At 40.1% G+C, this 121,896-nt stretch overlaps 2 protein-coding genes and 5 pseudogenes across 5 annotated transcripts; 2 read left to right on the top strand and 5 right to left on the bottom strand.

Annotated features, from left to right (window-relative positions):
• The first annotated feature begins 207 nt into the window (after window positions 1–207).
• Window positions 208–8,623, top strand: LOC143854893 (protein LOL2-like). 3 transcript variants are annotated; one of them, XM_077365023.1, is made up of 7 exons: window positions 208–485; window positions 2,541–2,651; window positions 5,841–5,960; window positions 7,723–7,823; window positions 7,945–8,022; window positions 8,136–8,207; window positions 8,301–8,623. In XM_077365023.1, the coding sequence occupies exons 2-7, from the start codon at window positions 2,543–2,545 to the stop codon at window positions 8,340–8,342; spliced, it is 522 nt and encodes a 173-aa protein (XP_077221138.1). In that variant the 5' UTR covers window positions 208–485; window positions 2,541–2,542; the 3' UTR covers window positions 8,343–8,623. The 3 variants fall into 3 exon arrangements, with proteins under 3 accessions (XP_077221138.1, XP_077221137.1, XP_077221139.1); XM_077365022.1 differs by having other exon boundaries at window positions 211–485; window positions 2,529–2,651; XM_077365024.1 differs by having other exon boundaries at window positions 216–485; window positions 2,529–2,651; window positions 7,726–7,823.
• Window positions 8,624–9,903: 1,280 nt separating this feature from the next.
• Window positions 9,904–15,213, top strand: LOC143854233 (CASP-like protein 1B2). The gene is made up of 3 exons (XM_077364087.1): window positions 9,904–10,206; window positions 13,900–14,020; window positions 14,864–15,213. The coding sequence occupies exons 1-3, from the start codon at window positions 9,968–9,970 to the stop codon at window positions 15,092–15,094; spliced, it is 591 nt and encodes a 196-aa protein (XP_077220202.1). The 5' UTR covers window positions 9,904–9,967; the 3' UTR covers window positions 15,095–15,213.
• Window positions 11,796–12,766, bottom strand: LOC143854236 (SKP1-like protein 1B pseudogene; annotated as a pseudogene).
• Window positions 15,214–16,283: 1,070 nt separating the features above from the next.
• LOC143854235 (SKP1-like protein 1B pseudogene) lies at window positions 16,284–19,467 on the bottom strand (annotated as a pseudogene).
• Window positions 19,468–21,516: 2,049 nt separating this feature from the next.
• LOC143854234 (SKP1-like protein 1A pseudogene) lies at window positions 21,517–22,255 on the bottom strand (annotated as a pseudogene).
• A 2,029-nt stretch (window positions 22,256–24,284) lies between these two features.
• LOC143853737 (cytokinin riboside 5'-monophosphate phosphoribohydrolase LOG8-like) lies at window positions 24,285–26,707 on the bottom strand (annotated as a pseudogene).
• A 3,853-nt stretch (window positions 26,708–30,560) lies between these two features.
• Window positions 30,561–37,053, bottom strand: LOC143854557 (NAC domain-containing protein 21/22-like; annotated as a pseudogene). The gene is made up of 3 exons (XR_013237545.1): window positions 36,658–37,053; window positions 33,705–33,982; window positions 30,561–31,587 (listed from the first exon to the last, which is right to left on the bottom strand). The product of XR_013237545.1 is annotated as an NAC domain-containing protein 21/22-like (transcript).
• Window positions 37,054–121,896: the final 84,843 nt, after the last annotated feature.

Below are 121,896 nucleotides of genomic sequence, written 5' to 3'. Positions count from 1 at the left end.
GATTTTGCTTTCCAGGGAACGCAAGTGAACAGAGCAACGAATTTTCACGTCAAATCATGTTAAAAGGGGGCGCATTATCCTAGGGGGGTTGAAAAATTCATCGCCCTATTTTTTACTCGTAAAAGCTATTTTTTCCTTACGATTGGTCTGGTCGTAATTCGTAATAGACTAATAGCTGATTAGAAAAGCATAAAATATAGATAAGAGTCAAGAGTGCCGTTACTAATACGGATACCATTTCTATCATTCCTCGTGACTCGTGAGTTTTCTTATAACCAAGGCCAGTTTTCAATTCCTGAAGCATTCTCATCTCGTTGAAGATTTCAGATCAAACCACTTGCAAACTTTCAAACTCGTTTTCTAGGGTCTGGAAATAAGGGAGAGGGTTTTATTAAATCCAAATAAAAATTCCGGATTTCGACAAGGAGAAGCCTCAGATCCGAAGGTTTTGTATTGAAATTGGCGGATTCTTTCGACATTTACAAGTATTCTCCTCGTCTCTACAATTTCTATTTTTTTTTTCTCGATTTTTTGAGGTAATTTTCTATTTTAGTTGTGGAATCGGTTTTAAATGTCTATGAAATCATACTTATTTAATTCGTTCATCTGTAGGATTTTTTTTTGTTCTGAACTCTATAGATCTCTGTTCATTTTACTTTCAATTTAAGGGATTTTTTCAGTTTTAACTGAATTTTGTTTGTCTATGTAATTACTTGTCTTTTCACTCAGTTGAAATTCTAAATTGATGAATTGAATAACCATTGATCTGCTTCCAGATTGGATTTGTGTTCCTGGTAATGTATGAGGATTTTCTTCAAGCTTATGTTTCTTGAATTTCTATAAGTACTTGAATATAGAGAGTCTTGCATTCAAGGTTAATATGCTATGTTCAAGTATTCACTTGATGTATTCTATGTCTTAGATTAAAACCTTGAAGAAGGGTTTAGTGGGCTGGGAAATCTTAAAAAAATATACTATGTTCAGGTATTCACTTAATTTAGTCTATAATTCTCAGGGCTAAGTTTAGGAACTTGATGAACAAACTATGATTGATTTTGAATTATCTATTGCTTTCTCTCATTCCAAATATTCTGGCATATGATAGCAAATCCAATGAATTTTCTGTTGCTTGATTTAATGAAGGAAGCGGTATTTCGATATATTAAAAAACCAATTGATGCAGGATAGGTCAGGTTTGACTAATCCTACAGGTTTGACTAATCCTACAGGTTTGGGCAGCAAGCAACAACTAAGAAAACTCTTAGCTAAAACTAAAGTGCAGTCCTTTGTGAAGATTCTAGGAACTTAAGATTGGCAATAGAAGTGTTTCCTGTCTTTTACCTATGGGATTTTATGATAGCAATACATATCACACAATTAAGCATGCTTAAATGGTAAAGAAAAGTAAACTAACACAAGCGAATGATCCCACAAAACAGATGCAAATTTTGGCATACTTTAGCAAGCAAAGAGCACCAAAGAAGGTTCAAAATTAAATGGAAACTTGAGCCTTCTCTGCTGTTCCAACAGTGCAATTCCAATAAAGGAAAAAAGAAACATTGTAAATAATCCTAAATCCTTAATCCAAGATTCCAGCAACTGCTTCAAAGAAAGAAACTAGGATTCCCTTCAATGTGGTTGTAGAAAATAGGTATTTAACCAATTAAACTTTCAAGAGGAATGTAGGGGGTCACCAATTAATACAGAATATCAAATTACAGCATGATTCAAACGATTTAAAGGCCATAAATCGATCTGGTCATATCAAACATGCAATTTCCAGATGGTATTTAGGTAATTTCTAGGGCCAACAGTTAGCAGGGGTTGGCGGGTCAACCAGCCACCAGTACAACCTCACGTGGGAAGTTTGGAGGGCATCACACAAGAGCACAGGTCCAAAAGAGGGTCCGTACCAGCTGCACGCCACCCTAGGTGACGTGTCCAGTGCCTAGGAAAGTGTGCCTAGGCTTGGTAAACCCAAAAGCAAAAATCGTTGTGGCTGGTTGGGGTTTAGGCCAAGATTCACCCGCAAACTGCTGCATGCTAATCGAACCGAGAGGGAGTCACACTCTTTCCATTTTGTTTTTATTATACCTTCAATTGATCGTAAATTGCTGTATGCTACTTGAATTGGAAAGGATCAGTGCACACAAACCACAGAAGATATCAAAGGGATTTAAAAGAAAAGCACTACTTAAAAACTAACGCTTCTATCCTACAAGTGATGAATTAATGAAATCATTCAAAAAAGTGATGAATTAATGAATGCTCAGAGCTTTGCATATTTAGCCAAGTATATTGTCAGATAGGATGGTATATATTTTGAGTAGGGTGCATTCTAGGATTCAGTGAGGACTGAGGAGTCTGTTCGGCCTCTTATTTTGTTGTCATGGATGCTGTTCTGTAGCTGAAAGCTAATTCTTGCCAGTAATAGTGTGTTATCTAGTTAGTTTCCACAGAGAGTTTGTTTTACCTTTTTCACCTTCAATTATTTTTATTGATTAATTAATGGTCAATTGATTGGCCAGTTGAAATTGCAGGTATGCAGAGCCAGCTCGTGTGTGGTGGGTGTAGAAATATTCTTCTCTACCCCAGAGGAGCCACAAATGTTCGCTGTGCAATATGCAGTACAATAACCCCAGTCCCATCTGGTCTTTTTCTCCCCTTTCTATCTCCCTCCCTCTCTTTCTCTCTCTCATTTTCTGGTTCAAAAATGTCCATTCATGTCTATCTTGATACACGGCATATGCATGCAAGTATGCACATTTGACAAAAGATCTGACATCTATTTTGCCACTTGGATTCCATGTGTTTTGGTTATAACTCTATGCATGCATATGGCTTACTGCAACATGCTCGAAGACTACTTTTATATGGACACACGCGCATACATGTCACACACAGACACACACACACACACACACACACACACACACACACACACACGTGCATGCAAGTATGCACATTTCGCTAAAAAGATCTGTCATATATTGTACCACTTGGATTTCATGTTTTTTTTTTCATTGTATCCATGCATATGGTATAATGCAGCATGCTCAAAAAATAGTTTTATCATGATAGAATATATATATATATATATATATATATATATATATATATATATATATATATATAATGCAGCATACTCAAAAAGTATGTATATATCTACGTGTGTATGTAAATATTGTGCTACGAACGCAGTGGATAGTGGCTATGTACAACTGAGATACAATAAAAATCCTAGATTGAACAGGTCAACCATATATTTTTATAAATATTGGACTGTGGATCCTATTTAATAGTCTAGCTTCCATTTCTTTGCTCGCTATAGAGGAAGGAATTGGACTTGAACTACAACACATGCATTGTTAGGTGCTCCATTTTCCCATTGAGGCCAAACCTAAGCTTGTGCTTGAGAGATAGCTGTCCATACTCCATACTCTCCATGCACTGATGAGGAATGTATGGATTCTTGAGAAGAGAGGAGCAATAGTGGTCCCCAGATGCTCGCCAAATCTAAAAAAACCAGAGGTTATTTATATTTCTTGGATTCCACGCCCGCATCACCATCCAATATTTCTTGACTCACTATTGGCCATCCAAACCACCTGGGCATTGGGTCCTGCTCTCTTCCCAAGATAGTGATATAAGTTCAAAATGTTTGTAATAAAGCTAAGAAATAAAAAAAGAATGGGATCTTTTGAATTTCTAGTCCAACAAATCACATGGGCACCCTACGAACTTTAATGTGTTGACTTGCTGATGTCATTAGTATGCCACATCTAAAAGAAGTTAAATGTGCACCTAAAGAAAATGGACTCAAAATTTCTCCATAAGGTATTTTGTTTCACTAATATCAAGTGATGTGGGGTAAAACTCTCTAGTACTATCAGTTGTTGATTGCATTTTCTTGAAAAATAAAAAAAAGCCTCTGAATATCAATCACCAATTCCTATCTAAATTCTCCATCAAGAAAAGTTCCAATGTCATGAGTGTAACTCCATCCTTAAGCGCATGGAGCTTGCTTATATCAACGAGAGATCCTAGGACCATGGTTTTAAATTTTCACCGAAACCTACACGAAATGACCGAAATGTTTTCGTTTTCATCATCACCGAAACACGTATAGAAATTGAAATGCCTACCTAAACTAAAACCGAAATTATATTACTGGTATATTACATAATTATATTTATATGAATTGCACGTGAAATGTACTATGTGTATTCTATAAATATTTGACGAATGAGAGACAGAAGGGTGCCCTTGCAAAAATCAGTTACAAGGGCACCCCCATTGGTCCATCTCAAAAAAGTGCATTTGAAATGGCACAGAAAAGTATGAAAATGGTGTTGAAAAATATAAATTTAAAGGGCCAATAAATGCACTTTTATGAGCCGGATCAATGAGGGCACCCTTGTAACTGGTTTTTTGCAAGGGCACCCTTCAGTCTCTCATTCGTCAAATATTTATAGAATACACATAGTACATTTCACGTGCAATTCATATAAATATAATTATGTAATATACCAGTAATATAATTTCGGTTTTATATGAATTACTTGTGACATGTGATATATACTGAATTATCATTCATGCGCGATAATGCATGTGAAATGTCGTATTGCAGTGCATTTATTGTTTTTTCCTGCTTATGATGGTTTAACAACTTGCAACACATGCAATTCATAAATATAATGATGTAATATGTGCTATTATAGGGTATTCTTAAATGTCCATCATTTGCATTTGAGAAGTGATAGAGCGTGAAAGAATCATAATACTTCATGCATTAGATGTGTAGATCAAGTGCCAAATCTCCTTACCAAGTTAATAAACAGTGATAGATTCATTTTCGTTGGAAGTTGGGAATGATAGATCCTCTTTCTCCAAATTGAGGTGAAGTCTGATAGTGAGAATAAATGTGTAATGTTTGTGATGGTGTCTTCCTTCTTATAAATATAAACATTTAGATTTGTCCTTTTAGAGTTAGAAGTATCGGTCATTAGAAGTTAATGGAGGTATTTAGTTTTAAGCAGCTTTGTATTAAAAGAAATCCAAAATTAACTCAATGGAATTTTACATATTTTGTCTCATTCATGATTTTTTAGGTTAAGGTATCTTGCGCTTTTATATCTAGTTTTGTACACTCATATATAGGCCCTTAACTAATTCAGTCATGGTAATAGAAGACATAAATTTCTGGCCTGCCCCAAGGGCGGTCTTAGAGGAAATCACTGTCCTTTGATGTGTTGGAGATGAGAAATAATGGACCCCCACAGGCTGCCTCAGTACTTCAAAACTAATTGCTTAGTGGTTATACATGTTTGCAAGCTGGAGACCTTAGCAACTTCATTGAGATCTTTATAATTTCATATTCCTGATTAAATTTCTGCGTTTATTGCTAAACTGAAGTTCAGGCTGTTTCCCTGGATTATTTATTATAAAAATAACCTTCCGAGTCAACACAAATTATGAAGTCAATGAAGGCTTACTTATGCACACCTGAAAATGGAAAAGCATCATTTGAGCTGTTAATTACTCAATGAGGTAGAATTTGACTCTTAATTATTCCAGATAGTTATATAATCAACTTCAATAGAGCTAATTCGGCTTATTCTCTGACATTCTGCCTTAATAATTAAGGCAACTAATTTTGTTGTTCTTTACTGACACACAATATACATGTATTGTTTACTGTTTTGCTCTTCATATTATTTTCTTGAAAATAATAGGATGCATGATCCATCTTGGCCTTCTTATCGGCCAATATTTCATAAATTTGAATGAAAAACCTGATTTAGTCTCTGAAATTGTGTCAATTCATGTATGGGATCCAGAGGTTTCATCTGGGACAGCTGAGCTTATATGTGGAGGTTGCCGGACATTGCTGATGTATACGCGTGGTGCAACTACTGTCAGGTGTTCCTGCTGCAACACAATTAATCTTGCATGTGCAGGTATATTTTCTGCTTCTTTTGTAAAGTATCTGTATGAATTTCTATGCGAGTCCTTATTTTAAGGATTTGTTATGGTTGTGTCAAGCTACTCGTGTTTTGCTTCTGGATCTCTTGCAATTATCTGAATTATACAAATGTGTTATAATTTGTTTGTTTGAAATCTCTGACAAGCTTCTTCAGGTGTTGACTGCTTTCTATTTTGTTGGTGGCCGAAGGATTTGTTCTTAATGTTGGTTTATGGTGGAGGAAGTTTTTTGAATGGCAGAAGATTTTATTAATTAAAGAAAAAAGGGGAAAATCCTGCGACCAAGGTGGTCAATACAAGAGTAGACAAAGATAGAAATAATATAAGAACAATGTAGATCCAAAATCGTCATGTAGGAAGAAAATTAAAGATCTCCAATCTATCTCTATCAACATAGGAGCCAGTTTTTGTTCACTGAATGTAGGTTATTGGACATTTTTGGTTTTAACCATCATTTGTATACCACCAATTTGATGGCTAGGAGGATCATCTGACCAGTGAGAATTTCCGATCGTGGCAATTCACAAATTGCCAACAGTTGAGCAATCTTCATCATTGGATCATTGGGCCCATGAATCTTGTACGCAGCGAAGAGATCTGGACCCATCTCAGTTCGGCTGGCCAGATCAGGAATGAGAGTTCTTGTCCTGTCCTGTTGCCTCTTGAAAGCTCATCCTGTTCTTGATTTTCAACTTCTTGCACATTCAACTATGGTAAAACACTGAGTATCCATTTAAGCAACTAGAATAGTTATACTTCTATTGGATCCTTCAAAACTATGTATGGTACTATCAAGTAAGAGCAGTGTTTAAAAACGTGGATGCGGCGCGGAACTTTGCCGAAGAAAATCCTACTCGACTAGGCAGGACACGGTTGAGTTCTAGGTTAACGTGCTCATAATTCGGGAGAGTCAAAGGAGTTTTTATTGACTTTGTAGGGCAAAACACGAAACACGGCCATGGTAGAGGGAGTTGACTTGGGGGAGTCCACAATGACACATGGGAGTTTTAAAACTTTGAGTAAGATGATCTTGTACCTGATTCTTGCTATCTAGGATACCTGAATCTGTATCTGGGTTGAAGTCCACCTGTGCATGGTTCCACAGACACGTATCTACAACTAGATAAATTAATAAACTTAAATACAAACTGAACATTACTCATCACATGCACGAGTTGTCCAAGCTCATTACTAATTATGTGAAGCTTTAGTATTTTCCATACGAAATAAGCTGTCATAAGGAACTCATAGCCATGGTGTTTCCGGATGAACACTCATTTTTCATTTTCAAGTTTCTATCTGTTGCTTGGATTGAAATACCTATCTGGCATTTTTTATTCACTTTTCTTTCTATTTTTAATTTCTGTTTACCCCTGTTGGTACTTCTCTGTTGAATTTGGATGCGTAGGATGATACAATATCTAAGCATTGTCGATTGTGCACTCTAGCCTAGTGTCAGGTTTCATCAATTGCATGTTCTTTCAAAATGTGTATACTTACTCTGAGCCATCACTTGTCACACTAGCTGAATTTATCTACTCACAAAGCTAAAGCATGTGCAACCATTGGTTCTTTCCTATTTCCTTTGGAGGTTGTATATCCACGAGTATATCTTGAAACCCTGTTGTAGCTATATTGTTGTTCTGTACTCTATGCTTTTTAAGTAAATGAACTGAGCCTATATGTGGCTGACTTGTTCAATGATCTGAGGATGGGATTTTGTTTGTGCACCAAAAGCAGCTCATGTGAACTGCAGTCAGTGCCAGACAACTCTCATGTATCCATATGGAGCACAATCAGTCAAATGTGCAGTATGTCATTACGTTACAAATGTTGGGGTGAGTAGAGTTCACCACATGGATTCAATTTTGGATTTTGTTTTTTAGCTTTTTATTCCCTCATGTTTAGTCATTCTGGATCATTGAATTGTTTGATTGATGCATCACTCCTTTTCCACAGATGAGTAACATGAGAGTGCCAATTTCTGTACATAGACCCAATGGCGCCTCTCCGACACCCATGCCCTCTACTTCAGCGGTATGTTATAAACTTACTCATATTCAGAAAACAAGCCGTTTGTTGCTTATTTGGAGATTTATAACTTTTATCTCTTTGAGCTTTTTGAAAAGTTTATGCCGTGTTCTTTGCAGTCACTTCCACATGCATCTAGCCAAACTGTTGTTGTAGAGAATCCAATGACAGTCGACGAAAGTGGAAAGCTGGTAATTCTTCACACCTTTTTCTTGCAATTTTAATTTATATCTCTCCATTGAATGAAAACTTCTAATCACTAAACAAATGCCACTTGGGTATAGGTGAGCAATGTCGTAGTTGGAGTTACCACGGAGAAGAAATGACATACCGACTTCTTACCCGGATGCGCCATGAAATACTATTTCTGTATAACTATTGTAAATTTTCAAGAAGTTGATTTTACTGTTGTATATTTATTGTTGTAAGTTATAAAAGGAGTTAGGCATGGCTTTTGCCATCTCTTTGAGAGAACTGTTGTCAATGTGATAGAACTGTTAAAACATGAAAGGCAAGGAGTGGTAATTGTGTGGAGATCTAAACATTGATTGGAGATGGGACTTTCATAGTTCTTATTGATATTAAAGAATTTGGTGAGGTTGCTGTATTTGTCTTATGTTTGAATTGTTCAGAAAGATTTCTAGTCAGTTTGAGGTATTTTTACTGCTTTTTTGTTGTTGTCAAAAAATCAATTTTATTACAAAAGCAAAACTTTCAATCAGTTGCTAGAGAAGTAACCTGAATAAAAAGACTGGTAAGTCCGTTCAAACTCTTAAAAGTTAACCAACGTATTTTCTTCACCATAGATATGGGAACTGGTAAATTTAAATTTCAAGCACTCAGATAACCGATTCTTTAGATCACTAAGGCCCTGTTCTTTTCATATTGTTGCAGCCGATTGTGGACCCCAAGCCAATTATTGGACTCCAAACTAAACCTAATTTGGAGTCAAATAATCAGTTTGGGGCCCACAATCGGTTGTAACAATCTGAAACGCAACAATCTAAAACAAACAGGGGCCATGTTCGTTTAAGATTATGAAAAGTCCAATAATAGGTTTGGCACTCACAATCGGGTCCAATAATCAGTTTTGGACTCACAATCGGTTGGTTGACGTGGAGCCAATGAAGTGCTCTTGTGGCTGGATTTTTGCAAGGGCGCTCTTCAATTTGTAACTCTGAATGATTTTTCCTTAATTAACTCTGAATGATTTGTTCTCTATCAGTCTCTACTGAAGGATAATAAATTGATACTCACCCCATTATATTAGCCTTCATTTCTTTCTTCATGCACTGCACATTGGCTGTTAATACATTACAACGTCCAACATGCAATCAATAGCCATGGAGAAGAATTTTAAGATACAGTGGTGCCAATATCAAAAGAAAGGAATGTAAACATCACCCCTAAAGCAAAATATAATCACATAAAATCTCTAGTGTTTTCCTAACTCTAATTAATAACTTGCATTAGTCTAAGTTGGTTTGAATTTTTCTCAATTATCATTACAAATTACAAGAAAACTGATTGCTTGTTGTCTTCATTGATTTTTGAATTCTAATCTATCACGATTGCAGTTTATCTACCATTGATTTCATTTAACTTGCAAAAGAAGGGACACCAACCAGAAGCTCTTTTATGGAGGATTTCCCGCCTTGTTAGAAATAGCAAACGAATACGTAGTTGAACAAATGACATACAAAAAACCCCATTTGCGTTAAAAAAAACAAGAAACACTAAGAAATGAATTAACAAACTAAATGCCAAGTTTAGCTTGTAAGAACTAACAATTGAATTGGTGAGCCATATCACCACCTTCATTTAAACCAAAAGTATCAATCTCTCTAAACCATCTCCTTTAAAGCCACCTTTCTTTCCTCCCTCCTAGACCCATCTCTCTCTCTTTCTCTCTCTCTCTCTCTCTCACACACACACATCTATCTAAGTATCTATGGCTGTTGAAGATTGTGAGAAAGCAGAAGTTGGGTCTTGTCCAATGCCAAAAGCTAAGATAGAAGCACCCAGCTGGGTGTTAGTTTTATTAAGGTTACTAGCACTATTTGCCACGGTTTCAGCTACGCTTGTAATGGCACTAAACAAGCAAACAAGAACTACGGTTGTGGCACTGATTGGAAGTACCCCTATTACTGGAAGTGTCACAGCTAAGTTCCAACATACCCCAGCTTTTGTGTAAGCTCTCTCTCTCTCTCTCTCTCTCTCTCTCTCTCTCTCTCTCTCTCACACACACACACACACACACACACACACGTGTTATCAGAGGTGGGGCATGATAACCCTAACGGAAGATCTCATAGTTCCATGTTGCTTCCACATAGTTCTTATAAGAACTTGATACACTCCCCTTTACGGCTTGCTCTTTAGGGGCGATTCAAAAAAAAAAAAAAAAAAAAAGAAAAAGAAAAAAGAAAAAAAGAGAGCGGTTTCTGACTTTTGTAGTTATGAATCTCACAATTGAATTTGACTATTGATTTGATTCTATTGATAAATCAAATCAATGACCTTAACCTATCACTAATTAGTAATAAGCGAGGGTTTCTTTATTGTATTATCTTTGTTCCTTCAGGACCACCTCGGTTCTGTTTTTACATATATATATATATATATATATATATATATATATATATATATATATATTCTGTTGCCCTTTTCAAAAAAAAAATATTGGCACTGGTTTGGACCCCACCCGATTTTTTTAAGAACGAATCAAAAGTTTTTTATAGAACCCTGCATTTAAGGGTGAGTTCTATCCAGTTCCCAACAAATTTTCCTTCCCTGAATTTAGTTAGATGGGGATTCCGAGTATAAGTGATCCCCAAAGATGGGTTTTGTGTAATCTCTCCCCCTTCTCTCTCTCTACACAAAGATGGGTTTTGTAGTTTAAACTTTAAAGGCATAAGGTGGATTTCCTTCGTTTTTGAAAACTCATTGCTACTGCCTCCTCATGACCGATGCATAAAGAGGAGTCCACAATTTACACCTCGTATTTCTAGTGGGGCCCACTATTTACACCTCATGTTCTGATGGGTGGGGCCCACTATTTGACACCCATGCTGTTAGTGATTTTATAAATTCCTAGTGCCCCCAAAGGGAACACGTTTTACATTGAAAATTCCAATAATTCTCAAGATTTTATATGTTTGTGCATGTAGTCTTGTATTTTAAAAAAACTAAAATGGGCCCACTTCATAAGATGATCCAAACCGTTCATTTGTTGGGCACCCTAAATAGGCTGCCCCTGCTTAAATCATCTCCAAATGATGATCCTAACCCTTATAGATCGGAGGGTTAGGATCATCCTGTGGAGACGGTTTACAGGGTGCACATATTGGCCCAACAAATGAACAGTTACGATCATCCTATGAAGTGGCTGCTATGGATACTGAGTGGAACCAAGAGTGGGATCAACAAATCCCCACACGCCGCATGGCTAGGAGGACGTAGTTTTGCTATTTCCATGTAGAAAACAACCAAAAATCAAGGGAAAGATTTCTAATGTGTTGGTTGGGGGGGGGGGGGGGGGGGGGGGGGGGCGCATTTGTTCTGTTCCACTCTCCTTCCACAGCTCGGTTACCATGCGTGAGAGAGATTGGAAACGATCAAACGATCATTAGAGATAGAGTAAACTTGAGGATACCGAATTTTAAGAGAGAGAGAGAGGGGGAGATTGATTTAGGAAGAAATCCTGCTTATGAGAGAGAGAGAGGCCCTTGGCTCCCCCACTGGCTACACGAAAGAAGATAAACTCAGATACACAGAAACACTAATGTTTATGTAAACTTGCTTGTGTGACAATCAATGGTTTAACATAAGGTCATGTAAACAACCTATGCTTTCGTATTTTTTACAATCATCAGCAGCATGGCTAACAAGTCTGCAAATAACCATAGTAAACGAAGAACATATTATACTAAAAGCCTAATAAAACTAATTTTTTTTTAAAAATCTTGTCTACAGATTATACTAAAAAACTACCCAAGTACCTAAATCAGTTATAATATCTTCTATTGGGGTGTTGAGTTGATCAGGCGAATGGACCGGTGAACGCCCACTTGTTCCTCTTGCGATATTCTGCCTCTATCTCCGGATCAAAATCGTTCTTGATATTGAATATCTCTCGGATTTCTTCAGGTTGTTTTCCCTTGATCATATCAGCAACTGTTTGGGCAATCAGACCTAGAAGGTTCTTGATGTTGAGATAATTTGCAGCCAAGAAAAGTTGCAAAAGGGTGGCATGATCCACCTTCACGAACTCGACATCAAAAGCCTTGAGTAACTCGTTGGGGAATTCATCTTCGATGGATTTCTTTTCTAATTTAGCATGAGTCTCACAGTTGTCAATGATCTTAGACAATATTTTGCCTGTAACTTTTGGGAGAGGGATCCCATTATCAGCAGAACCATCTTCGATTATGTGTTAGAGAGTCTGAGATTCAAGCACAGAAGCCTCATCCACCTCAAATTCCTCTCCATCAGAGCTCCTCAGAGTCACCCTCTTCGACATTCTTCAATTACAAAATTAGTAAAGAAGAGCAGAAAAGGAGAGAGAGAGAGAGAGAGAGGGATTTAATTTTGATGGCCTTAGTTTACTACTTGTCCAAGAGTCCTTGGACGAGACAAAGTGAAAGACCATATGGCCCCTTTTTAACTCCCCTGGTTCTTCGACTTCGTCTTGGTCTTCCCAGTTTCTATTTTTATGATTTGATACCTTCTCTCTTTCCAAAAGCTTAATTTCAGCCCACTAACTAAATCGAGGATTTCTTTCTATTTCGAAAGTAGTTGTAGTAGTACTGTAGTAGTAGTGAAAATCGTCTACAGAGGAGGAGTAGGTTTTATTTTGGGAAATGATATTCCCACCTTTAACGTTATCCCCCTAGTTTTACAGGCATAGAAAAACGTTAAAGTGGGTGAATTTATCCTCGACAAGTGAACCATTCTCACAGAAACCGTTAAAGGAGGGGATTGACAGAGGGGACTCTTGGTCTGATTTTTCAGACTATTTATGATGGGCCCACCAAATCTACACTAGGATTGGAGGGTTAGGATCATCCTATTTAGAAAATTTATGGGCAAAACCTAGCTACATCTGATTGCCCAAAAAATGAATGGTTTAGATCACCCACTAATGTGAGCCGCCAAACGTTTACATAGTAATTAATGGAAACTTTTAAGGTGTGCACTAACTTTACTTTAGCAATAGAGGATAATAAAACTACACGCCCTCTACATTTGACAAAATGGTCCAAGAATTATATATTGAAATGCATCACTAACATTATTAAAAGGGCAGTGATAAATCGACCCCCATCTCTCTCTCTCTCTCTCTCCTATTGGATGTTCCAAACCATTTCATTTGATAGGCCCCGATCTGCCCCAAAAATTTTCTCCGTAAGATGATCCTAACCCCCTAATTTGTAAATGTTTAATGTAAACAGCACATTATAGGAAACTCTATAGATTGGAATCGATCATATGTTTGGTTCGATCACTATGGTATAATTTTTTAATAAAAAGTCGAAGAACCGTATACTTTTCTTAAGAAAGGATCTGATTAATTGAAGTCCTAAGTAGGATCTCTATAAATCTACATGATCTTAAATACAAGTCTCTAATATCTTACATGATTACTACAATGTTACATTACTCAGTCATACAAAGGATCTTTTAGCCTCTGTAGTTTTTAAATTTACAAACTTTCAATATTTCTACAATATTTTACATCATAGCTTTTAAAATTCTAGCAACCCCGGAAGCGCCTACAACGGACGTCTTCCTTTTGAAGATTTACTAAGGAGGAAAACCTCATTAATTCTCTTTGCTGCTAATCTCCACCATGATTTTCTTAACAATGATCTTATGGTGCAGGTTCTTTGTGATAGCTAATGCCATAGCCAGTTTCCACAACTCTGTCTTTCTGTTGCTTGGTTTATTTGGTAAGAAATTTGATTTCAAAAGGCTGGATCTTTTGACGACCCTCACAGACATGGTAATCAGCATTTTATTTCGATAGTTTAGATACTTAGTTAGGAGATATTTCATAATAAAAAAAAAAAAAATACAAAGCCATAGCAAAATACAAAGCCATAACTCTTAGCATAACTCTGTCCTCTGTCCCAGCTGTGTTAATGGGTGCCAATGCTGTGCATGCCTGTATTGTGTAAACGCGCCCTCCAAAATCCAGACCATCCGCATTCATAGGATGATTCTAACCATCTGAATTATGTACTTAGAGCCATGCAATGTTGACCATTACTGCACTTTCTTTGGGTATCCATTCGCTGGCTCATTATTGGACGGTTAGGATCATCTAATCAGAGATACTGGGTCATGGCAATGTTAATTGGAGTGCTTGGTGTGGTCCAGCGATCGAGTGGGGCCCATATGTGCAATAGAGGTCCTGAGCAAAAGACCCTAAATACCTCTTATGTTAATATAGTTTATTCTTCAAACTTTTCTTTTGAGAGGGCATGAGTGAGTAGAGGATCAGAAGTGGCAGGAAAACAGAGAAACGAAAGACCACACAAAATAGAGTTCTTGTTTTTTCCCGTTTTTAACCACTTTGCAGTTTGCACCATTTCCACTTGTGCCCTCTCAATTCTCTCCCTCTCCCACACCCTAGTCATCTCTCACCAGTTAATCTAATATTCCATAATAAAAAAATTCATGGTTGCCAAACATGGCCTTATTTTGCATGAAATGCCATGTCCCATAACACCAAACATGAATCTTGAATAGTTTTTTCTATTTATCTTTCTATCACTTCCAAGAAAACCTCTATGTGATTTCTCTGTGGGACCCATTAATGACTCTGGACGTGGGTTTGGAGTAGGTGATGGTGGCTCTAGTCTCAGCGGGGGGTGCGGCCGCCGCTGCCATGGCGGAGCTAGGGAAGAATGGGAATTCACATGCAAGGTGGAACAACATATGCGACAAATTCGGTAGCTATTGCGACCACAGCGCCGGTGCCCTCATTGCGTCCTTCATCGGGGTCGGGTTCTTAATGGCCCTCAGTGCCCTCTCTGTCACCACCCTTTACAAGAACCAAGCAACCCATTATTAGACCTTCATGGAAGTTCAGTTCTGTTCTTTTCTTGCAATCATCTATCATTTGTTTTGTTTGCTGTGTTTGTTATGTTGTTGGTTTGAGTCTCAGTTGGGTGAAGGAAAAGATGTAAACCAGATTTGTGCTTGTGGAGTGTGACATTTCTTGTGAGAAAAAAAAATGTGCCACGAAATGCTTTTACACAGATTTTCGAACTCACGCTTCAAAAATTAACCATGTAAATGTGAATTTAAGTTGATTTGGGAGAGTCAATAATTGACAATGTGAGTCAAAGGAGTTTTTAATTGACTTGATAGGGCAAAGTTCACACTCAGATAAGAACTCAACCAAGATAAAATGGAGTTAAACGAGTTGATGATTGACTTAAATATCGTGCATTTTGACACCCCATTGAGAGTCAAGCTTGTTGGCCCTGTGAGCCATTAATCAACAGTAAAAACCTGATCTTAGAAATATCAAAAACACAAATAAGGAACCTAGAGGGGTATAAATAGGGCCTTGATGTGAGACATTCATCATGTCACTTCCTCCCAAAACCTATCCCTTCTCTGTCACGGTTCTCACATGATTTCTCTTTCAGATTAGAGTCGTTGTTTGGCATGAACACTGACATAATCGGTGCAATCACAGCAAGTCAATGGATCTGGTCCTCAAGCTCATCCAGCATCTAAGGCCTTTGCAGAGCTACCTTAATGGAAAAACAAAACTAACACTATCTAACTTGGCCTGCATTGCTCTTGAGCCTTGACATAAAATGATTATCATTTAATAATGTGGCTAATAATGTCTAATTACTTTAACAAAACATTCGATTTAGTAAAATTTATTAATCACAAATCACGTAATCATTGGACTATTTATTCAATCCAATAATCTTTAGTCTTTACATGGTCACAAAGTCAGCAACATTCATTAAGATGAACATGAAAGGTAATGGTTCACATAATGTCAATCACAGGCTCTCTGCTTCCTAAAAAATTCATTGATACACACAATAAGAGTCATGTTTTGCGATTATCCTCTCATTAAAATGTCCCTTTCTATGGTGTCGAGCACTTTTGAGACTAGTTTGAATCTCAATCTTCCTGTTCTTGATAGAGCCAAAGGAATTTGTCTTCTATTCTTTAATTTTAATTTCGAGGAATTGAAGTTTCTTGACTATTTTGTGCTCTCTCTCTCTCTCTCTCTCTCACACACACACACACACACACACACACACACAATTGTTTCATAAAAGTAAAACTCCTTGTTCCATGGGATCGTCTAGGACTAACTTGACTTGTTTGGCCCTCGAAAAATATGATCTTTCGATCTCGATCGTCGATACGTGGCGTAGATGCCCCTTCATCAGCACCCTCCCCTTAACTCTCTATTTGAATGGGTTTTGTTCAATCTCTCTGTCATGATGGGTTTTGGAGTTTGTAGGCGTAAAGAGTGTGTTTCCTTTGTTTTTGAAAACTAATTGTTATAAGAAAGAATATAAACTCAGATACTTTATTTAAACTTGCCCGTGACTATCAATTGTTTAACAGAAGGTCATGTAAACAAACAACCTATTCATGGCAACACCATGACTAAGAAGTCTGCAAATAACAGTAGTAAACGAAACGAAGCACAGATTATACTAAAAACCCAAACTCCTATATAAACTACTTAAATAAACAACCCATACTAAAAAGTAAAAACCAACCTATACTAAAACTAAACACCTGATACTAGAAGTCTTTTTTTTAGATCATGTCTTGAGACTAATATCTTCTGTTGGGGGATCACTGGAAAGCCCACTGGTTCTCCCTTCGAATTTCTTCCTCTTCCTCCTTAGTGAAATCATTCTTGATATTGAACATCTTACGCATTTCTTCCGGTGTTTTTCCCTTGATCATATCGGCCACTCTTTGGCAAGTCAGATTTAGCAGGCTATTGATATTCAAGTAGTTTGCAGCCATGATAAGATCATAAAGGGTGTTCTTATCGACATCGATGAAGTTCGCGTCCCAATCCTTGAGATCCTTATCAGAGGATTAATCCTTGCCGTTTTTATTTTTAAATTCAATATGTTTCTTGCAGTAGTCAATGATCTTAGACAATATTTTTCCCATCACGGTTGGGATAGGGATCCCATTATCAGCACAATCATCTTCGATTAGGTGTTTGATAGTCTGGGATTCGAGCGCAACAGCCACGTCCACCTCAAATACCTGGCCATCAGAGCTCTTCAGAGTCACCTTCTTAGACACCTCCTTAGACATTGTTCAATAACAAAATCAATAAAGAAGAAGACTAAAGTAGATGAGAAACGAGAGACAGAGAGACAGAGAGAGTGATTGTTAGGTTTTGAGGACCTTCCTTTCCTAGTTCTCTCTATTTATAAAAGTAGAAACCAAATCATAATGGAAATGGGAATTCTTGCCTAACTAGGACACTGCCTTTCTCCCAAATCTCACGTTGCCTCTCTCTCTCTTCTAATATAGGAATTCATTCATAATTAGGACACTTTGCCTTAAACTATCTTCCTGCTAATTCTTTTTTTTTTGAAATAGCAATTTGCATTAATAAGAAAAAATGACAAGGGAGCACCCGAGAAGGGGCAACCCAGAGAACAAAAACAAGAAAGAAGAAACAGAGAAGAAGAAGAAAAGATACAATAAAAATAACAAAATTATATTACGGGGGAAGATGATCGAACCAGAGAATACTCTCCCTCCCAACTCCCTGCTTGGCTAACCCATCTTCCTGCTAATTCTGTTTGTGGTTTATGATAATTTTAGAATCAAATTGCATTGCAAGCAAGAACCCACCCGGAAATTGCAAAAAAACGATACTAAGTAGTAATAGAATGGTTATGAAAGTTTGATTGGTGTGATTTTTAGACTATTTACGATGGGCCCCTCAAATCTCCACTCGGATTGGACGGTTAGGAAAATTTATGGGTTCCGGTATTATTTCTTTCCAAAATTTTTTGGTTGACCAATTTTTTTTAATTACTGAATTTCGGCCGAATTTTCGGTATTTCTGTTTCGGCAGCGGCCAAACCGACGCGAAACTGAAAATCACTACCATCACTTTCTAAACACTGACCTTATGGTGCCAGCTTCTTTGTGATAGCTAATGCCATAGCCAGTTTCCACAACTTTGTCTCTGTTGCTTGGTTTGTTTGGTAGGAAGTTTGATTTCAAAGGGCTGGATCTTTTGACGACTCTCATAGATATGGCAATAGCATTTTATTTCAATAATTTAGCTAAATAGGAGACATTTTGATAATTAATTAAGAATAAAAGTTACAATGTCATAACTTTTAGCAATTACATATTATGGATGATCGCAATGTGGTATGTGGGCACCAAACCATGCTTTGCATGCCTGTAATCCTGTATTGAGTAAGCGGGCCCCACCCTCGAATAATCTAGACCATCCACATATTGGGTCCCACTTGGTTTGTCCATCCATCCAAGATCATAGGATGATTCTAACCATCTGAAATTCTGAATCATGTACTTTGGGAATCCATTTGCTGGCTTTTTATTGGACGGTTAGGATCATCTAATCAGACTGGGAAGATGGTGATGATACTTGGAGCGATCGTTTTTGTCCATCTAATGAAGGTGAGCCCCATCTCTATAATCAATGGGCCAATCTATGCAATATAGACACTCTGCATCATAACATGGTGCAGACTGATCCCATTGGATCATATTCCTGTTTAAATGCTTGACTTTTTACTTATAAATCCCTAATCAGTAAAATATTTTCCAATTATAGCTCTGTTTGGATTGCAAGAATTTTCAAAAGTTTGAAAACTATTTTTTTTTCCTAGAATTTCCTGTTTTCCATTGTGTGAATAATGTGAAAAAATAACTTGAACAACAGTTTTATTTACAATGACCTTTGATTATAATGATATCTTACCTAATAAGTCATTTCCCTTCAAATTGTGGAATTACATAAATAGAGTCTTGATGTGAGACACATCATTCATCATGTCTCTTCATCCCAAAACCTATCCCTCTTATATCACCGCTCCCACATGATTTCACATTCAGATTAGAGTTGTTGATTGGCATGAGCACTGACATAATCAGCGCAAACGCAACCGGTCAATGGATCTGGCCCACAAGCTCATCCAACATCTAAGGCCTTCGTAGAGCCACCTTAAGAAAAAAAAAAAAAAACTCTCTCACTTGGCCTGCATTACTCTTCAGCCTTGACATAAACTGATTGGCATTTAATAATGAGGCTAATAATTTCCATTTAACCTTTCTATGGTCATAAAGTCCGAAATATTCATTAAACGTAACGGTTCACATAATGTCAATCACCTGCATTAAGGACTTAATAATTGATGAATTGCAAGACCTTTATGGATAATTGTGTGTTTGTCATCACCTGAGGTGAGAGATCAGAGAGAGTTTGATTATTTGAAAAATTGAAACACAAGTTATCAACCTGTTGATTTAACAATCATAATACTATCCATGATGCCTTTGCTCCACCAATACAATCTGAATGTGAGGTGCTAATTTTGACATTATTTTTTTGCTTCTCATAGAAGATTTTGGATAACGCCTTATAGACTCCATAACATTCGAAAAAAAAAAAAATCTTATAGACTCCATTGACCGAACTAATTGGCTAAAACTCCTTTATATCTCTAGCATTCTTAAATTTTGGGATAAGGGAAGTGAAAGAAGCAGTAAAATCTCTGCATGATTTACAATAATAATAAAAATTAATAAAATTCTTCCAATGCCTGCATCATATCAGATTCAATCACTTCCCAAATTCTTGAAAGAAACATAATGAGAATCTGTCTTGGACAGGGGCTTTGTTCTTATCCGTTATGAAAACTACCTTATGAATCTCCTCACATATGAATCTCATTTCCAATAAATTAGCCTTCTTAGCTAAGAGAGATGACATATTGCCATAAATCCATGTCTGAGAACAAGGAAGCAGGATTCTTCCCTAGGAGTGGGGAACCACGATTCCCCGATTTGCGAATCCGAAACGGAAACCTTCTCGAATCCCCAAAAACTGGGAATCCCGGTTCGAATTCGCCGGAAACCTGATTCCTACTTTTGGGAATCGCAATTTATGATTCCCCAGAAACGCGATTCCCACTTTTGGGAAACGCGGTTTAATGTTATGTGAAACGCAACTCCCCGGCGTTTCCCCGGATATTCCTTGGTGATTCCCAACTCCATAACGATTCCCGGCGAATCTCCGACGACTTCACGATTCCCGCTTCCGACCATTCTGGGAGCCTTTGATTCCCGCTTTCGATTCCTGCTATGGCAACCTTGGCTGAGAATCCCACTCAGATTCATAGATAATAAAAAATGATGAATAATAGAATCATCTAAACCAAATCTTGTCCTGAATTGATCGTTAATTTTTTGCTTATACCATGTTGATTAGATAGTGATAGCCTTCCTGTGGAAAGATTCAGAGTTCTTATCACCCTCCTTCAACCACAAAGCCTTGGATCTTTGACACCGAATTGTCTTCTCTTGTTTGATAATCTTTATACATTTATTCTTTAGATTATTACTCAAGGAACTTTCGCTGGAATTTTCTCATAAATAAGTTACTAAAGTGGATTTTGTTCTACTTTCTAAGGGCTATCTTTAGAGCTTTGATCTTGCAAAATACCTTAGTCCCATGAATTTCCATCAAATTGGTTGGAGTTCCACCAAAGTAACAATACAAGAAATACACTAATTGGCGAAGGAAAAAATCAGTTACCAATATGTAAAACATAGTCGATAAAAAGAAAATATATCAATTATCCATTTTATTTCATCCCAAGCAATTAAACTCTCCACAAAGGTATATTGAACCTATCTATTAACAAACTTCAAGCACAACTCAATCACACATAACAAACTGTCTCTTCCTCCATACAAACATCTCATAACAATAATAAAATCTAACAATCATTAACAAGAATCAAATGGGGTTGAGCCTCTAGCTCAATTGGATAAGGCTTTGTTCTTCAACCTAGAGGTTGGAGGTTCAATCCTAGCTTACCTACCCAAAAAAAAAGAAGCAAGAATCAACTATTACAATACTTATGAAACTATCACTTCTCATATTATTTACCTACACTATCTCATTGGCCTAATCTTTCGTTTACATTATCTCATATCTCCCTACTTTTTCTTTCCACCCACCACCACATACAAATCTACAAAATCATATGAGCTATCCCTATGTCCAAGCATTACATACATAACATTATTTATCATATTATTCCTCTGTCGACAATTCATATTATCTAAGTTAGGTGCACAATCCATATCACATTGCTCTAATATGCTTTAAAAGCATACTATCTAGATTCTTCGAACATCAAACAACCACATAACATTATAATAAAACCAACAACACCAAAACAATAAAGAAAACAACCCACAATGCCATGTTTTAATTCTTTTTTTCCTAAAAATAAAAGTCATAAAGTAAGAAAAAGAAACAAAAAATCCATACTAAAAAACCAACCCAAATATACACGACTAAAATAAAACTGTAAAACAAGATAATCTTTTTCCCAAGTAGCTAAAAATCAATTATAAAGTTCCTCTAATCAGGCGAATGGACCAGTAAACGCCCACTTATTCTTCTTGCGATATTCAGCCTCAATCTCGGGATCAAAATCGTTCTTGATATTGAATATATTTCGGATTTCTTCAGGTTGTTTTCCCTTAATCATATCAGCAACTGTTTGGGCAATCAGACCCAGAAGGCTTTTGATGTTGAGATAATTTGCAGCCAAGAAAAGTTGTAAAAGGGTGGCCTGATCAACCTTCACGAACTCAACATCAAAAGCCTTTAGTAACTCGTTGTTGAATTCATCTTTGATGGATTTCTTTTCTAATTTAGCATGAGTGTCACAGTAGTCAATGATCATAGATAATATCTTGCTTGTAACTTTAGGGAGAGGGATCACATTACCACCAGAAGCATCTTCGATTATGTGTTTGATCGTCTGAGATTCGAGCATTGCAACCTCCTCCGCCTCAAATTCCTCTCCATCAGAGCTCCTCAGAATCACCTTCTTCGACATTGTGAAGAAGCAAAGAGTAGAAGATGAGAAGCGAGAGATAGAGAGGAGAGAGATTTTTAGGGTTTTAGGGGTTCCTTTGCTTTATATTGGCAAAACCAAACCCTAAAGCTAAAACCCGATTTGGATTCCAAGAAAAATATTTCTGAACGAAAATTTTTTCTTGGAAAGTTTTTTCTCTCCAAGATGTATTTCTGGTAATTTAGTGGGATATATTATCATAAACCGAAGGTCCCTCTATGTAAAAAAGTTATAGGGTTGGTTGTAATTATCTTCTTCTTTTTTTTTTTTTGGGGGGGGGGGGGGGGGAAATACACTTGGACCCCTGTGGTTTCTGACACATTCAACTTAACCACTAATGTTTATAAAGTTACAAGTAGACCCTTGTGGTTTCAATTTGTGTAAAGTAGACCCCTCAGTTGATGGTTCGTCCACAGATTGAAGGGTTAGGATGATCCTATGAAGCTGATTTTTCAAGGCACACCCTATCTATGTCAGGGCCCATTAAATGAACGCTTTGGATCATCCAAACAATGTGAGCCCACTGTGTTTTCAGAAACCACAGGGTCTACGTGTATTTTTCCCCCTTTTTTGTTTGTTTGTGGAAAAAGTAGTAAATTTTAGAAATATTTTTCTTTTCCAACTTTTCCACAAAATTCCGGTTATCCAAACAGGGCCGACTAAAGACTTCTTCCTTTTGGGACTTACCGTTAATTTTCTCTTGGCTGCTAATCTCAGCCATGAGTTTTTCTTAACACTGATCTTACGGTGCAGGTTCTTTGTGATAGGGTAATCAACATTTTATTACAATAATTTAGCTAATTAATTAGCACATATTTTGATAACTAAGAATAAAAGATACAATGCCCCCGCACCATCAAAACATGAGGTGTAAAATGGTGGGTCCCACCCTTATACTATGCATAGGTTTGGGGAAAGATGGCGGGCCCCACCCACCAAAGATTAAAATAATAAATATACAAAGCCATAATATTAGCATTTAAATATTACTGATGACCAAATGTGGTATGTGGGCACCATATCATGCCGTGCACGTCAGTACTGCGCAAGCGGCCCCACCCTCGAAAAAATCTAGACCATCCACATACTGGGTCCTATTTAGATTGTCCATCCATCGCAGATCAAAGGATGATTCTACTTTCTAGCCAGCTGAACCCATTAGCTGGCGCTTCATCGGACCGGACGACGGTTAGATCATCTAATCAGAAACACTGGGATGATGGTAATGCCACATGAAGCGAAGGTGGGCCCCATCTGTTTAATTGGAGGGCAAATTTATATGCACTCTTCATCAATGGATCGTAATCCTGTTTAATCCTTTGGGTTTTTTACTTACAAGTCCCTAATCAATCAAATATTTCCCAATTATAAGCTCTGTTTGGATTGCAAGAATTTTCTGAAAAAGTTTGAAAAAGAAACTTTTTTTTCCTAGAATTTCTTGTTTCCCATTATTTGAATACATATGAAAAAATGTAACTTGAACCACAACAATTTTATTTATAATTATATCGTTCTAAATAAGGGTCGGGTTCTTACTGGCCCCAGCGCACTCTCCGTCACCACGCTTTGTTACTAACCGGAATTGGTTCGCAACGGATTTGATCTTCTTAGAGGGAAGATCAGCTCTTGATCCACTTCGAGGGAAGGATTGGTCCTCCTTTGTGCACAAAACACAGTTTCTAGGATACATTTTCTTCATTGATTTCCAAGAGACTAACTACATGTTATTTAAAGAAAAACCCTAACCTAGATAACCCTTATCTCTAAGAGGCCTATGCAAACCAAACAACTAAGAAAGCAATCTCTAAAAGCTACAAAATTAGAACTAATTTATTCCAATCCAAGTAGGACCCATCTATGCACCTAACAGAGAATGTCAAGTTCTTCCTAGTTGATGCAGGGGAGTTGCGCAGGCATTACTGTCGTAAATGGTTGCCCAAGCTTTAAGCCAAAAAGGATGTCAATTAGATATTCAGTTCAGGAAGAACCTCTGAATTTTGGAGTTACACTCACTAAAGACTAGGCTTGAAAGCTTTCAGTTATTGAATGGAACCGAGCACAACTCATAAACCAGGCTAACAGCTCTCGATTCTAAGTGAGATTTAGCTAATACTTTGCAAACCAAGCAACACTAGAACTCTCCACAAATGACAGATTCTTATCCCATGCAATATCATATGAAGCTTTCAGCCAACATAACTATAAAAATTTAATCAAATGTCACCAAGGAATTTCACATTCTTAGGCATATATGCATGTCATAATATCACCGAGAGCAATTTGTTCCAATCATCACTAGCAGATAACTTAGTCAATGGGCATTAAGACAAACATGTCATAAGCACCACAACATGCAGGATCATATTAGTGTATGGGTCTTGGTTTCAAGGAGCAAGCCCTCAATTCAAAGTGCTAATAAGACTAGCTTCAGAATTTGATCATACAATGGAACCAACTAACTGATAATTCCTCTCAATCAAACATCAGAGACATGCAAAAATGGAGAGCATTTGATTTTAAAAGCAATTAGACATCAAAATACATAGCTCAAAGAAAGTGCTGTAACTGCATATTGTTTATTTGAACATAGAACCATAAACACAATAATTAATGTTCATCATAAAATGAATCTCCCATGCTCTGTTCTTCTATATATGAGAAACAAATGTGCCATGTTGTGTTAGTTCGTTAGTGCATTTGGATTCTCAAAATAGGTGAGATAAGACGATTACATGTATACTTAGAGCTAAAGGTGGTGAACATGCTTTTAGAAATTACCAGCTAAAACCACAAAAGCTACCTCCCTTAAATTTTTTTGCTGAAACCATAATTCATGAATGTAAACAAAATCATATCAAAGCATATTTGTTAATATGAAACGGATAAGAAGCCTTTCCATTCGCCAAGTCCTTGAATTGACAAATGAAAACAGCATTAATCAAGAGCAAAATATATTATAATTTTTTAAATCTCTGAGTTCCATAATTTGCAAGTGTAAACAATCCTTCTAAAAGCCATTGCATGGAATTAATGTCAGAGCAATTTGCATTTGAAAGAGTTTGATCCCAACTGGACAGTGTTCTGTGTCAATTGGACAGTGCTCTGTGTCACAAGACTCACAACAACCTTGAGGCCATGAATTTGATCCCATTTTACACCAGGAGTGGGATACACTGTCCTTGAAACCATTAGGGTTCCTTACTAATGGACAAATTTGGCTTTAAAAAACCAGATAGCGCACTGACAAACTCAACAAAAATCAAATATGCACGTAAATTCTGATTGCAGATAGAATACGATTAACCACGGCACTCACATGCATCAACTCATACTTAAAATTTGATATACTATTCAATAACAAAAAAGTAATTTTAGCTAGTTAATAACTGAATAGAAATGTAATTTGCAAATCAAATCCTAACCATTGTTAATGCTTGACAATGAATGCACCCACCAAATATAAAAAAAGAAAAAGAAAAAAAGAGCAAAATAGATAGCAATGTTAACTTCATATCTGATCATGAAATTATCTTCTATCATTTTAGATTTATCATCTAAGGTTTAGGTAGACATAAACTGGATTCAACTTCCCAGCTTGGATCAACATCTTGGTGCATATGCCCATTTATAGCAAACCCTAAAATTGGTCCACTTCCCAGCTTTGTTTGGGCGCGACCCTAGCTGAGACCATGCTATCATCTCTAATAGTTCTTCCATGTTTCCATAATCACCTAGAGGTTTGAAATTTGGAAACATGAGGAAGAGTTCTAATGGAAATGAAACTAGATAGAGGAAATTTTAAAGGTGGGTAGTATTTGAGTTCACCAGGAAGGGCAATGAAAGCCTCTGTGATTCTGTGTGTTTGGCCGTCACTGATTTCCTTTCATGCATGTTCACAACTATTTTCACTTCTCCAAAAGTAGTAATATAAATAAATGGGAAGACAAGAAAACTTGTTTATAAAAACTAAAAATTCACTCCAAAAGTAGTAATATAAATAAATGATACTTTAATTAGGGGAAGAAAAAGAAAAACCAATAAAAATGCAATGAAAAGTATACACATACCCAAGAACATGACAGGCACCATTAAAAACAGTCCGAGAAATCAAACCCATCAGACCTACACTTCCACCACCATAGACCAAATTGATTTTTCTCTCGACCTGAAAAGTAGAAGAAAGAAAGAAACTAGATAAAGTGCTGCAGGATAGGGAGAGAAGAATAAGAGAAGGGAAGAAGAATAGAAGAAGACCGGTCCTGCATCATAAAGTCTATTAAACGGCACAGAAAAAACCCAATAAAGAAAAAGAGAATTCAAAAAGTATTGCTGCTCTTCATTTTAGTGTTTCCATCACTCTTAAGTGGACAGATACATTACCTTATTACCAGTTGTTTTCCAAGCTCAAGAGCTGCATCACTACTGAAATTAGGCTTGTTTCCTGATCTACTCCCACAGAAAACACAAATTCTTTTGAACCTACCTTTCTTCTCACTTACTACAGATTCCTCAGATTTCTCTTCATCTCCTTACAACCACTATATCCCTACAAGTAGGGATATGCGGCATATGGTATTTCCCTACGGATTTAAAATACATAGGGAAAAATTAAACTTTTCCCTACGGACATAACTAAAGTCTGTAGGGAAAGCCCGGTTTTGTTGTAGTGATTGCTGGGCCAACCTATGGCCAATCCAAGGGCTAAAAAGAAACTGTCTTTGAAAAGAGACAAGTTCACCTGCTAAGGGTCCATTAGGACACTAATAAGTGCATCTTTCATTTGCACATTTAGGGTAATTAGCATTTCATTTGGTTTAGCAATTTCATTAGCATTTCATTTGTAAAAGGGAGCCTATAAAAGGATTCCCTCATTAGCATTTCATTTGTGATCGATTGCAGAAATTGTGGTGTTGAAAGTCAAAATTTTTCTTATAGTGTGTTGATTCCTAGATGTGCAATTTTTAGACTAGACCAGCATGTGCATGGTGCTAGGCATTTTCCATTTTCTGCACTTGTCTTCATGATCCAGTTTCAGAATCGAAATTTGAAGGATATGTTTGGTCACCTAAGCATAGAAACGAGAGTTTCTATACTGATTTGATCCTTGAATAATCCAACTAGAGGAATGCATGTGATGGTGTTACATCATTTGGGCGTTGAATGTGGTCTATGCAATCTGAGTTTTTCCCTGAAGAATTAAACCTGAAAGTGCAGGCTGCTCTCTTCATATGCCTATACTATCATAGATGACATACCCTAATTTTCCTACAGCTCTTAAAAGGATCGAATGAAGATAGGACTGTGTTTCAGTACTGGTCTAGTGCTTGACTCGGTTACTAAATGCAGGCTTTCTGTTGAGAATGCCACCAGAGACTGAGTGTAACCATGGTTTTAAATTTCGACCGAAATTTGAAATTTCGGATTTCGGTGGAGAACGACACCGAAATCAACAAAAACTGAAATGGTCATTTATTTCGGCCGAAATTTTGGAATTTCGGTCGAAATTTCGATTTTGCCCGAAATTTAAACCAAAAAAACCTTTTTTTTTTTTTATTTTAATATTTTACCGAAATTTCGGTAATTTCGGCCGAAATTTAATATTGAATAAAATACCATTTTGTTTGTGGTACCGGATTTCAGTCGAAATTTCAAAATTTCAGGGTCCGAAATCGGTACCGAAACTGAAATTTTAAACCATGAGTGTAACTACTACCCTCCTCACTATTAAGGAGCTGGTTCTGTTCAATAACTTATAAAGATTGCTTAGGATTTTTTTCAATCTGAGCCTAACCTGCTGTCATTAGTATCTGCACATTGTTTTGGGCCACTTGAGAAAACCACCTCCAAGTTATTAACTTGAATTGGAATTCAGTTCTACCGAGGCCTTCACATAGTCAGATGTGAGAATTGGTTCCTTGGACAGTTCAGCTACTTTTGAGGATAGAACATACATTACATCATTGGTCCACAGCATATGAGACCTTTTGGCATTTTACTTACTCAGTGGCCTTCTTACTTGCCCCTCACAACTGAATACCTAGTTTCCCCTGCGCTTCACCTACATCAATATATCACCCCCAAAGCAAATATAATCAGGAAAATTGCTAGTGTTTTCCTAATTCTAATCAATACTCCCATTAGTCTCACTTGGTTTGATTTTTTTTCCTTAGTTTATATTCATCTGGCAACAAATCACATGAAAATTGATTGCTTGTTGTCTTGATTGAATTTTTTGAATGTTAATCTGTCGTGATTGCAGTTTATCTAACATTGATATCTTTTAACTCGCAAAAGAAGGGACGCCAACCAGACCAGAAGCTCTTTTATGAAGGATTTCCTACCTGGTTAGAAATAGCAAACGAGTAGTTGAACAAATGAAACACAAAACCCCATTTGAGTGAAAAAATAAGAAACACTAAGAAATGTGTCAAACAAACTAAATGCTAAGCTTAGCTTGTAAGAACCAACAAATTGAATCGGTGATCCGCACCACCACCTTCATCCAAACTGTATTAAGTATCCATCTCTCTAGCATCTCCTTTACAACCACCATTTTTTCCTTCCTCCTAGACCTATCTTCTCTTTCTCACACTCACTCCTTCACTCACTCTCTTATCTATCTATCTGTGGCTCTTGAAGATTGTGAGAAAGCAGAAGTTGGGTCTTGTCCAACGCCAAAATCTAAGATATGAGAACCTAGCTGGGTGTTAGTATTATTAAGATTACTAGCACTATTTGCTACGGTTTCAGCTACACTTGTGATGGGACTAAACAAGCAAACCAGAACCATGGTTGTGGCACTGGTTGGAAGTACCCCTATTACTGGAAGTATCAGAACTAAGTTCCAACATACCCCATCTTTTGTGTAAGTCTCTGTCTCTCTCTCAACTTTCATTTAATTAATTTTTCCCCCCCTAAGTTTAGGTCACTTGGGGATATACAGTATAACTGATCTCCAAAGATGGGTTATGTGTAATCTCTCTCTTTCTCTACAAAGATGGGTTTTGTAGTTTGAAGGCGTAAGGAGTGATTTTACTTTGTTTTTTAAACTCATTGTTACAAGAAGGAAGAGAGTTAAATACAGACACTGTTGTAAAAGTCCATGTGTGTTGATAGTATTTGAAATACAATGCAAAAAGTTTAGTCCTACATTAGAAAGTGGAAGAAACGTTTGCCTCCTTCTAAGATGTATTGCACGGGTCGAGCCGTGGCCTGGGCCTAATTCCAACGGTTTTTTTATTTTGTCTTAAATAAAGTGCAATATCTTACCATTTTAATGTCGAGCGGACACCATTTAAGCGTCTTTTCTTCTAGTTACGGTTTAAGCGTCTTTTCTTTTGGTTACTGTTTATATGACCATTTTCTAAACTTTACGTTTCTGTTGGTCTTATCCGAAGAGACACAGAAAGTGACTGTTGCAGAGAAATTAAGAAGGCGCCTCTTCACCAAGGGTTTTTTTCTTTCCCTATAAAAAGAGGTCTTCAATGCTAAAGAGAGATATACACCGACGATTTATTTAACCTTTTCCATCTCTAAGCATTCTGTTGAAAAAATCCATTGGGCAAATCCTTCGATCGTGCACAAATAAAAGGAAAATCACAAATAAAAACAAGCCACAAGATGAATACTGATATTTTACCAGGTTCGGCCAATTGCCTTCGTCCACGGGCTAGAAAACGATCTTCACTATGAGAAAAAACAATATACAAAGCTTACAATGGATTAAATTCAAACCCATAACCTGAGAAACACCCCAAGAGGAAACAAGAGAAAAAACCCGAGAAGAAAACCCACTGGAAGAACTGAAGAAGAAACTCTCTCTCTCTTTTTCTCTCTTCTCCTTTTCTCTATATTTATCTCAATCTATCTTTCTTACTTGGTTTTTCAAAAACCTAAAACTTCTTTCCTATTTTGTTTGATTCCAAATGTAAAGTAAATGACTTATACAATTCCAAAACTAAAACTAAGTCCCAAGAACATTATCTCCCAAAAGAGTAGATTTCCAATGTAGTATAGACCCAATGTTGTAGGTTCTCATGTAGCCAAGTAAATGTAGCAAGCTCCAAATGTAGTAGTCAAAGTAACAAAGTTCGAAAGTTGGAACATTCAATGGTTGCAAGCTCCATACATGTAGCAAGTTCCAAGATAGTCAAGTGGTCAATGGGTCAACTTCTCAAGCTTAGATTTCCAGCAAGAGTCAGAATCGGGCAAAGTTGACGATGACACGGGGGTGTTAAAACAATGTTTTGAACTTTTTTCTTTGCAAATTGTCCAAGAATAAAGATTAGGAGGAATTGCTAGGCACCAAAAAGTGGGGCACCTTTGGATCGATCTCATTATCTTGAAACAAACCAAGTGCTGAAAGCTATTATTTTACTTATATCACATGCTACAATGTACTTTTACAAGGACAAAAAGATAACAACTCAACTCAACTCAACTAAGCTAGTGTGCCTCTGTCGCAAACTAGTTGGGGTTTGCTAATGAATCCTTTAGGAAGAAGGTGAAAGGATCTACCCAGCTCAAATTGACTAAGCCTAATCCTGACACTAGTTGGATTCGTCTACATGGATCATTTTCTTCTATTCTCTCATATCCAAAGTCATGTTCTCTATTATGTTCTTAGCCCTCAAGTCTTTCCTTACCGCTTCTACCCAAGTTGTTTTCGGTCTGCCGCTACCTCTTTTTACTCCATCAACTTGGCACGAGTCACTTCTTCTCACTGGAGCATCTAAAGGCCTATGTTAGATATGTCCAAACCATCTTAAGCGTACTCTCTCATCTTCTCCTCAATTGTAACAAGCGGAAAAAAAAAACACTCATTCCATTGAAGACTTCACAACACATAAAAGAAATGATACTAAAGGTAGCATTACTAAGTACTGTCATGGCAATTTCAGTTCAAACTACTAATATGGTTTTACATGTCTGAAAATCTCATCAGAATCTGTAATTATTCCAAAGAGAGGGTAAACCCATTTCAGATAAATAGCTCTCTGAGCTACATTCGGCTGAATTTGGTGCCACCTCCATTACCATTTGGTTGGTTTCCAGCTTAGAGATGATCTAAAACGTCCTTAACCTTTTTTTCATAGGAGAAAGGGTTTAAGGAGTCCAGATCAGAAAAGCCACCCAATTGATCTAAGCTATTGGTGGGCACGTTCGTTTCCACTTGATATAGGTTAGAGAAGGTTGGGTTTTTGTCTTGGGATGTCTGGTTTGTGTTTACATGGGAGAAGGAGGGCACCTGCTCAAACTCATCTAGATTTAGTGGAGTTTGGTCAGAGGTATGGAATGTATCCCATAAAGGTGGGAGACAAGAGCATGTGTCTTCATAAGAGTTTTCTTGGCAATGCTTGACAGAAGTTCCTTTCTTTTTGTAGAACACTCTACATAAAACCCAATCTTCCTGCACAAAAATAAGAAGGCTGAAGGGATAAAAACCATAGCAAAATAATGTACAATGGGCCACTATCCACACTTTTATTTTGATATTGTTAGCCTTTCTTTGTTTTGCACTTCTGTAATTAGCTGTTCTAAAACTTTTCTCCAGAACGGTTTGGAGGAAATACATTCCTCCAGAACGGTCTGGATACCCCTTACTAATAGTGTAATAGCAGGGGGTGTGGCAATATTAATTTCTTTAGAAAATAAAAAGTAGCCATGGATTTTATATTTCCACACCCCCTGCTATTATTAGAGGGGCTGGAGGAAGTTCCTCCATACTGGTCTGGAGCCAAGTTTTGTTCAGCCATTAAGAGCCATCTTGAAAAGTTCAAATGTTCAAATACAAAGAGAAGGCTGTCAACACCAAAGCGCATGAGTGCTGCAAAGTAGCTTCTTGTATTTGTCTACATCTTCAATTAATTGGCATAACTCTTCTGATATTGGCACGAACATGTTTTGATAACAGGCAAACTCACCTTGTTTTACATTATTTAACCGGCTGTCTTAAGCCATTATAATTCACAAAAACCTCTCATCAGCCGATCAGAAAATGTAAAATAAAATCGGTTTGCCCTATTATCAAAACATAGTCGAGCAGATTTCAGTAGCCAACTTTTATTCTAAAATATTTTTGGAAATATTTAAAGTACCATAGTGTTCAAGCAACATGATTATATACTATGGGTGAAATTCGCGTCGGGTCGGATTGAACTTTTACTAAAAAAAATTGAATTAAAATCAACCCAATCCTGATGGAGGTGATTCAGGTGAAGCTACTTAAAACGTGCATAATTCTTTATTTTCAACTTCTATTTTCATCATCTTATTTGTAGCCTATTTTTTAGGTATCAAATGTTGTTAGGTTTTGCCAACTATAAAAGCTAAACCAAAATTCCCAAAAATTGACCCCTAATGTTTATCTTATATAGCTTTGAAAGCCATACCGCATAAAATAATCGTAGATGCGAATGATTTCCCAAGAAATTATAATAATTATTCAAGCATTTTTAATGTCATAATTTAAGTGGGATTTGCTAGAGACCATCGCAGAAGGCATTTCGCGGGCCGGCTGTTGCATGAGAGACCAGCCACATAGGCTCATATTTTGTCTTATTAATTCAATTCATCTGAGGTGGCTGCTCTCACATGTAACAGCCGGCCCGCGAAATGCCATCTGCGATGGTCCCTCGCAAATCAATTTAAGTATTTGTCCCCGGAATTTCCTGTGAAGGGCATATCTGAGGACATTTTAATTTTGGGTTTTCATTATTTTTGGGTTTATATTGTGAAAAAATTGAAAACATAAAATTTATAAAATAATAAATTTAAAAACAATTGACCATCTCGGTCCTCTTCTATTGAAATAAAATTTGCTACCATTCAAAATAAAAAATTAAAAATTAAAAACAAAATAAGGACAACAAATAATATCATGAATTCATCGGGATGTTTTCATGATAATTTCACAATAAATAATAAAATATGAAGATATCTCGGTAATTTTTCAGAAACTCAACTAAATTTTGGAGATTTTTTTTATTTTATCAAAAATTATAAAATATTATGATATTTTTTTGGGAAATGTTATCAGCACTACTGTATTTTGATGAGGGCACTCCTCACTTTATTAAAAGTACGGTATGGCCCCCACCATAGAATGATGCAAACCGTCCATTAGATGGGCCACAGCCTAAATAGGTTGTGCCCCAAAAATTATTTCCATAGGTTGATCCTATAGAGGGTTAGGATCAACCCTCTAAAAAAAAATTAAAAACAAAATAAAGACAACAAATAATATCATGAATTCAACGGGATATTTTCGTGATTATTTCACAATAAATAATAAAATTCAAAGATATCTCGGTAATTTCTCGGAATCTCAACTAAATTTCGGAGAATTTCTTATTTATCAAAAATTGTAAAATATTAAGATATTTTTTAAAATATCTGATATATTTGTCTATGTTCCTAATCAGTTGTGACAGCAAATGAGAAAAGTTTTAAATAAAGAGATGGGTTGTTTGTATCCATAAAAAAGAGGGTGTGCGCTATAAAAGTCTTAACATAATGTGTTGATACCTTGATGGGAACTTTTGACGGATGGGAGGGTCCTTCAAGACGGAATTCATGCATGACCCAATCAGTTTTCTTTCCCTTTGGAGCTCTCCCTTGGTAGAACACCAAGGTCTTTCTCATTCCCACAAGGGCTCCTTTCCGAATGTCTATAACTTGCCTATCCTTTCCAGTGGCCTTCCAGTACCCCGACATTGTCGCCCTGTTTGTTCGTAATCCGGTTGCATACTTCCGGTCATGGAGACTGAAAAAATACCATTCCTTGTCTCCCACACAGGCAATTTCTGACACAGAAGAATCTCATTTGGATGCACATTGAGTAGAAGTAGAAGAAAAGTAAAATGGTTATCATTTTCTAAGTAAAAATTATGTTTACTTTCCGGGGAGGAAATTCAAAAAGTTATTATTTGAAAAATTCCTCGCAAACACGTAAATTGGACAAATAGTGCATGACAACCAAACGTCTCTGAGAAAAAGAAAATGATGATTCTTTTTCTCTCCTTTGTCAGGGAAATACAATTGGAGCGACCAAACAGACCTAAGTGACCAGTGCTTAGGGTTCGAAGCTTGTAATATTAATAATAGGGGTGCAAGTTTGGCCCTGCCAGCCATGACCCGCCCTGAGCCCGAATAGGGTCAGGGTTGGATTTTCCAACCCTGAGGGCGGGTCAGGGTTCATTTTTTTAGACCCTGACTCAGGTCGGGTCGGGTTCTGGGTTAATGCCTCGGGTACCCTGACCCGGCCCGACCCTAAGTTTTCTATTATAGAATTGAACCATCTGTGCATGCTTCTTTTGCTAATGTTTTCTATTATCTTGGATTGATGTTTCTTTAGATTATTATTATTAATTGTCTCTGTTGCCCGTCATGTTGTTGAATTCATATTGTCTTATTTTGTTCCATTTCTTTGTTTATTGATCATTTTGTTCTATATGATAAGTGGTTTCTTTATTTTTGGCACTCTTAACAGGTATTTGCACTAGGGTCAATTAGGGCCGGCCCGGCCCGGCCTAGTCCTGCCCAATCAGGGCGGGCCAGGGCTAGCACTAAGCCCTGTAGGTAGACCTGGCAAAAGTGACCCGTGCCCGCGGGTTGACCCGGCCCACCCGCAAATTTGCGGGCACGGGTCTAAGTTTTCGTGACCCGTGAAAAATCAACCCGCGGGTGACCCAACCCGCAAAAACACGGGTCGGGTCGGGTCAACTCGCGGGCACCCGCGGGCACCCGCATGTTTACAGTATGTTTAAATTTTTGTGAGAATGTTATCGTCACTCACGCTGTTTGTTTTTTTATGTGGGAACTCCTCACTTTATAAAAAGTACGTTATGTCCGGCACCCTAGGATTATCCAAACCGTCCATTAGATGGGCCGTACCCTAAATAGCTTATGCTCCAAAATTATTTCCATCGGTTGATTCTAACCCTCCGATCTATAGAGGGTTAGGATCAACCCTCTAACATCAAGATTGGAGGGATAGGATCATCCTATGGAAATGATTTTTGGAGCATAACCTATTTAGGCTATGGCCCATCTAATGGACGGTTTGGATCATCCTATGGTGTGGGCCATACCATACTTTTAATAAAGTGAGAGTGCCCAGTAGTGTTGTTAACATTTCAATGTGATTTTTATTTTATTATAATTTGCTATCAAGCTTCTCTTTTGGTAATTTCTCGGCAAGTGGGCATTGTGAGTGCACATATACGCTCATCGAAAATGTTGGTAGCAAATGTAAAAAGGTAAAAAAAAGTAATCATAACACCAGAAAAAAGTAAAATAGCGAAACTATATAAAGTGTTAAATGAAAAATTACGTAGAAATGGTGATAGATTGTAAAATTACCAAAAAAATACAAATAACCTGTAGAATGTTATGACAATTACAGGAAAATTATATGCTGTTAAATCAAAAGAGTGATTACAATCCCATATTTGCGGGTGCCCGCGGGTCACCCGCGGGGCCGCGCGGGTCACAAGAATTTTGACCCGCAAAAATGCGGGTCATTTGATAACCCGACCCGTATGACCCACACCCGCATCACCCGCGGGTTGACCCGGCCCGGCCCACCCGTTTGCCAGGTCTACCTGTAGGGCGGGCAATGGGTTGAGGTTTTTTCGGCCCTACCTCAGGGTCAGGGCGGGTCAGGGCCGAGATAATGGGTTCCAGGGTTGGGCTAAGGTTTTGAAAAACCCGACCCTGTTGCAGCCCTAGTTAATATGGGAAATTAAAATAAGGGTAATGTAGGGTTTGTAGGTTCAAGGTTAATCCATTGTAATCATGTTTTATTGTTTTCTCACAGTGGAAGTGTTGTTGCTCATGGACATAGGCATCTTGGCCGAACCATGTAAAATCTCGATGTGTGCATCTTGTGCTTTGTTCATTTATGTTACATCTCACCCGTCGGATTTCTTATGAGGTAACATGGTAACTTACCTTCTTGAACCTTTTTTCATTCGATATGCTGTTTGTGGTAAATATCAGTATGACCACCTTAATATGTGACTAAATCGAATTTTTCATCTCATTGGTAAAAATGTTGGAAATTGTAAATTAAAATCAATGTTTATTATTCTGTGAAAAGACTCTGTGAAAAGGCTAGTGAGCCATGCTGCAACAGTCTAGAAGGATAACCAGAATCTGACCAAAGAAGGATGAGATGTAGAAAACCGAGAGATCTCTAATCTCTCAAAATAGGATCAAATATGATCTACAGCCAACAACAAGATGAGATGCGAGAAACACAAACATGCAAAGTAAGAACACAGGATTTACATGGTTTGGTTGTGTGCCTATGACAAGCCCCTTGATCCCAATTGCTTATAGAGCATGTCGTGTTCATCCGAACCTTATGATCTTCGTAATTTTTTACTCATTTATCACACTCAAGCAAACCACAGAGAGAGAGAGAGAGAGAGAGAGAGAGAGAGAGAGAGAGAGAGAGAGATGATGGTATTGTTACCTGGAAGGTCCCACGGCTCGATCTTGTTCAAGTCGATTTCAATAAGCATCGGAGACTCATATGAATTTTGACAATTGTTGCCTGCAATTTTTTTCGCCAAGTAGTCGGAGACGAGTTCTTCATCTCTTGGATGGAACCTAAAGCCTGGGGGTAGTTTGGATTCCACCAAGCTCAGTAAGCTCATCTTGTCCTTGTCACTATAGAGAGAGAGAGAGAGAGAGAGAGAGAGAGAGAGAGAGAGAGAGAGATTCAAATGGGTTATAAATAAAATACAGACCAAGAGAGGAGATGGGTCACGTTTTCTCAACCATGGTTAGCCTAATGTTTTGACCTCACCCTTTGATAGACCCACAACAAGCTAATGCCAACAGACTCTCCTTTTTGTTCTTCACCTCCTTTATAGCTTTCTCAGGCTGTTTGCATAATTGCATGGATACGGTTCTATCAGACAGCGGGGATTTCATTTCTTTTAATAGGCCTACTGCTCCTCTGCCCCGCCACTGTCCTTTCAAATTCTGTTCTTTCTAAGCACTTGACATTATTACTTGGTACGATGTTTGTACATCCATTTTACCTGCCCCACACCTGTTTCTAGTCGTTAGTGTAAATTATAAGTGTTATTCTAAAATGACTAAAATACCCTTCTCGTTTTGGCATTCATGCCAAGGAAGGAGGGGGAGAAAGGGAAAATACGAGGTCGATAATGACCAGAGAGGAGCAGAAAAGAAAGAGATAAAACAACAGATGAACTAAACCATTCCTCCCTCCAAGTTGTACTATTTTTCTAGTAATCATCATGTTTTGCTCCTGTTGATTTAAGGATCATCAACAGTGGATATATGAGAACACTTTCTTGGGCAGGATCAATTTTGACTGATGGGGTGCAAAAACGTAGCAGCCTGTTAGCTTCCAGCACGTGGCTAGAGGAGGGCCCACTGCAGAACCCACGTCAGCAGGGGTAATTTGGTAATTCCCTCGGAGTAGGTGAACCTGAGCCTATAGTTGGTCGACACCTGCTTTGGGGCATTAACTCCCCACCTACCCTAAACTTTCCCTATAAAAAGGCTTCCAAAGCTCATAAATCAGGGTATTGAATTCTCACCCACCACTCTAAACACTCCCTCTTCACTCCGGCTCTTACTGACTTGAGTGTCGAAGGGCCTGTCCGGAGTATACTCCGGGTCGGTCGTTCTGACCTCGTTTGCTTCTGTGCAGAACACAGTTCATCCGGACTCTATTTCCTTCTCTTCAGCTCATCGGGCCCTCCAGCTCGGCTCTTACGCCACTGTCATATCTGTTAACCGATTTCGGGCCTAACAGATTGGCGCCATCCGTGGGACCCCGAACTAAAGGCTGTTCCAATCACTTTACAAAAATGGCAGGGCGCAAGAGTGCGCGGGTGCCAACCGCACGGACTACCCGAGCCGTGCTACCCGGCAGGACTCGGAGTAAGCGACTCGCTTCGCTGGTGGTGGTAGCTTCTGCTACGGCCGAACAGAGCTAGCCTCGTTCGGAGCACCTCAACCCCATGCCCACTCCAGAGCAAGTTCAAGCCCTCTTTCGGCAAATGACAGCTCTCGTTGGACAGTACTAGCAGTTACTCCAGGCGCCCCCCCAACCTCCTCCGGAAGCTCCACGACCTGTCCCCGAGAGGCCAGATATCCGCAGGGGAGAGTCGTCGCCCCATGGTGAGGACCGAACTCACCACTCCACCAGACAAGTCCGTCACTCCACGGCCAGGCATGCACAGACAGAGCCGCACCACCGTCGAAGGTCGCGGTCTCGCTCTCCGCAAAGGCACCGAGCTCATGAAGAGCGCGTGCCACAGGCAAAATCCCGGTCCTGTCGTAGAAGTCCGGAAAGCCACTCCGGCTCCGCGGCGAGCCCATTTGCGGAGAGGAACAGGTCCCCAGACCGTAGAGTTGACCCGGTGCTGCGGAAAATAGAAGAGATGGACCACAGAATTGAAGAGCTGGCTAAAGATCGAAGCCGGCCTGTTTCTAGGGCGTTCACGAGCAGAACGCCATTCACCGACGACGTCATGGCCGCCCCAGCACCCAGGGGATTTCAAATGCCAACTATCCCGCAGTATGATGGGACCACTTGGAGACGTTCCGAACAATGATGCTCCTCCACGGTGCGTCAGATGGCTTCCTTTGCAGAGCATTCCCGAATACCCTAACAGGTGCAGCAAGGGACTGGTACTCAAGGATCAGACCGAACTCCATCAGCAGCTTCGATGACTTCGGGGAAGACTTGGTCCGCCACTTCATGAGCAGCCGCAGGCCAAGGAAAACAACAGCATCCTTAATGGCCTTACGACAGGAGGATAATGAACCTCTCAAAGCCTTCGTCGGCCGATTCAACAGGGAGGCGCTTCAAGTGCCAAATCTAGACCCATCGGCCGCTACAAACGCACTTCTCGCAGGTGCTAGATCTAATGATTTCCGCCGAGCAGTGGCCCGTAGGAATTCACTCTCCCTAGCGGACCTAATGGCTGGGGCGGAGGAATATATTTCAGTAGAAGAGACTCTGGCTGCTCTGGACTTGAATCGGAGGAGGGCCTCTGATGATATGAACCGAGACAAGCACCCTGCTAAGCCGCGTAGGGATGACAAGGTTGTTAGAAGAGACAAGTCCCCCCAAAGAAGGGAGGAAAACTTCACCCCTCTCAACACATCCCGAAAGCACATACTAGCTGGGACTCTAGTAATAAAAGAATCAGTACCAGAGGAACTCTAGTAACCTAGATCGATTCCCAATCTGAACATTGGAAGGCCTCCTTTGGCCGAATAGATCCAAAAATCAGAACCCAATGTCAAAAGAATACTGTTTTGCAAACCCTTCGAGCCTAAATAAAATTTTCTTGAAAACCCATCAAACTAGGGGCATTCACCCCGAACTACGCGAGACCTGATCCCTACACTGGGGTACGTAGGCAGCTCGGTTAAACCGAGTTCGGTCAATTAAAAAACAAGAAAAGAAATTCAATCATTTCAAAAAAAAAGAGGGACAAGTTCCAAAAGAAGAGAAATCAATTATTCCAGAAAGAAAAGAAAAAATAAAAACCAATTAACCTTCAAACAATTTATCTTCAACCTAGAGGCATTCGCCCTGAACTACACACGACCTGATTCCTACCTTGGGATATTTAGGCAACCTGTTCACAGGTTTGGTCGAAATCTTTGTTGAGCCTTAAGCCATTCTTTGAAAAGCCCTATCCTACCTATAAAGTCCTTCCGATGTTCAGAACTAATGATACAGGTCTCGAAACACAAAAAGTGAAAAAAAGAAAAGAAAAAAAAAGAATGGAGTTTGAAGATCTGCTAGACTGAAAACCTGAAAAGGCGGTCTAGGCAAAATTTAAGATCATTCCCCTGCTAAGTTGAAAACCCGAAAGGGCGGCTTAGGCAAAAGCTAAGGGGATAGCCTCCTGAATCGAAAACCTAGAAAGGCGGTTCAGGCAAAAGTTAAGGCTAGCACGGTCCGCCAAGTTAAAAACCCCGAAGAGGTGACTTGGTCACGGTAAGAGAACCATTATAAGAAGGCTACAGTCGGTATCAAGACTGAAGATCAATTGAAGTTCAAGCAAATTCAAGTGACATCCTCAAAACTGGGGGCATTGAAGCTAAGCAATCTTAGGGGTCGTAATTAAATCCTTGAGGCATTACTGTTTTAAGGAAAAAGTCCAGTGTTTACCAATTGAAAAAAAAAATTCCTCGAAATGATAGACTTACCAAATAAAACGTTAACTAAGTCAGAAGCATTACTGTGTCTGTCAGTGTAGTTAGTCAATCTTTGTCATTCTATGTTTACTCCTTCAGAGCTACTCAATCCTTTGAGTAGTGCCTTTTATCTAAGTTTTCTCTTTAGAAAGAGTTAATCGTCGTTCTTATGCCCAAATGATGCAACTGTCTTGGTGAAGGAGGCCCGGCCTCGGCAACTCCCTGCGATCGTATGAAAGAGCTCGGTAATCTAGTCAAGCAGCTTCATTTCAAAGAAGATCAACTCAGAAAAATTCAGAAGTAGAAACATCAGAAAGCCCAGCTTCCGTAAAAAGATCATACCCCAGGAAGGCACCTTAAGCTTGGAAGAGCCTCAGATGCAATGGTGGTTGAGCCAATTTCTCAAAGAGATGAACCATTAAAATTCAGAATCTCCTTCCAGTTAGTTAAATACTATCCTGGTCAAAAAATGCTTATCTAAACACCTGTCAAGAGGCAAATCCCACTTGTCCATGATTATATCCAAGAGAGCCGTTGTTCTAGATTACCAATTTCATGTATCTTGTTCAAGGTTTCAGTTATCAAAATCCCCAGAAGACAAGACCAGCAGTCTCTTTGAGAAAGATCTTGTTGAAGTTTCATAAAAGTGTCCCTAATCCATTCTTGTTAGTAATGGTTCTTCGTTCCTAAGGTTTGCCATTTCATCATTCGTCAAAATCGTGGTTTCCAACATCTTTGTCGTGCACGATTCATAATATCCCCGATTTCATTGAGTTAAAAAAAAATCAAAAATTCATCAAATCCAATCTTACGTCAAATTCAAATTCATGAAAAATCTCTAAATTCTTCGTTGTTGAATTCATCAATTGAAGCTATCTCGTTTCTTTGAACCCGTTTGTGAACGGTGTCTCATCTTCCGGGTTTATTTGGGAATGGCCTGTTATCTTCTTCTAACCCGTTTAGGAGCGGTGCATCATTTTTTTAAATCCATTTGGGAATAATTTCTTATATTCTTCGACCCGTTTGTTAACGGTGTCTCATTTTCTGAGTCCATTTGTGAATGGTCTCGTGGTCTCTTTGAACCCGTTTGTGAACGGTGTCTCATTTTCTGAGTCCATTCGTGAATGGTCTCATGTCCTCCTTGAGCCCGTTTGTGAACGGTGCCTCATTTCTCAAAAATCAAAAATTCATCAAATCCAATCTCCGATTCAAAAAAAAATCCAATCCTACGTCAAATTCAAGTTCATAAAAAATCACTAAATTCTTCGTTGTTGAATTCATCAATCAAAGCTATTTTGTTTCTCCTTGAGCCTGTTTGTGAACGGTGCCTCATTTCTCGAGTCCATTTGTGAATGGTCTCATCTACTCCTTGAGCCCGTTCGTGAATGGTGCCTCATTTCTCGAGTCCATTTGTGAATGGTCTTGTCTTCTCCTTGAGCCCGTTTGTGAACGGTGCCTCATTTCTCGAATCCATTTGTGAATGGTCTTGTCTTCTCCTTGAGCCCGTTTGTGAACGGTGCCTCATTTCTCGAATCCATTTGTGAATGGTCTCGTTTTCTCCTTGAGCCCGTTTGTGAACGGTGCCTCATTTCTCGAGTCCATTTGTGAATGGTCTTGTCTTCTCCTTGAGCCCGTTTGTGAACGGCGCCTCATTTCTCGAATCCATTTGTGAATGGTCTCGTCTTCTCCTTGAGCCCGTTTGTGAACGATGCCTCATTTCTCGAGTCCATTTGTGAATGGTCTCGTCTTCTCCTTGAGCCCGTTTGTGAACGGTGCCTCTTTTCTCGAATCCATTTGTGAATGGTATCGTCCTCCTTGAGCCCGTTTGTGAACGGTGCCTCATTTCTCGAGTCCATTTGTGAATGGTCTTCTCCTTGAGCCCGTTTGTGAACGGTGCCTCATTTCTCGAGTCCATTTGTGAATGGTCTTGTCTTCTCCTTGAGCCCGTTTGTGAACGGTGCCTCATTTCTCGAATCCATTTATGAATGGTCTCGTCTTCTCCTTGAGCCCGTTTGTGAACGGTGCCTCATTTCTCGAGTCCATTAGTGAATGGTCTCGTCTTCTCCTTGAGCCCGTTTGTGAACGGTGCCTCATTTCTCGAGTTCATTTGTGAATGGTCTCGTCTTCTCCTTGAGCCTGTTTGTGAACGGTGCCTCATTTCTCGAGTCCATTTGTGAATGGTCTCGTCTTCTCCTTGAGCCCGTTTGTGAACGGTGCCTCATTTCTCGAGTCTATTTATGAATGGTCTTGTCTTCTCCTTGAACCCTTTTGTGAACGGTGCCTCATTTCTCGAATCCATTTGTGAATGGTCTCGTCTTCTCCTTGAGCCCGTTTGTGAACGGTGCCTCATTTCTCGAGTCCATTTGTGAATGGTCTCGTCTTCTCCTTGAGCCCGTTTGTGAACGGTGCCTCATTTCTCGAGTCCATTTGTGATTGATCTTGTCTTCTCCTTGAGCCCGTTTGTGAACGGTGCCTCATTTCTCGAATCCATTTGTGAATGGTCTCGTTTTCTCCTTGAGCCCGTTTGTGAACGGTGCCTCATTTCTCGAGTCCATTTGTGAATGGTCTTGTCTTCTCCTTGAGCCCATTTGTGAACGGTGCCTCATTTCTCGAATCCATCTGTGAATGGTCTCGTCTTCTCCTTGAGCCCGTTTGTGAACGGTGCCTCATTTCTCGAGTCCATTTGTGAATGGTCTCGTCTTCTCCTTGAGCCCGTTTGTGAACGGTGCCTCATTTCTCGAGTCCATTTGTGAATGGTCTTGTCTTCTCCTTGAGCCCGTTTGTGAACGGTGCCTCTTTTCTCGAATCCATTTGTGAATGGTATCGTCCTCCTTGAGCCCGTTTGTGAACGGTGCCTCTTTTCTCGAGTCCATTTGTGAATGGTTTTCTATCCTCCTTGAGGCCGTTTGTGAACGGTGCCTCATTGTCCAAGTCCATTTGGGAATGCTTCTTATCCTCGTTGAACCCGCTTGTGAGCGGCGTCTCATCTCCTTCTAAAAACCTTTTGGGAACGATCTTTGTCCTTTCCCTTCAAAATCCATTCGAAAATGATATCTCATTCTCTAATTGCCCGTTTGTGAACGGCGCCGCATCGAGTTTATTATTATTATTATTCCAATTCTAGGATTTCATCTAGGGTCTTGCATTATAGTAGGTTGCATTGTGTCTAGGGAGTCCTTTGTCGATTAAAGGTACGCAAAATGGCTCTGTCACTTTTACTTTGGTATTCGATGACTACGTCATCTCTACCAAAGAGGGGCATCTGTAGACACTCTCATTTTGCTACACTTTAAGCAACAATAACCTAATATATTGATCCGTGGAATTTCATTGGTAAAGTATGCATCCTCAAATTTTCTAAAAACCGAAATGATAAAGAGATGTACCTGGTGAGATGATTAGATCCGAAAAATTGAAAAATACCCTGATTGGTGAATTTAGTGTGTTAAATCCATGTGAGAGCCCCTCTATCATGAATTTATATGTTTTAGGTCATTAATATCTCGATCTGACTTTACGGATCATCAATCGGGACAAAATAAGCTAGGGTCACTTCACAGCCCGGGACCTGATTCCATTCCGAGACCCGATTTTTGTAAATCGTTAGATCAAGGGCAGATCTTAACCTGGGTGTCTTTCCTTACTAAGAATTTGTGATCATTTAGTCAAAATAGGATCGATCAAGGTTAATCTCAAATTCAGATTAAACATTGTGTCACTTAATTGAGCAAAAACCCAGTGAAAAATCACGGATCAATGTGGGTGAACGAGAGCCGTCGAAATAATTTAACCAAATTATCAACAACAGTGCTTTCAGTACTTTAATTGTTGTCAAAATTCATATTTCAAAGGTTAGGATCATTCATCAAAAATCGATTAAGTTGGTTGGATCAATCGAATCGTCAATTTGATCAACGGTTGGAAAAACGATTCGCTGTTAAAAATCGACGGCTCGCATTGGTCAAAAATTCTAAAAATAATATTTTTATGGCAACATTGGGCTTAAATGAAAGAGGAAAAATCAACGATTTTAATGGCGAAAGAATTATCGAAATCGGACTTCAAAATCTCTTGAAAATCGCGTTTTTCGATTTTTACATTCAAAATATTTGAAAAATCTTTTACAAGATTCTAGGAGATTTGGAGGCATCATCTCGTCCATTCTTTCGATCGAAATTGATCTCAACCACCCAATCTTATTCCATATCATTGCAAAGATTTCAGGATATTTGGAGACCCGATCTCGCTCGTTCTTTCGATCAGATGGAGATTGCAGTTAATCGCAACCATCCAAATCATTGCCATTCTCTACAAAGGCAACCAAATTGGACATTTCCCTTACCTTGAAATTTGCTTCCAAAATCTACAAAGATTCAAAGGACAAATGGCATCATCTTGGACCTTGAATTGTTCCTAAATCTTTAGTACTTGATCCTGGCCGCATAAGTGCCTGCCATTTTTAACATAGCCATGGCTTAAATGGAAGATGCCAAAGAAGAGGGAGAATATTCTAGAAAAATTCGATATTGGCCATTCTTTCCCCTTCCTTTTTTCATCACTCAATCTCCACCCTACACCTCTAGGCCCTAAAGATGGCAACTTGGCTTATCCCTCACCTATAAATACCCATGCTCTCTTCTTTCAAAAAAGAGAAAAAAAGAGGAAGAAGACTCAAAGAAAACTACTAGAGAAATCCTCCATATTCTTCAAATCTTGTCCTATTCAAAGGATACCCAAAATCTCCATCACAGGTAGGTGCACTATTCTCAGATTTTTCCAGGATTATTTGATATTTTTTTTATGTATTTTTGCCCGATTTTTAGCATTTAATTGAATTTAATTCAATATTATATGTGTGTGCTCAAAATCACGATCTACATGAGTGTTTCAATTCCGTTTCGTCCCGAAATTTAATACAATGATCTACTTAAATAGACTAAAATAACTATTGGATCGGATTGGACATTGGATCAAAGGTTTTTTAGAATTTGAGTGAAGAGTGGAATTTTATTTAAAATAATGGCTGAGAAATTACGAAATTCGAAAAAATAGCCATCTCAGGATGATCTATTTTTTGGAATTTTAATTTTTTTTTGTGTTCATCATATCAGAGCAAGATTAAAGGACGTTTTCCGGAGTCGTAATTTTCTCGAACATCGTGTTTTAAAAATGGAAAACTCTTCAAAAATATCTTTTCGACGAAGAAAAATAAAATATATACTAAACAGATTCCAAAAATAATGAGATTTCGTGTGAAAATAATATGATGCTGATACATTCCACCTTGAATTATTGAGAATTTTTGGATTTTGTTTGGTATATTATTTTATGCTTTCTTTGAAAATTATCAGATTTTGTGAGAAGTTTTACCGATATCAGATCACCATTAAAATTTACAAAATTTTTACCGTAGCATTATATTTCATTTTTCTTACTGCTGTAAAATTTTCAATTCATTTGGATCTTGTTTCCTATGGGATGTAGTGTTAATTCATAATCTGGTCTGAAAATTGAAAAATCCGAAATTGATAGTAAATAGTTTCTAAAATTCATGAAAATCTGACAGCATGCTATTTTTACTTATATCTCACTACTGTAGAAATTTCAATGAATTTAGTTTCTATTTCTAGTAGTTTCTGTGTTATTTTTGCAATCTGGTCTTGTTATTGTTAAATCAAAATTAAATATGAGCTTAATGTAAAAATCTGCAAAAATCTTCCAGTGAGCTACATCCTATCATGTCTTGCTGCTGTAGAATTTTCAATTCATTTCGAATTAATTTGCAATAATTTCACTTGTAAAATCACTCATACGGTTTAAAATTGATAAAATCCACTGAAAAACGGAAATTAATTAAAAATCATCTTAAAGCTTCTAAAGAACCTTAAAACTCTGTCACACATTCACTCCTTAATCTATTGAAATAGAAATATTAGGATCTTTAGATCTCCCTGGAAAAATGGCCAGTGCATCCATAATGGTATCCCAAATGCACTCGATCTTTGACAATTTGAATATTTAAGCTATAGCTTGTTGTTGGCTCCGAGGTTCACTGTCCACGAAAATCCTGAGATATGCCAGGCAATAAGATGCTATAACCTAACTATTAAATTGCACAAGGAAAGAGCGCATGATTCCCTTACTTGGATGTCATTCTGGGCCGAAATTGGTGAACCCTAGAACCATTGGTATTCCTTAATTGTCTATAAACTGAAAATCCTTAAAATCTGAAATTCATTAACTTCAAGAACTGAAATCGATTCATCTCGTGTCTTTAGGAACCGTTGGATCACGGTTTCCGTCATAAGAACCATTAGAGCCCAATTTTGGAACACTGGTGTCAGGTCGTGTCCTAGGTTTTAGGGAGTCTTAGGTTTTAGGGAGTCCTAGAGTTAGGAGTCCAGTCTCATCACGTACGTTTGCTATGTATAGCAACCGTGCCATAGGTCTAGTTACACTAGTCACCAAATCTTTCCCTAGGACAAGCCTAGTAAACTAGGATGTAGGCTAACCTGCATTAGTCTAAGGAACAATTTGCATTTAGATAGGATCATATAGCATCCTAGATGAAATCCTAAGATAATAAAATCCTCAACTTGAATTAAATAACTTCTCTTAAAACTGTTGAAACAGTCAATCCCGTCTAGGTCGGTGTCTTAGTTGAGTTAGGCATAAGTAGCTTAGCTTAGATGCACCGAACTACGTCGACTCTGATCCCAGTGAGGCTTGGGTACGTAGGCAGCTTGGATGTCTGATGGCATACCAACCGCGAGTCGGCTCCACAACAAATGTGGGGTTTTGTATATTTATTTTATTATGAATTCTTAATTAAACTATGTAGGATTTCCTTGAAATTAGAATTTTAGGAGAACTTTCATTTAGAATGAATCCAGACAAATTAAGAAATCAAGATACACATTTAGGATTCACATTGAAATTAGATTTTAAGATGCATGTCACATAGATAGCACATTAACAAAGAGTTGAATGAGCCATTTAAAGTAAATTTAAAAGAGTTAACTTTTGGAATTGAAGACCGATTATCGGGCAGAAATGGTGCATGTGGTGGATAAATCCCCATACCTTCCATTCTTGTAACCAGGTAGCGAGTCTAGATTTCTGGTTAATTATGGGTCCTAGATCCCACATCTAGGTGCGCGACTCTGTCAGTCTCTTTTGTGTGGAATTTGGATTGCCTTAGTGATCCCAAGTTCACATAAAAGACGAATTAAAATCAATACTAAGAAGCACACGCCAATCGCGTGGGTACGAGAGACCAAGAGAGAGCGTGGCGGCTCGCGCCCCACCCCCTCTCGCGGGATCGGGTCCCACAATCAGCCGGGGCTATTTGAAAAGTATGTCCGAGGTGACACCCGCAGGAACGAACCCAAGGAAAGAGGTCCCCAGGGCCGGAGTCCTCGGCGGTCTCAACCGCCCCCAGCCCGAAGACAATCTCCTCCACCGCCTAGTCCACAACCAGAAGTACCCCGCTCCCAACCAAGGGGAGTCATCGGCACAATCATGGGCGGCTCGGCAGCTGGTGGCACCTCATCCGCTGCACGAAAAGCTTACGCACGCCGAGTCAATGCCGTGCACGCATGCGACAAGAAGATGAAGACGGAGAATGAGATCTCCTTCTCAGATGCAGACCTCGACGGCCTGATATTACCACATGACGAACCCCTGGTCCTAACCATGCTCGTCGCGAACTGGGAGTTGAAGAAAATCCTGGTAGACAATGGGAGTTCAGCCGACATCCTGTACTATCACGCCTTTGAAAGGATGATGATAGGTGACGACCGCCTAAGCCCGGCAAACTCAGACCTCTTCGGCTTCTCGGGAGAGGTAGTCAAGGTTGAGGGACAGATCGAACTTCCTGTCCTCGTCGGAGAGTCACCCTGCCAAGCCTTCGCCATGGTCAACTTCCTAGTAGTGAGGGCCACTTCGGTCTATAACGCTATTTTAGGAGTGGCGATATAAAAGGTGAGATACCTCTCGATTCGGGGACTAGCCCAGATTCGAGGCGTACCTTAAACAAAGAAGAGTCGCCATCCAAGGAAGTGGGCCAAGGATCCCATACTATGCTCTGTTACAACGGATAACCAGAGATTATAAAAAGAGGGTTCGTGCCTGGTTACGAATTTGGAAGGTCTAAAGAGCACCTCATTCGCCCAAGTGTAAACACCTGGTCTCTTATGCCATTTATTTAATGATTTTGAAGAGTTTTGGGCAAAAGTCATATGAAATGAGAATCAATATCTCCGAGAAGACGTCTATCTAATCATGCATGTCTCGAAGATGAATAATAAGCACACATAAAAGAAATGAAAGAAGTGTCGCCTAATAATAGCTAGGTTATGAGTGTCATACCTAATTGGTGTCTGAGTTCTGGTGTGCAAACACATGCATACTACAGCTAAAAGTATAGGATCTGTACATGAAAGTAAGAAAACACAGCAAAAACATACAACACAAATTAACTCTATACCTGACTGGACAAAATGAGTCCTAACTCTAATGTGACCTGACTCGGACCAAGATGGCCGTCCATCCCAGTTGCTCTACGTATCCCGGCCTCGGGAAGAATCGGAGTCAACGTAGTTCGATGCCCTATTCTAAACTATTATGCCTATCCATCTAGAACTGCTATCCTAGACTCGATTCCACTAGACTCGACTGATTTTTAAAGCTTTTTTGCACGATTGCTTAAATTCAGATGAATTGTAATTTTTAGGACTCTATATGCCCTAACTAATGCAAGTTGTTTAGCCTTAAGCTAATGCAGGTGGGCCCTACATCCTATGTGTATCTAGGCTGTGCAACCTAATGAAAACCATGGGCCGACTATATGCTTCCTAGTTTAGCCATCGGTTCGACTAAATGTCTAACCGATCGACTTGAGGCCTCCTAACTCTAGGGACACTCACACGACAGGACACACCCCATCAATACAAATCAAGACCGACTCCTAACTCTAAAACACCCTAAATATCTAGGACAAACTCCTAACTCTAAAGGAAGATCTTTTTGAAAAGGTTTTGAAGTTTTTTGTATTTTTGGGAATGTTTGAAATGTTTATTTTTAAAGGTTTGGCTGGACCTGGATGTGGATCCTAAGCTGCACTACGTACCCTGTTGAAAGGGATCAAGCCAACGTAGTTCGGAATAGATTTTCCTAGCTACTCTCCTATGACTCAAGATTTTTGAAATTTTCGGTTTTTCAGATGTTTTTGATGTTTTTGACACGAGAGGACTGAATCCTATCATCATAAGGGGAGGACAGACTCCTGATATCCCGCAAAGGTTGGACAGCATCCTATGCTTTGCGGGGGAATGAACAGAAACACGACTCTGCAAGGGTTGGACAGCATCCTATAACTTGCAAGAGCGGATAGAAGAACATGATCTGATGAAGGTTGGATAAAATCCTAACCCCTATGATGATAGAATTTGATTCCTGAACAAAAGGACTGACTCTCTAGACTAAGGACGGATTCCTATGCTAGTGGACTATCAAACTAAGATAAAGCTCACAAGTAATAAGGAAAAAGAGACCTTGTGCATATTTGGTAAAGGTAAAACACCCAGCCGGGCCGGACAGCTACCTAGCCCTAGGGTGCAACAAATGTGCAACCCAATACCCATAAGGGTAGGGGTATGTTGCCAAGCCGAGTAAGGTGTTCTCCCAAAACTAAACGAAGCACAAATGGGAGGTTTAGCAAGAGAATGAGACTGGGTAAGTCTCCTAGGATACAGAGGTAGGATAGAGAAAATTGCTAGCAAGACTGGGCAAGTCTCCTAGGATGGGCTTGGGCTATCACCTTCATCGCCCTTGCAATGAGAGGGGATTCTAGTATCTAAAGAAATTTAACAGAAATCTATAAGACTGTGTTAGTCTATCAAAGAGAGAAGAAAAGGCTACCAGATAATCGCAAATTCCATTCTATTCTTATAAAAATAAATCAAGTGCTAAGCAAAGAAGAATTTTCAATAAAAAAATACACAATCTATAGCAATCATAAAATGATAAACAACATTAATTAGTCCAGACCAGCCGCTGGATAGCCTAATAAAGTAAAAGAAAACAATATCAAACACTTCTATGCCCAACCACAAACACCACCCCAATATGGGGATGAAATCAGATGATGCTAAAGTAATCATCTGATATCAAATACACATGATAATATTTCTATATCCCGCCTTGAAATCAGACAGTACTCATGTCGATAATATCGAATAGAGTAGTCATCTGATCTCCTTCTTCCTATTAAACAATTTATTTAAATAAAAAGGAATGAGTATAATAAGCTTTGAGATAATCTCACCTGAACAATCTATTTATCTTCAGAATCTAACTCAAAACTTAAGATAAAAGAAAAGTAATAACTTCTCAATATTTTATACAAATTTTTCCAATGATATTTCTAATCTATACAAAGTATAAATTAAAAGAGGCATTTATTTAATATATGTAAGCAGCGAAGTATAATTAAATCTAAAAAAAATGATATTTGCTATTGCCAGGGTGAAATAAGGCTGTTAATATCAAAATGGAAATGGCTATCACTATTAAGGTGTGAGAGGGAAAATTCTAAGACTTAGTAAAGGCTGGATAAGCCTAAAAATGAAAAGAGGAGCGCTATTCAGACTATGTAAGTCCTCTAATAATGGGCTTGGGCTATCGCCTTCATCGCCCAGTTGGACAGAAATAATCTTGAACTTGTCTTTTCCTATACACATATATCAATGACCTATGAATCAAAAGGAAAAGAGGAAAAACTGATATTCCATTTAGGGTCTAGACATTTGGGCTCATTCTTTTAATTTCTTTTCTTTTAGGAATGAACGAGATCAACACTGCTCATTTGAAACCTGTAACTTTTGAATCAAGAAATTCAAGCTACAAAAATGGATAATGTCAACATTAAGGGCTTAATGAAGACATCCGCTGAAACATCATTGCAATAACCAGAAACTCTAAGATGACTTGATCAAAGGCAGAAATGTTTGTCATTTTCAATGCAATACTGGATAAATCCATGATGACCTTTATCAACACCAAATGAAACAGGATAGGAACAATAAAACAAGATAGGAACAATAGTGCAGGCTATGCTCTGCTTTGATACTTATATCCACTCCAGTTTTCCTAATAGTTAACATAATAAACCATTACCAATTCCGAGTACCACTATGAAGAAAACAATTAAAACATGGAGGGAATAAGCTAAATATTCATGCAATTTTTAGATCTTTAGAGTAAAAAATATCACAAGATAAAGGTAGAGCATTACCTGTATTAGACGAAATTGCAATCGTAAATGCTCACCAGAGATCTTAGCAATAAGGTCGGAACTCCGGCAAAATTACCGAAAAAGAAATCAGAAACCCTCTTTTATCCTCCTTTCAATATCTCTCTCGGATCTCTCCTTTTAGATTTTCTGAAACCCTCTCTACAATTCTCCCTTGAAATCTCACAATCTACCCTTAGATCTGTTGAGAAAACTACCGGAGTTGAAGATCATGGCCAAAGAGGTTGATCTCGACCCCCTCTCTCTCGATCTCAATCTCTACTTCTCCTAATCAGCAATATCTCTTCTCTTTCAGGAGTTTCCGTACGAGAGTCAGATTTCCAGCATGAACGGCAAGGAAGAGAGCGGATACATCGGTCTTGAACTCCTTGTACTCGATCCGAACCTCGCAATGAGATTCTCCGTGGAGCAAAACCTCTGTTTTCCTGGATTTCAAACACACAGCTCCGATGAAGTTCACGTCTATGAACGGATCGGAGATACATTCAAAGGCGGATTTTAGATCTCCGATGTGCGAGGCTTCGATCAGGCGCTGAGAGTCTTCGGAAATGGAGCGATTCTCGAGGCGATGTTTCGGAAACTTCAGATGCCGGAAAAAAAAAATGTTCAGAGGCCGAAAATACAAAAAATCCGGCATGGATTTTGAACTTCTGATTTTTCAATCTCCACTTTGCTCTGTTTTTTCCACTTGATTTTGAGATTTTCCTTGCAATTGGAGCGATTCTCACCGGAGCTTTTTGCAAATGGAACTTTTGATTTTAAAAAAAATGAAAACTCACCGGAGCTTGCTGGGGAAGAAGAATAAGGAGATGAGGAAGGTGTGCGGCTGCTAGCCGGTGGAGGCGAAAGAGCAGATTCCAGTGAATTCCGCCGGAGAGACGATTGGAGGTGATGGATCTTGGTTTGAGAGGATGGATCTAGGGTTAGGGTTTTAGAAATCCCCTTTTCTCTCTATCGCTTTTCTTCCTCTCCTCAGATCTGAAAAACGAGCTCCTCCCTTGCAGACCTCGGATCTTAGATCTAAGAAATGGCCGAAAAAAATCGCCCCTCGCCGGAGAAGATGATCGGATTTGCTCGGGGTTAGTGGATTTGGAAAAAAAACTCTCTCGCTCTCTGTTTCTCTCCTCTGCGAATTTTCCTTTTTTTTTATAATAAGGATTAACAGGTATTTATAAGAATTTTGTGTAGTTGATATCGGCACCCCATTTAATATCTGCACAAATGTGCGATTTCAACAGACTAATTCACCCCCATAATACTTGATAACTGCACCAACTTACTCTGTCTTTTAGTGCAATTTCCTGGCGGAATTTTCTGAAATTTTACAGGGAGATTCCTGAGATTCTAAGGTTTTCAAAAATGTGGTCATGGGCACCTAGAGTTTTAGATTAACCTGAATTTCCCTTCAAATACATGGAATATTGGGGTGAAGCTTAGATAAAACTGCTCTCCTTATTTCGCTCTTCTTATTTAGTAATTTTGCTCGGATTGGGTTGAAATTTAGCAGGGACCTTGGTGGCAACTTAACCTAGCTTAGGGTAAAATTTGAAGACCCTAATTCATTCATTTGATGGGGCTTTATACAAAATTGGATGGTTTAGGGCACGGTCAAAATGGGGTGTCTACAAGAGGCAGCAGGCGATCAAAGAGGAAGTGGAGAGACTCCTGAAAGCCGACTTCATTCGAGAGATCTAATACCCGGACTGGTTGGCAAACATAGTCCTGGTAAAAAAGGCAAATGGGAAATGGAGAACCTGAGTCGACTTCACTGATCTGAATAAAGCCTGTCCCAAGGACAGCTACCCGCTCCCAAAGATCGATCAGCTCATCGACGCCACTGCAGGTCACGAGTTACTGAGCTTCATGGACGCCTTCTCCGGATATAACCAGATCAGAATGTATGAATCAGATATCCCGAAGACCTCCTTTGTAACCGACCAGGGGACCTACTGCTACCGTGTTATGCCCTTTGGCCTGAAAAACGCCGGGGCCACATATCAGAGGCTCGTAAACAAACTCTTTCGGACTCAGATCGGCCGCAACATGGAAGTCTACGTTGACGACATGCTGGTCAAAAGCCGGAGTACGCAAGATCATGTCTCCGACCTGGAAGAAACGTTCCAAGTCCTGAGAGAGCACAGGATGAAGCTCAATACCACCAAGTGCACCTTCGGCGTCAGCTCGGGAAAATTCCTAGGGTTTATGGTTAGCCAAAGAGGCATAGAAGCCAATCCAGAAAAAATCAAGGCCGTGGTGGAGCTCACTCCGCCCAAAACCATCAGAGAAGTGCAGCGACTGACAGGGATGATAGCCGCGTTGTGGCACTTCGTTTCAAAATCTGCGGGGAGGTGTCTCCCTTTCTTCAACGCAGTCAAAGGATTTAAGACCGCGCCCTGGACAGAGGAATGCCAGGCCGCCTTCGAGGAGTTAAAAAGATATTTGTCCTCTCCACCGCTATTAACAAAGCCTGAGCCTGGTGAGGAGCTACTCTTGTATCTATCTATAAGCCCCCTTGCTCTGGCAGCAGTCCTAGTTCGTGAGGATCACGGTCAACAAAAGCCGGTCTACTACGTTAGCAAGGTCTTACATGATGCTGAAATAAGGTACCAGCGGGTCGAGAAATTTGCTTACGCGCTGGTGATGGCGGCCAGGAAGTTGAGACCATATTTTCAAGCTCACACGATAAAGGTCCTTACTGACCAGCCACTCAGGCAAGTTCTCCATAAGCCGGACACCTCGGGACGACTCGTTAAATGGGCCGTGGAACTGAGTGAATTTGACATCCGTTACATGCCCAGGCTCGCAATCAAGGCTCAGGTATTGGCAGATTTCGTAGCTGAATGCTCCATCCCCCGACAGGCCACCGAATTTGAAATTGTTCAAACCCCAGTTATGGAAAGTCAGTAACTCATAAGGAGCGAGCGGCGGATGAGGCTGAAGCAGAAATCGTCCCCGCGCCAGCAGAATAGGATCCTTCAGCCGCCGAGCCCCTCTGGGAAGTGTACGTAGACGGGTCTTCGAACAGGGGTGGCTGTGGCGCCGGTCTGATCCTCACCGGACCAAACAGCTTCACCGCGGATTATGCCCTAAGGTTCGGATTCCGCGCATCTAATAATGAGGCAGAATACGAAGCCCTCCTCGCCGGGATGAATCTCGCCGTTCAAGTCAAGGCCCAAAGGCTGAAAGCCTACTGTGATTCCCAGTTGGTTACAAATCAGATTCAGGGAACGTACGAAGCCCGTGATGAGCGTATGATCAAGTACCTCTCCCTGGTCCAATAGTTATCCACCAAGTTCAAAAGTTTCGAGGTCATCAGAATCCCTAGAGCAGAGAACACAAAAGCAGACGTACTATCTAAGCTAGCCGCGTCCGGATATACGACTCTCGGGAATATATGTATGAAGTTCCTACAGAGATCCAGTATCGAGAGAAAGGCTGCTGAAATCATGGAGGTAGAACACGAGTCCTGCTGGATGGACGAGATCGTCGGCTACCTGCGCAGTGGGAAACTACCCGAGGCGAAGAAAGAAGCCCGCAAGGTGATCCAAAGGGCAGCCCGATTTTCACTCGATGGCGAAAGCCTGTTCAAAAGATCCTACACCCTCCCATACTTAAAGTGTCTCCGGCTGTAGACACCCCATTTTGACCGGACCCAAGTTCGCTATGCTTGGGAGAAACCCCATCCGATCATTTCCGCCATGTTTCGCATTTTTCCGTTTAGTGTTGAGAGGTTGAGAGAGATTATTCATAAGAATCCAAGCGAGGGAGAATTTGGACCCGTTTGGTGGGCCCGCATTGAACATTTGTTTAAAATTCGAATCAACCGAGGGCCCACATTGTGGGGCCCACGTTGTGGGGCCCGCGTTGTGGGGCCCACATTGTGGGGCCTCAGTAGGGCCTCTTGTGAGGCCTCTTATGAAGAACAATAATGATGGATTCTCCACTAAAGAAACATGATGGGCCCTCCACTAAGAAGAATGATGATGGATTCTCCACTAAGAAACATGATGGGCCCTCCACTAAGAAGAATGATGATGGATTCTCCACTAAGAAACATGATGGGCCCTCCACTAAGAAGAATGATGATGGATTCTCCACTAAGAAACATGATGGGCCCTCCACTAAGAAGAATGATGATGGATTCTCCACTAAGAAACATGATGGGCCCTCCACTAAGAAGAATGATGATGGATTCTCCACTAAGAAACATGATGGGCCCTCCACTAAGAAGAATGATGATGGATTCTCCACTAAGAGGGACAACATGATGAGCTCTCCACCAACACATCTCTCTCTCTCTCTTTCTCTCCCTATATATATCTTCCTTCCCATCCATAAGAAAAGAGGAGAAAAAGGAGAGATTTATCTTCCATTATCTTTTTCTCTTCCATTATCTCTTCCAATCACTCCCTCCAATCCCTTTCCCTATATTCTTCTTCCATTATCTCTCCCAATCACCTCCCAATCCTTCCCTCTAAGAGAAAGCGAAAGACGGCGGATCGGATCGGCGGCGGCAAGATCTTCACCACAGGTAGGTGCATTTTTCTCAAAATATTTCTGTATTTTTCCGAGTTTTTCTGATTTTTTCCGCAAATTGTGTTTTAAAAATAGAAAACTCTTCAAAAAAAATATCTTTTGACGAAGAAAAATTAAATTATATACCAAACAGATTCCAAATTTAATGCAATTTCGTGGGAAATTAATATGGTACTGATTCATTTTACCATGACTTTTTAAGGATTTTTGGAGTTTATTTGGTATATTATTTAATGCTTTCTTTGAAAATTATCAGATTTTGTGAGACTTGTTACTGACATCAAATCACCCTTACAATTCTTAAAATTTTTACAGTAGTCTTATCTTCCATATTTCTTGTTACTGTAAAATTTTCGAGTGATTTGGATCTGTTTTCATATGGGATGTAGTGTTAATTCTTAATCTGGTCTGAAAATTGTAAAATCCGAAATCGGTAGTAAATAGTCTTTATAATTTATGAAATTCTCACCGCATGCTCATTTTATTGATATCTTATTTCTGTAGAAATTTCATAGAATTTATATGTCTATTTCTTGTAGTTTCTGTGTTAATTTGGCAATCTGGTCATTTAATTGTTAAATCAAGATTAAATATGAATTTAATGTAAAAATCTGCAAAACTCATCTATTAAGCTACATACATTCCCATCTTGCTGCTGTAGAAATTTCAACTCATTTCGAATTCGTTTGCAATAATTTCACTTGTAAAATCATTCATATGCTTAAAATTGATACAATCCATTGAAAATTCGAAATTAATTACTACAAAGTGATTTTCAACATTCGAAATTCGAAATTAAAATTGATAAAATCACATTTACTCAAACTTAATCTAACAAAACCTGAAGGCATCATAGATTGCGCGAACTTATTGCACACACTTACATCACTTTCATCTAAACCCCTGCATCTCACATGCACACACGTCCCATTTTAGGAACCCGGAGTGTTATCTAGCATGGTTGACTGGGATTTCATCACCTGGTGCCTCTGTGCTAGAGAAGCATTCCACCCTTAGCCTAGTACCTTTATGGTACGTAAACGGATCTCTTGTTCACGTACTGATACGCCGGACACTGGTACAGTATATCGAACATGGATTCGCGCTAAGGGAACTCTTGGCCTTACCCCTAGATTAACCCACACATGCATGTAGTATACGAACACATGTGCATCACGTGTGTGAGCCTAGTTTAGGATATCCTACCCATTTGTGTCTAGATTAGGTCGTAGTCCATCTTCCAATGGCTACGATCGGTCCTAGGTACACAAACAAAGTCATGAGTCGAGATCCTCTCTCCACTCCGCTAGATTAGGGTTAGAGTTGATGCCTTCAGGTAACACTGATAAAATGCGCGAAGATTAAAAAACTTTTCCTTTGGGGTTAGGGTGTAAATCCCATTCATTTCCAAAGATCTCATAGGATTAGTCATTCATGATCCATCCGTTGAAAGCAATCTTATGCTATCTCATCTCATCTTGATCACAGATTTTCAATCTTCTATTATATGATTCGATCGCGTTTCCATCTCTTTTAGAGAGTCTTTTGACTCATCTGTCTTTAGTTGGTGTTATTAGAGTCTTTGACTCGTATTCCTTTTCTTTTAGGGAGTCTTTGACTCATATATCCTTTAGTTGGTGTTAGTGGAGTCTTTGACTCGTGTTTTCATCTCTTTTAGAGAGTCTTTGACTCATTTATCCTTTAGTTGGTGTTAGTGGAGTCTTTGACTCGTGTTTCTTTTCCTTTAGAGAGTCTTTGACTCATATATCCTTTAGTTGGTGTTAGTGGAGTCTTTGACTCGTGTTTTCATCTCTTTTAGAGAGTCTTTGACTCATTTATCCTTTAGTTGTTGTCAGTAGAGTCTTTGACTCGTGTTTCTTTTCCTTTAGAGAGTCTTTGACTCATATATCCTTTAGTTGGTGTTAGTGGAGTCTTTGACTCGTGTTTTCATCTCTTTTAGAGAATCTTTGACTCATTAATCCTTTAGTTGGTGTGAGTGGAGTCTTTGACTCGTGTTTCTTTTCCTTTAGAGAGTCTTTGACTCATTTATCTTTTAGTTGGTGTCATTGGAGTCTTTGACTCGTGTTTCCGTTTTTAGAGAGTCTTTGACTCATCTGTTTCATTTGCAGTATTATTAGAGAGTCTTTGACTTCGTTATCTTATTTCAGTGTTATCAGTTGCTCTTATTAGAGAGTCTTTGACTCGTTTATCCTTTAGTCGCTTTTATTAGAGAGTCTTTGACTCATTTATTCTTCAGTTACTGTCATTAGAGAGTCTTTGACTCATTTGCTCTTATAATAGTATTATTAGAGCATAGTTTCTCCTGTACACCCTAGGGTTTGTCCCTAGGATGTTGTTTTGTATATTCCCTCCGGTCTTTGGCCAAGAGGGTGAAAACATAAAAAATAATTGATTTGCTGTAAGTGTTTGATAGTTAGAGAGTTCGTTTCGAACTACGTTGGCTTGATCCTCTTCCACGAGGTACGTAGTGCAGCTTGGGATCCACATCCCAAGTCCAGCCAAACCTTTAAAAATAAAAATTTTAAATCTTTCAAAGTTACAAAAATATTCAAACCATTTTCAAAAAGATCTTCCTCTAGAGTTAGGAGTATGTCCTAGCTGTTTAGGTTGTGTTCTAGAGTTAGGAGTTTGTCTTGATTTGTATTGATATGGTATGTCCTGTCGTGTGAGTGTCCCTAGAGTTAGGAGGCCTCGAGTTGATCGGTTAGACATTTAGTCGAACCGATGGCTAGACTAGGCATATAGTCAGCCCGTGGTTTTCATTAGGTTGCACAGCCTAGTTACACATAGGATTGTAGGAACCACCTGCATTAGCCTAAGGCTAATCAACTTGCATTAGTTAGGGCATATAGGGTGTCCTAAAATCCACAATTCACTGGAATTTTAATAATCATACAAGAAGCTTTAATAACTGGTTCGGTCTTTTAGATCGAGTCTAGGATAGAGGGCTAGATGTCTTAGGCATCATAATTTAGAATAGGGCATCGAACTACGTGGGCTCCGATTCTTCCCGAGGCCGGGATACGTAGCGCAGCTAGGATGGATGGCCATTCTGGTCCGAGTCCAGTCCTGCATTAGAGTTAGGACTTGTCTTGTCCCGTCATACATAGCATAGATTTGTGTCTCATGTTTTGATATGTTTTCTTACTTTCTTGTACTGATACTATACCTTTGGTTGTAGCTTGCATGTGCGTGTCCACCAGAAACTTAGACACCCATTAGGCATGTCACTCATAACCTAGCTTTGCTTAGGTGACACATTTTTCATTTCATTTTACGTGTTTATTTCTCCATTCTCAGGAAATGCATGCTTAGGTAGACGATTCCTGAGGATTGTTCCCATTTCACATGATTTTTACTCAAACTTCTTTGGAATTAATGAAAATGGCATAAGAGACCAAGTGCTTGCACTCGGGCGAATTGGGGGTGCTCTCAGACCTTCCCCATTCGTAACCAGGCACGAACCCATATATATTTCTGGTTATCCATTGCACAGAGGATTTGATTTTAGGGTTCCATGGCCTATCCATGGATGGCGACTCTGAGTTCTTTTTAGGTACATCTCGGTTTCGAGCCCTGGCTCCTGATCAGGATGTATCTCATTCGTTTTGTATCGCCACTCGTGCTATGCTGTGAGGGTGGCATCCGTTTCGAGAGTTCCTTGGCAGAGCTCTCCTTCACATTGTGGAGATCTTAGAGGATTGCTGTGGGGACCTCGCGTCCCTCGCCGCACTCGTCCTCTCCGGATCGGGGTCCACAGGCTGGCGACTCTGCTGGGGAGTTCTTGAAACATTGCCTAACTCTTTAAAAATGCCATTTTTATTAACTTTGGAGAAATTTGAGCTAAAATCATTTTAAATGGGAACTCTATCGTTAGAATCCAGGGGCACCAGGTAGGTGCGTAATTAAAACAAAGGATTCACACACTGCACATCATGCATTGTCATATTTTTTTATTTCTTTTATTGTTTTTCATTGTTTTTCATTATTGGCTCCATGGGATAGATTCAATGCGTGCCTGACTGGGATGTTATTACATCCTGATGGTACTGTTGAATCTATTTCCAAGCTATGCGCCAGCGCTACATATTAAGTATGTTTCATATGCATAGCACCCATTAGATTGAGTCCGGAGCCCTACTTTGTTTTATATATATATACTTACTGACCTAGTGAAGCCCAACTAGGGAGTACCCGTGTGTATATTGCATTCATATAGGGTCGAACATGTGTTGCTTACACATGTGAAGCCTAGAGTTAGGAGCTTTGCCCCATTTGTAGACTAGGGTAGTTCATTTTACATGACTACAGTACGGTCCTAGTACACTCATTAGTCTGTCTTGAGTCGAGATTTTCTCGACTCCGCTAAATTAGAATTAGGGCTGGTGCCCCTGGTTAGGATTTGTGTGTATGTGTATTTACTTATATATACTGATTATGTATATTATGGTTCTCCTCTTAGTCAGAGATTCCTTATTCCTTTCAGTCGGTTATATCCATTCCGAATTTAGATCTAGATCTAGTCAGTGGATTTTGACCGTCATTACCTTGGCCGGGTTTAGCCCTTGATCTGTTGATTATAGGGTTTGACCCATTGTTGTATATTCTCACCTTTGGTTAGTCCATCTGTTGATCACCCTTCTCTAGTAACCGTTATTCATACCTTTCGATTGAGCTAGGGTGATCCCTTGTATAGTCGTTATGCTGCCGGATTTTATCCAGAACATTTTGAGCATGACGGCTACTCTTTAGAGTCAGTTTACTTAGTCTGGACCTTGACCTCCTCGTATAGCCGTTATGCTGCTGGATTTTATCCAAAAGCATGTTAAGCATGATTGCTATCCTTTGGAGTCAGTCTGCCTTATCTTGATTCTCATATATACATCACTCAGTGGGATTAGATCCTTGTCTTTGTCTACCTGTTTTATCTTGAGACCTGGCCGATGGCTCTTTTGCTGTCCTTATGACCATGGTCTATCATTTCTGATCATATTGATCGTACAGTTGTTGATATCCATCATTCAGATTTTAGATCTGGTCTTTGACCCTACTTTTGTCATTCTTATGGCCATGGTCTATTATCTGAACCATTGATTTTCCATTTGATCCATGTTCATCTATCATGTATCCTTTTACCCTTGGATCATATCGAAAGCATTAATGGGAAAGTTTGATCTTACCTGTATTCTTTGAGTGCATGATCATTGCTGAGATCGAAATTTATTTTGATTAGGGATGTTTATCGTTCCTGACTCTTTCATTCCCAAAAAGAAGAGCAGTTATACTCAAATGAGACTTCAAGGTGTGGATTGAGAATTCATTGAAACCCTGTTGATGTAGGTCATATTATCACTGTCTATTTTTCCTTGACCTTCATAGACAATATTTCTTTGATTTTCAGAATAAAATACCCTTTGGTGTATTTCAAGATTACTCTTTTCTCTATTTGTTCAGAATCTTTATCCCATGACTATTGATCTAGTGTGTGTGCTTCCAAGTCAAGAGTCTGTGTTTAGCGAAAGGCCATTCTTTCTAAAGACTGACAATTTCCAATCATACTTGATCTAGGCAGTCTATTATTTTACCCACATTGTCAACATAAGCCTTTTGTTGCCCCATTTAACCAAGACCTTGTGGAGTTGCTTTTTCTGGGATTTCTACTCCGGGATTGAACTTTATAGTTATCATTATCATGAGGAAAGGTGTATCACCTATAAGCTTTCAGTGTCAGTTCACTACCTTTGAAGAAGTGTCCTGTATCTTTAGATTTGTCTTTGAGCGTACATCAACTTTCTTCTCTCTAAGTTGAAAAAGTTCAGTCATGTGGATGTTAAAAGAAAAAAAAAGAAGTCATGTCTGTCAATCTTTCTTATATGGAGTCAGTATTCTGTTTTCTATCAGAACTGATGAAGAGCCCAATGAGGTGTGTCAAAAATCATCAATGTACTTACAGTCTTCAATTCAATAAAATTGTTGATTTCATATCTTTGATACTCTATGATTCACTCTTAGATCTAATGTTTAAACAACTAAAGACCCCCTTCTCAGATGAGAATGCAAACGAAATTCACCTCGAGATCTGAAAGATGGTCGAACGAGAGGAAGCGCGTCGAGCATAGCCACTTAAAGAAGAAATCAAAGCCATTGATAGTGGTATCGAAATCCGAAACTCGGGATGGATGGATTGGAAAAACTTTATCTCCTAAGGAGCGCAAAGAATTGATAAACCTGTTTAGAGGGATTTGAGGTAGTTTTGCTTGATCCTATAAGGATAAACCAGGGGACTGCCCTGTCGTTGAGCAAAGCAAGACTTCATCTGCTTTAGACATCCAGTTGAAGAGTAAAATTTTAAAGAGATACGCGTCAGGCATCCTGTGGAGCTGATGAGATATTGAGAGAAGATTTTCAGACAGAGTTGTGGAATCTTGAGCATAAATTCAAGATCTTTGAGACGGGAGTGGAGCACAGTGGTTGAAGTTTTGCCAGAAAACCACCAGACTCCTCAAAAAAAAAAAAAAATTCAAAGGCTTTGAACCTTAAACAAAAGGGCTTGTACATCAAATACATCAGGAGGCCATCCTTGATCGTTTGAGCTTTTATAGCCAAAATCCTAATATTTTAAAATCCATTTGTAAACCCTTTGGGCCAAAAGCAAAATTAAAACAACTTCTTTTCAAACACATTATAAACCCGGGGCATTTATGCACCCGAACTACGTCGGACCTGATCCCCACCTCTTCAGGGGTACGTAGGCAACTTGATTAATTCAAGTTCGGTCAAACATTGGGATAAAATCCCCTTTGAAAATTTTGAAGCTAAATGCTAAACCATTCTTTGAAAAATCCCAAAGCGAACTACGCGGATCTGATCCTCCATCTTTGGGGTACGTAGGTAGTCTGGCTAGACCAGATTCGGTTCAAATCTTTAGAACCTTAGGTATTCAACCCTTTCGAACCCAAGCCCACCTAGAAAGTCCTTCTGGTGAAACAAGCAAAGGTTCGAGGCGAATGAAAAGAAAAACAGAAAGAAAAGAATGAGAGTCTGAAGACCCACTAGGTTGAAAACCCGAAAGGGCGGCCTAGAGATATACATTTGCTAAGTTAACAGCCAAAAGAGTTAGCTTATGCAAAAAGTCAGGGTAGTGGTCTGCTGGATTGAAAACTTGAAGAGGTAATCCAGTCAAGGGCAAAGACTTCCCATGAACAGTTGAGTTGAATAGAAGCAGAAGGAGTTCCTCAGTTACGTAGAATTCCCAAGTTTGAGTACAAGCAAAAGTTGAGATAAGTGGTCTTTCAGACTGAAAGCTTAGAAAGCAAAAGTTACGACTTCTTTTGAAGAGAGAAATCAGGGAGACGGAGAAGCCACCTCTGCACAGGGCAGAATCCTGGAATCCGAGTAGTGTCAGCGAGACTTATTTTGACACCTTTTTAAACTAGGGGCATTAAGACCGAGCAATCCGAAAGGGGTAATAACCATGACGGAGATCCCGATGGAGGAAATTAGGCCATCTTGACATAGTTTTTTAGACTACTCTGAGAGTGGCTGACCTTACCATTAAAAAATGATACATTTGATTTAAGAGTGAATCAAAATTTAGTCAAATCATTTGAATATTGTAAGTCTTCTTTGAAAGAGTCTTCAGGAGTCTGTTCCTTGTTTATCATTGTTTTCTTTTAGAATCAAAAGTGTTTGGCACTGGAGAGAATGGGTGTATACCTTCCAAAGTGAAAAGAAAATTCAAAGTAGATCCTGGTTTAAGAATCAAAGAAGGGCAAGAGATTTTTTATTCTGACCTGCCTGAAACATCAAAGCCTCAAACACTGAGCAAAATGAAGAATTCTTACGTTCAGCCTTTGTAGAGTTGGTTTTACCACTATACCAAAGAAAGAACCCATGCAAACTCAAATTTTTTCTACTTACCTTGGTTCTGCCTTCTTAAGACTTTGTCATGGAAGCACATCATACTAGGGGCATCTTTTATGACTTACGTCATAAAAGATATTACACAATGATAACTGGGATATCTATTCTTAGCAAATAGAAAGCAGAGAAGCTTGAACATGCTCTTTGAGTTGAATTCCTTGATCCAATTGTTTCTTTTGGAGTCAGTTTCAGAAACTTTAATTCCCAGCGGAGTATAAAATCTACTCCTGCATCCTTCAAACCTCATCAAAATGCTTCTCACCTGTTAAAGAGAGTCAGCACCTGAAAATCTCATCAATCTATTTGAGTTTTGCTTTCAGCAAAGATCATGCGCTCCTAGTTATTCTTGGTAAGAGATGACTGGCCCATTAGTGAAATCGATCAAAGATGGTAAATTCTTCATTCCTTTTGAAAGATTTTAACAGAGTTTGAAATTACCGAACTTGCGTTACGCGGTTTGGTCTTTTTGAAAGATTTTAACAGAGTTTGAAATTACCGAACCTGTGTTACACAGTTTGGTCGTTTTGAAAGTTTTTAACAGAGATAGAAATTACCGAACCTGTGTTACACGGTTTGGTCCTTTTGAAAGATTTTAATAGAGATGGAAATTATCGAACCTGTGTTACACGGTTTGGTCTTTTTGAAATGTTTTAATAAGGAAAATATTTCCGATCCTGTGTTACACGGATTGGTCTTTTCTTCCTTCTCCCGGGTATTTAGTACCCCGATGATTAGTAGTGTAATGTCAAGTAGTGACTTACCTAATCATCGTTCCGCAATGTGCAGCTTCTTAACGAGTTAGGAGTCATGTGTATCTGCGAAGAGGTTTGTAGGGGACTGTTTAGCAGGACCTACGAATTTGGGTTTATGTGGAACTGTTTAGCAGAACCGCGTGATCCGGAGTGATTCGCTACCTTGAAAGAGAGGAGTCAGAGTTACTCGGATAGTTAAACAGATTTATTTTCAGTAATGATCTGTATAACTATCGCTAGGCTTGAGACTTAGTCTCGCCTCTGGTACTTAGTACCCAGATGATTAGTAGTGTAATGTCAAGTGGTGACTTACCTAATTGTGGTACCCGGATCCCGCGAGAGGGGTGTGGGGCGCGAGCCGCCGCTCTCTCTCTCTCTTGGTCTCTCGTATCCACGCGATTGGCGTGTGCATTTTATTATTGATTTGAATTAATCTTTCCTGTGAACTTGGGATCACTAAGGCAATCCGAATTCCACACGAAAGAGACTGACAGAGTCGCCACCTAGATGTGGGATCTAGGACCCGTAATTAACCAGAAATCTAGACTCGCTACCTGGTTACGAGAATGGAAGGTATGGGGAGTTATCCACCACATGCACCATTCTTGCCCGATAATCGGTCTTCGATTCCAAAAGCTAACTCTTTTAAATTTATTTTAAATGGCTCATTCAACTCTATGTTAATGTGCGAACTAAGTGACATGCATCCTATGATCTAATTTCAATGTGAATCCTAAATGTGTATCTTGATTTATTAATTTGTCTGGATTCAATCTAAGTGAAAGTTCTCCTAGAATTCTAATTTCATGGAAAGTCCTAAGTGATTTGATTAAGCATTTACAAGAAAATTAATATACAAAACACCACAATTTGTTTGTGGTGCCGACTCGCGGGTGGTATGCCATCAGACATCCAAGCTGCCTACGTACCCAAGCCTCACTGGGATCAGAGTCGACGTAGTTCGGTGCACCTAAGCTAAGCTACATATGCCTAACTCAACTAGGACACCGATCTAGACGGGATTGACTGTTTCAACAGTTTTAAGAGAAGTTATTTAATTCAAGTTGAGGATTTTATTATCTTAGGATTTCATCAAAGATGCTATATGATCCTATCTAAATGCAAGTTGTCCCTTAGACTAATGCAGGTTAGCCTACATCCTAGTTTACTAGGCTTGTCCTAGGAAAAAACTGGATGACTAGTGTAACTTGACCTATGGCACGGTTGCTATACATAGCAAGCGTCCGTGATGAGGCTGGACTCCTAACTCTAGGACTCCCTAAAACTTAGGACACAACACGACACGACACCATTGTTCCTAAATTGGGCTCTAAGGGTTCTTACGACGGAAACCATAATCCAATGGTTCCGAGAGACACGAGATGAATCGAGATGATGAATAGTGTGAGGGAATGGGAAAGATAGAGAAAGGTGCGACTGAACTTGGGAGTGCCAAATTGCCTACGTACCCCGTGATGGGGATCAAGCCACACGTAGTTCCACTGGGGAGGTTGCTTGGATTTTGGAAAACAGGTTTGGTATTTGGATCAGGAATCGGGTTTGTATTTGAGCATTGGACTTGAGATTCAAAAACATTGATATAGCAATGGGATTTTGGAATTGGGAATTTGCATCAAAGAATTGAGCATATTGGAATCATCAAGGGTTTGAATTTTCGGAATTCAAAGTGGGCGGGCTTATGAGATTCGGCCAAATGGATTCAGACATGCGACTCGGATTGTGTTGGGATATGACTTGGTTGGATTGGGTTAATGGTTAGGGTCAAGTGAGTCGGGTCTAAGTTAGGAGCAAACCCGAGACTAGCCATGGTCTAACTAGGAGGAAGCAGGGTACAAACCAGGGTGCGGACCAGGGTGCACCAGGGTGCGAACCAGCAGGGAACCAGGGTGCGAACCAGCAGGGAACCAGGGTGCGAACCAGCAGGGGAACCAGGGTGCAACCAGCAGGGAACCTGGGTGCAACCAGCAGCGAACCTGGGTGCAACCAGGGTCTAACCAGAGTGCGAACCAGCAGGGAACCAGGGTGCGAACCAATATCGAACCAGGGTGCGAACCAGTAGGGAACCAGGGTGCAACCAGCAGGGAAGCAGGGTGCGAACCAGTAGGGAACCAGGGTGCGAACCAGTAGGGAACCAGGGTGCAACCAGCAGGGAACCAGGGTGCGAATCAGTAGGGAACCAGGGTGCAACCAGCATCGAACCTGGGTGCAACCAGCAGCGAACCTGGGTGCAACCAGGGTCTAACCAGAGGCTAACCAGGGGGAAAACAGACCCTACATGCTTCCTAACATGGTTTTTCTTTTAAAGTAAAAGATATGCATGAAAACAGACCCTACATAGAATTGAAATAAATGCCTACCTCTTTGGAAACCCACTTTGTGTTTGATTTTTCTTTGATGGTAATTCCTTGAAGATGATTCCTTGCTTGATAATGACTGCTTTTGATATATATCACCCAACGTATAAAATCACCCGATCCGGCAAGGATGGCCGAACCCTTGAAGAGATGAGGGAGAGGGATGAATTTTCTAAGAGAGGGGTTCTTTTTCTTCTTTTTGTTGGATGGTGGGATGAGAGGGTATTTATAGGAGAATGGGATAAGAGGTTAGGTGAGGTTAGGTGAGGTTAGGTAAGGTTAGGTGAGGTTAGGTGGTTAGGTGAGGTTAGGTGAGGTTAGGTGAGGTTTGGATGGTTAGGATGAGAGGAGAGGTTAGGTGAGGTTAGGTGAGGTTTGGATGGTTAGGATGAGAGGAGAGGTTAGGTGGTTTTGGATGGTTAGACCCAGGTCAAGATCTGCCATTGATCTAACGATTTACGGAAATCGGGTCTCGGAATGGAATCAGGGTTCGGGCTATGAAGTGACCCTATCTTATTTTGTCCCGATTGATGATCCGTAAAGTCAGATCAAGATATTAATGACCTAAAACATATATTAGGTTATTGTTGGTTAAAGTAAAGCAAAATGTGGGTGTCTACAGATGCCCCTCTTTGGTAGAGACGACGTAGTCATCGAATACCAAAGTTAAAATGACAGAACCATTTTGCGTAACTTTAATCGACAAAGGAACCCCCTAAACACAATGCAACCTAATATAATGCAAGACCTTAGATGAAATCCTAGAATTGGAATGCAATAAAACAAACCCGCTGCGGTGCCGCTGGCAACGAGAGAAATGGGATACCATTTTCAAATGGATTTTCGGAGGGAAAGGAATATCGCTTTTGAACAGCTTCAGAGGAAATGAGACGTCATTTTCAAATGGTCTCAGAGAGAATAATGGATGACTTTTGAAAGATTCTTAATGAAAATGCAGCATCATTTTTGAATGGGCTTGGGCAAGATAAAATACCGTATTTATACGGATTCCAAGGAAATGAGACATCATAGTTGTATGATGTTCAAAGGGTATAAGAGATCATTGTTGTATGGACTTGAAGAGAATGAAATACCGTATTTGTACGGATTCCAAGGAAATGAGACATCATAGTTGTATGATGTTCAAAGGGGATAAGAGACCATAGTTGTATGGACTCGAAGAGAATGAAATACCGTATTTGTACGGATTCCAAGGAAATGAGACATCATAGTTGTATGATGTTCAAAGGGTATAAGAGACCATAGTTGTATGGACTCGAAGAGAATGAAATACCGTATTTGTACGGATTCCAAGGAAATGAGACATCATAGTTGTATGATGTTCAAAGGGTATAAGAGACCATAGTTGTATGGACTCGAAGAGAATGAAATACCGTATTTGTAAGGATTCCAAGGAAATGAGACATCATAGTTGTATGATGTTCAAAGGGGATAAGAGATCAAAGTTGTATGGACTCGAAGAGAATGAAATACCGTATTTGTACGGATTCCAAGGAAATGAGACATCATAGTTGTATGATGTTCAAAGAGGATAAGAGACCATAGTTGTATGGACTTGAAGAGAATGAAATACCGTATTTGTACGGATTCCAAGGAAATGAGACATCATAGTTGTATGATGTTCAAAGGGGAAAAGAGACCATAGTTGTATGGACTCGAAGAGAATGAAATACCGTATTTGTACGGATTCCAAGGAAATGAGACATCATAGTTGTATGATGTTCAAAGGGGATAAGAGACCATAGTTGTATGGACTCGAAGAGAATGAAATACCGTATTTGTACGGATTCCAAGGAAATGAGACATCATAGTTGTATGATGTTCAAAGGGTATAAGAGACCATAGTTGTATGGACTCGAAGAGAATGAAATACCGTATTTGTAAGGATTCCAAGGAAATGAGACATCATAGTTGTATGATGTTCAAAGGGGATAAGAGACTATAGTTGTATGGACTCGAAGAGAATGAAATACCGTTTTTGTACGGATTCCAAGGAAATGAGACATCATAGTTGTATGATGTTCAAAGGGGATAAGAGACCATAGTTGTATGGACTTGAAGAGAATGAAATACCGTATTTGTACGGATTCCAAGGAAATGAGACATCATAGATGTATGATGTTCAAAGACGATAAGAGACCATAGTTGTATGGTCTCGAAGAAAAGAGGCACCGTTCTCAAACGGGCTCGAAGAATTTAGAGATTTTTCATAGGATTAGATTTATTATTATTTTTTTGAATCGGGGATTGGATTTGATGAATTTTTTTTTTTTAATTTATTTTATTTTTTTTTAATTTTATTTTTGGGAAATGAAACATCATAGTTGTATGATGTTCAAAGGGGATAAGAGACCATAGTTGTATGGACTCGAAGAGAATGAAATACCATATTTGTACGGATTCCAAGGAAATGAGACATCATAGTTGTATGATGTTCAAAGGGGATAAGAGACCATAGTTGTATGAACTCGGAGAGAATGAAATACCGTATTTGTACGGATTCCAAGGGAATGGGACATCATAGTTGTATGATGTTCAAAAGGGGATAAGAGACCATAGTTGTATGGACTCGAAGAGAATGAAATACCGTATTTGTACTGATTCCAAGGGAATGAGACATCATAGTTGTATGATGTTCAGAGAGTATAAGAGACCATAGTTGTATGGACTCGAAGAGAATGAAATACCGTATTTGTACGGATTCCAAGAAAATGAGACATCATAGATGTATGATGTTCAAAGAGGATAAGAGACCATAGTTGTATGGACTCGAAGAAAAGAGGCACCGTTCACAAACGGGCTCAAGGAGAAGACGAGACCATTCACAAATGGATTCGAGAAATGAGGCACCGTTCACAAACGGGCTCAAGGAGAAGACAAGACCATTCACAAATGGACTCGAGAAATGAGGCACCGTTCACAAACGGGCTCAAAGAGGACACGAGACCATTCACAAATGGACTCAGAAAATGAGGCACCGTTCACAAACGGGCTCAAGGAGAAGATGAGACCATTCACAAATGGACTCAGAGAATGAGACACCGTTCACAAACGGGTTCAAGGAGAAGACGAGACCATTCACAAATGGACTCGAGAAATGAGGCCCCGTTCACAAACGGGCTCGAAGAATTTAGATATTTTTTATGAACTTGAATTTGACGTAGGATTGGATTTTTTTTTTTTTTTAATTAAGGATTTGGATTTGATAAATTTTTTTATTTTTGGAAAATGAGGTACCGTCCGCAAACGGGCTCAAGGAGAAGATGAGACCATTCACAAATGGACTCGAGAAATGAGGCACCCTTCACAAACGGGCTCAAAGAGGACACGAGACCATTCACAAATGGACTCAGAAAATGAGGCACCGTTCACAAACGGGCTCAAGGAGAAGATGAGACCATTCACAAATGGACTCAGAGAATGAGACACCGTTCACAAACGGGCTCAAGGAGAAGACGAGACCATTCACAAATGGATTCGAGAAATGAGGCACCGTTCACAAACGGGCTCAAGGAGAAGACAAGACCATTCACAAATGGACCCGAGAAATGAGGCACCGTTCACAAACGGGCTCAAAGAGGACACGAGACCATTCACAAATGGACTCAGAAAATGAGGCACCGTTCACAAACGGGCTCAAGGAGAAGATGAGACCATTCACAAATGGACTCAGAGAATGAGACACCTGTTCACAAACGGGTTCGAAGAGAAGACGAGACCATTCACAAATGGACTCGAGAAATGAGGCACCGTTCACAAACGGGCTCGAAGAATTTAGGGATTTTTTTATGAACTTGAATTTGACGTAGGAATGGATTTTTATTTTTATTTTTTAATTAAGGATTTGGATTTGATAAATTTTTTTATTTTTGGAAAATGAGGTACCGTCCGCAAACGGGCTCAAGGAGAAGATGAGACCATTCACAAATGGCCTCGAGAAAAGAGGCACCGTTCACAAACGGGCTCAAAGAGGACATGAGACCATTCACAAATGGACTCAGAGAATGAGAAACCTGTTCACAAACGGGTTCAAGGAGAAGACGTGACCATTCACAAATGGACTTGAGAAATGAGGCCCCGTTCACAAACGGGCTCGAAGAATTTAGAGATTTTTTATGAACTTGAATTTGACGTAGGATTGGATTTTTTTTATTTTTTTTATTTTTAATTAAGGATTTGGATTTGATAAATTTTTTTATTTTTGGAAAATGAGGTACCGTCCGCAAACGGGCTCAAGGAGAAGATGAGACCATTCACAAATGGCCTCGAGAACAGAGGCACCGTTCACAAACGGGCTCAAAGAGGACATTAGAGCATTCACAAATGGACTCAGAGAATGAGAAACCTGTTCACAAACGGGTTCAAGGAGAAGACGAGACCATTCACAAATGGACTCGAGAAATGAGGCACCTTTCACAAAAGGGCTCAAAGAGGACATGAGATTTTTCATGAACTTGAATTTGACGTAAGATTGGATTTGTTTGAATCGGGGATTGGATTTGATGAATTTTGGATTTTTTTTTATTTTTTTTTTTTTTGAACTCAATGAAATCGGGGACATTATAGATCGTGCCCAGTAAAGATATTGGAAACCAAGACTTTGACGAATGATGAGACGACCAACCTTATGAACGAAGAACCATTAGTAACAAGAATGGATTAGGAACACTTTTATGAAACTTCAACAAGATTTTTCTCAATGAGACTGTTGGTCTTGTCTTCTGGGGATTTTGATAACTGAAACCTTGAACAAGATACTTGAAATTGGTAATTTAGAACAACGGCTCTCTAACATGGAAAAGCGGGATCTGTTTTTGACAGGTGCTTAGATGAACATTTCTTGACCAGGATAGTATTTAACTAACCGGAAGGAAATTCTGAATTTTAATGGTTCATCTTTCTGAGAAATTGGCTCAACCACCATTGCATCTGGGGCTCTTCCAAGCTTAAGGTGCCTTCCTGGGGTATGATCTTTTTACGGAAGCTGGGCTTTCTGATGTTTCTACTTCTGAACTCTTCTGAGTTGATCTTCTTTGAAATGTAGCTGTTTGACTAGATTCTCGAACCCTTTCAGGTATAATTGCAGGGAGCTGCCTAGGCCGGGCCTCCTTCACCAAGGCAGTTACATCATTTGGACATAGGAACGACGATTGACTCTTTCTAAAGAGAAAACTTAGATGAAAGGCACTACTCAAAGGATTGAGCAGCCCTGAAGGAGTGAACTTAGAATAACAAAGATTGACTGACTATACTGACAAACACAGTGATGCTTCTGACTTAGTTAATATTTTGTTTGGTAAGTCTATCCTTTCGAGGAATAGTTTTTCAATTGGTAAACACTGGACTTTTTCCTTAAAACAGTAATGCCTCAAGGATTTAATTACGCCCCCTAAGATTGCTTAGCTTCAATGCCCCCAGTTTTGAGGATATCACTTGAATTTGCTTGAACTTCAGTTGATCTTCAGTCTTGATACCAGCTGTAGCCTTCTTATAATGATTCTCTTACCGTGACCAAGTCACCTCTTCGGGGTTTTTAACTTGGCGGACCGCGCTAGCCTTAACTTTTGCCTGAACCACCATTCTAGGTTTTCGATCCAGCAGGCTATCCCCTTAGCTTTTGCCTAAGCCGCCCTTTCGGGTTTTCAACTTAGCAGGGGAATGATCTTAAATTTTGCCTAGACCGCCCTTTCAGGTTTTCAGTCTAGCAGATCTTCAAACTCCGTTATTTTTCTTATTCATCATCATTTCATTTTTTTATTGTATCTCAGGACCTAGCTCATTAGTTCTGAACACCAGAAGGACTTTTATAGGTAGGATAGGGCTTTTCAAAGAATGGCTTAAGGCTCAACAAAGATTTCGACCGAACCTGTGAACAGGTCGCCTACATATCCCAAGGTAGGAATCAGGTCGTGTGTAGTTCAGGGCGAATGCCCCTAGTTTGAAGATAAATTGTTTGATTTTTTTTTCCTTTTTTCTTTTCTTTCTGGAACAATTAACTTCTCTTCTTTTGGAACTTGTCCCTCTCTTTTTTTTTTTTTTTGAAAGGATTGAATTTCTTTTCCTTTTTGAATCGACCGAACTCGGTTCAACCGAGTTGCCTACGTACCCCAGTATAGGGATCAGGTCTCGCGTAGTTCGGGGAAATGCCCCTGGTTTGATGGGTTTTCAAGAAAATTTTATTCAGGCTCGAAGGGTTTGCAAACCGGTATTCTTTTGACATTGGTTCTGATTTTGGGATTTATTAGGCCAAAGGGGGCCTTCCGATGTTCAGATTGGCTAGAGTCCGTCTGGTACTGATTATTTTTTTCTTTTTTGTTTTGTTTTGTTTTTTTTTTTTTTACGGAGTTTGACGGCATTTCCAGGTAAGAGATAATGGATCTTCTTCTTCCAAGATTCTAAAGTGTGCTTTCGACTTTCATAGAGCGAAACTTGTTCTTTGACATCCTCCATCTATGGATTCGTACTCTCGATATCTGATGATCACTTTTCATTGTTTGCTCTTGAACTTTTCATCTTGAATTTGTTGGCTTTTTGCTATGAATTTGAGAACCAAGGTCATTGATTGGAAATATGAAAGTTGTTTCCACTCTATGCCCCTTGTATAGCATATATCTTCTCACTTTCTTCATTTTCTTTGAGCTTTCCATCTATGTCTTGCCCCTGGTATCGGTTGTAGCTTTTCTAGACAATCTTCTTATTCTTGAAATAATTTTATCAATTCTTCACACTCTTTAGAGGGTAATGTATTTTCAATCGGCATTCACTGAATCAAAGTTTCAGTGCCAGTGTTTATCATTTCAATTTCATCTTTGAAAGGTTGGGATTGGCGCTCCTCCTCTCGTTCAAGTAATTGCTGTGACTCAAGTGGAGTTTCGTCAATTTTGTCCTCATTTGAAGAGGGAGTCTTATTTTAAGATCAGAAGCACACTTAAGAACAGACACAAGTGAACTTTTTGGAACTGACTGAAATTTTATTTAAAGAAAAGCTATTACATCAGACGACCTATCCTGAACATGCTCAGGATTCACAACTCTAAATAAGAAAGGGAAACAGAAGATAACTTGCCTGGACTAGGCATTGACCTTTAACTGTAAGACCGGACTCAACAATTATACTGACCATGATGACTGACTCAACATAAAATAGTAAGTGACTAAAACTTTAACTGCTGCAACTGTTTGGCGTTGAAGGCTCGGCGAAGGCTGGTTCGTTCTGAACATCATCATGGCTGATACTTTCAATTTTGGACAATGATGACTGATTCGCATAGGGAAATGCCCCTAGCTCAAGGATTCTGAGAGTGAACTCTGAAGGACTTAGCAAAATAATCTTGAAAAAGGTAGCCCCTAGAGGAGGAACAGACCAGGGGTACAAGCAAGATTGGATTATCTGGACCAGGCATGATCAGATCATGAGAACGCATAATCGAAAGATTGTGAGATTCTGCATCTGCCAGTTAGGGGATGGCATGAAGATACGATCGAATCGTATGACAGAAGAACGAAAGACGCACGATCAAAAGATTAGATGAGATAGCATAAGATTGCTTTCAACGGATAGATCATGAATGACTAATCCTATGAGATCTTTGGAAATGATGGGATTTATATCCTAACTCAAAGGGAATTTTTTTTTTTCACATTTTATCAGTGTTACCTGAAGGCATCAACCTTAATCCTAATCTATCGGAGTGGAGAGAGAATCTCGACTCATGACTTTGTTCGTGTATATAAGGACCGATCGTGACCATTGGAAGATGGACCACGGCCTAATCTAGACACCAATGGGTAGGATATCCTAAACTAGGCTCACACACGTGATGCACATGTGTTCGTATACTACATGCATGTGTGGGTTAATCTAGGGGTAAGGCCAAGAGTTCCCTTAGCGCGAATCCCTGCTCGATATACTGTACCAGTGTCCGGCGTATCAGTACGTGAACAAGAGATCCGTTTACGTACCATAAAGGTACCAGGCTAAGGGTGGAATGCTTCTCTAGCACAGAGGCACCAGGTGATGAAATCCCAGTCAACCATGCTAGATAACACTCCGGGTTCCTAAAATAGGACGTGTGTGCACGTGAGATGCAAGGGTTTAGATGCAAGTGATGTAAGTGTGTGCAATAAGTTCGCGCGATCTATGATGCCTTCAGGTTTTGTTAGATTAAGTTTGAGTAAAATGTGATGAGAAAATAAAACAAGACAAACTAATCTGACAAGTATACAAGAGATAGAGTTCTTATGAGCCAGTTAAATTAAATTCAAATGAATTATCTTTTGGAATTTTAATGAAGTTAGGTGATCCCCAGCAGAGTCGCCAAACTGTGGTACCCGGATCCCGCGAGAGGGGTGTGGGGCGCGAGCCGCCGCTCTCTCTCTCTCTTGGTCTCTCGTATCCACGCGATTGGCGTGTGCATTTTATTATTGATTTGAATTAATCTTTCCTGTGAACTTGGGATCACTAAGGCAATCCGAATTCCACACGAAAGAGACTGACAGAGTCGCCACCTAGATGTGGGATCTAGGACCCGTAATTAACCAGAAATCTAGACTCGCTACCTGGTTACGAGAATGGAAGGTATGGGGAGTTATCCACCACATGCACCATTCTTGCCCGATAATCGGTCTTCGATTCCAAAAGCTAACTCTTTTAAATTTATTTTAAATGGCTCATTCAACTCTATGTTAATGTGCGAACTAAGTGACATGCATCCTATGATCTAATTTCAATGTGAATCCTAAATGTGTATCTTGATTTATTAATTTGTCTGGATTCAATCTAAGTGAAAGTTCTCCTAGAATTCTAATTTCATGGAAAGTCCTAAGTGATTTGATTAAGCATTTACAAGAAAATTAATATACAAAACACCACAATTTGTTTGTGGTGCCGACTCGCGGGTGGTATGCCATCAGACATCCAAGCTGCCTACGTACCCAAGCCTCACTGGGATCAGAGTCGACGTAGTTCGGTGCACCTAAGCTAAGCTACATATGCCTAACTCAACTAGGACACCGATCTAGACGGGATTGACTGTTTCAACAGTTTTAAGAGAAGTTATTTAATTCAAGTTGAGGATTTTATTATCTTAGGATTTCATCAAAGATGCTATATGATCCTATCTAAATGCAAGTTGTCCCTTAGACTAATGCAGGTTAGCCTACATCCTAGTTTACTAGGCTTGTCCTAGGAAAAAACTGGATGACTAGTGTAACTTGACCTATGGCACGGTTGCTATACATAGCAAGCGTCCGTGATGAGGCTGGACTCCTAACTCTAGGACTCCCTAAAACTTAGGACACAACACGACACGACACCATTGTTCCTAAATTGGGCTCTAAGGGTTCTTACGACGGAAACCATAATCCAATGGTTCCGAGAGACACGAGATGAATCGAGATGATGAATAGTGTGAGGGAATGGGAAAGATAGAGAAAGGTGCGACTGAACTTGGGAGTGCCAAATTGCCTACGTACCCCGTGATGGGGATCAAGCCACACGTAGTTCCACTGGGGAGGTTGCTTGGATTTTGGAAAACAGGTTTGGTATTTGGATCAGGAATCGGGTTTGTATTTGAGCATTGGACTTGAGATTCAAAAACATTGATATAGCAATGGGATTTTGGAATTGGGAATTTGCATCAAAGAATTGAGCATATTGGAATCATCAAGGGTTTGAATTTTCGGAATTCAAAGTGGGCGGGCTTATGAGATTCGGCCAAATGGATTCAGACATGCGACTCGGATTGTGTTGGGATATGACTTGGTTGGATTGGGTTAATGGTTAGGGTCAAGTGAGTCGGGTCTAAGTTAGGAGCAAACCCGAGACTAGCCATGGTCTAACTAGGAGGAAGCAGGGTACAAACCAGGGTGCGGACCAGGGTGCACCAGGGTGCGAACCAGCAGGGAACCAGGGTGCGAACCAGCAGGGAACCAGGGTGCGAACCAGCAGGGGAACCAGGGTGCAACCAGCAGGGAACCTGGGTGCAACCAGCAGCGAACCTGGGTGCAACCAGGGTCTAACCAGAGTGCGAACCAGCAGGGAACCAGGGTGCGAACCAATATCGAACCAGGGTGCGAACCAGTAGGGAACCAGGGTGCAACCAGCAGGGAAGCAGGGTGCGAACCAGTAGGGAACCAGGGTGCGAACCAGTAGGGAACCAGGGTGCAACCAGCAGGGAACCAGGGTGCGAATCAGTAGGGAACCAGGGTGCAACCAGCATCGAACCTGGGTGCAACCAGCAGCGAACCTGGGTGCAACCAGGGTCTAACCAGAGGCTAACCAGGGGGAAAACAGACCCTACATGCTTCCTAACATGGTTTTTCTTTTAAAGTAAAAGATATGCATGAAAACAGACCCTACATAGAATTGAAATAAATGCCTACCTCTTTGGAAACCCACTTTGTGTTTGATTTTTCTTTGATGGTAATTCCTTGAAGATGATTCCTTGCTTGATAATGACTGCTTTTGATATATATCACCCAACGTATAAAATCACCCGATCCGGCAAGGATGGCCGAACCCTTGAAGAGATGAGGGAGAGGGATGAATTTTCTAAGAGAGGGGTTCTTTTTCTTCTTTTTGTTGGATGGTGGGATGAGAGGGTATTTATAGGAGAATGGGATAAGAGGTTAGGTGAGGTTAGGTGAGGTTAGGTAAGGTTAGGTGAGGTTAGGTGGTTAGGTGAGGTTAGGTGAGGTTAGGTGAGGTTTGGATGGTTAGGATGAGAGGAGAGGTTAGGTGAGGTTAGGTGAGGTTTGGATGGTTAGGATGAGAGGAGAGGTTAGGTGGTTTTGGATGGTTAGACCCAGGTCAAGATCTGCCATTGATCTAACGATTTACGGAAATCGGGTCTCGGAATGGAATCAGGGTTCGGGCTATGAAGTGACCCTATCTTATTTTGTCCCGATTGATGATCCGTAAAGTCAGATCAAGATATTAATGACCTAAAACATATATTAGGTTATTGTTGGTTAAAGTAAAGCAAAATGTGGGTGTCTACACTAATCATCGTCCCGCAATGTGCAGCTTCCTAACGTGTTAGGAGTCATGTGTATCTGCGAAGAGGTTTGTAGGGGACTGTTTAGCAGGACCTACGAATTTAGATTTACGTGGAACTGTTTAGCAGAACCGCATGATCCGGAGTGATTCGCTACCTTGAAAGAGAGGAGTCAGAGTTACTCGGATAGTTACACAGATTTATTTTCAGCAATGATCTGTATAACTATCGCTGGGCTTGAGACTTAGTCTCGCCTCGGGTATTAGAAGTTTGAGTTTAGCTTGAATATTCGATTACCCTAATAATTGGTCGAGTCTTTGACTGATCGGCATGATTTAAAAAAAAAAAAAAACTCTTTGAGTGTTTGGTTTTGAACTTGTTTTGGACGAGTTTCAATACATTGGTCTTTGGCCTATTTTTGCAGGTTTCTAAAAAGAAAAAAAACTCTTTGAGTGTTTGGTTTTGAACTTGTTTTGGACGAGTTTCAATACATTGGTCTTTGGCCTATTTTTGCAGGTTTCTAAAAAGGAAAAACTCTTTGAGTGTTTGGTTTTGAACTTGTTTTGGACGAGTTTCAATACATTGGTCTTTGGCCTATTTTTGCAGGTTTCTAAAAAGGAAAAACTCTTTGAGTGTTTGGTTTTGAACTTGTTTTGGACGAGTTTCAATACATTGGTCTTTGGCCTATTTTTGCAGGTTTCTAAAAAGGAAAAACTCTTTAAGTGTTTGAGTTTGTGCTTGTCTTAGACAAATTGCAACGTGGTTTCTAAGAAAAAAAAATGAAAGCTCTTAGAGTAATTGAAGTGATTGGTTTGTTTGTTTGGTTTGTGCTCTTTGAGCAATTGTTATGTGTACTTTGGCTTAGCCTGATATATAAAAAAAAGAAAAAGAAAAAATGTTTGTGTTTTTGTAATCGTTCGTTCGTTTTTTATTAATTAGTCGAGTCATGAGTATTAGGGAGAGACTATCTCTTTGAGATGTCTTAGTTGCCGAGTTAAGAGTCGGTGAGAGACTATCTCCCTATTGTTAGTAGAGTTTTATCTTTGTGAATATCGTTTTAAAACTGAAAACCCAAAAATTTGCTTTGTTTTGGTTTCGGGTCAGTCAAAATGTGTCGTCTGTTCAGCTTTGCCATTCGCGTGTTACACACGCTCTGCCAAAGAGGGGCATCTGTAGACACCCCATTTTGACCGGACCCAAGTTCGCTATGCTTGGGAGAAACCCCATCCGATCATTTCCGCCATGTTTCGCATTTTTCCGTTTAGTGTTGAGAGGTTGAGAGAGATTATTCATAAGAATCCAAGCGAGGGAGAATTTGGACCCGTTTGGTGGGCCCGCATTGAACATTTGTTTAAAATTCGAATCAACCGAGGGCCCACATTGTGGGGCCCACGTTGTGGGGCCCGCGTTGTGGGGCCCACATTGTGGGGCCTCAGTAGGGCCTCTTGTGAGGCCTCTTATGAAGAACAATAATGATGGATTCTCCACTAAAGAAACATGATGGGCCCTCCACTAAGAAGAATGATGATGGATTCTCCACTAAGAAACATGATGGGCCCTCCACTAAGAAGAATGATGATGGATTCTCCACTAAGAAACATGATGGGCCCTCCACTAAGAAGAATGATGATGGATTCTCCACTAAGAAACATGATGGGCCCTCCACTAAGAAGAATGATGATGGATTCTCCACTAAGAAACATGATGGGCCCTCCACTAAGAAGAATGATGATGGATTCTCCACTAAGAAACATGATGGGCCCTCCACTAAGAAGAATGATGATGGATTCTCCACTAAGAGGGACAACATGATGAGCTCTCCACCAACACATCTCTCTCTCTCTCTTTCTCTCCCTATATATATCTTCCTTCCCATCCATAAGAAAAGAGGAGAAAAAGGAGAGATTTATCTTCCATTATCTTTTTCTCTTCCATTATCTCTTCCAATCACTCCCTCCAATCCCTTTCCCTATATTCTTCTTCCATTATCTCTCCCAATCACCTCCCAATCCTTCCCTCTAAGAGAAAGCGAAAGACGGCGGATCGGATCGGCGGCGGCAAGATCTTCACCACAGGTAGGTGCATTTTTCTCAAAATATTTCTGTATTTTTCCGAGTTTTTCTGATTTTTTCCGCAAATTGTGTTTTAAAAATAGAAAACTCTTCAAAAAAAATATCTTTTGACGAAGAAAAATTAAATTATATACCAAACAGATTCCAAATTTAATGCAATTTCGTGGGAAATTAATATGGTACTGATTCATTTTACCATGAATTTTTAAGGATTTTTGGAGTTTATTTGGTATATTATTTAATGCTTTCTTTGAAAATTATCAGATTTTGTGAGACTTGTTACTGACATCAAATCACCCTTACAATTCTTAAAATTTTTACAGTAGTCTTATCTTCCATATTTCTTGTTACTGTAAAATTTTCGAGTGATTTGGATCTGTTTTCATATGGGATGTAGTGTTAATTCTTAATCTGGTCTGAAAATTGTAAAATCCGAAATCGGTAGTAAATAGTCTTTATAATTTATGAAATTCTCACCGCATGCTCATTTTATTGATATCTTATTTCTGTAGAAATTTCATAGAATTTATATGTCTATTTCTTGTAGTTTCTGTGTTAATTTGGCAATCTGGTCATTTAATTGTTAAATCAAGATTAAATATGAATTTAATGTAAAAATCTGCAAAACTCATCTATTAAGCTACATACATTCCCATCTTGCTGCTGTAGAAATTTCAACTCATTTCGAATTCGTTTGCAATAATTTCACTTGTAAAATCATTCATATGCTTAAAATTGATACAATCCATTGAAAATTCGAAATTAATTACTACAAAGTGATTTTCAACATTCGAAATTCGAAATTAAAATTGATAAAATCACATTTACTCAAACTTAATCTAACAAAACCTGAAGGCATCATAGATTGCGCGAACTTATTGCACACACTTACATCACTTTCATCTAAACCCCTGCATCTCACATGCACACACGTCCCATTTTAGGAACCCGGAGTGTTATCTAGCATGGTTGACTGGGATTTCATCACCTGGTGCCTCTGTGCTAGAGAAGCATTCCACCCTTAGCCTAGTACCTTTATGGTACGTAAACGGATCTCTTGTTCACGTACTGATACGCCGGACACTGGTACAGTATATCGAACATGGATTCGCGCTAAGGGAACTCTTGGCCTTACCCCTAGATTAACCCACACATGCATGTAGTATACGAACACATGTGCATCACGTGTGTGAGCCTAGTTTAGGATATCCTACCCATTTGTGTCTAGATTAGGTCGTAGTCCATCTTCCAATGGCTACGATCGGTCCTAGGTACACAAACAAAGTCATGAGTCGAGATCCTCTCTCCACTCCGCTAGATTAGGGTTAGAGTTGATGCCTTCAGGTAACACTGATAAAATGCGCGAAGATTAAAAAACTTTTCCTTTGGGGTTAGGGTGTAAATCCCATTCATTTCCAAAGATCTCATAGGATTAGTCATTCATGATCCATCCGTTGAAAGCAATCTTATGCTATCTCATCTCATCTTGATCACAGATTTTCAATCTTCTATTATATGATTCGATCGCGTTTCCATCTCTTTTAGAGAGTCTTTTGACTCATCTGTCTTTAGTTGGTGTTATTAGAGTCTTTGACTCGTATTCCTTTTCTTTTAGGGAGTCTTTGACTCATATATCCTTTAGTTGGTGTTAGTGGAGTCTTTGACTCGTGTTTTCATCTCTTTTAGAGAGTCTTTGACTCATTTATCCTTTAGTTGGTGTTAGTGGAGTCTTTGACTCGTGTTTCTTTTCCTTTAGAGAGTCTTTGACTCATATATCCTTTAGTTGGTGTTAGTGGAGTCTTTGACTCGTGTTTTCATCTCTTTTAGAGAGTCTTTGACTCATTTATCCTTTAGTTGTTGTCAGTAGAGTCTTTGACTCGTGTTTCTTTTCCTTTAGAGAGTCTTTGACTCATATATCCTTTAGTTGGTGTTAGTGGAGTCTTTGACTCGTGTTTTCATCTCTTTTAGAGAATCTTTGACTCATTAATCCTTTAGTTGGTGTGAGTGGAGTCTTTGACTCGTGTTTCTTTTCCTTTAGAGAGTCTTTGACTCATTTATCTTTTAGTTGGTGTCATTGGAGTCTTTGACTCGTGTTTCCGTTTTTAGAGAGTCTTTGACTCATCTGTTTCATTTGCAGTATTATTAGAGAGTCTTTGACTTCGTTATCTTATTTCAGTGTTATCAGTTGCTCTTATTAGAGAGTCTTTGACTCGTTTATCCTTTAGTCGCTTTTATTAGAGAGTCTTTGACTCATTTATTCTTCAGTTACTGTCATTAGAGAGTCTTTGACTCATTTGCTCTTATAATAGTATTATTAGAGCATAGTTTCTCCTGTACACCCTAGGGTTTGTCCCTAGGATGTTGTTTTGTATATTCCCTCCGGTCTTTGGCCAAGAGGGTGAAAACATAAAAAATAATTGATTTGCTGTAAGTGTTTGATAGTTAGAGAGTTCGTTTCGAACTACGTTGGCTTGATCCTCTTCCACGAGGTACGTAGTGCAGCTTGGGATCCACATCCCAAGTCCAGCCAAACCTTTAAAAATAAAAATTTTAAATCTTTCAAAGTTACAAAAATATTCAAACCATTTTCAAAAAGATCTTCCTCTAGAGTTAGGAGTATGTCCTAGCTGTTTAGGTTGTGTTCTAGAGTTAGGAGTTTGTCTTGATTTGTATTGATATGGTATGTCCTGTCGTGTGAGTGTCCCTAGAGTTAGGAGGCCTCGAGTTGATCGGTTAGACATTTAGTCGAACCGATGGCTAGACTAGGCATATAGTCAGCCCGTGGTTTTCATTAGGTTGCACAGCCTAGTTACACATAGGATTGTAGGAACCACCTGCATTAGCCTAAGGCTAATCAACTTGCATTAGTTAGGGCATATAGGGTGTCCTAAAATCCACAATTCACTGGAATTTTAATAATCATACAAGAAGCTTTAATAACTGGTTCGGTCTTTTAGATCGAGTCTAGGATAGAGGGCTAGATGTCTTAGGCATCATAATTTAGAATAGGGCATCGAACTACGTGGGCTCCGATTCTTCCCGAGGCCGGGATACGTAGCGCAGCTAGGATGGATGGCCATTCTGGTCCGAGTCCAGTCCTGCATTAGAGTTAGGACTTGTCTTGTCCCGTCATACATAGCATAGATTTGTGTCTCATGTTTTGATATGTTTTCTTACTTTCTTGTACTGATACTATACCTTTGGTTGTAGCTTGCATGTGCGTGTCCACCAGAAACTTAGACACCCATTAGGCATGTCACTCATAACCTAGCTTTGCTTAGGTGACACATTTTTCATTTCATTTTACGTGTTTATTTCTCCATTCTCAGGAAATGCATGCTTAGGTAGACGATTCCTGAGGATTGTTCCCATTTCACATGATTTTTACTCAAACTTCTTTGGAATTAATGAAAATGGCATAAGAGACCAAGTGCTTGCACTCGGGCGAATTGGGGGTGCTCTCAGACCTTCCCCATTCGTAACCAGGCACGAACCCATATATATTTCTGGTTATCCATTGCACAGAGGATTTGATTTTAGGGTTCCATGGCCTATCCATGGATGGCGACTCTGAGTTCTTTTTAGGTACATCTCGGTTTCGAGCCCTGGCTCCTGATCAGGATGTATCTCATTCGTTTTGTATCGCCACTCGTGCTATGCTGTGAGGGTGGCATCCGTTTCGAGAGTTCCTTGGCAGAGCTCTCCTTCACATTGTGGAGATCTTAGAGGATTGCTGTGGGGACCTCGCGTCCCTCGCCGCACTCGTCCTCTCCGGATCGGGGTCCACACCGGCCCAGCGACGCCGCATACGCCCTGCAAGAGACACACGAAGGTATTTGCGGAGAGCACCTGGGGGGCAAGGCCCTGACGATCAAAGTTTTGCTAAGAGGTCTGTACTGGCCGACCCTTAGACAAGATGCCTTGACCCTGGTCAGGAGGTGCGAGAGATGCCAAAAGTTTTCCCCCACCATCCATCAGCCTGCTGTATTCATGGCTCCAATCATCAGCCCGCTACCCTTCGCTATTTGGGGGATGGATATCTTGGGCCCCTTTCCACCGGCCTCTGGAAGGCGCACCTTCGTAGTAGTGGCCATTGACTATTTTACCAAATGGGTGGAGGCCGAACCTCTAGCCCAGATCATCGAGCAGAATGTACAGAACTTCTTCTGGAAATCAGTGTTCTGCAGATTCGGGATTCCCCGCGCCTTGATAACAGATAACGGCAAACAGTTCGACTGCCGAAACTTTCGGAAGTTTTGCTCCGACCTGAAAATTGAGCAGAGGTTCACTTCCGTAGCACACCCACAGACCAACGGGCAGACAGAAGTCACAAACCGAATCCTACTGCAAGGGATCAAGAAAAGACTGGACGAAAAATTTGGTCGATGGGCAGATGAGCTCTATCATGTCCTATGGGCTTATCGTACCACCCCGCGCACACCAACGGGTGAGTCTCCATTCAACCTGTCCTTCGGAACAGAGGCGGTAATACCTGTCGATGTAGGCACCCCGTCAGCTAGAATTTCCAACTTCAACGAACAGCTCAACGGTGACGGGCTCCGCGCGAATCTTGACTTATTGGAGGAGGCCAAAGAAGAATCCCGAATAAGAGTCGCCGCCTACAGGCAGAAAGTATCTCGCTATCATGACTCCAAGATACGCCCCAGAGAGTTTCGAGTTGGGGATCTGCTCTTAAGGAAAGCTGCTATCTCCCAACCCAAGAAGGTCGGAAAGCTTTCCCCAACCTAGGAGGGGCCTTACCGAGTAAAAGAGGTGATTCGCCCGGGAAGTTATAGACTGGAAACACTCGAGGAACAACTGCTACCCCATGCCTGGAACTCAAAGAACCTTCGCGAATACCATCAGTAGCGAAGTGGCCGCCACAAAAGAAAAAAGACTTTGTAAATATCTCCTGAATGTGAATGAAAGAACTTTTTTTTTACAAGTATCTTCGTGTCCATCAAATTTCAAAACCCAGTTCACTAAAACTAGGGTACTCGACGTTTGGTTCGCCACGGCTCGTCTCCGCAAAGACCGGGAGCCCACTCCTGGTCCGGAACCAGCCCGGATGCAAAAACCAAGGCTCCTTCAAAACCCAGTTCATTAAAACTAGGGTACTCGACGTTTGGTTCGCCACGGCTCGTCTCCGCAAAGACCGGGAGCCCACTCCTGGTCCGGAACCAGCTCGGATGCAAAAACCAAGGCTCCTTCAAAACCCAGTTCACTAAAACTAGGGTACTCGACGTTTGGTTCGCCACGGCTCGTCTCCGCAAAGACCGGGAGCCCACTCCTGGTCCGGAACCAGCCCGGATGCAAAAACCAAGGCTCCTTCAAAACCCAGTTCACTAAAACTAGGGTACTCGACGTTTGGTTCGCCACGGCTCGTCTCCGCAAAGACCGGGAGCCCACTCCTGGTCCGGAACCAGCCCGGATGCAAAAACCAAGGTTCCTTCAAAACCCAGTTCACTAAAACTAGGGTACTTGACGTTTGGTTCGCCACGGCTCGTCTCCGCAAAGACCGGGAGCCCACTCCTGGTCCAGAACCAGCCCGGACGCAAAGACCCGAGCTCCTGAAAAACATAGCACGTCAGGACCAACCTAAGCCCATGACGCCTACCTAGAGCGATAGCTACGCAGCATACGACTAAGCAGTATAAACTAGAGACAGACAAGCATAGAAGAGGTAGACAATAAAAGTTTGCTTTCCATTCATATGTTGGGGCCTCAGAGGACCATTACAAAAGCGACACCTCAACGGGCCGTTACAAAAAGGAATCAAGAAATCGCCAAAAAAGGGGAGAAAGAGAGCTCAAGGCGCCTCATTGCCCCCATCCCGCGCTGAATCTGGCCCCGGGGGCAAGAGTGCGTCAGCTGTGGCCGGCTCCTCGCCAGTAAGCGTCGGTGGGTCAGGTATAACCATCCTCGATAGGTCAGCGCCTGGATTGGAATCCTTGACCTGCCCAAGGGAGTAAAAAAACCCAATCTTGTAGGCCTCACTGGATAGAAGAAGGAGTTCGTCCTCCTTTTCTTGAACGGCCGTCGCCTGCCTCGATAGGGCTCTCTCCCTCTGAGCGTTGAGGGCTTCCGTCGCTTCCTCCTTCTGCGCGGCTAGCTGAGCGGCAAAATCCTCTCTCAGCCGCTTGATCTCCTCGGCAGAGTTTTCGACGGACTTCTTCGCCTCCTTTTTTAGCCTCCCATTCTCCTCCTCAGACTTGGTTATAGCCTCGGAAAATTTCTTACTCTTCCCCCGAAGATCATTGAAGTACACTCCGATCTGTAAAATACAGATGAGCAAGTGTTAACACAGGTAAACGAAGTAGAAGACGAACGAAGAGTGAGCCTACTCGTCAGCCATCTTACCTGATAAAGAGAAGAAAATACGGCCTCTTCGGCCGTAGTTGGCGGCTCGTGGAGAACCTGTTGCTTGTCTTTGTCGAGAATACATTTACTTTGGATCTCTACAGCTACCCGGCTCTCTCCAAGGCCGGTATCAGTCTTTTGGACGGCCCAATTTGGCCGAAAAACGTTATCTCCGAACCTCGCCGGGGGTGGAAGGGTGCTAGCAGATGTCGCCACAGTCCTCGAAGACCCTGCGCCCCGGCCGGATGAACTCGCCAGTTTCACCGAACTCTTGGCCTTGGGTGGGGACGGCGCGTCCTGGGTTGGAGCTGGACTCGCTGTCTCCGGGGCCTTCCTCTTCTGGCCCTGGCGGACCGTCCCAAAGGCCCCCTTCCTCATCTTATCGACCAACGACTGTTGCTGCATCTCTGAAAGATAGACCAAACCAAAACCAGTCAGAAACAAGAAAAAATGAAAGACAAATTTTAAAGGAGGCTGTCTACGTACTTGCCCGGGTCGCAGTACTAAGGCCCAACCCAATCAAAACCTCTTCCCCTTGGAAGTCTGAACAATCAGCAGGCCCCTCCCGGTCCAGCGCCTCCCGAAGTAGAGCGAGGGTTCTCGCATCTTCACCCTCAAGGAACGGCTTGCGACTCATCGCGACTGTATCCGGGGTTCCCCATTTCGAAGGGACCAGCCAAGGCTCGCTGAACTCCGTGTCCTCGACATAAAAGAACCTGTTCCTCCACAGGTGTATGGAGGAAGGGATGCCAGTGATCATTTTTATCTCCGGACGCTGGCTAATGTAAATCCAACCCCCACCCTTGTGCTTCTTCAGTTGCGCACACGCGCGGAACAACGGTACTGACAAGTTCCTCTGAAGGCGGCCCTGAATGAGGTATACAAACCCTTCAGCAGCCTCCACGAGTTCGGCGCCACCTGGGCCGGGGCCAGCCCGTAGTGCTGAAGCACTGAGGCGAAGAAGGGGTGCAGAGAAAATCTGAGTCCGGCCCTCAGTGACTCGTCATATATGCAAATGTCAGAGCTTTCATTGCAGGCTCTATCTCCCTCCTTCGCCTCCCTCAGTCCAAACCTGGATGGGATGCAGTACTTATCCCTAATCACTGCCATGGCGGACTCGTCCAGGTAGTTCTCCTCATTGAGAGCCTGTATGTTGTATTTAGGATTGGCATCCATCCGGGCTCTTGCCACGACCTCAACGGCCCGGCCTGGGTGAAACGTTGTGGACGCCTCGCCGGCGTCACTGCCAACACTCCCCCCTTGTGGGACATAGCTATCCGTCAGAAGCGGAGTGGTGTTCAAGTCCCATATTGCCTCGTCCTCCACCTCTTGTTCACTACCTATAATATTCACACTCACCATTTTTGGGGCCGGTGACCGGGTAGGCCTATCCTCGGTCCTAATCGACGATCTAGACCCTGAACTACTAGAAGACGACTCCCCCCAACCGGACTCAGACCTAGAGCTACTAGACATGAAAGCAGGAAAAGAAATGAATGAGACGCGCTCAAGAAAAATTACCGGATCACACTGAATGCTCCTGAATCCACCGCCGTTCACAAAACTACACGAGTCGAACTGGGCTTCGCCAAACCGACAGAGAGAAGAAGAGGAGGAGAAGGAGGAAAAGTAAAAAGTGAAAATGAGAAGGTAAAACCCTCTCTTTATAGATTTCTTTGAGGCGGTGTGCATTAAATGAGGGGCACACGTTTTGAGGACGGCCGAGTGGTACCGCATGTCTTTTATTAATGGCGGGCGCAAACTTCGAGGCAAGGGCGTAAGCGAAGATACGCGCGTACCTCTAAAAGACCAAAGGGAGTCATACAAGTGCTTGTGCGGAGAAAGGCAGTCCCGCGCAGGCCGGACTGAAAAGGCAGTCCGGCCCAAGCCGGACTGGATATGACGCGTTCCGCAAAACGGCAAAAAGCTGTCCGCCCAAGCCGGACTGGATATGACGCGTTCCGCAAAACGACAAAAAGCAGTCCGGCCCAAGCCGGACTGGGTGGCTAAACGACAAAAAGAAGTCTGGCCCAAGCGGAACTGGATATGACGCGTTCCGCAAAACGACAAAAAGCAGTACGGCCCAAGCCGGACTGGGTGGCTAAACGAAAAAAAGAAGTTCGGCCCAAGCCGGACTGGATATGACGCGTTCCGCAAAACGACAAAAAACAGTCCGGCAAAAGCCGGACTGGATATGACGCGTCTCGCTAAACGACAAAAAGCAGTCCGGCCCAAGCCGGACTGGGTGGCTAAACGACAAAAAACAGTTCGGCAAAAGCCGGACTGGATATGACGCGTCTCGCTAAACGACAAAAAGCAGTCCGGCCCAAGCCGGACTGGGTGGCTAAACGACAAAAAGAAGTCCGGCCCAAGCCGGACTGGATATGACGCGTCTCGCTAAACGACAAAAAGCAGTCCGGCCCAAGCCGGACTGGGTGGCTAAACGACAAAAAGAAGTCCGGCCCAAGCCGGACTGGATATGACGCGTTCCGCAAAACGACAAAAAGCAGTCCGGCCCAAGCCGGATTGGGTGGCTAAACGACAAAAAACAGTCCGGCAAAAGCCGGACTGGATATGACGCGTCTCGCTAAACGACAAAAAGCAGTCCGGCTCAAGCCGGACTGGGTGGCTAAACGACAGAAAACAGTCCGGCAAAAGCCGGACTGGATATGACGCGTCTCGCTAAACGACAAAAATCAGTCCGGCTTAAGCCGGACTGACAAAAATCCGGACTGGCTCAATTTCCGGACTGCCCCAGAATCCGGACTGGCTCAATTTCCGGGCTGCCCCAGAATCCGGACTGCCCCAGAATCCAGACTGCTCTAGAATCCGGACTGCAACAGAAGCCGGACTGGCTCAATTTTCGGGCTGCCCTAGAATCCGGACTGCCCCAGAATCCGGACTGCTCCAGAATTCGGACTGCCCCAGAATCCAGACTGCTCCAAAATCCGGACTGCCCCAGAAGCCGGACTGGCTCAATTTCCGGACTGCCCCAGAATCCGGACTGTTCCAAAATCCGGACTACCCCACAAGCCGGACTGCTCCAAAATCCGGACTGCCCCAGAAGCCGGACTGGCTCAATTTCCGGGCTGCCCCAGAAGCCGGACTGGCTCAATTTCCGGACTGCCCCAGAATCCGGACTGGCTCAATTTCCGGGCTGCCCCAGAATCCGGACTGCCCCATAATCCGGACTGCTCCAAAATCCGGACTGCCCCAGATTCCGGACTGCCTCAATTTCTGGACTGCTTCAGATTCGGGACTGCCACAGGCCAAGCCTCGACCACTTCCAATCAGAAATGTACTCTACCGCATTTCCCCAACTCACCATAATAACTTGGAGAACTGGGGGGCAACTGATGGGGTGCAAAAACGCAGCAGCCTGTTAGCTTCCAGCATGTGGCTAGAGGAGGGCCCACTGCAGAACCCACATCAGCAGGGGCAATTTTGTAATTCCCTCGGAGTAGGTGAACCTGAGCCTATAGCTGGTCGACACCTGCTTTGGGGCATTAACTCCCCGCCTACCCTAAACTTTCCCTATAAAAAGGCTTCCAAAGCTCATAAATCAGGGTATTGAATTCTCACCCACCACTCTAAACACTCCCTCTTCACTCCAGCTCTTACTGACTTGAGTGTCGAAGGGCCTGTCCGGAGTATACTCCGGGTCGGTCGCTCTGACCTCGTTTGCTTCTGTGCAGAACACAGTTCATCCGGACTCTATTTCCTTCTCTTCAGCTCCTCGGGCCCTCCAGCTCGGCTCTTACGCCACTGTCATATCTGTTAACCGATTTTGGGCCTAACATTGACCAAGGGGGAATTGAGGAAAGATCTTCCCTCTGGGGTTGAGGGGAAATCTTACATCTCTCCCCATGGAAAGGGAATTGAAGCTCCATTTTTGTCATTTTAAAAATGCCTTACTACATAGTAGGGTAAAAATAGGAAGATAGGAGGGCTAATAAATGGGGTGGATATATCATGCTTCTCCAAAAGCGACATTTTCATAATCAGTCCATTCATCTACTATCAACTACTCGAATGGACACTGACCCCCCAAAATGAACAACCCCTGCCTAATTATTGCAGCCACTATAGTTAGCAAAACATGATGCGGCCAAAAAAAAAAGGGATTGATTTGGAACACTTTTACTCCAGTGATAAAGGCACCAATCAATCAATTAATCCTTGCATTAGCCTACTCATCTAATTGGTCTCTCCAGCAATTAGACCTTAACAATGCCTTCCACCACGTGCACGCGCTCAAGGGGACATGGATGGTCCTTTCTTCTCTCTCATCTTTATTTTTCAAGATTGGTGGTAATGCAGGCCGTACCCTGCAAATAAAAATACAAAAAAGAAAAGAAAAGAAAAGAATTGCTCAATAAACAAGAATCAATAGGAAAGATATTAACAAGAATCACTCGACGGGTTTAGCGGAACTACTCGATGTCGAGTAGGATGCTAGGAATCACTCAACTGGCAAGAACGAATCGCTCGACGCAGAAGGGGAATCGCTCAACTCCATATTACAACAATTTGCTATAGAGAATTTCAATCGAAAGTTCAATGCCGTGTTGCTCATTCTCATTGATATATATATATATATATATATATATATATATATATACACTACGATATAGCTAGAGAAAAAAGGAATTTCTTTTCTTTTTATGTGAGATTTAAACATCAGCATTACTCTTTTACCATTAACCCCTTTGCTGATATCTAACATCTATCTCTATGAGAAATTATTTGAGGGTAAAATCGTAATCTACATATGAAAAGTACCGACCCAAGGTGCCTGTCAATTACGAAAAAAAACTACCACGAAGAGGTAAAGACATATGACAATGACGAAAGAACTACTTTATATTACTCATGCAGGACACTTGCAAAATATTGACGGATTCCGAGCACCTGAAGAGGAACAACAATTATGGAAACCTCTATCGATTGGAGGGCTAGGAACAACCTATGGAAATGATTTTACGGGCACAACCAATTGATGTTGTGTTCCATCACATGGACGGTTTGGATCAACCTATAACCCGCTATAGATCGGAGGGTTCAGATCAACCTATGAAAATTATTTTTGGGGCACAACCTATGTAGGCAGTGGCCCATCTAATGGACGCTTTGGATCATCCTATGGTACGGGCCATACCGTACATTTTAATAAAGTGAGGAGTGCGATCATCAAAATACGGTGAGTAGTGCCATTAAAAAATATGGTAGTGAGGACATTAGCACTATATATAATTTAAAACCATCGTTGTTACTTGGATGTTCCCATTCGGGTTGAACCCGACGAGTTCAACCTGAATTTGGGTTGGCTCAGGTTAAGCTTTTTCGCAAATCGGGTTGGGTTGGGTTGGGAAAAATCAACCTGAATTGGAAATCGGGTCGGGTCGGATTGGGCTGGGCAACCTGACCTGACCCGAAACCCAAATTTGGGTTCCATCTGAAGAAGTTCTGTATATGTGTTTTTCTTTTTCAACATTGAAATAGTCTCCACAGTCCACAATGAACGGTTTGGATAATCCTATGGTGCGGGCCATACCATACTTTAATAAAGTGAGGAGTGTGATCATCAAAATATAGTAGTGCGAATAACATTTCCCTTTGTTAATTGTTAGTCCCTGTTTAGTTTGGATTTTGAGAACCGATTGTGAGTTAAAAACTTATTATTGGTGACTCACTATTGGTTCTCAAAATCCAAAACAACCCGGCTTGAGTTGAGATGGTCAACAATTGGTACCATATCAAATCGGGTCAACCTGATCCAACCCAACCCGAATTGGAAATCAGGTTGGGTTGGGTTGAGGAAATTGCAAATCGGGTTGGGTCGGGTCGGGTTGAACCCAGTCGGGTTGCAAATCGGGAACTACTTTTCCTTAATCACTATGTGCGGGTCAAATTATGGAAAGTTTGATATTACGGATGCGGACACATGTAAAAATATTGACAATTTCTGGGCACCTTAAGAGGAACAACAATTATCGAAACCTCTATAGATTGGAGGGCTAGGATCAGCCTATGGAAATTATTTTACGGGCACAACCTATTTATGTTGTGTTCCATCACATGGACAGTTTAGATCAACCTATGATGTGGTCTGTACAATTCTTTCTCGGCCCGTGCATCGCACGGGGTTTTTTGCTAGTATCTACTACTATATAGCTAGAGAAAAAAGGAATTTCTTTTCTTCTGTGAGATTTACACGTCAGCATTACGCTTTTACCATTAACCCCTTTGCTGATATCTAACATCTATCTCTATGAGAAATTATTTGAGGGTAAAATCGTAATCTACATACGAAAAGAACCGACCAAGGGTACCTGTCTATGACAATTACGAAAAAAAACTACCAAAAAGAGGTAAAGACATATGACAATGACGAAAGAACTACTTTATATTACTCATGCAGGACATTTGCAAAATATTGATGGATTCCGGGCACCTGAAGAGGAACAACAATTATGGAAACCTCTATCGATTGGAGGGCTAGGATCAACCTATGGAAATGATTTTACGGGCACAACCGATTAATGTTGTGTTCCATCACATGGACGGTTTGGATGAACCTAAAATGGTTATCATTTTCTAAGTAAAAATTATGTTTACTTTCCAGGGAGGAAATTCAAAAAGTTATTATTTGAAAAATTCCTCGCAAACAAGTAAATTGGACAAATAGTGCATGACAACCAAACGTCTCTGAGAAAAAGATAATGATGATTCTTTTTCTCTCCTTTATCAGGGAAATACAATTGGAGCGACCAAACAGACCTAAGTGACCAGTGCTTAGGGTTCGAAGCTTGTAATATTAATAATAGGGGTGCAAGTTTGGCCCTGCCAGCCATGACCCGCCCTGAGCCCGAATAGGGTCAGGGCTGGATTTTCCAACCCTGAGGGCGGGTCAGGGTTCATTTTTTTAGACCTTGACTCAGGTCGGGTCGGGTTTTGGGTTAATGCCTCGGTTACCCTGACCCAGCCCGACCCTAAGTTTTCTATTATAGAATTGAACCATCTGTGCATGCTTCTTTTGCTAATGTTTTCTATTATCTTGGATTGATGTTTCTTTAGATTATTATTATTAATTGTCTCTGTTGCCCGTCATGTTGTTGAATTCATATTGTCTTATTTTGTTCTATTTCTCTGTTTATTGATCATTTTGTTCAATATGATAAGTGGTTTCTTTATTTTTGGCACTCTTAACAGGTATTTGCACTAGGGCCAATTAGGGCCGGCCCGGCCCGGCCTAGTCCTGCCCAATCAGGGCGGGCCAGGGCTAGCACTGAGCCCTGTAGGGCGGGCAATGGGTTGAGGTTTTTTCGGCCCTACCTCAGGGTCAGGGCGGGTCAGGGCCGAGATAATGGGTTCCAGGGTTGGGCTAGGGTTTTGAATAACCCGACCCTGTTGCAGCCCTAGTTAATATGGTAAATTAAAATAAGGGTAATGTAGGGTTTGTAGGTTCAAGGTTAATCCATTGTAATCATGTTTTATTGTTTGCTCACAGTGGAAGTGTTGTTGCTCATGGACATAGGCATCTTGGCCGAACCATGTAAAATCTCGATGTGTGCATCTTGTGCTTTGTTCATTTATGTTACATCTCACCCGTCGGATTTCTTATGAGGTAACATGGTAACTTACCTTCTTGAACCTTTTTTCATTCGATATGCTGTTTGTGGTAAATATCAGTATGACCACCTTAATATGTGACTAAATCGAATTTTTCATCTCATTGGTAAAAATGTTGGAAATTGTAAATTAAAATCAATGTTTATTATTCTGTGAAAAGACTCTGTGAAAAGGCTAGTGAGCCATGCTGCAACAGTCTAGAAGGATAACCAGAATCTGACCAAAGAAGGATGAGATGTAGAAAACCGAGAGATCAAAATAGGATCAAATATGATCTACAGCCAACAACAAGATGAGATGCGAGAAACACAAACATGCAAAGTAAGAACACAGGATTTACATGGTTTGGTTGTGTGCCTATGACAAGCCCCTTGATCCCAATTGCTTATAGAGCATGTCGTGTTCATCCGAACCTTATGATCTTCGTAATTATTTACTCATTTATCACACTCAAGCAAACCACAGAGAGAGAGAGAGAGAGAGAGAGAGAGAGAGAGAGAGAGAGAGAGAGAGAGAGAGAGAGAGAGAGAGAGAGAGAGATGATGGTATTGTTACCTGGAAGGTCCCACGGCTCGATCTTGTTCAAGTCGATTTCAATAAGCATCGGAGACTCATATGAATTCTGACAATTGTTGCCTGCAATTTTTTTCGCCAAGTAGTCGGAGACGAGTTCTTCATCTCTTGGATGGAACCTAAAGCCTGGGGGTAGTTTGGATTCCACCAAGCTCAGTAAGCTCATCTTGTCCTTGTCACTATAGAGAGAGAGAGAGAGAGAGAGAGAGAGAGAGATTCAAATGGGTTATAAATAAAATACAGACCAAGAGAGGAGATGGGTCACGTTTTCTCAACCATGGTTAGCATAATGTTTTGACCTCACCCTTTGATAGACCCACAACAAGCTAATGCCAACAGACTCTCCTTTTTGTTCTTCACCTCCTTCATAGCTTTCTCAGCTTGTTTGCATAATTGCATGGATACGGTTCTATCAGACAGCGGGGATTTCATTTCTTTTCATATGAAAATCTATGGTGGATTCGGCTAATTTAACCTGTTAATAGGCCTACTGCTCCTCTGCCCCGCCACTGTCCTTTTAAATTTTGTTCTTTCTAAGCACTTGACATTATTACTTGGTACGATGTTTGTACATCCATTTTACCTGCCCCACACCTGTTTCTAGTCGTTAGTGTAAATTATAAGTGTTATTCTAAAATGACTAAAATACCCTTCTCGTTTTGGCATTCATGCCAAGGAAGGAGGGGGAGAAAGGGAAAATACGAGGTCGATAGTGACCAGAGAGGAGCAGAAAAGAAAGAGATAAAACAACAGATGAACTAAACCATTCCTCCCTCTAAGTTGTATTATTTTTCTAGTAATCATCATGTTTTGCTCCTGTTGATTTAAGGATCATCAACAGTGGATATATGAGAACACTTTCTTGGGCAGGATCAATTTTGACAAAGGGGTAATTGAGGAAAAATCTTCCCTCTGGGGTTGAGGGGAAATCTTACATCTCTCCCCATGGAAAGGGAATTGAAGCTCCATTTTTGTCATTTTAAAAATGCCTTACTATATAGTAGGGTAAAAATAGGAAGATAGGAGGGCTAATAAATGGGGTGGATATATCATGCTTCTCCAAAAGCGACATTTTCACAATGAGTCCATTCATCTACTATCAACTACTCGAATGGACACTGACCCCCCAAAATGAACAACCCCTGCCTAATTATTGCAGCCACTATAGTTAGCAAAACATGATGCGGCCAAAAAAAAAAAAAAAAAAAAGGGATTGATTTGGAACACTTTTACTCCAGTGATAAAGGCACCAATCAATCAATTAATCCTTGCATTAGCCTACTCATCTAATTGGTCTCTCCAGCAATTAGACCTTAACAATGCCTTCCACGACGTGCACACGCTCAAGGGGACATGGATGGTCCTTTCTTCTCTCTCGTCTTTATTTTTCAAGATTGGTGGTGATGCGGGCCGTACCCTGCAACTAAATATACAAAAAAAGAAAAAGAAAAGATAAGAAAAGAATTGCTCAATAAACAAGAATCAATAGGAAAGATATTAACAAGAATCACTCGACGGGTTTAGCGGAATTACTCGATGTCGAGTAGGATGCTAGGAATCACTCAACTGGCAAGAACGAATCGCTCAACGCAGAAGGGGAATCGCTCAACTCCATATTACAACAATTTGCTTTAGAGAATTTCAATCGAAAGTTCAATGCCGTGTTGCTCATTCTCATTGATATATATATATATATATATATATATATATATATATATATATATATACTACGATACAGCTAGAGAAAAAAGGAATTTCTTTTTTCTTTTTATGTGAGATTTACACATCAGCATTACTCTTTTACCATTAACCCCTTTGCTGATATCTAACATCTATCTCTATGAGAAATTATTTGAGGGTAAAATCATAATCTACATATGAAAAGTACCGACCCAAGGTACCTGTCTATGACAATTACGAAAAAAAGACTACCATGAAGAGGTAAAGACATATGACAATGACGAAAGAACTACTTTATATTACTCATGCAGGATACTTGTAAAATATTGACGGATTCCGAGCACCTGAAGATGAACAACAATTATGGAAACCTCTATCGATTGGAGGGCTAGGATCAACCTATGGAAATAATTTTACGGGCACAACCGATTGATGTTGTGTTCCATCACATGGACGGTTTGGATCAACCTATAACCCGCTATAGATCGGAGGGTTCGGATCAACCTATGAAAATTATTTTTGGGGCACAACCTATGTAGGCAGTAGCCCATCTAATGGACGGTTTGGATCATCCTATGGTACGGGCCATACCGTACATTTTAATAAAGTGAGGAGTGCGATCATCAAAATACGGTGAGTAGTGCCATTAAAAAATATGGTAGTGAGGACATTAGCACTATATATAATTTAAAACCATCGTTGTTACTTGGATGTTCCCACACGGGTCGGGTTCAACCCGAACCCGACGAGTTCAACCCGAATTTGGGTTGGCTCAGGTTAAGCTTTTTTGCAAATCGGGTTGGGTTGGGAAAAATCAACCTGAATTGGAAATCGGGTCTGGTCGGGTTGGGCTGGGCAACCCGACCCGACCCGAAACCCGAATTTGGGTTCCATCTGAAGAAGTTCTGTATATGTGTTTTTCTTTTTCAACATTGAAATAGTCTCCACAGTCCACAATGGACAGTTTGGATAATCCTATGGTGCGGGCCATACCGTACTTTAATAAAGTGAGGAGTGTGATCGTCAAAATATAGTAGTGCGAATAACATTTTCCTTTGTTAATTGTTAGTCCCTGTTTAGTTTGGATTTTGAGAACCGATTGTGAGTTAAAAACTTATTATTGGTGACTCACTATTGGTTCTCAAAATCCAAAACAACCCGGCTTGAGTTGAGGTGGTCAACAATTGGTACCATATAAAATCGAGTCAACCTGACCCAACCCAACCCGAATTGGAAATCAGGTTGGATCGGGTTGAGGAAATTGCAAATCGGGTTGGGTTGGGTTGGAAATCGGGAACTACTTTTCCTTATTCACTATGTGCGGGTCAAATTACGGAAAGTTTGATATTACGAATGCGGACACCTGTAAAAATATTGACGAATTCTGGGCACCTTAAGAGGAACAACAATTATCGAAACCTCTATAGATTGGAGGGCTAGGATCAGCCTATGGAAATTATTTTACGGGCACAACCTATTTATGTTGTGTTCCATCACATGGGCGGTTTAGATCAACCTATGATGTGGTCTGTACAATTCTTTCTCGGCCCGTGCATCGCACGGGGTTTTTTGCTAGTATCTACTACTATATAGCTAGAGAAAAAGGAATTTCTTTTCTTTTGTGTGAGATTTACACGTCAAAATTACTCTTTTACCATTAACCCCTTTGCTGATATCTAACATCTATCTCTATGAGAAATTATTTGAGGGTAAAATCGTAATCTACATACGAAAAGTACTGACCAAGGGTACCTGTCTATGAGAATTACGAAAAAAAAAACTACCAAGAAGAGGTAAAGACATATGACAATGACGAAAGAACTACTTTATATTACTCATGCAGGACATTTGCAAAATATTGATGGATTCCGGGCACCTGAAGAGGAACAACAATTATGGAAACCTCTATCGATTGGAGGGCTAGGATCAAGCTATGGAAATGATTTTACAGGCACAACCGATTAATGTTGTGTTCCATCACATGGACGGTTTGGATCAACCTATAACCCGCTATAGATCGGAGGGTTCGGATCAACCTATGCAAATTATTTTTGGGGCATAACCTATGTAGGCAGTGTGGCCCATCTAATTGAAGGTTTGGATCATCCTATGGTACGGTCCATACCGTACATTTTAATAAAGTGAGGAGTACGATCATCAAAATACGGTGAGTAGTGCCATTATAAAATATGGTAGTGAGGACATTAGCACTATATATAATTTGAAACCATCGTTGTTACTTGGATGTTCCCACGCTGGTCAGGTTCAACCCGAATTTGGGTTGGGTCGGGTTAAGCTTTTTTCACAAATCGGGTTGGGTTGGGTTGGAAAAAATCAACCTGAATTGGAAATCGGGTCGGGTCGGGTCGGGTTGGGCTATCGGGCAACCCGACCCTTCCCGAAAGCCGAATTTAGGTTCCATCTGAAGAAGTTCTGTATGTGTGTTTTTCTTTTTCAACATTGAAATAGTCTCCACAGTCCACAATTGACGGTTTGGATAATCCTATGGTGCGGGCCATACCGTACTTTAATAAAGTGAGGAGTGTGATCATCAAAATATAGTAGTGCGGATAACATTTCCCTTTGTTAATTGTTAGTCCCTGTTTGGTTTGGATTTTGAGAACCGATTGTGAGTTAAAAACTGATTATTGATGACTCACTATTGGTTCTCAAAATCCAAAACAACCCGGCTTGAGTTGAGGTGGTCAACAATTGGTATCATATCAAATCGGGTCAACCCGACCCAACCCGACCCAACCCAACCCGAATTGGAAATCAGGTTGGGTCGGGTTGAGGAAATTGCAAATCGGGTTGGGTCGGGTTGAACCCAGTCGGGTTGGAAATCGGGAACTACTTTTCCTTATTCACTATATGCGGGTCAAATTACGGAAAGTTTGATATTACGAATCCAGGACACCTGTAAAAATATTGACGAATTTATGGGCACCTTAAGAGGAACAACAATTATGGAAACCTCTATAGATTGGAGGGCTAGGATCAGCATATGGAAACTATTTTACGGGCACAACCTATTTATGTTGTGTTCCATCACATGGACGGTTTAGATCAACCAATGATGTGGTCTGTACAATTCTTTGTCGGCCCGTGCATCGCACGGGGTTTTTGCTAGTATATATATATACTACTATAAGCTGGGAGGAAAAGAAGTGAATTTTTTGATTTTTTTGAAAATTATATGAGAATTACACATCACCCCCAAACAGATAAATATCTCTTATGCCCTAAAATTCCAACACATCTAAGTGAAAATACCTCCTATGCCCTCAAATTCCCACGAGCTCACGTCTTCTTCTTCTTTCTGTTCTGTGAAGATTTTTTTGGTCTTTGTTTCCACTGTGAGAGATAGAAGACTACATCAACCTCCATTCCCATCTTATCAACGTCCCTCTCTCTTTCTCTTTCTCTCAACACATAGATTAGGATTTTTCATCATCATTTTCAGTTTTTCTTCATTTTCTTCCTCTGTTGTTTGCCACCTAACAACAGATGTACTTTTTTAACGCCAGTTTCACCATTTCATGACTACATAGTGCGTGATTTATGGCTAGCCCATTACTTTACACATTCCCCAAACATTAATCCCCTTCTCTGAGAATCAATGGCTGCCGTGGCCTCTACCTGCCTCTTCTTCCTCTCTCCATCACCGCAATCCAATCCTGTATTACAGGCCCATGATAGGATTCGTGACTTTCTACAACTTTTTAAAGGTTATAGTAGTATGGTGGAACCCGGTTCTTCCAATTTTGAGATATTTCTCCTTTCTTCTGTTCTTCTGAAGGGTTATTTTGGTTATAGTTTGGCTCTACCTTTGTTGTTTCTTTCATATTTATCTCATCAAGTATATGTATATATATATATATATATATATAATTTCATTTAATTTTGTTGGTGGGTTTAATATTGGTGAATATTCTATACTAAAGCATGGTCTCATAGAAATTGGGTTCATGCAACTATTCTGGAGTTATGGTTGTCATTTTAGCTCATGATTTTGTTTCTGGCGCACACATTGGTGAGAACATCAATTCATTTGGTGTATGGCAAATAACATGTTGATGATTTACAAGAAGAACCAGAAGATGGTGTCCCATTAAAAGCGACACCAACAGATGATGGAGGCTTTACTTCGTATACATGGTTTATGTGCACACAATTTGCTCGATGAAATGCCTTAAAGGAAATCGTCTTTAAACTTAACTGCGCTATTTGTATAGAGGAAAAAAAAACAATGCTTCTATGTTTATTTATAGATGTGCATGTGTCTGGGCATCTTTGTCATAGATCTTTTTACCCGTATCATTTATGTGCATCTGTGAATTTCTTGGGGGTTAACCTTTTTTCGTCTAATGGTTTTCAACCATTTCTTTCGTCAATTTCCTTTTCTACTTCTCATATTTTATGTATCTGAATATGATTTTATTTTATGCACACCAGGTGTTTGATGGAATGCATCAACGAGTTATTACCGATGTTCAGCCGTATCATCGATATTAGAGACGTCCCCAAAGCTGTCAGGGAGAATAATCATCGATGGCCCGTCAAAAACAGGAAGCTACTACTCTTATCTTTATGCTTCATAATGAGTGTTGAACTTGGATATAAGGTAGATGAATTGGATTCTAGTTTTTTTCCCTTGGAAATGGTCTGCGCCTTTATTTTATTGCCTTTCAATTTCTCTCAAATATATCTGTTTTGTAGTATCTATTTTTTTCCCTTCTTTTCCCTGGTTGTCTATGCAATGAGAAAGCTAACTTTTTTTTTTAATGGCGGAAAGCTAACTTTGTTCTAACTTCTTCTTCTTTTTTTCTGCTTATTGGGATGTGATGTTCATCTCGAATCCAATCATCTTTTTTTTTTTTGCTAAAGAGGGCTTCTGATCTTGTAGACACCCCATTTTTGCTCTGCTTTAATCAACAAAGAAGTTAGTGTTCTTGTTATTAGTCTTTTTCAGTGTTTTCCATTTCCGTGTCCGCCTCTTATGTTTTCTCGATCTTTTCGATCATTTCTGCCGTGTTTCGCATTTTCTCACTAAGTGTTGAGAATGGTTATTCGCGAGAATCCAAGCCGGGGGAGAATTTAGACCCATTGGGTGGGGCCGCATTGTGCGTTTTGATTAAATTTGGACCGAGTAAGTTGGCCCGGCTAAAAGAGCATTCAAGTCATCTATAAAGGTTATTATGGTTGTCAAAGATCAAATAAAAAACAAAGAAAAATATGTTCGTCCAACCTGGAATGGGGTCCACTAAATATGCGTGGGGCCCACCAAAGCTTTAAAGATCTTAAATTTTATTTTCATGGGAAATGGATATTCGACCAATTTACATTATGGCCCATAAACTGGACAGCTCAATCATCCTAGGGAGGTAATTTTGGAAGCATGCCCAATTCATGCCGTGGACCATCAAGTGAACAGTTAGGATCATTTCCGTGAGGTAATTTTGGGTTGCAACCAACACATTGAGGCTCACTAAATGGACGGTCAGGATCATTCTATGGAAGCTATTCTTTTATCTTGTTGAAATGGTAAGATGGGTTATAAATTTTCTATTAAAACAAGATGCTAACATGACCATGATAGGGGCCCACTTTAAAGTGATCGAAATTCTGATCTACTTTTAAAAGGGGGCTTCTTATCAAACAATTGGATAAAGGATCAAGGGTTATTGAGGAGCTATATTTTAGTCCCAACTGTAGAAAGATACTAATAAAAAAATCTATGAGAAGTACAACAAAGTGGTTCGGTCATTACTTTTTTAGAAACCTCTCAATTTTTGGATACTTGTGACTCTTTCCCTCTCAGCCGCTTTAGAAAGTCCATATCTTTTGTATCATATAGCTTTAAATAGGAAATTCATCCAGGATCTATAAAAGGGTCATTCGGCATTTTTGGAAAGACGCGCGATTTTTGTAAAACAGTGAATTGCCCGTTGGAATCACCTTCCCATAATATTACGGCAACTCCATTCTTATCCTTTATCGAATCCTGGAAACTTATCCCTCTCATCCTCTCAACAGATTTTGTGGCAACTTATCTCTTTTGCACTTTAGGAAAGCTAAAGATTGCTCTTCTATTCTAAAAAAATAGTGGCCCCATCGATCTTTAGGAAAAAGATTTTCATCCAATTTCTTTTGGTAAGAAATTCTCTTTCTCTATATAATATAAAGCGAACACCTCACACAGGAGGAGGAGGATTTTTCTTTTTTTCGGCAATTAATCTCTCTCTCTCTCTCTCACCTTGCCCCCGAAACCACCGCAATCACTCGCAGCCCTTGTCACCATTACCACTGCTCGCAGCCGTCGCAACCACCACCATCACCTTGCCCTCGCCTCCACCGCCACCACTTGCAGTCCTCTCACACAACCATATACAACAACTCTCTTTCTCTCATCTCTACATAAAGTGATCAAGTTTTCCACCATCAAGTAAGTCCCTTTATTTTAATTTATAGTTCTTATTTTCTAGTTATGTGGCATGTTCTGATTTTTAATTTCTAGATTCAATTGCATGTCTTTGTTTTGAGTTCCAAATTCCATGTTTTGGTTCAAGTTTCGTGTTCCTGTTTGCATGTTTTAATTTCAAAACAGTGATTTACTTTTTCTCAAGATTTCTAATTCTAAATTGTCTATTCAAGCTCTATGTTCTTGTTAAATTTTGAAATCCATATATTGCATGTTTTTGTTCTAATAAATTTCATGGTTTAGAATAGCATGTAGGAATTTAGGAGAATTTTGGATTCACAAGCTTTGAAGGATTTTGATTTCTTTTGAAAAAAATTTAATTAAACACACTTCCTAATTAATATCCACAGCCCATTTTTAGCACATCCCACTTCAATTGACATTTGAACCCCAACTCACCTTCACACGACCATCAGAGCTTGAAACCCATGTTTACTCTTCATCTACATGAATCCAATTCAATACTTGCACATGTAAAACAAAACAGAGAAGGTTGGGTTGAGATAAAAACAAGATAAGGGTAGATATAAATATAAGGGATTTGCTATGGACCATCGCAGAGGGTACTTCTTGGGCTAGCTGTCGTGTTGGAGAGCAGCCACATATGTTCCCATTTCAACAGATTCATCTTATTCAAGAGGTGGTTGAATCACATGCAAAAGTCAGCTCGTGAAATACCGTTGGCGATATTCGCTAGCAAATCTAAAGAACGAAAAATTAATAACAAATAAAAGGATAGGGATATCAAAATATGGGTATGTTTACAAAAACCCTTAATAACTTAAAGATGACTTAAAAGCCCTTAACAAATTAAAGATAACTTAAAAGCCATTAGAAACTTAAAAATACATCAAAAGCCATTTACTTTAATATATGTTAAAAGCTATTTCATGATAAAAAGCCACTAGAATATGTTTTCCATTCCCAAACAACCCCTAGAATATATTTTCCATTCCCAAGCAGCCCCCTAGAATGTAATAATTACAGCCCATTAGTCATTAAAAGACAAGAAATGATAAGACAAAAATATGGCGGTGCCGATATCATTCCCGCTATAGTGCTGGCTGCCTATCTTGTGAACCGATTTTGAACGTCTAAACGATAGAACCACAGAAATTGGTAAACTACAAAGTTGTAGCCCTTTAAAATATCTTTCCAACGCATATTTTTGCTCTAAATTTGGCTAAGCGGTTAAAGAATTATAACAGTTTTAGTGGGATGTATTCATTTCATCTTTAAATAGTCGAAGTTTTGTCGTACTTGTGCATTTGTTGAATCAACCAATCTAAAATGACACTAATCTAAATCTTTTAAAAACCATTAATCAAAACATCACTAAAAGTCTCAAGTGAAACCAAAACCTTCTAAATAAACAACTCAAAAGACACCACACACACACTAAAGGCCTCAAGATAATTAAAAGCTTAAAGAAAATTCTAAAAATTTCTACAAACCCAAAAGAATTCGAGATTCCTAAAGAGCCTGTGGATTCAAAATTCCTTTAGGAACCTTTAGGCCCCCCTTAGGAACACTTATGTCATGTTGTGTCCTAGGTTTAGGGAGTCCTAGAGTTAGGAGTTCAGCCTCATCACGGGCGTTTGCTATGGATAGCAACCGTGCCATAGATCTAGTTACACTAGTCACCTCACTTTTTTCCTAGGACAAGCCTAGTTACCTAGGATGTAGGTTAACCTGCATTAGTCTAAATGACAACTTGCACTTAGATAGGATCATATAGCATCTTAGATGAAGTCCTAGGATAATAAAAACTTCAACTTGAATTAAATAACTTCTCTCAAAACCGTTGAAACAGTCAGTCCAGTTTAGATCGGTGTCTTAGATGAGTTAGGCATAAGTAGCTTAGCTTAGGTGCACCGAACTACGTCGACTCTGATCCCAGTGAGGCTTTGGTACGTAGGCAGCTTGGATGTCTGATGGCATACCAACCGCGAGTCGGCACCACAACAAATTGTGGTGTTTTGTATATTAATTTTCTTGTAAATGCTTAATCAAATCACTTAGGATTTTTCATGAAATTAGAACTTTAGGAGAACTTTCACTTAGAATGAATCCAGACAAATTAAGAAATCAAGATACACATTTAGGATTCACATTGAAATTAGATCATAGGATGCATGTCACTTAGTTCGCACATTAACGTAGAGTTGAATGAGCCATTTAAAATGAATTCAAAGGAGTTAGCTTTTGGAATCGAAGACCGATTATCGGGCAGGAATGGTGCATGTGGTGGATAAATCCCCATACCTTCCATTCTTGTAACCAGGTAGCGAGTCTAGATTTCTGGTTAACTATGGGTCCTAGATCTCACATCTAGGTGGCGACTCTGTCAGTCTCTTTTGTGTAGAATTCGGATTGCTTCAGTGATCCCAAGTCCACATAAAAGATGAATTAAAATCAATAATAAAAATGCACACGCCAATCGCGTGGGTACGAGAGACCAAGAGAGAGCGTGGCGGCTCGCGCCCCACCCCTCTCGCGGGATCGGGTCCCACAGTTTGGCGACTCTGCTGGGGACCACCTAACTTCATTACAATTCCAAAGGATAACTCATTTGAATCTATTTTAACTGGCTCATGAAAACTCTATCTCTTGTATACTTGTTAGATTAGTTTGTATGCTTTATTTTCTCATCACATTCACTCAAACTTAATCTAACAAAACCTGAAGGCATCATAGATTGCGCAAACTTACTGCACACACTTACATCACTTGCATCTAAACCCTCGCATCTCACATGCACACACGTCCTATTTTAGGAACCCGGAGTGTTATCTAGCATGGTTGACTGGGATTTCATCACCTGGTGCCTCTATGCTAGAGAAGCATTCCACCCTTAGCCTAGCACCTTATGGTGCGTGAACGGATCTCTTGTTCACGTACTGATACGCCGGACACTGGTACAGTATATCGAACATGGATTCGCGCTAAGGGAACTCTTGGCCTTACCCCTAGATTAACCCACACATGCATGTAGAATACGAACACATGTGCATCACGTGTGTAAGCCTAGCTTAGGATATCCTGCCCATTTGTGTCTAGATTAGGCCGTAGTCCATCTTCCAATGGCTACGATCGGTCCTTAGATACACGAACAAAGTCATGAGTCGAGGAGATTCTCTCTCCACTCCGATAGATTAGGATTAGGGTTGATGCCTTCAGGTAACACTGTTAAAATGTGCGAAGATTAAAAGCTTTTCCTTTGGGGTTAGGATATAAATCCCATCATTTCCAAAGATCTCATAGGATTAGTCATTCATGATCTATCCGTTGAAAGCAATCTTATGCTATCTCATCTAATCTTTTGATCATGCGTCTTTCATTCTTCTGTCATACGATTCGATCGTATCTTCATGCCATCCCCTAACTGGCAGGAGCAGAATCTCACAATCTTTCGATTATACAATCTCATGATCTGATCATGCCTGGTCCAGATGATTCAATCTTGCTTGTACCCTTGGTCTCTTCCTCCTCTAGGGGCTACATTTTTCAAGATTATTTTGCTAAGTCCTTCAGAGTTCACTCCCATAATCCTTGAGCTAGGGGCATTCCCCACGTGCTATCATGTCATCATTGTCGTGTTTATTTGTTTTGAGGAACCATCATTTTACCTCCCATTCCTTATCTAATCGTATCATAATTATCATGTCAATCATAGAAAGGAAAAATTCCCTGAATGTCAAGCTTACATCTCGTGTTTATTGTTTCTATGTCAGGATTGTTCACTGCTGAAAATCCAGGAAAGCTTCTTGGGTTTGAATCTATTCGTGGCCAGTGAAGAAGTTAATTTCTCATTTTCTTTGGAAGTCTCTCTATCCACTTTTTCCTACCTATGGCATATTCTATGGAAAATTTTCAACTCTTTCATGCCACAGAAACCCTGGCCCAGCTCGTCCAACAGGTGAAGGAATTGAAGGAAGAAAATCAATTCATCAAAGCTCAACTTACTGAGAAATTTGGTCCAACCACTGTTGTTTCTAAGGGCAAAAATCCGAGCCTCTCCATGGTTATGGGTTCGGAAGAACTAATTGTGAACCTCTCTAGACAAATGGCGGTGCTAACAGAAGAAGTTCATCAGATGAAGTAACAAATGCAAACCTGGTATTGTCAGTCCCAAGGTTCTGAACTTTTCGCTGGCAAAAATACCAAAGTCCAAGATGTTGTTACCGGAAACTCTGTCTCCCAGCACCAGCAAGATTCTGTTGGGCCCTTAGTTCTTGAATATGACCAAGAGTCACCATCTGAAACTCCTAAAAAAGAATTCACTGATTTGCCTACCCCACGATCTGGTATCCTGAAAGGGTTTAGGGAAAAGGAAAAGGGAGTTAACTGGTCACAGGAGCCTATGGTAATCGAATATGATCAACCAAGACCTATACCTCAGCAAAAGCCAGGTAGGCAATTCGCCCCCCTCCCGCTTCCACCATCTGTTATATTGCAACAAGGGTTGGCTTCAGGTGATGTCTATTTACCTCGCATTAGGGATCCTCCTAATCCGCTCCCCAGGACATGGAAGGCGGAAGAACACTGCGATTTTCATCGAGGATCGGGGCATAATACCGATCAGTGTATAACTCTAAGGCATGTGATCCAGAAGTTGATTGATGAGCGCAAGCTATCATTCCAGCAAACGCCAAATGTTGTGTGGAACCGTGCCACACCATCGCCGGATAAGGCTTAGACGCATCGAAGTGTGAGAAGCTCAGGTCTAGCTGCAGTAGAACAGGAAGAATCCAAAGTTGAAAGAATCAGCCATGATGATGATTCAGAACGAACCAGCCTTCGCCGAGCCTTCAACACCAGACAGTTGCAGCAGTTAAAGTTTTAGTCATTTACTATGTCGAGTCAGTCATCCCGGTCAGTACAATTGTTGAGTCCGGTCTTACAGTTCAAGGTTAATGCCTAGTCCAGGCAAGTTATCTTTTGCTTTTCTTTTTATTCAGAGTTGTGAATCCTGAGCATGTTCAGGATAGGTCGTCAGATGTAATAGCTTTTTCTTTAAATAAAAATTTCAGTTCCAATAGTTCACTTGTGTCTGTTTCTTAAGTATGCTTCTGATCTTAAAGTAAGACTCCCTCCTCAAATGAGGACAAAATTGACGAAACTCCACTTGAGTCACAGCAATTACTTGAACAAGAGGAGGAGCGCCAATCCCAGCCTTTCAAAGATGAAATTGAAGTGGTAAACACTGGCACTGAAACTTTGATTCAGTGAATGCTGATTAAAAGTACATTACCCTCTGAAGAGTGTGAAGAATTGATAAACTTATTTCAAGAATAAGAAGATTGTCTAGAAAAGCTACAACCGATACCAGAGGCAAGACATAGATCGAAAGCTCAAGAGAATGAAGAAAGTGAGAGACATATGCTGTATAAGGGGCATAGAGTGGAAACAACTTTCATATTTCCAATCAATGACCTTGGTTCTCAAATTCATAACATAAAGCGAACAAATTCAAGATAAGAAGCTCAAGAGCAAGCGTTGAAAAGAGATCATCAGATATCAAGAGTTACAAATCCATAGATGGAGGATGTCAAAGAGCAAGTTTCGCTCTACGAAAGTCGAAAGCACGTATTAGAATCTTGAAAGAAGAAGATCCATTATCTCTTACCTGGAAATGCCGTCAAGCTCCGAAAAAAAAGAAAAAAAAAGAAAGAAGAAGAAATAAATAATCAGTACCAGAGGGACTCTAGTAACCTAGATCGATTCCCAATTTGAGCATCGGAAGGCCTCCTTTGGTCGATTAAATCCCAAAATCAGAACCCAATGTCAAAAGAATACCGGTTTGCAAACCCTTCGAGCCTGAATCAAATTTTCTTGAAAACCCATCAAACTCGGGGCATTCGCCCCGAACTACGCGAGACCTGATCCCTATACTGGGGTACGTAGGCAACTCGGTTGAACCGAGTTCGGTCGATTCAAAAAGGAAAAGAAATTCAATCCTTTCAAAAAGAAAAAAGAAAAAAGAGGGACAAGTTCCAATAGAAGAGAAGTTAATTATTTCAGAAAGAAAAGAAAAAAGAAAAAATCAATTAACTTTCAAAAAATTTATCTTCAAACTAGGGGCATTCGCCCTGAACTACACACGACCTGATTCCTATCTTGGGATATGTAGGCAACCTGTTCATAGGTTCGGTCGAAATCTTTGTCGAGCCTTAAGCTATTCTTTGAAAAGCCCTATCTTACCTATAAAGTCCTTCCGGTGTTCAGAATTAATCCCGAAGCACAAAAAAAAAAAAAAAGAAAGAAAAAAGAGCGGAGTTTGAAGATCTGCTAGACTGAAAACCTGAAAGGGCGGTCTAGGCAAAATTTAAGATCATTCCCCTGCTAAGTTGAAAACCCGAAAAGGCGGCTTAGGCAAAAGCTAAGGGGATAGCCTGCTGGATCGAAAACCTAGAAAGGTGGTTCAGGCAAAAGTTAAGGCTAGCGCGGTCCGCCAAGTTAAAAACCCTGAAGAGGTGACTTGGTCACGGTAAGAGAATCAATATAAGAAGGCTACAGCCGGTATCAAGACTGAAGATCAACTGAAGTTCAAGCAAATTCAAGTGACATCCTCAAAACTGGGGGCATTGAAGCTATGCAATCTTAGGGGTCGTAATTAAATCTTTGAGGCATTACTGTTTCAAGGAAAAAGTCCAGCGTTTACGAATTGGAAAAAAAAAATTCTTCGAAAGGATAGACTTACCAAATAAAACGTTAACTAAGTCAGAAGCATTACTATGTCCGTCAGAGTAGTTAGTCAATCTTTGTCATTCTATGTTCACTCATTCAGGGTTGCTCAATCCTTTGAGTAGTGCCTTTCATCTAAGTTTTCTCTTTACAAAGAGTCAATCGTCGTTCTTATGTCCAAATGATGCAACTGTCTTAATGAAGGAGGCCCGGTCTCGGCAGCTCCCTGCGATCGTATGAAAGAGCTCGGTAATCTAATCAAGCAACTACATTTCAAAGAGGATTAGCTCGGAAAAATTCAGAATTAGAAACATCAGAAAGCCCAGCTTTCGTAAAAAGATCATACCCCAAGAACGCACCTTAAGCTTGGAAGAGCTCCAGATGCAATGGTGGTTGAGCCAATTTCTCAAAGAGATGAACCATTAAAATTCAGAATCTCCTTCCAGTTAGTTAAATACTATCATGGTCAAGAGATGTCTATCTAAACACCTGTCAAGAAGCAGATCCCGCTTTTCCATGTTAGTATCCAAGAGAGCCTTTGTTCTAAATTACCAATTTCAAGTATCTTGTTCAAGGTTGCAGTTATCAAAATCCCCAGAAGACAAGACCAGCAGTCTCTTTGAAAAAGATCTTGTTGAAGTTTCACAAAAGTGTCCCTAATCCATTCTTGTTAGTAATGGTTCTTCGTTCCTAAGGTTTGCCGTTTCATCATTCGTCAAAATCGTAGTTTCCAACATCTTTGTCGGGCACGATCCATAATATCCCCGATTTCATTGAGTTCAAAAAATTAAAAATTCATCAAATCCAAATCCTTAATTCAAAAAATCCAATCCTACGTCAAATTCAAGTTAATGAAAAATCTCTAAATTCTTCGAGCCCGTTCGTGAACGGTGCCTCTTTTCTCGATGCCATTTGTGAATGGTCTCGTCTTCCCCATCAAATCCAATCCCTGATTCATCAAATCTAATTCTACGTCAAATTCAAATTCATGAAAAATCTCTAAATTCTTCGAGCCCGTTTGTGAACAGTGCCTCTTTTCTCGAGGCCATTTGTGAATGGTCTCGTCTTCTCCTTGAGCCCGTTTGTGGACGGTGCCTCATTTCCCAAAAATTAAAAAAAAAATATTCATCAAATCCAATCCCCGATTCAAAAAAATCCAATCCTACGTCAAATTCAAGTTCATGAAAAATCTCTAAATTCTTCGAGCTCGTTTGTGAACGGTGCCTCATTTCTCGAGTCCATTTCTGAATGGTCTCATCTACTCCTTGAGCCCGTTCGAGAACGGTGCCTCTTTTCTTCGAGTCCATACAACTATGGTCTCTTCTCCCCTTTGAACATCATACAACTATGATGTCTCATTTCCTTGGAATCCGTACAAATACGGTATTTCATTCTCTTCGAGTCCATACAACTATGGTCTCTTATCCCCTTTGAACATCATTCAACTATGATGTCTCATTTCCTTGGAATCCGTACAAATACGGTATTTCATTCTCTTCGAGTCCATACAACTATGGTCTCTTATCCCCTTTGAACATCATACAACTATGATGTCTCATTTCCTTAGAATCCGTACAAATACGGTATTTCATTCTCTTCGAGTCCATACAACTATGGTCTCTTATCCCCTTTGAACATCATACAACTATGATGTCTCATCTCCTTGGAATCCGTACAAATACGGTATTTCATTCTCTTCGAGTCCATACAACTATGGTCTCTTATCCTCTTTGAACATCATACAACTATGATGTCTCATTTCCTTGGAATCCGTACAAATACGGTATTTCATTCTCTTCGAGTCCATACAACTATGGTCTCTTATCCCCTTTGAACATCATACAACTATGATGTCTCATTTCCTTGGAATCCGTACAAATACGGTATTTCATTCTCTTCGAGTCCATACAACTATGGTCTCTTATCCCCTTTGAACATCATACAACTATGATGTCTCATTTCCTTAGAATCCGTACAAATACGGTATTTCATTCTCTTCGAGTCCATACAACTATGGTCTCTTATCCCCTTTGAACATCATACAACTATGATGTCTCATTTCCTTGGAATCCGTACAAATACGGTATTTTATTCTCTTCGAGTCCATACAACTATGGTCTCTTATCCCCTTTGAACATCATACAACTATGATGTCTCATTTCTTTGGAATCCGTACAAATACGGTATTTCATTCTCTTCGAGTCCATACAACTATGGTCTCTTATTCTCTTTGAACATCATACAACTATGATGTCTCATTTCCTTGGAATCCGTACAAATACGGTATTTCATTCTCTTCGAGTCCATACAACTATGGTCTCGTGTTCTCCTTGAAGCATCATATAAATGTGATGTCTCATTTTCCCTCCGAAAATCCATTTGAAAATGGTATCCCATCTCTCGTTGCCGGTTTGTGAGCGGCACCGCAGCGAGATTTTTTATTGCATTCCAATTCTAGGATTTCGTTTAGGGTCTTGCATCAGGTAGTAAATGTTTGCGTCTAGGTTCCGTTTTGTGTAGAGTCTTTTGTCGATTAAAGCTACGCAAAATGGTTCTGTCATTTTGACTTTGGTATTCGATGACTACGTCATCTCTACCAAAGAGGGGCATCTGTAGACACCCCATTTTTGCTCTGCTTTAATCAACAAAGAAGTTAGTGTTCTTGTTATTAGTCTTTTTCAGTGTTTTCCATTTCCGTGTCCGCCTCTTATGTTTTCTCGATCTTTTCGATCATTTCTGCCGTGTTTCGCATTTTCTCACTAAGTGTTGAGAATGGTTATTCGCGAGAATCCAAGCCGGGGGAGAATTTAGACCCATTGGGTGGGGCCGCATTGTGCGTTTTGATTAAATTTGGACCGAGTAAGTTGGCCCGGCTAAAAGAGCATTCAAGTCATCTATAAAGGTTATTATGGTTGTCAAAGATCAAATAAAAAACAAAGAAAAATATGTTCGTCCAACCTGGAATGGGGTCCACTAAATATGCGTGGGGCCCACCAAAGCTTTAAAGATCTTAAATTTTATTTTCATGGGAAATGGATATTCGACCAATTTACATTATGGCCCATAAACTGGACAGCTCAATCATCCTAGGGAGGTAATTTTGGAAGCATGCCCAATTCATGCCGTGGACCATCAAGTGAACAGTTAGGATCATTTCCGTGAGGTAATTTTGGGTTGCAACCAACACATTGAGGCTCACTAAATGGACGGTCAGGATCATTCTATGGAAGCTATTCTTTTATCTTGTTGAAATGGTAAGATGGGTTATAAATTTTCTATTAAAACAAGATGCTAACATGACCATGATAGGGGCCCACTTTAAAGTGATCGAAATTCTGATCTACTTTTAAAAGGGGGCTTCTTATCAAACAATTGGATAAAGGATCAAGGGTTATTGAGGAGCTATATTTTAGTCCCAACTGTAGAAAGATACTAATAAAAAAATCTATGAGAAGTACAACAAAGTGGTTCGGTCATTACTTTTTTAGAAACCTCTCAATTTTTGGATACTTGTGACTCTTTCCCTCTCAGCCGCTTTAGAAAGTCCATATCTTTTGTATCATATAGCTTTAAATAGGAAATTCATCCAGGATCTATAAAAGGGTCATTCGGCATTTTTGGAAAGACGCGCGATTTTTGTAAAACAGTGAATTGCCCGTTGGAATCACCTTCCCATAATATTACGGCAACTCCATTCTTATCCTTTATCGAATCCTGGAAACTTATCCCTCTCATCCTCTCAACAGATTTTGTGGCAACTTATCTCTTTTGCACTTTAGGAAAGCTAAAGATTGCTCTTCTATTCTAAAAAAATAGTGGCCCCATCGATCTTTAGGAAAAAGATTTTCATCCAATTTCTTTTGGTAAGAAATTCTCTTTCTCTATATAATATAAAGCGAACACCTCACACAGGAGGAGGAGGATTTTTCTTTTTTTCGGCAATTAATCTCTCTCTCTCTCTCTCACCTTGCCCCCGAAACCACCGCAATCACTCGCAGCCCTTGTCACCATTACCACTGCTCGCAGCCGTCGCAACCACCACCATCACCTTGCCCTCGCCTCCACCGCCACCACTTGCAGTCCTCTCACACAACCATATACAACAACTCTCTTTCTCTCATCTCTACATAAAGTGATCAAGTTTTCCACCATCAAGTAAGTCCCTTTATTTTAATTTATAGTTCTTATTTTCTAGTTATGTGGCATGTTCTGATTTTTAATTTCTAGATTCAATTGCATGTCTTTGTTTTGAGTTCCAAATTCCATGTTTTGGTTCAAGTTTCGTGTTCCTGTTTGCATGTTTTAATTTCAAAACAGTGATTTACTTTTTCTCAAGATTTCTAATTCTAAATTGTCTATTCAAGCTCTATGTTCTTGTTAAATTTTGAAATCCATATATTGCATGTTTTTGTTCTAATAAATTTCATGGTTTAGAATAGCATGTAGGAATTTAGGAGAATTTTGGATTCACAAGCTTTGAAGGATTTTGATTTCTTTTGAAAAAAATTTAATTAAACACACTTCCTAATTAATATCCACAGCCCATTTTTAGCACATCCCACTTCAATTGACATTTGAACCCCAACTCACCTTCACACGACCATCAGAGCTTGAAACCCATGTTTACTCTTCATCTACATGAATCCAATTCAATACTTGCACATGTAAAACAAAACAGAGAAGGTTGGGTTGAGATAAAAACAAGATAAGGGTAGATATAAATATAAGGGATTTGCTATGGACCATCGCAGAGGGTACTTCTTGGGCTAGCTGTCGTGTTGGAGAGCAGCCACATATGTTCCCATTTCAACAGATTCATCTTATTCAAGAGGTGGTTGAATCACATGCAAAAGTCAGCTCGTGAAATACCGTTGGCGATATTCGCTAGCAAATCTAAAGAACGAAAAATTAATAACAAATAAAAGGATAGGGATATCAAAATATGGGTATGTTTACAAAAACCCTTAATAACTTAAAGATGACTTAAAAGCCCTTAACAAATTAAAGATAACTTAAAAGCCATTAGAAACTTAAAAATACATCAAAAGCCATTTACTTTAATATATGTTAAAAGCTATTTCATGATAAAAAGCCACTAGAATATGTTTTCCATTCCCAAACAACCCCTAGAATATATTTTCCATTCCCAAGCAGCCCCCTAGAATGTAATAATTACAGCCCATTAGTCATTAAAAGACAAGAAATGATAAGACAAAAATATGGCGGTGCCGATATCATTCCCGCTATAGTGCTGGCTGCCTATCTTGTGAACCGATTTTGAACGTCTAAACGATAGAACCACAGAAATTGGTAAACTACAAAGTTGTAGCCCTTTAAAATATCTTTCCAACGCATATTTTTGCTCTAAATTTGGCTAAGCGGTTAAAGAATTATAACAGTTTTAGTGGGATGTATTCATTTCATCTTTAAATAGTCGAAGTTTTGTCGTACTTGTGCATTTGTTGAATCAACCAATCTAAAATGACACTAATCTAAATCTTTTAAAAACCATTAATCAAAACATCACTAAAAGTCTCAAGTGAAACCAAAACCTTCTAAATAAACAACTCAAAAGACACCACACACACACTAAAGGCCTCAAGATAATTAAAAGCTTAAAGAAAATTCTAAAAATTTCTACAAACCCAAAAGAATTCGAGATTCCTAAAGAGCCTGTGGATTCAAAATTCCTTTAGGAACCTTTAGGCCCCCCTTAGGAACACTTATGTCATGTTGTGTCCTAGGTTTAGGGAGTCCTAGAGTTAGGAGTTCAGCCTCATCACGGGCGTTTGCTATGGATAGCAACCGTGCCATAGATCTAGTTACACTAGTCACCTCACTTTTTTCCTAGGACAAGCCTAGTTACCTAGGATGTAGGTTAACCTGCATTAGTCTAAATGACAACTTGCACTTAGATAGGATCATATAGCATCTTAGATGAAGTCCTAGGATAATAAAAACTTCAACTTGAATTAAATAACTTCTCTCAAAACCGTTGAAACAGTCAGTCCAGTTTAGATCGGTGTCTTAGATGAGTTAGGCATAAGTAGCTTAGCTTAGGTGCACCGAACTACGTCGACTCTGATCCCAGTGAGGCTTTGGTACGTAGGCAGCTTGGATGTCTGATGGCATACCAACCGCGAGTCGGCACCACAACAAATTGTGGTGTTTTGTATATTAATTTTCTTGTAAATGCTTAATCAAATCACTTAGGATTTTTCATGAAATTAGAACTTTAGGAGAACTTTCACTTAGAATGAATCCAGACAAATTAAGAAATCAAGATACACATTTAGGATTCACATTGAAATTAGATCATAGGATGCATGTCACTTAGTTCGCACATTAACGTAGAGTTGAATGAGCCATTTAAAATGAATTCAAAGGAGTTAGCTTTTGGAATCGAAGACCGATTATCGGGCAGGAATGGTGCATGTGGTGGATAAATCCCCATACCTTCCATTCTTGTAACCAGGTAGCGAGTCTAGATTTCTGGTTAACTATGGGTCCTAGATCTCACATCTAGGTGGCGACTCTGTCAGTCTCTTTTGTGTAGAATTCGGATTGCTTCAGTGATCCCAAGTCCACATAAAAGATGAATTAAAATCAATAATAAAAATGCACACGCCAATCGCGTGGGTACGAGAGACCAAGAGAGAGCGTGGCGGCTCGCGCCCCACCCCCTCTCGCGGGATCGGGTCCCACAGATCTGTGTTGATGTTTTGATGATGCAAGTAGTAGTTTATCCCAATTTGCAAGTAGGCGAGATCGGAGTGGGGCCGTTTATTCGGTTCTGCAGGATCTATCGTTGAATCCCTGCAACGATCCCACTCACTACTCGTTTGACCCATATGTATCCATTAGATACGGGTCCCGCATTTATATAGAGTTGCACACACCAACTAGGTTCGTGACATTTGAAAGGGAAAGACATACACATGAAAATGAAGTATATATATATATATTAAAGTATTTAATATAGATACTTGGCTTAATTAAATTTTAACTAAGGACATAAAGGGAAATAAATATTGGACCTTTATTGAGTAAAATAATAGAACGGATTTTTGTGTAACTAAAATATAGTGGCAAATTGGGTGGGTCCCATTCATTCACGCACAGCCCATTTTGGGTATTTCATTTACTACAAACAAATTACAAGGTTGTTGCTTTTGTCCCATTTTGGTGAGCTTAAGCGCACCAACAGTTTCCTCATATATATATATATATATATATAGAGGAAAGTGAAGCTACACCGCCGGTGTAGCTAACTTAGCTAACTTAGCTACACCGCCGGCTTAAATTATAATGGGCCCACATTGTTTTGGTGATCCAAACCATTCATTTGAATGGCCCTCACATAGATAGGGTGTCCACCAAAAATCAGCTCCATAGGATCATCCCAACCCTTCAAACTGTGGAGGCAAAAATGGACAAATTTGTGAAGGTTTTTACACGTTCATTTTTGCCTCCACAAATCGTAGGGTTGGGATGATCCTATGGCGCTGATTTTTGGTGGACACCCTATCTATGTGAGGGCCAATCAAATGAATTCTTTGGATCACCAAAACAATGTGGGCCCATTGTATTTTAAACCGGCGGTGTAGCTAAGTTAGCTACACCAGCGGTGTAGCTTCACTTTCCTCATATATATATATATATATATATATATATATATATATATATATATATATATATATATAGAGAGAGAGAGAGAGAGAGAGAGAGAGAGAAAAGGGTTCCTAAGGGTGCCCTCATATAGCTTATCTGAGGTGGCTCTTTAAAAACATAGGGGCTCCACATTGTTAGGATGATCCGAAGCATTCATTTGAAAGGCCACATCATAGATATGGTGTGTACAAAAAATCAGCTCCATTGGATCATCCTAACACCTCCAAAAGTAGGGGCAAAAATGGATAGACACATTTTGTCCACAAATCTGCCCATTTTTGGAGGGGTTAGGATGATCCAATGGAGCTGATTTTTTGTACACACCCTATCTATGATGTGGCCTTTCAAATGAATGCTTCAGATCATCCTAACAATGTGGGGCCCCTATGTTTTTAAAGAGCCACCGCAGCTAAGCTTAGCTGAGGGCACCCGCAGGAACTGCAAGCTCATATATATATATATATATATATATATATATATATATATATATATATATATATATATATAAGCATATAAGCATGTGTGTATGCAGGAAAGAAATGGCAAGGATCTTTTAATAATAGTAAGTGGACTTTATGGTAACTTGCTATATTTCTTTTTGGAATTCACGCCGAGCTTTGGGAAGGCAATTCATACGTAATAGCATGTAGGGCTGCAACTCGAGCCGGGTAAAACCCGACCCGCATTGACCCGACCCGAAAATAGCCTGGGTCGGGTTCAGGTTTCATGGGTTTCGGGTCGAGTCGGGTTCAGCATTCAAAAGCCCGCATGAATCTCGGGTCGAGCCGGGTTTGAAGGGGCCCGACCCGACCCGACCCGAGTTACATAAGTTATAGTATGTACATTTTTTTCTATTGTTAGTTAAAAGTTAAAGGGATAATTACATTTACACCCCCTCTAGTTTCTGACACATCCACTTCCACCCCTATAGTTTAAAACGTGACAAATACACTCTTGTAGTTTCAATTTGTTTAAGGTAGGCCCCCTTAGCTGAAGGTCCGTCCATAGATTGAAGGGTTAGGATGATCCGATGGAGCTGATTTTTTTGGCACACCCTAACTATGTCAGGACCCATCAAATGAACGCTTTGGATCATCCAAACAATGTGGGCCCACATTATTTGGATGATTTTTTGGTAGTGTTTGGATTCAGGTAGGGGCCCACATTATTTGGATGATCCAAAGCGTTCATTTGATGGGTCCTGACATAGATAGGGGTGTGCCCAAAAAATCAGCTCCATCAGATCATCCTAACCCTTCAATCTATGAACGAACCTTCAGCTGAGGGGGCAAACCTTAAACAAATTGAAACTACAGGGGTGTATTTCTCACGTTTTAAACTATATAGGGGTGGAAGTGGATGTGTCAGAAACTAGAGGGGGTGTAAATGTAATTATCCCAAAGTTAAAAGTGAAAACCTACTACGCACCCACTGTTACTGTATGTGAGTGTAATTTCTGCTTCTATGAGTTGAGTTGATTCAAGTGTTTGATTCAGCATTGTTTGATTGTAATTACAACATTGTTTGATTACAGCATTGTTTGATTCAAGTGTGATGTGAGTGTAATTACATCATTGTTTGATTAAAGTGTAATGTGAGTGTAATTTCTGCTTCTATGAGTTGAGTTGCCTTGCCAAACAAGAATTTTCCTTAAAAATTTGCGTCAACGTGAAAAAACCCGACCCGACCCGAACCGACCCGAGATTTATCATGGGTAGGGCCGGGTTTGGGAATCGTGGGTTTTCCGAAAAAAAACCCGACCCGACCCGACCCGAGATATTTCTCGGGTAGGGTTGGGTTCTCCAAAACCCGACCCGCCCGACCCGAGTTGCAGCCCTAATAGCATGAGTCTAAAAAGAAAAAGTAATCATTAGCTCATGCATGGTGCATGCAAAAGTTAGAAAGTTTACTAATTATGCATGTGTGACTATGGAAACCAAGATGGGGTTTATAGTATTAATTTTTTCACTTTATATAAAGAGCTAGTGGACGAATCTTAGAATTTTGTGGGAACAATTTACCCTAAGCAGATTTCATCCATAGCTTCTTGTGTCTCTTCTTATTCTTAAACTACGATTTGACAGTAGTTTTACACTCTATAAAGCTCTACTAAAAGACAACAAATTCCCTTTCTAAATAATTGATTTAGATTAGTAAATTGAAGAGAACAATTGTTGTTCTCATTCTCTTGTGCGAAAGGATCTCATCGGATCAACTTGCGGCGTTCGCGGTGATTAGATTGCGCGCGGCGATTCAAGGAGTAGATCAAGCAAACGCTCAATTCTGCGATCACAAATAAAGTATTTGATATTATCTTTGTATTTATTTTATCATCATAAGATCATCTAGTCCCTAGGGATCCTGGATAAAGGGCAAAATCTTCAAAAAAAAATTGTTCTACGAGATGTCCTTTTCCGCTGCGCGTAGGGATTTTCCCCGAGGGTTACGAACCTTTCTAACAAGTAGTATCAGAGCTAACTAGGGAATAGATTAGGAGGCTAACGAACCAAAGATAGATCATGCGGTATATCCGTTGTGAGTCCGGACGTTTATCTCGGCTATCCAAGGTTCCTAGCTTTTGTGTGCTTAATAGACTTAGGTACTGATGTGTAAAGATCAGCAGAAATGATCCACTACCTGGAATGTTTGTGATGGTTTATTTATATGGTTGGATAGTATATTCAAATACGATTCCAACGCATTAAGAATCATCGAATTCCGACGGGCGGATTGAGAGATATGAATTTTTGAAGTTGGACCTTGTTTGATGATTTTTAATGCAAAAAATTGGAATGGGTTTTTCCAGCAGTGCCCAAACAAGTTTGGAAAGTCTATAACCAGGTATAGATCTTTCAGACATTGTCTTAGGCTGATCCTAGCATGATAAGAACCTTCTAAGGTCTCCCGAACAATTCGATCTCACTGAAAGTTGTTCGCAATGTCATGCTACTCGGAAGTGGCCCCGGTAAACAACTTTTTGTGTTTTTCTCAACCAAACGGTTTTGTTTTCGCACGAAATTTTTTATGGTGATTTCTCTGATGTTGAAAATGGTTTCTAACATGTTTGAATAGAAATCAGTGCCATCGCTTGTTAATTAAAAAAAATTGATTAACGTGTCTTAAGTGTGAATCAATAGCTATTGGTGAATTTGGGCAAAAAGGGTTGTTGGACCTCTTTTCATGAACAAGATTCATGGGTTATTTATTTGTAAATGTTCTGATGTGTTCTCTTTTCATATTTAATGATTTGTATTAATTAAAGTCCCAATGTATTTAATTTAATTTTATGGATTCACTCCCTCTGGGCAGTTGGGCGGACGACTGGTTTCCCATGGAGATTTTATCATGATGTATAGATTACCTAGGCTTGTATAGGAGTCTAGAGTAGTTTATTTTCATGTTTATTGAAGACCATAAAAGGATGAGATCGCTTTCTTGGAGACGTCGGATAAATCGTATCAACCGTGGCATGGAGATGCTCCAGATGGTCTGGCGGGTGGAGGCGGTGTTCGATTCAATCAAGGAGAACTAGTACGCTGATGATGCTGATGTTGCTTACCTTATTATTTGAGGCAAATTTCAGACTTATACCCCTTGGAAAATTCGCCTTGAGGTCGGCGGATTTGCCCTTGCGCAAAAGCATTAAGTTGCCCAAATTCACCCTCAATTTGGTAATATGGCATTGTAGGGATTCCCTTATTCAAATAAGGTCAGTGGGAGGATCCCTATAATCCAAAATACCTAATTGAGCTTATGGATGTGTTTGTGACTGTTTCCATGGTTTGGTTGGATGCTTACATGTGATGGATGTTTGCTTAATGATGGATCATGTATGTTTACTTTTCCCATGTGATGGTTGTTCTTTACGACATGCATGTAATAATCTAACACTCCCAAAGGAAACTACCCTCTTAATTGATATTAAGTTGTGAATGGAGCTTGAATTGAAATGATTAAATTCCATGGCCTTTCATAGCCATCTAATGGTTGGCTAGTCTAAAGGGTAGAACAGTCATATGCCAAAGCGGAAGCTGATTCTATTATTTAGACTAGAGTAACCATTAGATTCCTACAAGGATAAGGAAAATGTGCAAAATGCAGTGGTCATATGTCAAAGCAGAAGCCATTGTAGATTTGCATTAGTTTATGAGGCGACGGGTCTAACTTAACCAAGTAAAGGGTATTGATGCCCAAAGGATAAACATACCACGATGCTTGGAGGCCAAAAACGAATTGGATATTATGTAAGACATAATGGATTAGAAGAATCCACATATTCAAAAGTTTTATGAATAAGTTTCCAATGTCCATTGGAGAAATCGTCGATTTCTCTTGATTCACGAGGTTGAGGGGCCTGTGAATGAGACACACAATGGGCAAAACCATCGTAGATCGAAACCCCAGATCCGATGGAATCAT

This window comes from Tasmannia lanceolata, unplaced genomic scaffold, assembly GCF_043159265.1.
Source record: "Tasmannia lanceolata isolate RefF3 unplaced genomic scaffold, GAP_Taslan_0.1 ptg000020l, whole genome shotgun sequence".
NCBI lineage: Eukaryota > Viridiplantae > Streptophyta > Magnoliopsida > Canellales > Winteraceae > Tasmannia > Tasmannia lanceolata.
Note: the sequence above shows the minus strand (reverse complement) of the source record. Positions and strands in the feature narration are given on the sequence as shown.

What these genes read in the sequence shown, in the direction of transcription:
- LOC143854233 (XM_077364087.1), top strand. Translation starts at nt 9,968, where the DNA reads ATGGCTGTTGAAGATTGTGAGAAAGCAGAAGTTGGGTCTTGTCCAATG. An exon ending in CAACATACCCCAGCTTTTGT is followed by an intron (nt 10,207 to 13,899) that starts GTAAGCTCTCTC and finishes CTTATGGTGCAG; the next exon opens with GTTCTTTGTGATAGCTAATG. An exon ending in TGACGACCCTCACAGACATG is followed by an intron (nt 14,021 to 14,863) that starts GTAATCAGCATT and finishes GGTTTGGAGTAG; the next exon opens with GTGATGGTGGCTCTAGTCTC.
- LOC143854893 (XM_077365023.1), top strand. Translation starts at nt 2,543, where the DNA reads ATGCAGAGCCAGCTCGTGTGTGGTGGGTGTAGAAATATTCTTCTCTAC. An exon ending in AATAACCCCAGTCCCATCTG is followed by an intron (nt 2,652 to 5,840) that starts GTCTTTTTCTCC and finishes TATGGGATCCAG; the next exon opens with AGGTTTCATCTGGGACAGCT. An exon ending in CCATGCCCTCTACTTCAGCG is followed by an intron (nt 8,023 to 8,135) that starts GTATGTTATAAA and finishes TGTTCTTTGCAG; the next exon opens with TCACTTCCACATGCATCTAG.